The sequence below is a fragment of the Pezoporus wallicus genome, unplaced genomic scaffold (genome assembly GCF_028554395.1).
Source record: "Pezoporus wallicus isolate ANWC-B61680 ecotype Strahan unplaced genomic scaffold, APGP_CSIRO_Pwel_v1 contig_5352, whole genome shotgun sequence".
Taxonomy (NCBI): domain Eukaryota; kingdom Metazoa; phylum Chordata; class Aves; order Psittaciformes; family Psittacidae; genus Pezoporus; species Pezoporus wallicus.
Genome location: NW_026639660.1, coordinates 3,145,415 through 3,289,593, shown reverse-complemented (window position 1 = coordinate 3,289,593; position 144,179 = coordinate 3,145,415). Strand labels below are relative to the sequence as shown.

At 47.2% G+C, this 144,179-nt stretch overlaps 1 protein-coding gene and 2 long non-coding RNA genes across 7 annotated transcripts; all 3 read right to left on the bottom strand.

Moving 5' to 3' along the window:
- Nucleotides 1-32,168: 32,168 nt before the first annotated feature.
- Nucleotides 32,169-36,528, bottom strand: LOC130602483 (uncharacterized). Its single transcript, XR_008972916.1, has 2 exons — nucleotides 36,309-36,528; nucleotides 32,169-32,935 (listed from the first exon to the last, which is right to left on the bottom strand). It is a non-coding gene; the product is annotated as an uncharacterized LOC130602483 (long non-coding RNA).
- Nucleotides 36,529-68,956: 32,428 nt separating this feature from the next.
- Nucleotides 68,957-80,226, bottom strand: LOC130602497 (uncharacterized). The gene is made up of 3 exons (XR_008972918.1): nucleotides 79,929-80,226; nucleotides 77,330-77,438; nucleotides 68,957-69,532 (listed from the first exon to the last, which is right to left on the bottom strand). It is a non-coding gene; the product is annotated as an uncharacterized LOC130602497 (long non-coding RNA).
- A 10,718-nt stretch (nucleotides 80,227-90,944) lies between these two features.
- On the bottom strand, nucleotides 90,945-114,042 carry VEGFA (vascular endothelial growth factor A). Of its 5 annotated transcripts, XM_057415299.1 has the most exons (8): nucleotides 113,319-114,042; nucleotides 107,411-107,462; nucleotides 102,144-102,340; nucleotides 100,287-100,363; nucleotides 99,843-99,875; nucleotides 97,087-97,158; nucleotides 95,815-95,946; nucleotides 90,945-93,565 (listed from the first exon to the last, which is right to left on the bottom strand). In XM_057415299.1, the coding sequence occupies exons 1-8, from the start codon at nucleotides 113,382-113,384 to the stop codon at nucleotides 93,544-93,546; spliced, it is 651 nt and encodes a 216-aa protein (XP_057271282.1). In that variant the 5' UTR covers nucleotides 113,385-114,042; the 3' UTR covers nucleotides 90,945-93,543. The 5 variants fall into 5 exon arrangements, 4 of the variants coding, with proteins under 4 accessions (XP_057271282.1, XP_057271284.1, XP_057271283.1 ...); XM_057415301.1 differs by lacking the exon at nucleotides 95,815-95,946; XM_057415300.1 differs by lacking the exon at nucleotides 97,087-97,158.
- Nucleotides 114,043-144,179: the final 30,137 nt, after the last annotated feature.

The following is a 144,179-nucleotide window of genomic DNA, read 5'->3' as shown; positions in this document are numbered from 1 at the left end:
TCTAACTTGCTTAGGAAAGATAGAGTCGGTGAAAATGGACTGTGTGAATCATGCTGTAAAATCAGACCATAGAATAGGAATTAATGTACAGCCTCTGTGAGAAATGCATGGAAAGAAACACGGTGTTGCAGGGGACTTCCATATACTGGAAGCTCCAGGCAGCCACTGGAAAGCATCCTGATTTAGGGAAAACTATAGGCTGTTTTCTAACACAAGGAGCCATCATGTGGTAACTCTTCCGGACTTCATTCTGACAAAGATGAACTAATTACTGGGCTGAGAGTTGTCAGTTGTCAAGGGAACAGTGAGGATGACCTGATTATATTCAATATTGGCAAACAGAGGGCTGCCCCTAACAGTTAAATGTGCACCCAGACTTCAAAAGAACTATTTTCTCAAACCCAGATTAAATTAGGAATTAACCTGCTTGTGAGAAAAAACTGAGACAGAAAAAAAATGTGAATGAAAGTAAGAATGTCCAGGAAATTTGTATTAGATGGCCAACAGCTGCAAGCCCGCAAAAAAGAACGAGTGCAACATTTGACAAAAGCTTTGTAGCAAAGATGAGAGTAGTAATAAATAATAAAAATTTAAAAAAAAACCTCAATAAACAGGTGAGAAAATAATAGATTTCTTTTACACTTCAGAGTTTAAAAGTGAAGGGTTTAGACTGTGAATACCTAGGGGAAAATACAAGGCCAGGGCGACCCAAGGCAACTAGAAGGACATTTTCAGAAGAATATTCAGAACAAAGGAAACTGCAGTAATCACTTAGGTTTATTACTGGATGAAGATAGAAAAGCAGGAATGATAGCATGAAGAGGCAGGAGTGGTTCAGTAAGTATTCCTGCTTTGGTGTTAAACCTCTTTGGAAGTTAAATGCCTGTTAAAGACAAAGCATTTCTAAACAAGCAGACCCAAATAATCTGCATTCAGGAATAATAAAATTGTTAGCTGAGGCCCATTGGGATTAATTTTGAAAGCTTCTTGTGAAACAGGAGATTCCAGAAAATGGAAGGGACATTAATGTGATGCCAGTTCAAACAGGGCAAGCTGGATGAGCAAGATATCTGTAGATCACTTACCCAAACACCAGTCCAAGCAAAATGGAAAAACTGACATGGGACTCAACTGATAAAGAATAAAAGGCAAAAAAAAACAAAAACAAAAACAAACAATTACTTCCCATAGCATGGCATTGTGGAATGTATGTCTCATTATATAAATGTAATAGGGCTGTTTTGATGAGTTTACAGGAATGGCCAGTAAAAGTCACTAGTCAACTGCTATATGATAGTCCTTGATGAAGTATCTCCCTTAGCACCACATAACAGCCTGATTATGAATTAGCATAACCAAACATCAGGAAAGCTCAGGTGAAATGGCATGAAGAACAAAATGACTGACAGATTTAAAGCAGCTGTCAACAGAGAGCTCTTGCTGAAGGAGGATGTGCTGCTGGTGAGAGTGGTAGTAGGCTCTGGGCTCACCAACATTTTCATCAATGAGAAACGAGCTCAAAATTACCACTGGTAATCATTTGCTGATGACACAAAGGTTGGCACATGGGTAAAGAGTGTTGAAGGCATGGCAATCATACTGCCTGACTGTATCACTTGATAAATTAGGCCCTTCAAACAGCACATATTTAATGAAGCAAATGCTAATAATACATACAAATATCTTAAGGGTGGGTGTCAAGCTGATGGGGCCAGACTGTTTTCAGTGATGCCCAGAGACAGGATAAGGGGCAACAGGTACAAACAGAAACACAGGAAATTCCATCTGAAAATGGAGAAAACCTCTTGAGGGTGACAGAGCACTGGAACAAGCTGTCCAGAAAGGTTGTGGAGTCTCCTTTTCTGGAGATATTAAAAACCTGCCTGGCCACGATCCTGTGAAACCTGCTCTACATAAGGTTTGAAAATCTCCAGTGCTTTACCACTTTCCACAGTGAAAACTTTACATCCAGTGAGAAAATGCCCTTTCTGTAATTCATGGCCATTGCTTCTCATTCTTTCACAGTGACCCTTCATGAGAAGTCTGTCTCCACCACCTATTACGCAGTGGAAAACAGCAAGCAGCTTCCCCTTAGCCTTCAGTTCTCCAGGCTGAGCAATCCCAGTTCCCTCAACCTCTCTTCACACAGTGTATATGTGCCAGCTGCCAGCTATTTTAGTGGTCCTCTGATGGATTCTTGCCAGGTTATCAGTATCTTTCTTATAGAGCTCTATTTGTTTTTCCTATCTAAAGCCAGAGTGAAAGAAGATTTAAAGACATGAGGCCTCTGTAAGCCAGAAGGAAAGGAAGATCAAGGATCTACAACTGAAAGCTGAAGCCAGATAAATTGGATTACAGAGCGGGTGCTTAGCTACTAAGCAGCCAGTGCAGGTGCTCTGTCTCTTGATGTCTTCAAATCAAGGCCAGATGCTTGTCTGGACATTATTCTTCGACCTAAGAGCACAATCTTGCCTGGGCTCAAGGCAAGGCTAACAAGATGTGAAATTGTGAGTTGGTGATATGTAGACTGCAGGACCCAACTGTCTCCAAACTATGAATTATTTTCGGAATAGTGCGTTCAAGGTCCTCACCACTGTAAAGTCACAAAACATGCCCAGACTGACTCATGGGAGAAATATGATAAGCCAAGAAGAAACCAAATACACTGTATATTAGATAGGAGAAAGAAGTTTGTAATAGTGAATGTCCCTGATTGAGTTTTCCCTGGCTGGACACGCATTGGCCTTCTGGGGCCTGTTTCTCAGGATGCTTTCTTGGACTCTCAGAAGAAGATCCTGCAACTGAATAACCTTTGGCCCTAAGAACCAGATGTTCAGAACATTCCAGTTCCTTAAAAATACGGTCTTCTGTAATCAGAAGCTTTTGATTGACTTGATGCCACAGTTTATTTTTTCATGAATAGGTACAACATTTAAGTACACAGAGGTGTGCTTTGCACAGAATGTTTGAACACTGTTAATCAAAGGGTAGAGGTGGCATAGCCAGTCCTCAGAAGACAACTTCCTGAAAGGAGCTCCTTCTCTTGCTGCTCACTCACAGGGCCATGAGAAGAATCTGTGTCAGGTTAAACTGCACTCTCAGATTTAGGAGATTTACAGACTCAGACAGTGGAAGGAAGAGTTGATGTGATTTCCTTAAGCTTCTGTGATGTATTTGGCTTGGTATCACACAATATTTTTATTAAGGAAATATGTAGTACTAGGCACCCTTTAAACGATTAACAGGCCACTAATAGGTAGATTTTCATGGATTGCCACAAAAAAAAAAAAAAAGAAAAAAAAAGAAAGGGATGTTTTGATCAACATCTTTAGAAATTTGACAGTTATCCGCTAGACTGAAAAGCATGTGAAGACAAAGATCTTATATCTGGCAAGGAAAGAGGCAAGCTAAAGGCAAGGCAGCAGTCAGTGAGCTACTGGGGCAATGTACTGAGGGCTGTGATGAGTTCTCTGCCATGGAAAATCTTCAGTCAAGGCTGTCTGTTATATAAAAGCTTCACTGTAATCCAAGCAAGTGCAAATTCAAGGTTGCTCAGTAGCTTGTGGCATGTGTGAGATAAAACTAAATGATTCCCTTCTAACCTTAAAAACCTGAGTCTCTCTATTTCAAAGCTCTGCAGTTCTTAGCTTTGGAAGGGTTCTCCTTCTGCTGCAGTTTTTACTGAAGAGGTGAGAGTGTAACTACCTGGTTCTCATGATCTGGCAAGCAAAGAACTCTTTATGGCTCTGAAGAGGGATCTTTTTGTTTAGTGATAGTGACTAGAAGCAGAGATGGCTGTATAAACACAACAGTTTGACATTGCTTGTAATATGATTTTCAGTTTGACATTTTTGAGACAAAGTTGTACCTGCCTTGGCTAGCAGATTGCTATGTGGGAAAGGGGAATTGGAGACTCATCAAACTGTAGAGCAACAAGCACCCAAGCCAAAATGCAGGATGAAGGCATGGTAGGAGGAAGCTGGGTATTTCATGTGGAAGTTTAGAACTCTTCTGATTGATTGTGTGGCCTTGCTCTCACTACTCAACAGACAGGTGGCTGTAAGGACTCTTGCAGCTAAGGCTCACTGCAGGGGTTTAGTACAACTCTCCAGGAGAAAGGTTGAGCATTACTGAAGTTTTACTTAACAAGTCCCTTGCTAGTGCAAGAGGATAGAGAATGAGCCTTACACAAGCTCTTTCACAAGTCTTGCTTTCTTGTACTTTGTGCTTGTGCCTTTTGGTCCTTCTTTACATTAGTTACGGACCCTTTTCTGAAAGCTATTTTCAGGACGTTAGAAGGTGTCCCACAGCCATACTACGTCTTATGTCTGGTGGTGCACAGGGTATACGTGTTCCTGCTGGAGAAGGCAACTGTTGTCTAGCTGTTTAATGGTAGGCTTGATGACCAGAAAGACGCTATTATGCTCCTCAGGAGACACACTCTCAGGAGGGCCCCTCTTCCCAGGGCTGGCATTCCAGGCTGCAATCTGACTTTCCCTGCCAGGACAATTGCTGAACCAGATCTTATCTCAGACACACTATGGTATGCTGCAGAATCAAATATATCAGACAAATTCAATCAGCTAGAACAAAAGGTTTGCACTGCTAGCTCAAACCTGCGTGCTGGGAAGCAGTGATTCATTCACATATTATGGAGAATCATGCAAGGAAACTAGTACCCATGCTTTATTACACATTAGGACTAGCCACATGCACCTTATACGTTAAAATTCAGCCTTCCTTCTACGAGAACAAGCATATGCATTCTTACTCTGTCATGGCCACTCCACTAGGCTATTCAGCAGGACAGATTCAGAATAGTAATAGCTGGAAAATAACCATTATATCCTGGATTTGCACAAAACTGTAAGCTCACTCTGCAAAGAGGTGACTTTGTTTTCCCCTCAATCTGGTTTTGATGTTCTCTTTTCTTTCCTTTTATGCAAAGCTCTCCACCCCAGAAGGCAGGCAAGCAGCCAATCCACCTCTCTGCCCCACTCCAAAATAAATGTTAGATGCTAAAGAATGCACAAAAGGGAACTGTGAAAGGATTTGTAAAAGGGTTGCTGTTTCAATTTTTTTTTTTTTTCTGATTTTGAGAGCATTTTTGTGTTTTTCACGGTGCGCTCTACTTTGTTGCACTGGAGTTCCTAAACTGTGGCTCAGCTTGACTGTCTGACAGGTCAGAGGACATCTGCCACACAGACCTACTAAAAATGCCACATGCCTTTCCTCTTGCTGCATTCCTCCTCTGATGAAAACAGCATACCACATGCCGATAAAATGAGCACTGCATTGAGACATTTCTCAAAAATATTGGATACCTCTGTGGTAGACCTGAAACATTGCTTGTTAGATGCATATCCAGGGTGATGCAGGTCTGGCATAGCTCCACCCAAGACGAGATTCTCATCTGGAAAAAATCCCTTGACTGCAGCAAAGCTGACAAGGTTTACAGTAGCTGGGGATATAAGCCTACAACGCACAAAATAGTTTGTGTATGCACTGGATGCTCTGCTTGCCCTGTGCAGTGCAGGGAGTCTTTGCTTGCTGGCAGCTCTATACTGGCCACTTTTCCTTTCTCTGAATGTGTACATCTCACCTTCTGTGTTCCAGGTTTAACCGTTATAAGAAGACTTGGAGCTAATAGGGTTGAGTGGACATTGTTACTACTCTGTAAGAGATGCAGCCTAAAAAGCCACAATAGGAACATCAGCCTCTCAGCTAAGCAAGCACGATCTCAATGCACACCCAGGAGAAGATGTGTAAGCCCCGTAGCACAGCGTGTTTCCCATTGCGCTCTACAGAGATGCCTTTAAGCCTATGGTGTGGAGTCTGAAGTTTGGAGTGGGAGGTATGTGCTCCACACAGCTTCTCAGAGATCAGAGAGGCTCTTGCAGTGCTGATGGTACAGTTTCATCTGTGGATGGGCAGTGCCTGAATGGCTCAGATCCAGGCTCCCTCACAAATAAAGCATGTGGAGATACTGAAACTCCAGCTGTTGTGCCCAAATTCCACTGTCTGCTGCAAGGAAAGACAGATTGCTCACAAAAGGGCAAGTGTGAAAGACTGGCCACAGAGATCTGTTCTTCCAAATCCATCAAATATTTCCATGTGCTCCATTCCAAAATATTGATGTGCTGAGCCTTGGGAGCTTTATATTTAGCAAGGAGCATAAATCACAGATGCAGGGAGCAGCTTCTGTAATGTTTCCCAGCTTATCGACTGTACTACTAATAGCTCAGAGGGGCTTGTAAATTGGACTGTGAACTCCACAGTGCAAACAGGAAAAAAAACTCCACTTACCTCTGGCATAGGCTGGGAAGCGCTTTCCAGTGACAGGTCCTCTGGACACTGTCAGGAACCTCCTGGAAAGGTTCCCAAGGAGCTGTGAAGTGTCAGTGAAACAAACGGGACCCCATCAACTCACAAAGCTGAGGGCGACTCTGTTGCGTGGATATCCCTGATTGTGCCACTGGGGATCTGGGCGTAGGGTCCCTGTTACTGCTGCATCCCAAGAGGAGCCATTGAGCAGAAGAGTGGGGTAAGATAGAGGGGGAAGAAGGTGGTGAAGGGGGCTCCTAGCACTGTTTCTGGAGTCACAGCAGATGCACAGGAGAGCTAAGAAAACCCAGAAGTACACAGAGGTTTGACATATCCTTTTAAAGACCACAGCACATTTCCTAAGGCATTCTTTCCTATTTGTTTTGTTTGTTTTCTCAGCTAAGGAGCCTCACACAGACACGGATCCTATTCTTTTCGTTGGAGAGTGTCTTGTAAATTTAGCATTTTGGATAAATAGCCCAAGAGCTCAGGAACATATACATGAACTAGATCAGCCTTCCCCTGGCTGAGAAGGTCATCAGCTTTCCAAGGGCATTCAAAAGTGAGGCACTGGTGTGCTGTTGCAAGGAAGGTCTGAGGCCTCCCCCTTTGTAATTCCTTGGTTTATGCCTCTGAATAACTCAGTGTTTTGTTCAATAATAATGCTTTGTATTCCTGTAGTTCCATCCTTCTAAGGACCAAGAATTGGTTTACCAACATCAAAGCATCTGTCCTCTTGCATTGAATTTTGGCATCAACTGATTCTCTTAAAATCAGCATTCCGACAGATTTTCCCTCTAGCAGCTTGTCGTGGCCTTTAAAATTTCTTTTAATCAGAATCTGAGAATGGGTTTCCTGCTTTTCTCTTGAGTTCACAGCAAAACTTGCCAAAAGGGAGAAAGTGTGCATCCAAAACGGCCACAGTAATACACACAAGGTCCTGCCAAATGCAAGGAGTGAACAGCCTGAAGGAGATCACCAAATACTTGCTTATTCACAGAGCTTCTTCGCTAGCGGCCAGATTATAATTTTAGCAATAGGAGGTACCCGGCTTTGGACAGATGGGATCTGTGAGCTGGCATGTCCCTCCCAGAGCTTCATTGTGACCCCATGCAGAGAGGCACTCGCATCGCTGAAGCAAACACAACTGTGCCCAGCCTGAGGATCTCCCTGCTGGGCTGGCTTCACAGGAGCTGCACTGTGGGGATACAATGCCATGATGTTACTGCATTCAATTATCTCAGATTTAAGCAAAGGCTCAGTTCTCTTGAAGTCCTTTGGGAAAACTGCCTCTCCATAATTTCCCAAGTCTCTGGAGTTTTTCTGATTTCTTCTTCTTGCCTAAGCTCTGTTTCACCCACAGTCCAGCCAGGACGGTCAGTGGAGCTTTTCCAGGTATTAATGCATGGATGTCCTTTTGCAACTGAGTGCAATAATCCCCCTGGACCTGAGAAAACTTGCCTGTAGTCTGTTACAGTAAGGGTTTTGTCAAGCCCTTTTTCCTTTGTTTCTTTAATTGTGCCCAGCCGTTACGTTATTTTAGAGCTGGCTACCCAAGCGGCAGCAGCATCCACAGTACAAATGTCTATAGGGCATGGCTTCTTTGTAACATACCCAAAGCTGACACTGTTGGCAGGCTGACAGGACTGCGCACTCTGGATACCCTTCTATTGTGCAATGGGATTTTACTCCATCTACTTTCCGTGAACTCTGTTAACATTGTGCAGGGCTCTGTTTGTGCTCCTGTGTTTATTTTAAAATGACACACCTTGTGGACTTCTGTCATTCAGAATTTTACAAATACTTCACCCTTTTTATGACATGTTGACTGTCAAAGCTAACAAAACCACTTTGTCATGGTTTTCTCCTTCTCTGTTGCCTCTGGTGGAGCTTATTTAACTCTTTCTTTCTGTGGTAATTAATCTCTACTCTGCAGACTTTCCTTACCACAGATCTAGAAAGACATCTACCACACACCTATGATCTTAACACACCTATGATCTTCTAAAGCTTGCTGTTCTAATCCTTCTTCACTGCAGCCACGGTTTTGCCACCAATGTCTTTTGTGTGGCACCGGCTTTCCTGGATATTATACTCTCAGCCCACTAGGCAGGGTTTCTTATATGTATTATTGCTGTGAAAGAAACCTTAGGAGTTTGGCCTCCCTGGTGCTGAGACCTGCAAAAAAAAAAACAGTCTGGTACAATAGTCCCTGATCCAAGATAGCTAACAAATCCTTTTCGGCTCATGTTGTTTTAATGCTTTAACATGACTTAAAAAAAATTACGGTGACCAGACCAAAAGCTTCCACTAGAGGCATTTCTCTGGGCACCTCCTGTCTGTATTTATTAGAGAGCACAGTTTCATAGCCCTGAATGTCATGGGGCTGTCGGGAGAAGAACCTGTCATTCACAGCCTAACAAAAGGAAGAAACTTCTCCTCCTACCCTGTATTAAATGATATTCTGTGTTTACAAGCACTTTCCAGGGCAATCACATAATGGAGAAGGTTATTCTCTGCCTGTTGAGAATTCTTTCCTGGGAATCTGTGCTCCTGCCACCCACAAACATCTAAAAAGCACAGCTCACGCACCCAAAAGCCAAAGTCTGGGCAGAAATCACAAGACTTCAAAAATACGTTTGGAAGGGAAGAATTCTTTTCGTTTTGATGCGGATATCAAGCATTCAGGCTCATCAGGTTGAAAGTATTAAACTTGCTTCTGGTGCTTCAAGCATCAGAAATATGCATTTAAGTTGAGGTAATCTTGTAATTTAGCTAAACAGTTGCCTGATAATATATACATTGCCTCTTGATGATGCACCCATTGCCTTTTGATGGTATAAAAGGAACTGCTGGAGGGACGGAAGAGGGTGCTGTCAGCCTCGGGTAAAATGCATTTAACAAAGCTCATAATAACCCAGACACTGTAGACAAAATCTCTCTTGAGGGTTGGGGGAAAGGAAACAGAACAAGTCAGCTCAGCCCCAAAGCAGGTAGCAAGGCAGAAGAATATCTTCCAATTACATGCCCACAGTGACTTAGCTCTAGCTCCATGGACATGTTACCTCCCCAAGAGATCTGGGTCTCCCTTGGAATACCCTCATGCAAAGGAAATGGTGGTCATTGGATATAATCACCAACACGATGTTTAAAAGCCAGAGGTGACCCCACAACCTCATGCAGGACCTTGCTAGGGTGCACAGAGGAACCCACAGGCAAGGCACAGCAGGAAATCTTTGGATAGGGGAGGCTGCTTGTCCCCCTCTGGCTCCCTGTTGCAAATTCTTCACTATGTAGCACCTGGCCCTGGGCTGAAGGCCTTGCTTGGCATCAGATGCCCAGAGGCACTGCATGGCATATTAAACGTCATGTAGGCATGTGATCCTAAGTTGCTGGCAGCATCCCAGCAGAGTCATATTCCCATTGCATTCCTTGGATATCTCCCAGCCGCTGGCTTGAGAAAGTCACTAACCTTAGTATGCTTCATTGTTCTGGCGGGGTGTCTCAGTCCAGAGGGTGTCTTGTGATGCCTACTGACCACTGCGTGTGCACTGGCTCAGGTCATCCCAGAACCAACTGAGCAGGTCGACAGGTTTCTGTGGCATGCACCAGTCCCTAGCACCCACCGCCAGGAAACAGAGTTGCCATGTGGCCAGGTGAGTATTTCCAGCCACAGCATCTCATCCTCACTCCCACTAACACCTTCTCTCAGGAGTGAGGAGAGGGGCCGTGGGCAGTCTAACAGTGTTTGAGCCCTAGCAAGGGCAGATTGGAGAACAGATTGCTTGGGGAATTAAAGGCATGGGAGCATGGTAGCAGGAGCTGGCTAACAGGCAAATCGTTCTCTCCTCAGAGCAAGCACTGTTTATTCCCCATGCTGTCTGCAGCCCTCTACCTCTGAAGGCATAATGTGCCTGGGTACCATGGTGAGCACAGTGACAATACAACCGAGACATGATTTCTCCTCCTTGGCTCCCCTGCCAGCAGGGCTGGCCTAGTAAAGTGGACACATAGCCAGAATGCTTTTTAGGGTCTGTTTGCCTTGGACTCAAAGCCACAAACACTGTTTGTAGCCTGTGGCTCTGCCACACAACAGTCCACACGCTTTTTCTCCCTGGGAAACTGGGCTGCTGATGTATCCAAGATCCTTTCCCAGATGTCTTGCCAGCAGCCACACCCTGTGCCAGAGCACTTATTCAAATAGGAAATAATCAGGCATGGGTCCTGGGCTGCTGCCAAGGCACAGGTCTGCCATTCTGCAGAGAGGGCCTGAGGGTTTCTCTGAAACACAGCTGCATAGGAACGAAATACCCAAGCTCTGGTCCTCTCGCCTTTTCTCCTCCTTCCCTCTGGCTCTGAAAGCAACCGAGCTGATTCTTTCATCAGATCAAATAGGCCAGTGCTAGGGGATATCCTCTGTGCTAGAAGATACCTCTGAGGATGGGAGAAAGGGAGTAGAACAAGCAAGCCCAGTCCCAAAGCAGGCAGCAGGGCTCAGAGATGAGCATGGCCAAGGTACTTGTGCTCAGCATCTCACCAGATGGGAAGATGGACCACTTTTAGCTCTATGTCAATTTTATTTGTACTGACTTGGGTTAGGAAATCCAGAAACGCTTCTTTTATTCAAGCATTATTGCATTTTTATGAGTTATTAATGAAACAACTGTAGGCTCCCAGGTATCTGATGTTACTAAAATCTTCATAAGCTTGGAGAAGCGGGACAAGGTTCAGTGACATTCAGACTACAGGTGGTAGCAGAGATTTCTCCTTTGCTTCTTTTTTAATGTACAATAAATAGATGTTACAATTACAAGATGGATGGAAAATATCCAGGACACTTGCAGAAAGCAGGTCCAGTTTAATTTTATCAAACTGTTTGACACAAAATGAAACTCAAATATACTGATGATATATATTGCTAGACAATTTTCCAGCTTAAATGAAATTACAAAGATATCATCGGAATATCATTGGTTGAAGAGGCTCTGCGCTGTCTTTGAAAATATGCAGAGAGGGAGACTGGCATCTTCTGTTTCCCGAAAGACATGGATTGGTAAAGCCAATATAAACTCCAGACTGTTTCTTTCAAGCAGTAAAGCAGAGGTTGAGATAGAACTAACAAAACAGCAAGTAGCCAACAAGCCAATCCAGACGCACAAGGGGGGTTAGGACCAATTATTAAATACAGAACAGGGCATCTTGATTAAGGATTTTCATTATGAAGAATGATTTAAGTAACGTTGAAACCCAAAGCACATGAGGTAGGGAGGAGACATAGGGAAGACGTTCAGCTGGTGGGAAAGACAATATCCTTCCAGTACTGGAGGTCTACCCCTTGTCCACTTCAAGTTTTCCAAACAAACAACTACAGTAAACAAACATGCATCCAGTGAATTATGTGAAGTCTACAGACTTCATGTTGCCTCTGCAATCTATATTCACAACCCTGAGCCTATGGCACTGTACAGCACTTAATTTCACGAACACGTACTCTTTTTCCACAGGGCTTCCTCTGCTTTAACAGTATGCACAGTTACTCAAGTCAGCTATTTGCCTTCCTTACCCGGTGCGTGGTGTGCAGGCCTGTTTTCCAGAAGCAGCTCTGTAAACATCATTACTGCATTTCCTTGTGGTCTTACCCTCTAGTCAGAGAACTGCAAAAAATCAATGCATGTTTCTTCATAGCATGCATAGGAAAGGGGACGGTGCTGCCCCATAATAAAAGAGAAAGATCAAAGTTGCCAAAAGTTCCTTGCTATTTGTGGGTGCCAAAATGAATTTCCCAAAGCTGTTGGCAAGCTTACAGCATTTTAGACATTCAGTGTGCAGCTCCCACTGATTTCCCCTCCAGGTGTGCATGCTCAGCACTGCAACAAATATTATCTACAGGATAAAACACGGCACACAGTGAGTGACAGAGAAAGTCTGAGTGGACTCTACTGCTGCCTAGACAGGGAAGAGACAGTGTGTTTCTCCAGCAGAGCATCCCTCTGCCTCACCTATCAGACACTCCTCACTACTCTAGGCAGGCACATCAGTGACACTGGTGGCACTCAGGGTAGTTGACCCAGAGTAGGTTCCTTTTCTGCAGCCCAAGTCCTACTTAGATCGGCCAGCCCTATGTGCTGAAGGAGGCAAAAGTCATACCAAAATATAGTATATGCTCATGTAACCAGAGAGCTGCCTTGAACACAAGGCAGAGACATTCTTCATGCTTCACATCTCCTAACCGAGTGACCAGCCTAACCGAGTGACAAAGTACTGCAACAGAACCCCAAATCTTTCAAATAAAAAATTGGAAAAAGTATTTTGTCAAATGGGTTTGTATTGATCATCCATTTTGTCTGCCATGGAAAAGTTACTAGCTTCAGTTAAGTAATAAGTGTCTGCTGTCCAGATATGCTGTGTTAAACAAGCTTCTCTTTTCTTCATAGAACAGCCGCTGGTTAAAGGAAAGGCAGGGAGGGAGCAGGACACCCATTTTGTCTGGGACTTCCACAGCTATTTGCAGACAACAGATGAGCAGGAAGACTGTGGTCTCATGGGTTCAGTTCCTGGGTGCAGGCAGTCATCAGGACAAGCAGTTGCACACCATTCTGCTGTTACATGTTCCCTCAATTCTTTGCTTCTGTAGACAAAAGAAAAGATAAAAAGTATTAATAACAATCAAGTCCCACCTCCACATAAGTCCACAAACGATAAGAAACCGGAAGAGTCCAGTGCCTCTTCTGGACAGATCACGTTACGTATATTTGCAGTGTGAGTCTGGCTGTTTAATCTTGTAACAAAAGTGTCTGAAGAAAGGTCGGTTGCATTGTAAGTTTAAACAGTAGCTGATACTCATGGCATGAGTTTGATGCGCGGTCATGGAAAGTAGAAATTGCAATTGATTTTGCTAAGCAGCCATTTCAGCGTGATAGAGGTCTTTCCCGCACTCTCTGGGAAGCATCCGTTTCAGAATGCCTTGGAGACGTTACCTCATTAATTTTAATGAGCAGCCCAGACGTGCGTCTGACACAACCATAAATTGTTATTTCTGTGCGTGCATGTATGTATGTGTTTAAAAGAGCTCCCTGTGTTACCCCATGAAGGACCTGACTGTGTTGCGTGCTGACGTCCGCTATTTAAGCACACGTCACCTTGGCTCCGCCACACAGCTCCCTTTTATGCTTTGGCCACCCTTTGCAAATTACCTTCGTGCCTCTCCCTGCCATGCCCTGCACGCACAGACCTTCTTCCGTGTCTCAGAGAGGAGCGGGAGCTCCTCCCACTCCAGACACCACTCCAGACTGAGGCCACACCATCACCCTCAAAATACCCTTGCTCAGGCACAGACCTGACAGCCATATATTCACATCAGTTCCACCCCATGCCCCCCACTGTCCTGTTTAAGCCCTGCAGTCCCCCAGAAGCACCCTCAAAACCTCTCACAAGGGACAAGCTTAAGGTTGGCCCCGCACTGCAGGGCTGAGAGTGAACAATGACACTGTCAGCCCTAGGAAGGGGACAAATAAGGTGAAATATGACAGCTTACTCTCCTGTTTTCCCCGTCTGACTGCCCACCCTGCTCTGTGGCTGACCTTGGAGGCACAAGCCACCAAAGGAACCCATTGCTGAGGGAAAACCCCTCACTCAGAATATCTGTCGTGGGAGGGATCTGGCTTTGTACCTCCTGTAAATGAGCATCACGTAAAACTGGTGTCCTCAATGCAACCCATTCACCAGTGACCATGAGCTCAAATCCCAAGTGTCTGCTGCGGGCAGCAGTTGCTGGCTACTTAAGTGGCATTGCCACACAGTACAAAAGCCGTTTGTCCCTGCAGTGATGCCATTTTGTCTTACATAAGAAGCAGAAAGAACAGCAAAAGGTCACCTCCCATGGTACCTGTGCTCCTAAAATGCCTTCCTCCCACGTCTGCATTTCAAAGGTGACCCATTTCCCCTTCCTCTCTTTGCACAATTACCTTACCTTATGAGGTGCTTACTTGCTCTGGGGAGCAGCTTTGCAGCGTTTCTCATAGAGGTTCTCTGCCATTCCCTTTTCTCAGCTACTTGCTAGGCATTATACCACCACATCCAGCTATGGGCTGTTTTCAGCCCATATTTCTGACCCTATTCTGATCATCTCAGACTTGTGAGGAGATGTTTGATTTGGTTTTTGCAGGTTTCACTTTGTCCAGCTGCTGTCTGTTCATGCAGTGAATACCCCAAACTATGGAAAACTTCACCACTTCTCTCTGTCCTCGTAGGACAATTCTTGCACATAGTTTGACAGTCACTTGGGTATTCCCACGCTATATATTTATGGGTATATTTATGTTGGTTTTAATCTATCTCATTAAAGGCCACCCACCAGCTCTTTTAAAAGAAAGGCTGCATCTGTTCAATGAACAAGTTACAGATCTACATTTGTAAACTTCGATTCAACTCAGATACTCGTGTGACTTGGGCTTCCTCCACTCTCTGTATCCTGGGTAGCATCTGCCCTTTTGTAAACATCCCAGGTAGTTTGGCAACACAGAATCTTTGTATCTTGTGTGACTGCGTATGAGTGCATTGCCACTTTGTCTTACTTGTAAATATAGGAAGTCTCCTCTATTACTGACAGTATTTCAGAATTCGAGGGTGTCCAACTCATCCCAAAGACACAAAGCAGCCTCCTCTCCAGCCTGACTGGGTACGTGTAAATGGAAACCTGAAAAGCCACAGTTTTTGTCTCATTGTCAAACCTAGCAGTTTAAAGTCATTGTCCTCTCAACCATACGTGCATAAATGTACTTTGGGTTTGTATGGTTTTGCTGCTTGCCAAAAGCAACATATTTTGTTAAATGGAAAGTTTTTATTGAAAGTTTGTAACTAAATCTCCTTTGTCAGACTCATTGTTTTCTGTTGCAATTGCTTCCATGTTTATTGCAAACTAATCTGTTCTCTGCTTTCTGTTTACCCTGGCACTGTTTTTTTGTGCCCTGGTATGCATCTTTAAGTAGATTCACTACCACTGGCCCACTGCTTGTTAACACTTCCAAGTGCTGGTTTCACTAGATGCACGAGTCTCTGGTCCTTGTCAACTCAAGTCCATTTCAGCAGTAACCTCCTCTTGTGGTCAGACACCAAAAATCACCTGCTCTGAGGTCAGCTGCTGAACAACCATTAATGAGCAAGGTTTAGTTTCAGCCAGCAAAACTATAAAAACGGTCAACAGCATCTCCTGACAGGAGGTCTCTTGTGCAGTTGCCTCTGGGATGCTTCTTAAGGGCCAGAGAGCAATCATTGTCATGCTGGAACGGGCTGCTGCTTTCTCATGCCTCAGAGATAAAGCCTTCTTCTACTTTCTTGAAATACCATTTGCTTCTAGACAAGCTCAGACCTAATGCAACCCAGTTCTTCCGACTCGTCACCAGGCCTTATTTTAACCTTATTGACTCCATCTAGGTTTAACAGATTTGTTTCCTTCTGACACTGTACAAGACTGTTAGAAGATCCCTGCTGCCAGGGATCCTGGAGTGGAAGACCAGTCGTTCTCACATGGTGCATGTTGTGTGGAAGCATGCAAGGAGCAAATACCATGTCCCATTCAGACTGCTTGTAGCCAGGGAAGCAGTGGAAAAGCTTTCTTCCTAATAACTACTCTTTCTCTGGTCTTGTTTTTCATGTTTTCCTCTTTCCTCCATCCACCAGCTCTCTGCCTCCTCCTTTTCTTCTCGCAGCTTCCAGTGTGGTCTCTTTTCTTTCTGCCTTCAGCCTTGCATTTAATTTTGCCTTTGGCTGACTGTGCAAAATTACCTCCCATCCAGGGAACAGCAATTCTCTACGCTTGGTGAACAGCTAACAGGACTCTGTCAACAAAGCTCCCATATGAGCAGTATGATCTTTGCAACCCCAGCTTTTTACATCAGATGGAGGGAGCTGCATTTCACAGAATATGGACTTGCTCTGAGGCTGAGATCTACTGTTTGAGTTTCCATCCCTCGGGTGCAAGTGAATCTGAGCTTAAATGGGACATGTCCTCCAGTTCCTGCTTCTAAAAGTAGAACCCATTTAACTCAGCAGATTGCCCAGATGGAACAGGCTATTTACAGCTGTACCTGAAGCTTTGATAAGATAATGGATATGTTGTAAATACCTATCATATTATGTTGCCTTTAGTTAGTGTTTGGGGATTACATGTGAAACAAATGGCTCCAGGGATTGAATAACATCTCAGGGTTCCCCCTTGAAGTGAGGTGGGAATATCATAGGATTTAAATTTGTTTGGTTTACTGGAAATTTCCTAGAGACCTGGTAAAAATAAACTGATTGGTTGGTAAATAGCATGTGTTGCAGCTTGGTTTCAATGCAGGGAGTCAGGGTGGGCCATTTTTCCACTTCGTTCATTTCATGTACATTTCATTAAGTGAGAGTGGACCTGACATTTACTGAAACTATTAAGGACCTGGAAAAAGAGTGAAGTGGAAGAGCTTAGAATAAGGAAGCGAGCAGAAAACAAGAGTGCACATCATGGGGGGGAAGGAGAATGTGTTCTTCCTTCCTTTCTCTGCCCTCTCTTCTTCCCTAAATTTAGTCTTCTTTCAGAGTAAAGAGAAGACAGGCATTAGGTTGCCCCAAAGTTCTCCCAAATTCTGCTGTTGATGATGGATGTGGGAAGAAAGTGCAGAAAATGGCTATAGGAAGAGGGTTTTTCCAGCCCAGGTAGCTGTTATAGGCAAAACCTAGATAACGGGGATGTGAGGCAGGCTGGTCCGGAAAGGAAAAGATTGGCACAGGTCATCTGTACTGTGCTGTTGTTAGAGAATAGGGAGGATGTCCCTGCCCACGGCAGGGGGGCTAGAACTAGATGATCTTAAGGTCCTTTCCAACTCTAACAATTCTGTGATTCTATGATTTTCCAAGGGTATTGGGTGGGGGTTAGGGTGGCTCTTGTCAAAGAAGCAGGGGAAGGACAGCAATCTCCAGCTCTTGTCTGGGGATGGACAATCAACCCTTTCACTTTCTCTGCACTTGCAGACCACTGTTGCTCTGCAGTTCCCCACATGTCAGGAAGCAGCTGAGGTGCTGCTCTCCACCAGCATTCAGCATGGCTGATCTCATGTCCAGTGAAATACTTCACAAAGCACCCCTCGAGTAGGAGACCTTATGAGACCTGCATGTCATTGTGCTCATAGACCACACAAAACCACAGCCAATGCTGGATGGTCCATTTTCTCTGTCTCCCTCTTGGAGAGAAGGGAGATCCCATTAAATGTGAAAGTTATGCTTTGCTGTCTGCCCCAGTTTCCTGTCTACATGAGTGCTGCAAAAGCAGCTGGTTTTAACCTTTGGGGCACCAAACAGTGCTCATCAGCATCTGTCTTGAGGTCATTAACAACGCATACATTTTTTTGCTTGTTTTAATTTAATTATGCAGATTTTTCTATTTAATTGCTGAACCCATCCATTGTTTGGCTGTTTGCGTCACGGTGGTTATATTCACACAGGCACCCCCAACCTGAGCTGCTGGAAAAAAGCATCCTCTGAATGATGCCTGCAGCACAGCAGAAGACGTGGCTCTTTCCCCATAGGAAACCATAATCAAGTTCATATGTATCACTTAAATCCACTATAATGTCTGTGCATCCAGTAGCACATCCCATTAGGTGGAACAACTGCAAAATGTTCGGCTCCTCTGATGTCAGAGCTGGAAGCACAGCAGAGCTGCTTGGAAAATCAGGAATATTTATAATGGCAGCAAAAGTTAGCAGCTGGTCTGTTACTCCAGGATTCGGGAGACATCAGTTCCCATCCAGGTTCGGCCACCGTGTCTTCATTTTCACTGCCACCTTTTGTCCATCCTCTCAGAGATACAGACTTTCTCCCTCATTAAGAGCCCATACAGTGCCTAGCATAACAGGGCCTTGACCCTGTGCAGCCCTAGGCCCTGCCTTCATAAATCAAGTACAAGAATGGGATTACAGCACTGTCACCCGACAGTAATAACATGTGCTCCAGGTCATAGACACTGAAGGGCAAGAACTGCTCATTAAGGAAAGGAAAAATACGGAATTTTTCACTTGACATTATCAGGGAAACATGTTCATTCATGTTTACAGAGTTATTGTAAGAGCTTCCGGCAACATAGATATCCTCTGATGGTAATAGTGAAACCGTACATAGCTGCTCCAGGCTGACCTCCAAAACTGAACAAAGCCCCCAAGACAGGAGGATTTGGGGCCGGGAGGAAAGCCCCAGGCAGCACTAAACTCTTGGCTGATGGGAGGTTCTGTGCTGCCCCAACCTGCCAAGCCCTCACGTATACCTCAGGTAGACCAGAGCTGCCAGACACAAGCCTCCCAGCATTCCTGCACTGCTGCAAGTGACTGAGGTCCTGGGGCTGGATTCACGGGCGTTTTAGCCCCACTGCCAAACACTTCTGACCTTTTCCTACTTGGCTCAAAATGCAGCTGAGGGCCAGTGGCAAACTCTGCAGCCTCTGCCAGCCTCGAAGGAATTCTGGCCAATACTGGCCCCTCAGCATAGGCCCCAGGTGTCTTGGTTTCAGAAAGAAAAGACTTCCTTCTGTACTTTTGCAGCCTGCCTTTTGTGTTTCTAAATAAGAGATTTTCGTTCAAGTGGAACAGCATTTGTAACGCACTCCCCAAAATAACCCATAAGCTGCTGCTTCTTCTGCAAGAAATAAGGTTCTCTTGGACTTGCAGAGAAACTTCGAATTATACAAGTATTGAAGAACCAAGAAAAGGAGAGAGGGCAGACCTTGATGTAGTTCTGCAAGTCAGGTGTACTCAGATCTAATCCTGCTTGTGTATCTGTCATCCTGGTGAGACATCTGCATGGTGACAGGTACGGATCAGGTGAGTTCTGCAGAAAAGGGTTGTGATACAGCTGAACCAGCCTGGTATCCTTGGAGGACTGGAAGCTGAGCCCTTCACCTTCTGAAATCTGGGATATATTTTCCTATGTCTTGTTGGGAATTTGGCGTCATAAATAGCCTGGGCTTTGAACTGGGGAGACTTGGCCCTGCGGTAGAGAGGAAGGCTGCTCCTTTCCTTCACTAACCTATTTGAAAGGAACATCCAAATTTTTCAGGGCTTCAGGCAGGGAAAAGGTGAAAGCAAAAGCAGGGCCCAAAGCTCCTGCGTTAGTGAATTAATGAGGGACTTGGGAAGACCTGAGTTCAGCTTGGTCAAATCCACTGAATAGTCTGGGGATGGTCATTTCATCTTTGGTTCCCTGGTCATAAAAGAGAAGAAAACTTCCCTACCTCAGAGTAAATCCCTTGGTTCTTGTCAAGCACTTAACTGCTACAGCAGTGAGGGCCATATAAATTATAATTACATTGAGTGCCTGGTGCTGCTGCCCGGAACTAGCACTTCATTCTTTAGTGCACCAAACTTCTTTTTGGTGGGGAAATTAGCTGCTGCTGCAACCTTAATTAGGTTCCCTGTCTTGAATGACTCATTTCAGCATATAGAAATCAGTTTTCTTTGTCTCTAAAGGAAGCTTGGAATCATGTTTTGGAATTCAAACCAGGTTATATTTGCCCATAACACACAGCCCCCAAAGTCTGGTTAGGACAGGGTGGGGAGCCAGGGGTGTTAAACTTAGAAATGGATTTAATTAACCTTTACTGTTTATTGCTTGCTTCCAGAGTTCATCCAGGTTAGGAAAAGAACAAGGAATGGGTCACTCAGTGTTTACACGGGGCTTTTGAAGAATGGCCCAGACCTTTATTTCCCACCCTTGTTTCTTTAAACATTCTGAGTTTAAAGCTGTGGCTTAATTCTGGAGCCAAGGAAGGGGGATGTTGATTCAGAGAATGGTAAATAGGTAGTTGTAGGAGGCAGTATGAACTTCTCTGTGAGGCCTTTAACACCAGCATATCCTAACTCTTAAGCTTGTTTCATGCAGGAGGTGGTAGGAGAGCCTCAGCACAAGGGTGACAATTGAATTCTATGCTTTGTAGCATTTTGGTCATCTCTCTTCATACCTCCCCTGTGGAGGATGATTTTCACTCTCTGTGTGAGCTGAGAGGATAATAAATAAGCATCTTGTGACTGTTTCAGGAAATCACAGAGGTACCTGTCCTTGCAAGGTGTTTCTTTGCACCCCCTTCCATGCACAGCCTGCATGCTCTGAGCAGACATCCATTTCCAACAGGAATGGACAGATCTGCCACATTCAAGGCAAGAGAGAGTAAAGTATTAACACAGTGGGACACTTTGTTCTGGTTCTGACAAAGTCTTTCTGCTTCTTCATATCGCATCCGCACCTGCACACACATCAGCACAAGCAGAGACAGAGATGTGAAGAAGGACCTGCTGGAGAGATAGGCTCTCTAGCCCCAGAGTCCTTTTGGGTTTTACTGAGCTCAGGAAAGGGAAGGAATGGCCAGCCTAACTGAAGGAGGATGCCATTTACTTCTTTTCTCCCAAATGAGTCATCCCTAAATCAATGTTTCATTTAAAATAAAGTTACTGTGCACAATATGAAAAATTGGGTTTCAGTACCTGATGAGCCTGTCCAATGGTATGGAGCAAGAACTGGCATAACCATGACAGGAAGCTCCAGCAGTGGCTCTGAAACTTAGAAGCGACAGAGGAAGGTTTGGGAAATGATTAAGCCAGCAAATTGCACTGCAAGTGGGAAAAATGAAACACAGTACTTTTTCAGCCATTGATTTTTACTTTTTTTTTCTCCCTGACTACATAAGAGAAAAGAGGAGAGGAAATATGAAGGAAAATAAAACATAAAATGAAACAAAGAGTTTTTTTACACGCTTCAAAAGCAGTGTTTTGAGTTCAGTATGTAACAGATTCCTTCCCTGAAGATCTTATATTAGATTTTTGGATGGTATAAGCCAATTTACATCCGTTGACTTTGGTGAAGTCACACTTATTTACCTCAGTTTGGAATCTTATCCCATAAACTAATGAAATGAAAAAAGAAAAAAAGAACAAGGAGGTCATTTGAGATATGCAGATTACACAGGACAAGGTTTTGATTCAAATGCTGTTTGTAGTGACAGCAGAGTCAGTCTGCCATAACTCTATCAGCTTCCAACAGGAATTTCAACAACTTCGAGAGATGATCTTAGACAGGGTACTCAGTAGGGTACAGGCACAAACCCTGTTGTAAAGATAGAAATGCCCTGCCCACAGAAGGGAAATGGCTATAGCAAACAGAAGGGAAAAGAATATCAAGTATCAGAGCATGCACATGCCTTTCACAGGCTGCCAGAATGTAATTCCCTCTAACAGTCACCCAGAAGATGCCCCATCATTTTGTAATGATTGCAAGCTGTGCATTGTGCTGGAAGTAGAAAAAAGAGGGTCCTCCAGTAGGGTGGGTGTGATCCCTGCAGACATGCTTTGTCTTTTATCTTGTTTTCACAAAAAGAAAGAAAGAAACTAAAAAAAAAAAAAAAGAGTGGATGACCTTTGTGACAACCCTAAGCCATGAAATGCTCGTGCTGATTGCCTCAAAGAGAGACAGAACAGTTTCCTGGTGAATTAAGCTCAGTGAAACAGGTTGGAAAGATGACTTTACGGTTACAAGACAACTCGGGAGACGGTAAGCCAACACTTGCTCCTTCTACAGAAACAGAAACAAGAATAGTTCATTTCTCTTTGTAGATCTGTAATGTAATGGGAGTCAAGATGGTCTCTCGTTACACTTTTGGACAGCATCTGGGAGAGTGAAACCTCAGCCATGGTAAAGCACTTCTGGAATCCAAGTGAAGACGAAGATGTCATGGAAACTTGGATCTGGATGGTCCAAAGCATTCCTCCAGACTTGCAGTGGAAGGCCATGGAGATATTGCATGACAGTAAGTGGCAGTATTTGTAAAACAGAAGGGGATGAAAGCAAGCTTGCTCCTTTCTAATTATGGAGGAGCATAGCTGATTCAGCCTTAAATGGCCCCTGGAAAAGGAACACACAAAGAGAAAATTTCCACTTGGACTGAAATATTGACTCTGTTGGTGGAAGCCAAATTCTTCAGCAGATTAGATAGACTGATAAGGATTTTTAGATCTCCTTTGGCATGGAAAGCCTAGGCTTGAACACCTTCAGTATACTTACTGGGCATGTTCCAAAACATTTCACTACACAGATGCTGCAGTCCCTGTAAAAATTGAAGTGTCTACTCATAATATTATTGCCTGGGACAGAGCTGTCACTGAGTATCAGGAATTATTCCAACATGTGCTTACTGAAGTTGCAACTGGGGAAAGGTTTCAACTAAACAAGATGAAATTTCAATTAAAAAAAAAAAAGAAAGAGAAAGAAAAAGAATAAAATATCCTAATTATTACAGATGCTGACCTTAAAATGATAAATTTAATGTACTGGCTCTCATACGTGGTGTGTTCTTAAGTTCATGACAAGGTTTTCACAACCTGTATGAAATGAATTCCCAAACACTGCCAAGGCAGAGTGATAACACAGAAAGGTTAACCATTTGTAGCACGTACTAGTATTAATCCAGGTTGCATTTTTGAGGCCTATTAAAAGCACCTGAATTCTACTCGGATGCTTCAGGTGGTGACTCCAGAGCCCTACTTCACCCAGTACATTTCATGACTCAGTAGATGCCTGTAGAGCATACAGAAAGCAATGAAGTAAACAAAGAAAATGCTTGCATAGCTTAAGAAAACAGTGCTAGATCTTGCACATGGTTGTCCTGATTTGCCCAGGTCTTCCTGGGGTTATAAAAGATGCAAGCAGACAACAGTTCCCTCTGAAACTGCAAACGCACACTATGAGCTTTGAATTGATGACCCGGGATATGATTTAGTCACAGCAGACATGCTGTTGAAAGCATATGCTCCACTTGTCAGCACATAACCTGATGATGTGGAACAAGCAGGAACAACTCATGCAAGAATGGTAAAAGCGTTGTGTGCTGCATCTCCTGAGATAGGGGAATCATCTAAAAATGAAACAAGCATAAGAATGTGCAAGCGTCAGTGTGCACAACAACTGAAAACTTATGTACAAGCTTACTCCTTGTGTGTGCATATGCTTCTGGGATGAAAGATGCAGAAAGCAGGTGAAGAAGACAAGGATGGCATACATAGCTGTGTCTAGCGATTCCTGCATTCATTTGGAGCCAGGGGTCGGCTCACCCTCTGACACCAATCACCCCAGCCACACTGAAACCTAAACCAACAAGACAGATTTTCTGCCGCTGCAAGTTGGCATCTGGCCACTGACAAAAGCAGGTCTGTCTTATCCTTGGGTGATGTGAAGCAGTGTCATCCCACTAAAGTCAGTAGACTGACAGGCTCTGGAGAAATTCAAAAGAGCAGCAGCAATAGTCACGAGCTGAGATTTTGTCCCCCTCCCTTTTGTTTTACAGTAGATTAAGAAGACAGAGATTTGTCCAAGAAGACCAGTGAGGCACACCGACAGCAGAGGGGAGGGGAAGGGCAGGCAGCAAGCCAAAGTAAGGAGCTTTGCTGGGCTTATTAATGTGGGCTTCAAGCTGATGCTGCCAGAGCCAGCAGTGGGACAGGCAAGAAGGATGTGGATCGAGCCTTCCAAAGTGGCTTGGGAGGCTGAGCAAGCAGCTGCCACAAAGAGGGAGAGACAGGCAACAAGGGAATGGCTGTGCATGGGTGAGAAGATGGCAGGCCCAAGAAACAGGGCCAAGAGGAGAAGGGAGCAGGACCAGGCAGCAAGATGAGTGGTGGAAAGTCATCTGTTGTCCTCTAACACACTTGTGATGTAACAGCAACAGGAACACCATGGGGCTTTTCTCACAGCACCATTGTGCTTCTTCAGTGAATTTGTTGGTGTGTTGAATTTAGAAAAGTCATATTTAAAAAGAGAAAGAGGGAGACAGGGTTTCAGCAGAGGTGGTACCACCTAATGCTGAAGTTGCCTAATACTTCTTATTAAAAGGCTGTTTTCAGTTACTTATAACTTTGTCACACTAACCATCTGGCCTGCAATTCCCCATGCTGGGTGACTGCCTCAAGCTGAATTTGTTTTGTTCATTTGTTTTTGCTTTTCTGCTTAAGTGGTGCTGCTGTTTCTGAGAACAAGAAAAAGAAAAATGCATTGTTTCCCATATGCTGAAACATTCTTAATGGTCTGTGACTCACATGCCTCAGAGCAGGGCTGCCCTCTTATCAAGGATGTGCTCTTGGCAGCCCCATTACAATCTACACCTCTTTGGCTACCTTATAAACCTCAGAAAAGTCAATATTTGCATTTTGTCTGCAGAAGAGGCAAGACAAGCACTTGTTTTCCCTCAAGGCCCCCTGGATATCTCTCCTGCGTTTTTGCTTCATCTCTTCCAGCTCCTCTATGCCACCATGCAGGAGACATAGGTGCACGTACATCCTGCACTGGGACATGAGGATCAAGCAGGATTGCCTCTGCCACCACTCCTGCTGAGACCTCTGGCTGAAGGATAACTGTACCCACTCTGCCTTCAAAGGCAGAGGGAAGTGGAGACACAGACTGGAAGGGGTTGGGAAGTAGGAATGAACAAAAAAAATGAGGCACCAGACAGAGCTGTAAGGAAGCAGGATGTGAGTGAGGGAACGTACAAGACAGAGGCATGGAGTTCCATGGTTCATGGGAGTACGTCACTCAGGATCTAAGTGATAGAGCAGGAACACTGAAGCCATAGGAAGTTCTCCTTTGGAGAGTCTGCGCCAATACACCTCAATGTCCTGCAGCAGCCCAGGCTCCAGCACCAAGCCAAGCGTGCTCCTGTCCCTGCAGCCTGTGTAGCTGGTGAGCTGCTACCTTCCTGTCACCTCAGGAGGCAGAGGGCTGCAGACGTCCAGCTCACTCTACTCTGGTGACCTGTGCCAGGGTCTTTACATTGCACACTCTCTAATGGGTAAGGGAGAAAGCTCTGAAACTTTGATGTGGTTCCCCTCCATAAACCTATGAAATAGCACATGGAGAACTGTGTTAAAGGATCGGTATCACTGCACAGCAGAGCAAGGAAATGCGGGTCTGGAGACTTTCTATACAGCATTAATTCATCACCTTTGTGCATGTGTGTTATAGTACAACCTTTAATTACATGGTCACATAGTGTCTCGTTGGGTTTTTCCAATAGGACCCTTGCATCCTTTATTGCCAAGCTGGAAGGGTGTGTAGGAAATGAGGAAGGGGATTGGAGGTGGAGAAGAGATGATCTGATCATTAATGCAACTGAAAGCTGCCTAGCCCTGCTTGTACCACGGAGTCGTTGTGTGCTACTGCAATTCACTTAAATAAGCCTTTCAAAGTTGGCCACTACCTCCTGTTCTGTTTGCCAAGCTGCGGATGCATGGGGCCAGATTGGCAACAGTGCTCAGCATTCTGCATTGCAAGCAAAGTTGCTGAGAGCTGTGCCTTCAACATAAAATCATGGAAGTCCCTGGTGCTAAAGATTCAAGAAATACTGGCCACTCTTAGAAATTCCCGGCTCCACAATCCCACTCTTCAGCTGAGGATGTGCTTTTTCCCTAGAGGTAGTTCATAGCGGGTTTGCCAGTGATTCCCTTGGGGTGGCTTCAGTATCACAACCTGCCAACAGGTTTCTTCTAGGGACTGCTTAGTTCACCTTTCTTCTGTTGTCTCAGCTCAGTGTCCTGCCTGAAGAGGTTCTCAAGTGCTCATTTTATTTACTCACAAACCTTCCACAATATTAGACTTTCTAATCCGCACACAATTCTCCCTCCCTGCCATCCTCCCTGGTCCTCTCAACAGTTCTTATTTTTCTTTTTCTTGTTCTTTTCTCTCAGTAGGTGCCCAGCTGTCACAGTCATAGAAAACAATTGGTTTTGTTATATATCTGCAACTTTGTCTTTCACAACAGTCACTTGGAGAGTAAATTCTCTGCAGATTTAAGTAACATGCCAACATCTAAACATATACAGCACCCACAAACAAAATAAAACAAAAACAATCCCTCAAAAGGAAACTTGTGTAGTTGTAAAATGAACAGCAAGAGTCGGTGGCCCCAACTCTAATGTCTTTACCCTCATTTAGCATCCATAAAACGGAAGCGGTACTAGCTCCTTCCTCTTATCATAAAGTCTGGGGTAAGGGGAAATCTCTTCATGTTGGTGAACTTTTCAGATTTAACTTGTCACAGGAAAACCCATGAGGAAATGTAATCAGTTTGTGTTCTAGACAGAGCTTAAGTGCTGTTTAGTAAATAAGGTCTGAGGTCAAGTGATGAGAGTGAGAAGAAACTCTGAGCAGTTACTCAGTGAGCACAGTGATGATCTGTCCCATACCGTGATGATCCTGTGACTGCAACACAATGCAGACACATATAAAAGTTTGAATTAAGGCACAAAGAGCTATCATGACTCTAGCATTTCTTGTTTCTGAGCATTTCATGTTTCCAGCCTTGGTGGTTTTTTAGGGTCATTATTAACAGTTCATAAGGACACTGATAATATACAAATAAGTGCCCATCTAGCTGAAATATTATGCACATTTAAAAAATAATTACTTGGTTATCCATTTGCCCTTGCAATAGTATAGAGCTAGACTTTATAGGATACATGCCACTGCCTACTTTTGAAAGGCTCAGGCAGAGAACCTGGGGAGATCACAGAATCATAGGGTGGTTCGGGTTGGAAAGCACCTTAAGATCATCTAGTTCCAAACCCCCAGACACGGGCAGGGACACCTCCCACTAAACCAGGTTGCTCAAAGCCTCATCTAATCTGGCCTTGAACACTGCCAGGGATGGGGCATCCACAACTACTTTGATCAACCTGTTCCAGTGTTTCACCATCCTCACAGTAAAGAATTTTTCCTGATGTCTAATCTCAATCTCCCCTCTTTCAGTTTAAAACCATTCCCCCTTGTCCTGTCACTACATACCCTTTTAAAAAGCCACTTTCCAGGTTTCTTGTAAGCCCTCTTTAGATACTGGGAAGCTGCTCTAAGGTCGCCTCAGAGCCTTTTCTTCTCCAGGCTGAAGAAGCCTAACTCTCTTAGCCTCTCTTTATTGGAGAGGTGCTCCAGCCCTCTGATCATCTTCATGGCCTCCTCGGACTTGCTCCAGCAGGTCCAGGTCCCTCTTATGCTGGGTGCCCCAGAGGTGGATGCAGGACTGGAGGTAGGGTCTCACAAAAGTAGAGTAGAGAGGGAGAATCACCTCCCTTGACCTGCTGTCTTGTGCACGTCACTGTTTAACTTGGCCCCATAATATTCAGTTTACATTTTCCCTTAACCCAATTTCTTCCCCTTTTTATACCTTTTCATACAAGCAAGCACTCTGTTAAAGACTCATTATCCTGACTGCTCAGAAACCAGTAAGTGTGAACAGGTATTAACATGCCCCTGCAAACACAGCCAGCCGATACATAGCCAAACCAAGCAGGCTTGGGTCATTCTCCCACTGCACACTTCAAAAACCCAAACAGGCTTGAATGATTCCTCCATACCCTGAGTCCCTGCTATTTCTTTGCTTTGAAGACCATCCATCTCCCTCATATGGTAAGCCACTGATTTCAGAGTAAGATCATAACTTCCTGGCCCTGTTTAGTGTGCTCTTTGTGCCAACAAGACCAAACTCCACTGACCGTCCTTGTGTTCATTCTGCAAGCCAAAATCTTATCAAATCTGCTTCATGTTTTGGCCCATCTACATCTTCCATTTGTTGAACATCACATCTGGCTTTAACCAACACACTAGCAAGTTCTTTCAATATCACATCTGCCAAGGCTTTTCCTCCCTTCTCAGGCTATGTATTTTGTGTTGATTAATAGATGTTTGTTTTGTGGGTTTTTTTTCAAGGTTTTGTTGGTTAGTTTATTGGGTTTTTTTGGCTGGCTTTCTGCTTCTCCAAAGTCACATTGTATTTGTTCTCTGCCTAAACTTGCATTTGCAATTCAGCCCTGTTAAATAGCATTTGTTAATGCCATTAATGGGCTTTTAACTCCCCGCAACCCGATTAATAGTGGAGATATTGAGTACACCCAGAAGTAGTGTTTACAAAAGCATCCACGTGATTTTAGAAGCATGAGTCCTGTCAAATGTCTCCGCGTCAGCTTTGCCTTTGAAAGTGAACTTCACAGTCTGGCATAAACCCAGAGAGCTGGGAGCATGCTCAGTTTTTTGGGGTGGGGAGGGCTCCAAGCTTATCCCTCTGTAGCAGGACATTGGGGTAGGCATCACATCAAAGTTGATTTGCGTACATTGACATTTTTCCTTCCCTCCTTGAGTGCTGGCTTGTTTTCTGCCTTACATCCTGTTTAGCCACCCTTTTTTAATCCTTGTATTTTCAAGGAAGCAATGGAGACTCTCCGTCATTTCAGGCTCCATCTCATTTATGCATGGATGAACTCTCCAGTACTACTTGTTTTCACAACCTCTCTTTCTAAAATCCTTTCATCTTTCCTTGGCAGCAAGAACTCCCTTCAAATTCCTCTTGCATGTCCCTTTCCCTGCAGCAGGTAATGACTGAGCATTCAGATTTGGTTGCCTTCCCTACAGCGATGGATATTAACATATCTAAATAAATACACCTATTTATGCAGGAGCTAGACAGGTATCCACACAGACAGTGCTTGCTGTGTCCCTCTAATCATAGAATCATAGAATAATTAGGGTTGGAAAGGACCTGAAGATCATAGAATCATGATCACCTAGTTCCAACCCCCCTGCCATGGGCAGGGACACTTCACACTAAACCATGTCACCCAAGGCTCTGTCCAACCTGGCCTTGAACACCACCAGGGATGGAGCATTCACAACTTCCTTGAGCAACCCATTCCAGTGCCTCACCACCAGTAAAGAACTTCTTCCTTATATCCAATCTAAACTTCCTCTGTGTAAGTTTTAACCCATTACCCCTTGTCCTATCACTACAGTCCCTAATGAAGAGTCCCCCCAGCATCCCTATAGGCCTCCTTCAGATACTGGAAGGCTGCTATGAGGTCTCCACGCAGCCTTCTCTTCTCCAGGCTGAACAGCCCCAACTTCCTCAGCCTGTCTTCATACTGGAGATGCTCCAGTCCCCTGATCATCCTCGTGGCCCTCCTCTGGACTCTTTCCAACAGTTCTGATGCCCACCTTCAATGAGCCTCACAAATGCCTTATCTCAGTTGAGCCACCCTCAGTTTGCTTTCATCCCCTTGTAGGGGCCAGTCCTAATTCTGAGGGAAGAACAAGATGAGACACATAGCTTCTTTCCTGGATTCCTCCTTCACGAAGAGATTGTTTACATCTCAGTACATCTGAATGATTTCCTAGAATGGCAAATAACTACTTGGTGCTGATTCATTGCAGCAGGAGCCACACAGAGCACTCACTTCACAAAAGCACTGAAGCTCCAGGGTTCTGCATCCTGCTCCAGCTGTGAGTTGTTCCCAAACACTTATAAAAGGAGGAGAGCCTACCTTTCCAGCCAGTGTGTACAGAATTAAGTTGCTGCACAGTTTCCCATTGGCATTCCCTAACCTCAGGTCAGTGCTGACTGCCTCAAAGCACAAACATGACTTTTGCGTCCATGCCCTTGTTGATGCCCTTCAGAAACCTTACTCAATTACATTGCATTCACCACCTGAGATAGTGGTATGGAGCTAGTGGGCCATCCGCTGTGCTGACATACAGAGACAGTTCCCATACCAGCTCTGAATGGCCAAGTCATATCTCTCCAAACACAGTGTTAAGCTTGAATGACATTCATCAGTGATTCAGCAGAGATTTGATAGCTTTTGGCTGCTGCTTTCTTGTTGTTTGCATGGCAAAAGAATGCCATTTATCATCGTCCAGGGGCCTTGCCCATGATGGTTTGCTCTGAGGTTTGCCTATTTGACATAAACAGAATTTTCAAGGGATGATCATGCTAGATGAGCACAGGCTTTCAGCTCCTCATGCAGTAGGAGAGGAGTGCTTTCTTGTCTCTAAGCAAATGCACGATGTCCTAGCAGAGCTGTTTTTCTCTCCCACTGGGGAGCTGCTTTTAGTCACCAGACCACTTGCAGAGACCAAGGTACAGAAATTAAAGGAGAAGAATCTCCAAAGTTTCTCCATGGAGCAGGGGAAGGATGCGATGTGACTGGCCACTGTACCAGTTCTCTGCATTTCCCTGCTACATATAATTAGGTATATTACAGAAGAAGAATACTATTTACAAGTCACAAGTTTTCCCATTAGCTGTTCACACAGCAAGGATTGTCTTTTTAATATGTGTGCATATATATACACTATACGTCTAAAGCTCAGTGCAACTGATCTCACACAGTTCAGGACCCTCTGGGTGCAACATGGTTATAAACACTATCTCAAGCACTGTTTTACAGTAACTTGGCAGCTCTTGTGGCTCTGCAGAATGGGAGACCACATCAGTGAATCCTGCTTGGTGGAAATTTAATGTGTTCAGAGAAGCTTGAGGGAATGGTGATCTGGAATGGCCTGTTAGCACACAGTTAGAGGGTGGAATTAGACCTACACCCATCTCATGGTGGCTGGTGTGACGGAGAGGGGCAGAGCCGGGGGATCCTAGTGCCATTTGGTACTTAGTGAACGTGTGACATAGGCTAGTCTAAGGGGGGATGGAGAACCACAGAATGCACCCAAGGAGCAACCCTGCAGGACTGCACACTGCTTCCCCATGGGCGCCTGCCAAGCACAGCCCTGCCTGATTTTGGACACCCTGCTGTGGGTGTGTTTCTAATAAAACAAAAGAGAAAAGGCCTTTATTTCAAGAAAAAAACACCCACAAAGAAATTGAATAAATGCTATTTAAATCTTGTCTCCTTTTCATAAGCTTAATACAGAACACAGGTCCATCCCAAAATCCCAGCACACCACAGAGGGCCTCTGAGACCACCTCTGTGGGAAACCTCTCTGATGTGGCCCTGTCCACAAACCCCTCTGAAGCGCTCCATACAAAGGCAAAGGCAAACCAGCAGCTGCAGCCACGGAGAAAACAGCTGGATTTGCTGAAGAAAAAAGAACTAAAAGTCTGTGTTTCTCTTGCTCATTAAAGTCTTTGGATTTTGCTGAAGAGAGACTTCCAGATTTAGCAAGGGAGTGAAACATTACCTGTTCTCCTGCGCAAATGCTACACTTCTGTGGGGAAGCAGAAACCTGTTAATAGGAACGGGATTGCTCAGGGAGGGCCCAGCCTTCCTCTGCCTGAGGACACCAAGGGCACACTTGTGCACTGCAAACATGGGCTGCGGTTGGATGAGCCTGAAACCTCCAGGGCCCGCAGCTTCCCTGTCAAATTGTGGTCTGACACTTCTTCAGAGTTTGGTTCAAGGAGGGAGGAGTGCACTGTGGGAGCTCCAGGGAGCTACTCTGTCTTCTTGGAGCAGTGGGGGACCTGAAGTAAGCAGAGCAACGGATGAGGAGTTTCAGTGCAGGACCCAACAATGGAGAGCATTTCTTCTATAACCACAACCCTCCTTTCCAGGGCAGGTTTATACACTACAAAGACCTACCTACCTTTACTTTTTCCCAAGTGCTATGAAGTTTATTAACATGATTGTTACTACTTTTTGAGGGCTTTGCAAACATGAGATTTAAGATTAAACCCTAGTTGTAACAAACTCTGCATCAGCTATACAAACCTGTCCCAAAGAAGAGATAGGCACAATGGAGCAAGGGCATAAATCACAACATGGGGACTGAGGGTGGGAGGGGGAAAATCAGGAAGGTCAGAGTGGTTGGATGATAAAAGACTTGGCACATTGGTGTCAAGGGCACAGTTTGTCTCTGATGGTGTATAACTCATGTGTGATCTGTCTCTATGAATGACAGCTAAGCTTCACCTCTGTTGCCTTCTCATTTCTTCACCTCTCATCATGGCACTTACTGGAAGTGAAACTCTGATCACACTAAGATCAAGAGGAAAGAGAAACTGGGACATGGGTGTTTACGGCTTATCGTGTTTGTCAGCACCATAGATTAACATCTATGTCAATGTCCTAACCAGTGGTTAGGAGAACATCTGCCAATGTGTGCAGATGCATTGAAGAAATTGGTCTGGCAAGTTGAGAGACACTTAAAAAAAGAACACACAAGGAGGTCTGTAAGCAGGAGAGCTCAGGCTGCGCCGTTAAGGTTTGGCTAGTCATTGGGAGTGCAGCAGCGACCTGATGGCCGCAGCAAGACAGATAGGAGATCATCAGCTCTTCACTTCTCCATAGTGTGGTGAGCATGCACATCCTCTGAAAGTCAGCATTGAAGTTAGTGGGCCTGGGAAGTCTGCAGAGTGGCATTACTAGCAAGGCACAATACCCTCAGGTGGTGCAAATCAGTGCAGCTTCACTGCGAGGTTAGGTGATGATCCATCCCAAAATTAGTATCATTTTTTTTTGGCTGGTCAGTGTTGTGAACTTTTACCACAAGCAGAACTCTACCCTGTTGTTGTTTCGATAAGCAACAGAGGGTGTTTCGCAAAACGTTGTGGCAGAACACGTAAAGCTGGCCAGAGGGCTGTCAGATTTGCAAAACTGGGTGAAATGTTGCAAACAGGCAGACTGGCGCCATTGGACAGCAATTCCGAAAAATGAACTCCTGGACACTTCCCACTTTCTGTCAGGCACCCAAACACCCTCCAGATATTCTTGTAACAGATAATCCTGCATCCCAAATGCTGCCTAGCCTCCAGGACCTCAAAGCATTGCCCCAGAATCTGCGAATGGATATAAATAATAAATATAGAAGGTTTATAAAAAGAAAAACAAAAAACCCAAACCAACCAAAAACCAAACCAGAAGCCAGAGGTCTGACTATAAGCATTTAAAATAAAGCATTGGCTTTGCCTTCAACAGTTCTGCAGGAAACTTGCCATCCCTCAATGCCAATGACCGAAAATGCCACCAATATCTCCCTCTTAGGGGCCACCCAAAATGCCTGAGTAAATGTCCATGCCGTTGTGTGATTCCCTAAAATAAAATGACTATAATTGTGGTTAGGCTTTAGCTATCCAGGAGCCACATGAAAGAACATAAAAGCCACAGAATAACTTAGCTACATTGTCTACTGGGGCTTTGCCAGGGCTATTTCTGAGATGATGAAATCTCTATCTCTGCAGAACTTCTGCTCAGTTCCAGGTTCCCAGTTCTCTGATTTACCTTGCCTGGAAATCTGCTCTATCACCTTGATTTCACTGGTGTTTGTTCTTCCACAGCTGAATCCTATCATGGAAATGTAATTAAGGATAAGCTGTTCTCTGGCACCAATCTTGCTTCAGAGGCCCAAGTCCCACCCCAAACCCAATCCAGTCTAAAGAAGAGGCAGTCTGTTCCAGGGCATTGCAAAGAAATGCATGGCTCTCCTGCTGAGTCACCCTGGTAGAAGGAGCCTTTGCCATGCAAAGGTACCCAGTTCCGTTTGCTTGGTGCTTCATCACGTGCAAAACAAGCCAACTCACCCAAGTGCAGGAAGGAGAGGAAGATCTACACTTTGTGGGATCAGCACAAGGAGATGGCTGTGCCAGTAAAACTGTTCCAAAGTCTTTAATTATCTGCCGCCGCGTGGCTGGCACTCGACTGCTTTTCAAATAACGGAGTTGCAGCAGCAGCGGAGTTCGTAAGAATTATTACCTACAGCCACAATCTACCCATTAGGAGACACTTCTAATGCTGAGAGACCCGCAAATGAGAATAAACTTTTTGTCTTGCAAGGGCGCTGATGGAATCCCTGCATTAGGGAGGGAACTCATAAAGAAGAGACAGAGCAAAAAGCTTGGGTCTGAATGAAAGGCATTTGAGAACTTTCTTTCAGACCTTCCTTTCCCCAGAGAAGGCAAGTGACCATGAAAGAGAAGTCATTTCCAAGGGTGACAAACTGAATTAGGATTGTAAACCTGCATTTCAGAAATGGATAATGGGGAGGGCTTTCAGCAGGAGAGCATTCTAAAGCCCATCGGGTTTGAAAATAAGTCTTGGCTCCTCAAAGGTTTGACTCTATTAAGTGTTAAAACACACTAATGTCCACTTTTCAAAGCTGCAGAAATTCCCACTCCTGCCTCCATGTTCACACCCTGCTCCCATTCCTGTGGTCCTGCCAGGCTGTTGCAGCAGCCTTTGTGCCCTGCTCTTTGCATATCATTCCTAAGTTATTAAAGCAAAGTCGGCCAGCAAGCAGAGTCTGTTATTAGGTTCAGAGTCGGCAAGTACAGTAGCAGTGTAAACAGCAGACACGTCCAGAAGCTACAGTGCTGTCTTCTCTGTCTCCAAGGCTCATGCTTCTCTGCTACCCTGAATTTCTGAATAGTTTCAAAACTGATGCCAGGCCTGCACTATACGGGCAGGGCAGGTGCAACCCCTTGCTCTAACCTAGGAGTTTTGGTGGCTGGGGAAGGAGTAGCCTGCATGCTTCACCTGCCTATATCCATAGTAAAACCTTCTCAAGTTCTCCACTGAAATGGCCAGTGATTACAGGGAGCAGGAGAGAGGGGCTCAAAGTTCTCTACTCTACACAGGGCACATTTACATCTTCTGCTGTTTGCTTGCCCATGATAGTCCCCAGTTAGCAAATCTCTAAGGTGCTGTCAGGTAAGCTTGTGCAGAAGAGTCCATGTCCTTAAAGGAGCTGTTAGGGTTTCTAAGCCGTTCAAAGAGCCCAATTATATGTTTTCTCCTCTTCTCTTCCCTCTTTGTCTCTTGAATTATGCTTTTATTCCCCATTATTTGGGTTACAGGTGCTTGTGTGCTGATGTTTACATCTCTTACACTGCCTGTCCCTGCTAAAGACATCTGGCTCATGAAAGCCCCTTGGAAAAATGTGTTCATCTGACACATTTTAACGTGTACCACACACAACCAACAGGAGAACCTGATATTACCTGACACACTGTCCCAGGCACAGAAGAGTAAGGGGGCTGGCCCCTCCAAGTTCACCCTGGCCTGATCAGGAATTACACCAACAGGCAGGCAACAAGGTCACACAGCTGGACAGCTCTGCCCACTGCTGCCCAGGGGATCTCTTTCTGCTTCCATCTCCCTTCTGCAGTGACGGATAAACGTTATGGAGCAGCTGATGAGGGACCTTGCTAGTGCTCCCCTATCTGGGTGGAAGGGATATGGGTTTCCTGCCAACTCTAGTTCCACAGTCATAGAATCATAGGATGGCTAAGGTTGGAAAGGACCTTAAGATCATCTAGTTCCAACCCCATGGAGCAATTTTAACTTTTACATAAAGTAGGTTTCCAGACACCCATACTGATGAGAAGAACTTGACAACATGAAAGTTAATGGCTTCAAAACTGAAAAGCGAATACATCCCCTGTCCAAATTACCTTTCTTTTTGGTGCCTGTTCTCTTTAAGGCAAACTTCCAGGAGTCTGGCCTGGGCTCATTGGACAGCTGAGGCTGGCGATAGCCCGTTAAGTGGCACTCAGGCATTGTGCTGTCCTGCACAGAGGTGAACATTCCAGCAAATAGGAAGGCAATGCATAATGTGCTGTGCTAATTATATATACGTCTGTAACCAGGGAAAGGCCTATGTACATGCCAGTGCCTGGAAGAGCTTGGAAACACAGGCATGATAAGCAAAACTGCTATTCCTCTTTTCCCTTCTCTTCCCCATTCAAGGCACTTACATAGAACACAGTTAAGGTTGGTATTTATTTATTTCTTTGAATGAAAAAGAAAAGTTGTACTTGTGATTTGTGAGGAGAGCTTCCAGAAGAGGAACTGGAGCCCTTCCAATACCTCACAGTCTAGTAGTTAAGCATTGCCTGAATTGGGCACCTGGGAATCTCGAGTCCTGCTTTCTTCCACTCACTGGTTTATAACTCTTGGCATCTAAAAAGGCACCTTGTAAATATTTATTTCATTGTTCTTCAGTATGTAATTGAGTCATTTGCTGGCTTACCTTGTTTGAGAGAGGAAAGCACCCTCAAGGGGAAGTTTTCTTCCCAGCTCTTCCTTGCCTGCTAGGGTACGATGGCATCAGCAGCTCAGTGTCTTCTGCTTCCTGACAGATGTTTTCTGTCTGCCTCTGAAGGGGGGCAGGTCACCTGGAAGAGATAATCTCTGCGCTGCCAGATCTTTCCTTACCTGTAAGGCACCTGCTTCATCTTCCCGCATCAGTGGTGCTCAGCTGGCTGCTACGTCAGCCTAAGCCCCAGTCTCACCTCCTGAATGAGCCAAGCCAAGATCTTCCACATGGCTGGTTCATGTGGGGCTGGCATGGAGGTGTGGTTTCTTCCTCCCAGCCCTCCCTGCTCAGAAATGTGGTTGCTAGTCTCAGTGGTGGTGCTCTGAAATTTGCCCAGCTACTCAGCATGTCCATGCTATCTATGTGAATGTGGCATATGCATAATGCTCTCCCCAGCGTGCCTGGGGTTGACTGGCTTTCCTGCTCATGTCAGTGTGATTTTTCTTTAAAGTGTTTTCCTATGACTATTACTTGAATTTAATGCACAGGCCAAGGCTTGTTTGATGCTCTGGCAGAAGCCTTGCCTTTCTGTTATATTTTATGTACAAAGTGGAGATCTTTGCTGCATTCCAATAGGGGACTGAGCAACAAATCTTCTGGTTAATCATTTATTGCTGTGTGAACCTGCTGAATAGCAAATATGCTAGAGAGGGGAAAGGAAAGGGCATGGCAAGAGATTAACTGAGGACAGTCAAAAGTCAACCAGAAAGGAGAGGGGATGAGGCTGGAAAGGTCAGGTGGCAAACAAGAAGGCTACTGTAGTGTAAACACTGCCTCTCAGCAGCACAGGGACAGAGGTACTGTCCTGCTCCTTGTTCAGCTCTTTCTGCTCCATGACCACAGGTACTGCAGGCTGAATGAGTAGCTATTGCCTGCAGCTGAATTCGGTGGCTAGTCTGCCTAGGAGAGCCTTTTGAATCCACTAAGTTTCTTTCACTTTTCCAAGACTCCGGTCTCTGATGTGCTTCTGACAAGTGGAGACTTGTCATGATCCTTGTAGCCAGCAAACACACACTTCTGCATGCAAAGTGCCATTCTCACCAATGGCTCTGACTGACAGACCATTCTGGGAATGGACTTCCCCAATGGACCACTGCTTCCACAGTGTGGTAGGGATGGTGGGACACACAACATATATCTAATAGGACCATAAGCAGAGCTTAAGAAGAACAAATGTCTCTCTCCTACAAACCCATGGGGTATTCACATTAGTCCTCCAACAGCTGAAGACCAGTGGGCTGGAACAGCACACAAACCACTGCCGCCCAGGCAGCTGCAGATCACCCCAGTTAGATGATAGCTAGCTAGGAAATTAGACATGGTCACATGGGCACTGGCAAGATTTGTGGTGTGCTTTTACTAATCAGAGGATGGCGGGATGCTTGGCCCCATGGCAGACATGTCTGTGCAGCAGCAATCCCATGCAGGCTGAGACAGGGTATACCCCCACTCTAAGCTCAGCTCCAGCAGGGAAGCAGATGGAAATGGCACCCCAAAACTGAGGAAAAGGCTCCATTTTTTGCCTGTTAACATAGCAGTGGTATGATGGTGTCAGCATGCTCAGAGCATGGCAGCAAAACACTGTAAGATGGGATGTCTTCCCAGAAAGTGGGGTGTTTGTTTTGAGAAAAGCACAATACTGGGTGAATGCCACAGTTCAGAGGGGGAAGTACCTCAGCCAACATAAACAAAGCAGTTATTGATGTATCTAAAGGACTGAGCTTCCTGATTCGAATTGTCACCTTCCATCAGACTCAACCCCCTTTTCTTTGCTCTCCACCTCAAGCCTTGGTGTTGACCCAGACACAGAAGCAGCTCTGAGAAGTCTAGTTGATCATCATACAGCTTTGCCCATGTTGATGGGGGAGACTCTGGAAAAGCCCATGGTGCCGGCATGCTCGCGTACTTCTGCTTTGCGGAGAGCAGTGAGCACCACTACAGCTGCCCTTGCTCCAGTCATTCTGGGATATCCCCATGATATGACCTTTGGCTTCCTTTGGGGTCATCAGTGGTGGGAAGGCTACGTTTTGGTGTCTTGATGGAGAAAAGGGTGAAGGCGAACCCTTTCCCCCATAGTTGTAGGTCTCCCCAGAGCTCATATCCTTCTGCTGGGGTGAAGCAAAGAGCTCAGTTGTATATACCTTAGATGAGGAAAAGGCTACACCCATGCTTCAGAGGGTCAGCAGGAACAGCAAATGCACTCTAGCAGGGAAGTCTGTCTCTTCCTCATCTCTTGCACTGCACTGCCTGGCCAATGCTTTCTTCATTAATTACTTGAAGACATCTTACACTGTTTCCATCCCTCTTTTCTTACTTTTTGACTCTGCTGAGATGCAGTTGAGTCCTCCCTACCTTTTGTATCTTGCAACAGGCACATGCCACATAGATACTCATACAAGAATAACACTCCCATTTATGGGGCAGTGGCGCATCAAGAAATAGCACAACAGAGACACAGCTGAGCCTTTACTGTCTCAGTATCAGTCTTTATGCCAGCTGCAGGAAAATAGTTCTTTTTCCACCATCTGCTCATGCCAGACTGGTGTGAGCTTATTAGCGGTAGAAGATTTGCCACATTTTATTCTCTCTCCTGTAGAAGACACTGGTCCAGTTTTTGCCTGGCTGGGAAGGAGAGTAAGTTAGGAAGGCCAACAGGAAACCACTTCCCAACTAGACCAACCAGAGGGGAGTTTGTTACTCTTACTGCTTTTTAAAATAGCAAGAAGTGAAAGAACGAAATAAGCTATTGCCTATTTGATGGCCCCAGCAGGATTATACTGCTTCACAGTGTGCATGACAAAACCAAACATATATGTCTACCAGAAATGCTCCTCTATTTGCCTGAATGCAAGCACAAATCACACTGCAAAGTATTTTTGCAGTCAGCGTTCTCATTAAAAACAATTAAAATAAGCAAGAATATTTTGCCAAAGTTGAAAATACCTCTGTCAATTTGATTTGGGCAATTTGCCTTGCAGCAGCTAAGCATCAGCTGAAAACGACGGCACTAATCAAATAGGGAACCAGTATCTCCCTTTTCCTGTTAAAGGCTCTGCCAAACTATAGCAGAGTGTGAGCATTGTTGTGGGCAGGAGTGACAACAGGTGGATGAAGAGAAAAAGCCAGGGAAAAATGAGAGGAATGGAAGTGGCATTACTGTCCAGTTGTTGTATGATTTGATGCCTATAAGAAACAAAAAGTTCTGGCATTTCAGTTTTTCCATGGAGCCTCCAGCAGAGCAAGGGCAGCATCAGCATGGTGCAGGAGCCAAGGCTCCCTGCCACCCAGGCAGCAGCTGTGGTGCAAGATAGCACAGCATCCTTCTATGATTGTTCCCAGCATAGACAGGATGTCTCTGCCTGAGTTTGAGGACCACTTCCATAGTTCTCTTTGCATGTGGTGTGTCAGAGATACTAAATGTATTAAAGAGTCTCCTCTTGGCCAGGACATGCTCCCTTGGCCACCATGTCCAGGATGTGGCTTCCCATCTGGCAGACTTGCAACCTAGCTCTTCACAGAACTTTTCTGGATATCCTGAGCTCCTCCCCTTCATTTTAGCCAAGAGACCCTGCAGGCCTCAGTGATCCAGCACTGTGTTACATCCAGACACGTTTCTATCAGCAGAAGTACAAAAATACCAGACTTTCCATCAAAGCACAAGCAAGCCATAGATGTTAGTGTGCAAACCTGGGCTCATCACAAAACAGGGCTGTGATCTGAAAGACACGATATCAAATGAGACTCAATTCCCTTCCAAGTAAAACAGTGCATGTGGAGAGGGATGCCACATACCTGAGGGTAGGTAGGAGAGGGAGGTAGCACCTGTGTGTGAGATGGCAGGGCAATTTTGGCCTCCAAAATGCTGATATTAACCCTTGCCTAAAACATTCTTGTGCAGACAGGGTCAAAAAGGGGTTTTCTTGTTTCAAAATGTACAAGAAATGCAAAGGTCATTACAAATACAATAGTAAAAAGGTGTATGTCACCTCATGGCAGAGCTGGACCTCCTTCTCCCTTGTGCCAGTTCAGACCAGAGGGCCATGCATCACGCAGACGGTGAACAGGTCTTCTGCTCCGCCACTGCACAGGCAGAATCTCAGCCATCCCATTCTTCAGAGCTGGCAGCTGAGCCATATTAAATATGAAGATCTCTTCCTCAGGGACTTTCTAGGAACTTACTTCAGGAGGATTCCTGTTGCTGAGGACATGCATCAAAGCGCTATATATCCTGTGGGAGGAGAAGGGGAATTCTTCCGCAGACATCATCTCTTCCTTATGTAATTAATGAAGTCAATGGGAAACGAATCCAGACATGAATATTTATCTTTGGCTTCCTGGTAAGCATTTCACTGCACTAATTCCCTTGGCCTCTTTCCAGTTCACTTAGAAAAAGAATCCAGATACAGTGGCTCCTCATAAGGACTTTGGTACCTGGGGACATGTAGCCTGAGAACCTGTTGACCTTCTAGTTGTCTGACTGGGCTGACACATGTATCTTCATCTAACCTATCCCCTAAAGACTCACCCCTCAAAGTAGCATTTTCCATAAAGAGTAATACTGCCACAATTCCATTAACCAGCAGCGCTGTGAAACTGCGTGCTGGTTCCTTCCCACACACCACCCTCATCCCGCGGAGATGTCTGAGGGGGTAAGATGGAAAAGTATCTGTCAGCACAGCCACATCAGTTTTGACATCAGCAGGACACAGGCCTTCTGTGGGCCTGCTGCACAAGGGTGACTTTCATTGCAGGAGGCCGAAACCATCAGGGCTTGGGAAGGGACCACAGATGCACCCCAAGGCAGCATTAAAGATGGCAGCCTACTGTGTCTCCTGCTTTCCCCATGCACTCTTACTGCACAAACCTCTCCAGTGCAATGGTCTGGGGGAAGAAGAACACAGCTAAGGTCTCCCTAAGCAGATCCCATGTCCTCGCTGCCAGTGTTCCCCTGCACAAGGATGCTACTACTTACCATGACTTCTTACGTGTGAATGAGCCACAGTCCTCTACAACAGAGCACTTCCTCAGCCCACTTGTTTTGCACTAAAGCTCTGCCCAGGCAAATTTGCAAAGTCAAGGGCCACCAGGTTAGGAAAGCATAAGTTAGACTTCTCCATGTAACCCTACTTTTCTTCCATCCAGATACAAACGCTATAATACAGACGTTACATGCAAAAGGTAGTCTGCTTTCACCCCACAGGCTTCCTGTCTGCACATAACAAAGTATTATATGCAATCTGCACAGGCTCATCATTCTCACCTGCTTTACCCATGTTTACCTACCTCTCTCTATCCACTCTCTGCCCTGAACGTACTATTATTAATTTCCTGCTGTAATACTTTCCCAAATGTACTTGATTCTTCATGGACATTAATGACATTAAGACTAAGCTTACGAGATTAAGCCTCAGACTTTTGGATCATCCCCCAGCTTGGTCTTCTGCTCAATGTGGATTTCCCTGATGTTATCTATGGTCCCTATGTTGGGAAAACTGACTGCCTGATAGCAGCTCCGTAGTTAGTGAGCAGAGGCAGAGATCCCGTAGTAGGTGACCCCAATCATCTTCTTGGTTGCAGGTAAAGGCTCTCCCTTTTGGGCCAGTTTTGTGATGCCTGCTCCTTGCCACCCATCAGTGGTTTCTTGCCGCCTCTTGGTGGTTTCCCCTTCTGAACAGGCACTGCTCAGCAGCTCAGGCAGCACCTTCAGCCTCAGCCCAGTGTGGGAGGATGACGTGTTACAGACTACACAGCGGTAGTTCACCAGCAGTTGACCAGAGCTGCCCAGGTAGTGGGAGCAGGAAAGCAGCACAGCAGCAAGCAGCAGCACAAGCTCTGCTAGGGTAATCCCTTCCTACCGGTGAGTCAGACACTTTAACCTGCTCATATTACCTCACACAGAGGTTATGTGATTCAGATGCTACCTGAGCACTTGATAAGTGTGGTAATGCCTATCTAATTGTGTGCCAACAATGTCCTACTAGTCCCTGAAAGTGAAAATTTCACGTGGAGTGTGATGGAGAAGCAGGATTAATCCAGGTGATCTCTCTCCTCAGCTCCTTGACAGCCTGAGCTAGTATCTGGTCAATGGGGAAGGGAGGGCCACATGTCAGAAAATGAGGGGAAACGAGGTGAAAGAAAGGTTAGAAGATACACGTCCAGAAGAGGCGAGTTGTTCAGCATTTGGGAGACAGAACTGATAGGAGGCAAGGTTATGCTCCTTGCATGTGCAAAAGTCTGCCACAGAGAAGGGAATAAATTGTTCTCACTGCCCACTGGAGCTGGACAAGAGAACTGTAATGAGTTGGTTCTAGACAGTGGGGGCCAGATCTCCTCATCAGGAAGCTGTGGTCTAGTGCACAGGGATGCCACAGGAGGTTGTGAAACACATGTTGCTCACATCTAGTTTAGGCAGCACTCGGGGCAAGGGGATGGAGCTAGTGACCAGAAAGACGTTTCCAGGGCACCAGCAAGGCACCTACTTTGCCACTGCTTTCCCAGATAACTGGGACAGAATAGTTCAGGCATCCCTCCCTGTACTCGAGGCTGGAGAACAGCCTTTTGCTCTAGGACCATCTATTGCTCTGTTCCAGCCACCTTTTCCTCTTGTGTGTCACTCACCTCTATCAGTTCCTCATTTTCACTGTCATCTCCTGCTTGCCATCATTAGTCCACATCTGTGATCTTCCCTTTCTTCCCACCTCCCTTCTGAACAGCTTCTGGCTTGTTCCCCCCAGTGCCTCCTCCTACTGTTCTCCTCTTCACCAACCAGATCCTTAGTTCTCTTCTTCTTCTGCCTCCTGTCTTTCTACATTGACACTCAGGGTGATCTTCCCCTACATTGTCTGAAGTCACATCTAGCCATGAAGACATGGAAAAGAGACTCATCACAAGTTCCCACACACCCCAGGCTCAGCGCCAGTGGTGCAACTGCAGAGAAATCCTTGCTCAGCGAGGAAGGATCCCTGAGACAGCATCCCAGGCTCTCCTGTGCCCGCAGGCTGGCGAAAGCCCTGGGAAGGGCTGGAATGAAAGCAACGGAGGCACAGCATTGGCAGAATTTAGCAGACAGACTCTTACAAACCTTTGCCAAGCAGGGGCACGCCAAGCTTTTTGGAACTTAAAGCCTGGTTAGCTCTGGGTCGCTTTTTTTAACAAGGGTAGAAATCAGTAACATATTGATCCCTTGCAGAGAAAATGTCAAGGCCTTCCTCCAAAGTACTCAGTGAAAATGCTGTAAGAAAGAAAAGATTATTACAGGGCAAACCAATGTCATTTTCCTAAACTTATTCTCAGAAACCAATGAATCATTTTAGCCATTTTTTTCTCTATTAATTACTGAATTAATCATGCTGAAGCAAGAGACCTAGCGTGGAAAATTTTAAGTAAATTAGTGACTGGCAATGCTGGGAGCCCCTATAGGGGAAAAAAAAAGGGCAGAATAAGACAAAGATGGCGAGCGTCACCCATTGCTGCCCCTAATATAGAGATGGCATTTGCACAACAGCAACTGCCCCTCCTGTCGAAATTATCAATGTGGTCATGCTAGTACCCACTTGGTAGGAGTTTTTCCTGAGTAAAGGCTGAGAAAGATACTGAGAAAGAACGTGATGTTGCCTGATAGAATAATGGTGCAAATAAGAAAGTGCAATAACACAGACTATTGTATCTTATGAGATCCGTGCTTCCTTGTTGGTCAGAAAGACTAGGTAGTTTGCAGAGCACATGAGATCAGGAAGTCCACCGAGATGTTCCTGGCACAGATTAGTCACAAGACTGTCTATCCAAGGGTCAGTCACACGTGTGATATAAAAAAATGAAACAGTGGCAGTTGACAATCTGTTGGTCTGTGTGCATAATCGATCTGCACTGTTATGTGCCATGGATCACATTGTACACACGTGCATGCCCATTCTCAGACTGAACATCCTCCACGACAAGAAGATGGTTTTTGTGCAGATCTAACAGCAAAGTACAACTCCAAACTGCAAAACAGAGAGAAGGGACCTCACTGAAGAACTTCCAGCATCCTGGCAAAATCGCCATAAAAAGATCCTTGAGGAAGAATTCACTAGAAATACTTGGAGGAACATATAGAGACCATGCCTCCTAATTGAGAAAGGAAATGCTAAACCAGCAGCCCCAGACTGTTATATCCCTGTATAGATTTGTCCCCAGAGAGGGGATAAAAGTCTTAGCATTATAAAATCAGCAGTTCTGGAATACATCATTGGAAGGGTCATGTCTAGCAACGCAACTTTTCGGTCAGCAGAAGCAGAGGAAGATAGCACCACTTCCACCAGCCTATCAGCAGGAGATAGATGAGGCTCCTGGGTAGACATATGCAGAACACCCATGCTAAGTGTGATAAAAGAGAAACAGACATTTGTCATTAGTGATGCCATTAGATTTGCTGCCTCTACCAAATGCTGGTGACCTAGAAAGTGCCACCTACGTCAATTGGTTTCTACCAGAGAGAACATTTGTGTCCTGCTTATATGGAATTTGCTTTTATTAATTTTCCTACCCACTTTTACATCTTAAAGGCAAGCCATCTAGATTACACTTGCACCTTTGCAGCAAAACCCAGAACACAGGGTCACTGCCATGAAGGAAGAAGACTCAGAGAAGTGTGCCATGGGAGACCATGTGGGGAGGACGAAAAGGAGAGATTTTCATGAGCAGTCACAGAGAATGAGCCCACCAGTGATAACTGAACCTCAAATCTGAAAGCATGGACCTATATTAGATAGCTCAGCAATTCATCCACGTGTTGCCAAAGCCCGTGGCATGGTTCCTGTCCTTTTCACTAACCCCGCAGTTGGATTTCTCCACTCACAGCCCATATCAGGGTAATACAGTACAGGAAGGAGGTTCAGGACATAACACACAACGAACAGCAAGTTCCAAGAACTTTCTCACCATGCTGCATGGTATTTTTTGCTTTCTTCAAGACTCCTTCTGCTGCAGACTACCAGCAGAAGAACAGGCATAGAAATAGAGAGTGTTAGTGGCGCCTTCCCCAGAGAGATTTCACACTTCTAAGGCACAAATCAGCATCACTTTGATCAAGTGCTGTGCACCGTGTATGGTTAATGACGATACAGCACTCCCTCCTGCTCTTGCTGTCACAGCGGCTCTGTGAGCCTAGGAGCCAGAGGTCTAAAGCTTCTCTACAGCAAAAAAGTACACTCTGCAAACCAGAGCATCAAGGTCCTGTGCTGCAGCATCTCATGTTCCTCCAGCACAGCAGGCTCACAATAAGGTTAATCCTACACCATCTTCACTTCCAGAGCCCAATCCCACCACATTCCTGCTTAGACTGCTGAATGCAGATGATCCAGTGTGTATCATCATCACTGTTACCACAGAAGGATTCCCCCGTGTGGAGTGACTTCTCCACCAGCATTATCTACATGGTACACCTGTGCCTTCCACTGCACTGCAAAGCAGAGATCTCAGTCTCATAAACATTGCAGGCATTACGCACTGCCACATCAAACATTGTCCCTGCCACTTCCTGTGTGATCCATATGATCTGTGAGGAAGCAGAAGCCTTATGAGAGCATTCTTAAGCATGAGCACCAGGTCCCCCCAGGACAAGAGATGAAATATTCACTATGACTTACTAAAATAAACCAACCCTTCCTTTTTTGGAGCCAGCTTGTGAACATGTAGGATGTGTGTAGTCAGATTAATGTCATTGCCAGATAACAACATCTCACACAATAATGCAGTGTGGAGAGCCCCAGCAAATGTCAGTTAGTGATCACTGTCATATCAGTGTATTGCAAAAGAGTGACTGCTCTGTTTGCTGTTGCCCCACTGATTTTGTAGAACTTGAGCACTTACCCATGAGCAGCCTTTAAGACTGTGCAAAGGGAGCATCTCTTTCCTTTTGTCCGTGATCATACCTTTATATAAAGTGACTGCAAGTGACCAGAACTGAAGCCACACAGTGAAGCAAGCCTGGCTTAGGAAATGCAGTCTGGGACATACGAAGTGTAGCTAAACACTGCAAAAGGGCAATACTGTGGGGTTTTCTTCCCTGGTATTTAGGTGGCTGCGGTAGGAACCTTTGGAACTCTTTGTTTTTTCCCAGCATTTTCCCATCTGTACTCTCTACAACCCTTCCTCAGGCAGACTCAGATGAACACAAAAGTGACCATGAAGATTTAAAACTGTCAATGTAAATTGATTTATTTCTGAAGTAGAGTCTTATTTCCCATACTGCTTTGCACACTCATTTTTATGCAGGGGAAAAGACCTTTCGTTTCATGCAAGTGTAAATAAATGTCCAGTGCCAGGTACAGCCACCATAAGATTTAGCTCTTTCATGCCATGGAAGCAGCCAAAGGAAAAGGCAGTTTCACAACAGATGTGAAGATGTCAGATGCCCCCTCATACTGGGAAAGACACAACCTTTACAGCATAGACTTAAAGCCAAGAGAAGTAGTATTTTAAAAGGTAACAAAGGATTGACAGCGGCACTGTCAATAATAAGATGGTAACAAGCAAGGCCATGCAAGAGGAACGTCTCACCCATTACCCACGTAGGTTCAGGGAGTGTCTCATCCAGATCCATCATCTGCCCAGGTATTTGAGCACTGACGTCAGCAGCGATCAGCGCTTGGTAAACATCTGCCTGAGCTGGGGCAGTACGGCCAGACCTAGGGGTGGCACAGAAAGCGTAGGCTTGGGTTGTACCTACGCGACTGCAGGAGGTCTGAGAGCAGCAGCCTGCAGCCAGCTTTTGGGCAGCCAATTTGGGTGTGCAGAGCAGTGCTTGCAGGCTCTGCAAGGACCCTGGCAGAGATTGCCTTCCCCTGGAGGAACCTGGCCTCCATCGAGCATTTGCTGCCTCACGGTTGTGTCTTTGCTGCTGCTGCTGTCACCTGAGCCACTGAGAAAACAAGAATGCTCAGACAGCCTGCTTATGCTCACTTGTGCTAGAGTCTGCCAGGTGTCCTTCATCTAAAATGAAGGGGAAAGCCTGTCTGGTATCATATAAAAGACTTTCTAAAGAGGCTTCTTCAGGAAAAAAAAAAAATCTAATATTGTTTAAACTCTGGGGCTTTGTCTTCCACAGCTGAAGACATACAACATCAGCAACATATCAAGTGATGATGGAAGAAAGACAGAAAAGCAGGAGAGATGTGTCATGGCCCAGTCAGGGGCTGAAGGAGTGTATTATGGAGAAGTCAGCAGACTGGTACTGGGAAAACAGGCGCTTAATTCCCATTGCATAGGCCCTGTATGACACTGAGACACACATTTCCTCTGTGACACATAGGAAACAGTTTCAGCTGCCTGAGCTTCAATTCCCTCTCTAGAATTGGGATCATCTGGTACTCACTGTTCCACTTGTCTCTCCTAAGGACCAGTCCCACTGGCATTCAGGTGCTTGCCCAAGTGTTGTCATCATGGGGACCAGCTAATCAAACCCTCAGGAGAGGCACATCCCAGCACACTGTGGCAGCTGTGTTGGAGGAGCTTCGATCCATGAAAACAGAGCCTGTGCCATGCTCAGTGCTTGTAGGGCTAGCCTGAGGAAAATGGTGGGCACAGCAGAAAAATGATGGGTGGGCTGGTGACTGCAGCTTCTCTGGAGGCAATCGGGAAGGATCCTGCTATGGTCGTTACCCTGGTAGCTAGAGGTGTTATCTGACACATGTGGGACTCTCTCATCCCCCTTGTCACTTCTGATGGCGTATATGAACAGCCTGCCTAGACTTCTCTCCTCTGCTAGGCTCAAAATGCTGTGTTGTGCCTCCCCATGTGCCAGATAAAAAACACTCCAGAAAGATTTGTTCCATATACCTATGAAACAGTTCACTATGAAGCTCCACTTTCTCAGAGACTCCTCAACGAGTGCCTCACTCATTGAGAGCACCAAGTGATGATGCTCCTGAGACATCTTACATTCCTGCTACGGGTCTGGTTAAGCACCCACTCAGCTGCCAAACTGCAAGTTATAAATTGTGAAGATGACTCTCCTGCCTTGAGGTGAGCACCCTCTGCCCCTGAGCATCCCCTTGACAGCACCCAGGCACCCCTTTCCTCATTGCTGTCATTGCTGCAAAGCAAAGAGAAACACATTTGCAAAACCATGGGTGTGCATGGAGGGCTGCTGGATAGGGTGTGGAGCAGAAACGCGAAAGGAGGACCCAGGGAGAAATCATCGGAGCAGATCCTCCACTAGAGTAAATTGAAGTGGCCTCATTGACTTTGCCTTGCCCTGGCTGGGTTACACCTCCTGTGCCATGTTTCCTGAAATAGGGATCCACATGTCTGGCTCGATGAGAGCAAGCTGTCCTAGCAGTGTTTAGAAGCTATGTAAGTGGAAAGCATTTTTACACAGGCTAATTTGACATGTAGCATTTCAGGAACTTACAATTTATTCCATTCACATTTCGAACCAGAAGCAGCATCTTTATTTTTATGCTCTGTGGGGAGAAAAAAAAAAGAAAGAGAGAGGAAAAAAAGAACCCTGAGCAAATAATAACATGTGTGGGTGGGTTGGTGTGTAATACTGCAACCACAGGGCTACACCAGCATTTGGTCCCATTGACCTTTTTGCTCAGATTAATGTAATTACTCAACTAATGACAATGGTCTGTTGTGTTACATCTGTGGATTAGTCCACAGAAAGGGACATGACAAATACTTTATAGTTAGGCATATGCAGGTGACTTTAGACTTGATCCAAAGTCTAAGGACAGACTGTTCTTATATGCAGAATTATTAAACCTTGATTAAACCCCAAGGTATAGAAAGACAGAAAGATGGAGAGGTAGCAAGATAGGTAGGTAGATATATAGGTAGTTTGATAGATAAGTTCTATGTACATTAAAATGGATCTAGTTGAGAAATTTCTGCTGTGATCTTTTTGAGGGTAACAGACTTTCTACAAATATCAACAGGTTTTGTTTCCTAAGGACTTTTTTTCTTAAGTTTTCCACCAGGAAAATCAGAACTGTATATTTTAAATCAGATAATTCAGTGTGACTGACTATATGTTATGTTGTTGACCTGGCCCAAAATACTCTCAAGTGCATTTGCATTTGACTGTGATGCACTCTCTCCTGAAGCATTTGCATTTCTTTCCCATAATAAAGCAGTCAGCCTTTTGGTTCACATGAGGAAATGGGCCTACCATTAAACCTGAGTTGTGTGCCCCATACAAATATTGTTTATAATACTGAACAGACTCAAAAGGAAGCATTCTGTTAAACTGAACAAACTGACTCACAATATTGACCTGGAAAAGTCAAATAATCCATTCCCCACAGAAATGTCAATAAAAGCAATTTACAGGTGCAAACATTTTAGAATGTGTCATTCAGAAAACTTCTGTATTTTGAATGTACATTCCATGTTTGTCATAAAACAAATGCTGAGCATCTATTTCATGAAATAGAAATTCTGGGTTTTATCCTACTCTCCTGCTGCATAGCTGCAAACACACACACACACAAAAGGTAATATTTTCCTAGCTCAAGTTATACTTACATACTTAGTATTATTCACATACTTAGTATTGACTGCCTTTAAACGAATCCTAGAAAACTTGCTGCTTGAGGTTGAATATTGCATCTGTGCAATATTTTTGCTTTCAAAGGCAGAAGTGCCCGCTGAACGCTGCTAATACAGATTTTCTCTTTACAGTGAATGAAACACCTGGGCTGAGACACAGAAGACCTCAGGTCATAAGATTTGTGGCATGACAGAACGATATTAAACTTAGGAGTTTAGAATCTTTGAGAGCAAGCCCCAGGAGCTCACTTGACAAGCAACAAGGTTCATCCCCAGGGACAAGCTGTCTGTGAACCCTTCTGGTGCTGAGCCATCTGGTCCCAAGGCTTTCCCACTGTAATTTGCACACCCACAATTTGATATCTTTTGGGGAAACAGGGATAGGATATTTTTAAGATGTGAGAGTTCATACTTTTACATCTGACTCTTCTTAAGGATTAAGAGCTCTGCCAAATCCAAAAGAGACATTTGTAAATATTCACCAAATCTGGTGCAGTATAGACTGAAAGATGGAGATTTAACTAATGTGCTAATTTTGAGCCATGTGTGGAATAGGCTTGGTGTTGTTTGTTGTCCTCTAGGGAGAAACAGATAATCCCAGCAAGAAAAGAAGCAGGAGCTGGAAGGAGACCTACAAACCTAAGGGTGAGAAAATGCAGAAAGCACTGACACCCTAAGCAGGTGGGTGGAAGATTGGAGGTACGAGGGAGGAAGCTAGCATTTATGTCTTATTCACACTGGTTTCATATCAGACTTATCACCCAGATCTTCAGCTAAGGGATAATTTGAACCAAACCTTCAGCTAGTGTAAATCAGTGTATCTCCATGTCACAAGCCCTGATTTAGCAACAGAAGGATCGCAGAAAGCAGAAAATGAGTTCTTCCCTGTGGACTGCTTAGTCAGACTTCAGCTATCCCTTGGTCACATTTGCCCTAACCTCTTTTTAGATGTTCACTGCCTTTCTAGTCAGTCTAAAGGAAGCTAAGAGACCATATCCATGGTCTAAACTGGTACATGCATGCATTAGCACTACAGTAGAACCAGCTGATTGTTTACTCCTTGAAAACACATCCTAGAAATATCTGCGGGGCTCTCATTTCCCTAGTAGTTTGGATGTCTCACTTAAACCTCAGAAGGTAACAAGTCCCTGACGCTATAAAACTGCCTCCAGCTTTCCCTCTAAACACCACCTGAGCACAGTGAGCAGAAGAATCCAACAAAACAAAGCCAGACAGCTTCCCACTGTTATTTTAACCCAGGAGAGGAGATGGAGGGAGGGGGGTGAATGAACCACTCAGCATACGCTGGGAAATCATTTAGTTTTGGCTGATGGCCTCTTGTGGCTGTGGTTTCCACAACATCTCTGTATTCTATCTGTGTCAAGATGGAACCAGCCTCCTGAAATAGACTGAACAAGCTAGACGGGAGCTATTTTAATACCTGGAGCTTGTTCTCTTTAGACTTTGTTGAGTGAGGGGAGAGAATGGAAGAGGAGAGACAACAAGCCAGGGTGATGTTATTTTAACACATGCAACAGAGCTGTCAGAGCGTAGCAGTTTGACTGTCTCAGCACACACAGCCCCCCTGCCCCATCACTACTACGTGCAAGGATGCACAGCCTGAGCTAGCACCTTTGTGGACCAGAATTAACCTGGGTTGTGTATGCACACACACACACATCATTCTGGAAAAGTGTCACGGTTTCCTTCGTGTCGCATTGAGAGGGAAAAGTGAGTTAATGTCTCCAGAAGGGTGAGTGCAAGGAATGATGGATGAGTTGACAGAAAGGGAGGTGGACTTCCCTTACCCAGTATACACACAAATCACTCCCCTGTCACTCCACGATAATAGGTTGGCCATCAGAGTTCTGCTCAGAAAAGGACAGCTTCTTCTCATCATCAGATGTTGCAGAGCAGGGAAGGGTGGCAGGATAGTATGCTAAGCAATGTCTCCAGAATACAAGGTGCTTTTTTGCACTTGCAGAGAGAGTTTTGATACTATGGTGCTGTGTGATAAGAGGGTAGGCTTCCAGGGACTTCATCTCCTGAAGCAGTACAAACCAGTTCTTTCCCCACGCCTGTCTGGATCCTGGTTTCATTACAGCTCAGACCACAACTTCCCCTCAGTTCTTCACTGATTTTGAAGCAATAAATAATATGTCTTGAGAATGTACTCTCAGGTTGCCAGTGTTGCTTTTTCAAATCTCAGTGCAGGAGAAGGCTTTAACATATTCACTTGGAGTGTTTCCCTACATTTCTGTACAGAAGAATAACATTAAAGTCACCGAGAATGACATTAAATTCACCTTGAATGACATCAAATTTGTCTTGCTCATGGCACACTGCGCGGAGGGCTCAGCCCTCCATGGCAGTTTCGGACTGGGTTATCCTGATTTATACTGGGCCCACTGTGTCCTGATACAATGCAAAACAACGTATCAGCTCTATCCCTGACACAGGACAGCTCCACTTCTTTAACAGAGGAGAGCCAAGCCATATAGCACTTTATATCAGCTCCAGACTGGTCAGAGGAAAGTTACTTCAAGTAGGGTATTCCTCAGGAACAGATGAAGCCACTTTTGCAGCTTCTTCCAATTGCTAAAATCCTAAAGGGGGAAATCTTTTGCTGCCCCAATGTCTGGATTCCTCTTTATCTCTGCACACCCTCTGTGTTGAACTAGTGCCTGAATCCCTTGTGACACCCCTACATTACAGCAAAAGAGCCTAAAACCGTATGTGAAGCATGGTGCTCCTTCTTTCAAGGTTAACTTTAATTTCTTTACCCTTGCAATCAGACCTCCCCAACACAGTCAGCCAGTGAGGTCATCTTCTCTATCAGATGGAAAGAGCTAAAACGTGACACAGGAGGTCTCAGCTCCATTGGCTGCTTATCTCAGTACCTGCAGCCAAAACAGAAAGCTTACTCAGGCTGCCAAATAAAAATACCTCTTATGGGCACATTCCTTGCAGAGTATGTGAGAGAGTGAGCTGAGAAGACAGCTGGGGAGGGCAGCAAGCAGCAGTCCAACAGAAACAGAAGAAAGGATAGATTAGATAGGTAGATAGATAGATAGATACAGATTATTTAGTAGGTGAGGGGGAAAACCACAGGTGAAGAGCTATGAAGGCAGAGACAAGTACACAGGTCATACAGGGATCACACTGGTTTTGCTAACAGTAAATGTCATGGCAGACAACACAACTGTATGTTACAGTGCTTTCTTAGGTATGCTCAGCGAAATCCTAGCCCTGTTGAAGACTATGGCCAAAATCCCATTGACTTCAATAATGCCAAGACAAATGGAGCTGCCCCATGTCTCCCGGGACTCAGCTCTGGCCCCTGTCAAAATCCCTCCTGCAAGCTGATCCTTCTTCTCCAGTTTCACCCATCCCACTGCCAGAACCAGACCCAAAGGGACAAGCAGAGGATAAGGATTCACAAATGGCCAATATGTGTTTTTCCAGTTTTCCATGTGTGATGACAAGCAAAGCAGGCAGCTAAGAGCAGAATTTAGCCCCTGCAGCCCATCACCCTTCAGAACAGTCTTCAGCCCTAGCAGGATTTCATTCTCAATGTCACTGTACCTTGTCTCTTCCTAAGGAAAAAAAAACAACTCCTAATTATTACAAAGGGTAGCTATAAGGTTCCAGATAGCTCAGACCTTTATCCAAAATCACTGAACAAAGCACCAAAGTTGCTCTCCACAACTACCTGAGATTGTAGTGAGATGGAGGTCAGTCTTTTCTCCCAAGTAACAAGTGATAGGTAACAGCCTCAAGCTGTGCCAGGGGAGGATATTAGGAAAATTAGATTGGATATGTAGGAAAAATAACTTCACAGAGAAGAAAGGTTTAGTGGTGTTCCTGGCAGTCCTGGGGTAATGGTTGGACTTGACTATCTTAAATGTCTTTTTCAACCAAGTTCATCCTATGAGTCTATGAAAAGATTCCCACTATCTTTGGAAAGCAAAGTGTGAAGTGACATCGGGCTGGTATAGTGGCAAAAGCATTGCAGCCAGCAGAGGCAACTCTCACAACAGAGTGGAATGCAAGAGCTTGCTCTGTCTTATTTCTCACTCCGATCTGATCACGCAGTGATCAAACCGATGCACTATGGCAGCACATAAAACCTTCAAAGCGTTAAGAACTCCTTGCAGGCCACAGCCACCACAGGACATGGTGTTCCCAGGACAGCTGAGTTCTCCGCACTTTTTGCCTGGCTTCCCCCACCTCACCTTGCTAAGTTCAATGTCAGAGTCATTAACTTCAAGACGTCCCACTGCAAGGACCAGGATAACTGCAGGACCAGCTACCACTTGAGATGAACATCATGTCTGACAGCTCGACTTCTCCAGCATTCGGGAAATCTCAGCCGAAAGATGAACCTTCCACCAGCTGGTTGGAACAGACACAGCCTCGTAGATGGAGTGAGCTTCTACAGGAAGACACCACATGTCTTTCTATACCAAATATGAGGGCATTGGTTCAAATTACCTTTTTCATCCTTCAGAAAAAAATAAACCAAAAGTGAAAGGGAAAATACCACCCTCCACCATACTTCAGCACAGCAAGGCATTCCACTTTTCCTCTGACAACCACTATATGTCCTCATGCTGCTCTGGTGCTCAGAAACTGGGTCATGAAGGGGTTCTAAGGATCACTGCACAGAACCAACTCAAAGCTTGTCAGCATGATAGGGAAAAATGGATTTTGTTTCCCTGGAACAAACCACTGGGACAAATGGGTGACAGAAGTTCACCTTGCTGCTCTTTCTGCACCTGGATTTGGGGGAAAATATGGTCTCCAAGCCTTCACAATACCTGCCTACCACAGGATCCCAAATCTACCCTCAGCAACAGTGAACAGCTTGGGAGTTTCTTGTGCTATGGCATTGGCAAAGCAGGCAATAGCTTATGGTGATTTTGCTGCCTTTGCAAACCAGTTGTTTGCCTGTTTTGTCAATGTTTAGTGTGAGTCATGTCATCAGTTAGGAGAAAGAGAAGGGGAAGGGGGCCTATGTCAAATGCAAGAGGAAGCCCCGTTTTACACCCCTGTGGCTCTGGCACTTCGGTTTCAGTGTGTGCACATGTGCTTACACCAGGTGATTTGTTGACTTAAATGCTACCATGGACATAAGCAGCATAAACGTTGCCTGATCATGAATAGTTGTCACCTTGTGAGGCACATGTGCTCAGAACCAGGTGCGTGTCACTTCAGTAACGTGGAGAGTATTACTCTGACTTGGCTATAAAAGGAAGGATTGGGGCGGTGGGGGGGTGCTGAGACCCAGGGAAGATATGGACAGTGCAGCAGGTACTGGAAATTGTTCTTGGCTCCTAGCAGCATTGTTTGATCTGTTCAGTGGGTCATGTGCCAGCCAGCTGCCTCTCTACGTGTGTTTAGGCAGCTCCTGCATGTCTGAATTCTCCTGGCCAGCTTTAAAGATTGCTTTAACTCTTTCAGCTGCCTTGACCTCCAGAAGGCAGGCAGTAGTAGAAGAAGAGGAATAAAACCCAGAAGGGCTGGAAAGCAGCGCGGGGCTTGAGATAACTGAAAGTAGTTTTTGGAGTGACAAAGGAAATGGGGAATTTGCTGGGACCCTCAGGTTAATTGCTGTTGATAAAAAGTTGAGATCGTCATGCTCCTGAGAGGTGTTTCCTAACATATCTTTGCTGAAAACTAACCAAGGCAGCCTCTGCTCTCTCAAGCTTTGAAATCCTGCCATGGAAACCTGTAGCACAGGATGAAGAGACAAAAGCAGCAGCAGTATATAGCACAACCTGGCGCTGAGGATAACACTGGCAGGGAGAGGTTCTTATGCTGTCATGCCATGCATCTTCAGTTGCATGCACTCTTCACAAAAGCAAATACTAAACCTAGAAAGCCTGGAAAAAAAGTGATACTGTTCACCAAAGCTTGTGGCAAATCTGTGACTGTGAATCATGGCATGATAGAGGCCTGCATGGACTTTTCTGCCAGCAGAGAGTAGGACCAAACTTCTGCAGGAATGGAAGCATCACAGGACAGCCAGGTGATCAGGCACAGTCAGTGTGGGTTTATGAAAGGCAGGACCTGATTGACTAACTTCTACTTCTTCTATGACAAGGTGACTCAGTGGATGAGGGAAAGGCTGCGGATGTTGTCTACCTAGACTTTAGTAAAACCTTTGGCACTGTTTCCCACAGAGTTCTCCTGGAGAACCTGTCTACTCATAGCTTGCATGGGTGCAGTGTTCACTGGGTAAAATACTGGCTGGATGGCAAAGCCAAAAGGAGGTGGTGAGTGGAGTTAAACCCAGCTGGCGGCCGGTCACAGGTGGTGTTCCCCAGGGCTCAGCGTTGGGGCCAGCTCTGTTTGATGCCTTTACCGATGATCTGGATGAGAGGATCGAGTGCACCCTCAGTAAGTTTGTAGATGACACCAAGTTGGGTGGGAGTGTTGAGCTGCTGGAGGATAGGAAGGCTCTGCAGAGGGATCTGGACAGGCTGTGGACAGTGGTATGAGGTTCAACAAGGCAAAGTGCCAGGTCCTGCATGTGAGCCACAACAACCCCATGCAACGCTACAGGCTTGGGGAAGAGTGGTTGGGAAGCTGCCTGGTGGAAAAGAATCTGGGGGTGCTGCTCGATGGAGCTGAACATGAGCAGCTTGTGCTCAGGTAGCCAAGAAGGCCAATGGTATCATGGCCTGTATCAGAAATAGTGTGGTCAACAGGGCCAGGGCAGTGATCATCCCCCTGTACTCAGCACTGGTGAGGCTGCATCTCGAATCCTGTGCTCAGTTCTGGGCCCTTCACTGCAAGAAAGATGTTGGATTGCATCCAAAGAAGAGCAACAAACTGGTGAAGGGTCTAGAGAACAAGTCTTATAAGAGGAGGCTGAGGAAAATGCAGTTGTTTAGCCTGGAGAAAAGGAGGCTCAGGGGGGATCTTACTGCTCTCTACAACTACCTGAAAGGGGGATGGAGCAAGGTAGGTGTCAGTCTCCCATGTAAAAATCAATAGGACAAGAGGAAACGTCCTCAAGTTGAGCCACGGGAGGTTTAGATTGGCTATTAGGAAACATTTCTTCACCGAACGGGTTGTCAAGGATTGGAGGAGGCTGCCCAGTGAAGTGGTTGAGAAACCATCCCTGGAGGTGTTTAAGACTTGCAGATGTGACACTTGGGGACGTAGTTTTGTGGTGGACTTGGCAGTGCTAGATTAACAATTTGACTCCATGATTTTAAAGGTCTTTTACAATATGAATGATTCTATGCCTGAATTCTCTCCTCTCTCTTCTGGCAGATGCTATAACTGTTGGCTTTTTGTGCCTAGGCCTTAGAGACTTCTGAGCCCTACAGAGAAAGCCCCCAGGTGTTGCTGCAAAGGTATCTACATAAAGAAAAGGACCTTCCTGGAAGGTTGCACTGTAAGGCAAAACAAGCCCAGATGAGCTGGGATGCCAATCTCCCTGGTGGGTATTAAATCAGCAATGACAAGCTCACCTGGAAGTCTGGGTATTGGAGAACAGCGCAGAACAGTGGAAAGACCCTTTTGCATCCAGTCGTTTGTTATAGCAAACAACCACAACACATGAATGTGCTCAAAAGCACCTTTGTAAATCAGGCTGACAGGTGAAGTCTATCAAAATAACCTATTGGAGTGGGAACTCCACTCTACAGCAATGAGCATAGTAGCAGGACAAATCAGACTGCAGTCAGTGTCAGCAGCCAGGATGGATTTGTGAGATCAGAACATCAGCACTGTTCCTGCTAAGTATTTGGATAAAATATCAGAAGCATCATGCTGGGACAGATTTTACCATTGATAAATTGTTTTTATAAAATTGTAGCTTTAAAAATATGAGGAAATTTTATCCTTGTTAACCTGTCATGCCCCAGCCCCATGTGCTACTTTCAGCAGAGACAAGAACCACTCCCTTGCTCAAGCTTTCTACTGTCCACACATGCCACTTAAAAAAAAAACCTATATTGCTGGTTTTGGGTTTTTTTCCCTGAGGGAGGCAGGGGAGAGAACATTTAAAGATCAAGAGCTGAGAATTCACCATATCAAAGTCGCTTTTGGGTTGATAAAATTCCCCTTGTTAACTGGGAGCAGCCTGCAAGGAATTACAAGGCAAAATCAAATATTTGAAATGCATATTCCTATTGTTACACCACTCTGTTTGACTGCTCTGGCAAACCTGTCGTCAGTTACAAATTTCTTCCCTGTGCCAAGCCATCCCAGCAATAATGAAACGTGCATGCTCCTGAGTTACCCCAGGTTCCCTGGCCTCCTGGCAGCTATTACACTTTCCTACCTGTGCCTGTGGCAGGGCGGTGCTTTGAAACGGGTGCATGTTCATGGCGACTGCAGCCTGTGAAGAAGACATCTGGCCACATGCAGGCTCCTCACCCACGCTCCACTGGCACGCAGCAGCCTCAGGCTGAGCATCCAAGGTGAACTCACGCTCAGCAGCCACGGTGCTTCTGTCTCATTCTTTCCCACACCTCATCCCCCTCCACCCCAGCCTGCCTGACCTCCTGGACCCCACCACACCTAGCCCTAGATGAGCATCTCGGTCCAAGCCAGTGAGGCCATCACTGCCTTCTTATGAAACTCAAATACATCTCAGTTGTCAAGTGATGAAATATCTCCCAAGACAAAATGCCTTCTACACTGAATGGTTGCATGGCCTGGCCCCAGAGTGACTGCATGTTTGTCGAGATCACACATAGCCCTATGACTTCATCACTGATGATATCACCAAGCGTTAGGGCAGACTGTTACATTCAGGGGATAAGAAAATGTCAACAGCCTCCCACCAGCATCACCACCACTGGGGGACCCTGGTGCCGTGTTGCATGCCACCAGCAGCCAAGCAGCCCAACATGACCCCCCGATTTCCCCAGCATGCACACAGCACCATTGAGAACGTGCGTGGTGTCCGGCGCTTGTGCTCCCATGCCCTGTGGACTCTGGAAACCCTGCACAGCCCGTGATCTGCCTTGGCAGAGGTGGCGTAGAGAGAGCCACACCTCAGAAGTAAATATCTGTTGCTGAGAGCCATCCCTTTCTCGTATTGGCTCCCAGGAGGAATCACCCCAGGCTGGAAAGACACCATCCTCCTCACTTATCACTTGCAGCAGGCCTGAGTCAGCAACTGAGGTGATGTGGGTGCCCCGTAGCAGCAAGCAGCAGCTAGCTGTCTAATGTCTATGGCATGCATTACAGCAAGTGGCACGCAGTACCTAGTTCTCCTCCGTCCCTACAGTGATGATCACCTGCTGCTTGCAGGCACTGAGGACCAGAATCTCCACTTCTGCACTCTGCAAAAAGGTGGCCTAGCATGGTTTCACCCCAAACTCCTGAAAGCTGTAAAATTTGCATAAGCTAGTGCCAAATACTTCTCAGGGAAAACCAAACCCCTGGGTTTGGATTTGGAATGTACATTTTTGAGGATTTCCTCTACATATCAATGTGACTTTCATGTGGTACATGAATTCACACATAAAGGGAATGGTCCCATCTGCAGCCCTCAGACAGAGGACACTGGAAAGTTCTCAAAAGCAATGTTGTTAGAGTGGGATAAAAATCTCCAGATGTGAGTCCCGAGCACAGCTTATTCCTGACCATGTACAGCCTTCAGAACAAAACTAATTCTAATTTTTCTTTAGGCAAGGTCAGGAGTCACTCCCATACAATTCTGGAACAGACATTTGTTTCATGTCAGCAGAGAAGAAAGCAAAGTCTGGCTTTTGCCCTCAGCTATGTCATATCTTTGTGGGTGTGTGTCACCAGTGTTGCAAACTGGCAGGTCTGTTGGTGTACCCAGCGCTGCATTTGCATCCTGGATTCTGGTTCTGAGTTCTATCTCATTACTTCCAGCGCAAGCAGCACATGCAGCTGGGATATCCCACTGGACCTTTTCAGGAATGGAGAATGCCCAAAGCTCATTAGCAACCCTTTGAGATCAAGTAATGACATAACATCGAGGAGCTGCAGAGCGATACACAGTCTTCAGAGGGAGTGCATGCAGGGCCTGCAGATGCCCTGAGAACTGCACGTGTTTGGACATGCTCACCTGGAGGCATGGTGCAGTGCAGTTGCCACCTCCAGTGTACATTGTTAGCTCTACCTGCTCTGCCTGGGTTTTCCTTGGTTGAGTGACTTTGAGTTTCTTTCACGGCTCAGGATGTTTCCTGTGTGTTCCCTCTGCTGGTACTTTGTTAGAAGGGTCAGGCATTAATTTGTGTGGTTTTGTAATTGACGTGCCTGCACCTGGAGGTCACAACAGCAATTCACGCCAGGAAGAATGAAGCACTCAGAGGAAAACCTTGCTCATTTTCCGCACCATAAGGGAAGTCTCTGGACACTGCACATGACTCAGACATGGTCCACACAACTGCAGGATTCTGGCATCAGCCTGGTGGTTTTGCAGGGCTGCCTGTTGTGCTCTAATCACCTGCTCTCATCGGGCAGCTGCACCAGCATGATGGGTTTTCCTGCCTCTCCAAAACACAGCACTGGCCAGCGGGCATGGCAGAGTTTACTGCTGTCATTTTTCTGCATGGCAGACATCCTGTTTGTCTGTGGGAAACTGCTGCCTGGGAGGAAGTATTGACTTCCTTGTTTATCCTGCATACTACCTTTTCATCCCATCATCACTCTAAATCTCAGAATTGAGATTTTGAGATTGCTCAAAAGGCTTTGAAATTCACATGTTCAGCAACTTCACTCAAGAACTGCAAGCTAAAATGCTTGTCAGTGCTTCAAACACATTCAGTTGCTTCAAAGCATCCTTCAGAGCTTCCTGTGTGGGTATTACATCTGACAGCAGTGACCAGAAAAGACACTGTTTGCAGCAGGAAGGACTCAAAGAATTGGCCTCTTCACCCAACTTTCAGTAAGACAGTCCCCAAGAAGAAATTCTAACACATATGTCTCCCTTGGAGATCCAGAAGTTCAAGCAAATTTCTGTGCCAAGTGCTCACCAGACCTGGTCCTTCCCTTGTCTGTCACTGAACTTGGGAGTGATGCCCAAAGAAATGGAGGTAGGTTTTGTGGCAGCTTTAGCCCTATGTTCCTAGCCTGGATCCCAAACTTCTGTAAGCTCAGATGCAAATACATAACCTGCCCACCAGAGCAGAGAAGTTGTGGATCATGCTTTTGTAGAAGCAAGGACACACAAATGCATACAAAGGTTATGGGTGCCTTTCTAATGCCCTGGTGTTTACCTGCACCAGGTGGAATGCAGAGAGGGGATGGGCAGCCCTCTGGGGACTGCACAGACAAGGAGGTTGTTTCACTCACTTGGCATCTACAAGGACACAAAATGAGTGTGATAGCATCAACACAGGCTCTAACTAATGTTTTGTCTGATGGACAAAACCCCTCTGGAACTGAAAAGAGAGACTTGGGAAATTCAAATGAGGATGGTGATACAAGCTGGCAGCCAAAGAGGGGAAGAGAAAAGTCCAGTATATATATATATATATATATATATATATATATATATATATATATATAAGTATATATATATATATATAATGTAACCCTAGTCCTGATTTGTACAAGAATGGTACAAATCCCCTACCTGTCTCCATCTGAGGAATGTGAGATTGTATAGGCTGCCTGGCTCACCCAGCCTGGTCCTCCGTTCTCTCAGGCACTACATTTCAGAAATGTATTAAATTCCATCTTAAAAGCGGATGGGTATTTGCCTGGAGTATAAGGCTGCTCCAGAGCCAGTCACTGAACACAACTCCTCCAGGGTCATAGCATGTTTAACAGAGGTCATGAGCTCACTGGAAAAGTGATTGCAGAAGTGAAGCTTTGGCTGGAGGTTGAGTAACCATCAGAAGCATTATTGAGGCTCCTTTGACTTTCCTTCCTAATTCAATGTCTTTGGCCTCTCGTTCACTGCCTTTGTGCCATTTAAGATGGAAGAGACAGCATGCATGCCCCAGTAGCTACTCATTCATTGTTTATTTTTTTATTACCTGTTTGCCTTAAAATTATCTCAGTCTGTTTTGCAATCCCCAGACTCCTTCACAGAGAAGCCTTAAAGTTACCATGTAAATCACAGATCTCCTCATTCTATATACTCAGACAGGGAGCAATAAAGAAGCTATAAAAAGAAATTTGTCACTTTTTCAGCTTATCATCTAAGTGTAATTTGATGGTACTTTACACAGGAAAGAAGCTGACCTCTTGCCTATACTATTTGTCTGGAAGAGGAGAAGAAAGATGGGGTTTTAAGGTGGAAAATTCCTGCAAAAGCAACAAGTTAATGGCACAGAGAGGTCGAATGGCCCAGTTGCCAGGCCTAGGTTTCACCCTGGCTCACCTCTGCAAGGAGAGGAAAAACACGTCCCATCTATCTATGGTGCCGGTTGGAGGAAAGAGTTCAGAGCAGCAGGGACCTTGATTTACAGCCCAGCTGTCCTCACTCATAGGACATGATCAAAGCATCAGCGATCCCCCACTGGAGTGATGGGAAGAAACGGCTGACTGGCTATCTGCTTGGCATGTTCAGCTCTAGCATGAGGCCAAGGCAAGCGCTTTGTTTTCATGGACCAGAGCTTCTCAGAGTGGCTGCTGAGAGGAAGTGACTGAAAACTAATTCTCAATTAAGTTGGGGAGCCAGTAGGTGGGAAGTTCCACTAAGGCCAAAGGACTATAATCTCGTCTAGATGTGACCTTGTGTTAAGAAAGAAAAGGGTGTGAGACATCCTGTCCCCAAATTTCCTGGTGTGCCCTGGAGGAGGTCATGGCTCTGAAATCTTGTGCTCCTCTTCCACTGTGGGCTGATTCACCCATTTGGAGACCCAGTTACCACAACATGTGCAGACACCCCACCAGACAGAGCAACTTGGGATGCAGCCCTCCACGTTGACGCGTGGGACCGGGCCATAATCCTAGTGTGGTTATGTGATATGTGTGCCCTCTCCGAGGCTGCAAGTCATGAACCAAGGCTGCACTCAGAGCAGAGATGACTGGAGTCTCCTTACTCCTTGACTGCAGCATGCAAAATGAGGACATCAGCAGAGACGCAGCTCCACAGGGACGGGCAGCTTAGCGTCCTGGAGGAAAGGTGTAAGGCACAGGACATGCCTGGTGCTGTGCTATTTCCAGAGCATGGGGACGAACGGTTTCTTTGGGATTTGACGGCAGGGCTTGCATGTCTGTGTAATTGTGCTGCCAACCTGAGCTAGATGGCACAACACAGACCCCTCACACGCATCGGTGATGTCTGGCTTACCAAGCCTGCCTCACCTCTCAGTGCGTGCTTGGAAAAGGAAGGGCTTCCACCCATATTAAGCAGATAGACAGGAAAACTGGCTGAAACGATCCTCATGCTAGCAATCCCACAGCTTGCCTGCAACCCCAGCAGCACCGACTCCACCACAGCATGGTGTTGTGTGTGTTGGATTATTTCATCTTTGCAAACGTCTTGAGGAGAAAAGCAAAGAAGGGTCTTTGTGGAACTATCTTGCAGGTTGCAGCTGAAGGGGTGGCTCCAGGACAGCCTCTGGAGGTGCCACTCGCAGCCTACATAGGACGGCACAGCCACAGAGCACGTGGGCTTCATAAAGATACTGGGTCCCCTCCCCAGGGAAGGCTGCCAAGGAAGCTGATTAACGCCTGGAGAGATGACTGACCTTCCCTGGTGAGCCGGGGGGGAGAGGTTAGTGGGGAAAGGGGCTGTGATTTTGGGACATAAATACGAGCTAGAGGAAATAAGGGAATCCTTGAGTCACCAAAATGACAGACCCAGCCAGGAGGGATGCAGAGAGGACAGTCCCTGTGGTAAGTACTGCTTGGGCATATATAGGATGGAGGTAGTCCTTTTGGACAGGGATAGTTTTCATTTAGGACCAGTCCTGCAACCTCAGCTGTGACACCTCAGACTCCCAGACTGGAAAATACAGCAAAATGCATAATTCTACCTCCAGCTTGTTTATTCCTTTGGTTCCTCCAACCACCTCCTCACCTTAGCCTCTAAGCTCTAATCCTCCACATTTACATCATACTGCCTCTGAATGGGGATCACTCTTAACCTACACAGAAGCTTCCTTCTTCAGACCTGCTCTCACCAAAGAAGTCACAACCTGAGGCCCCAGCCACCTGCGCAGCCACCTTTCCCTAATGCCACCACCCGCATGAGGGAAGTGGTTGAAACGGAACACCCACGCCCGGTCTTGACCCCTGGCACTGTTGCCATTTCCAGTTTTATTCAGTATGGTTTCCTGGATAAACAGCTGGATTTTCCTCTCCTGACCCTTCATAAATATTATTTCAAGAGTTCCTTTGAAACTGTGTAAACAATCACCTGTTTTCCACCTGCACACAATATTTTTGCTGTCCTTTAATATGCAGATTGGTTGTCCTAGTTCCTGCGTATGTTAGCATTCCCCTCCAGTGGCTCTCGCTTCTGTTTACCTCTTAAACAACAAGTTATTGCCTTTCACTCACAGCCTTGAATTTCTTGCATCCCAAATAATTTCATGGTATTCCGGTCACAACAATGACAGAGGTTTCTTACAGCGCTGGAGGCCTGTGGCTACTTCACATAAATATCAAGGATCCTGTCAAAAAGGCCCATCCTGCCTGGGTTTTCTTCTTTGAAGAGCTAAAATGCTAAACCTTGATGTCTTCTATTACTGTAGGATTTGAGTGAGAGAGGGGGAACCTCCCTTTAGGTGCCTGAAAGTTTGTCTTTTTCCTAACTGCAAGATTTGGTCCAACCATCCCTGGAGGTATTTTGAAGACATGTAGCACTCAGGGACACGGTTTAGTGGTGGACTTGGTAGTGTTATGTTAACGGTTGAACTCGATGATCTCAAGGGTCTCTTCTGACCTAAATGATTCTATGATTCTGCAAGTAAAAGGCATACTTTCTCCCCATGACTATTTATTTATTTATATTCTTTTATCTGCCACAGCTACAACACAAATACGGGAGACTGTAAATGTGAAGGGATGGGGTGAGGCAGCAGAAACAGTCACCCCATCTATATTTCAGGACTTAGTGCAACCATAAAAAACATTCCTGATAAAATCCTGGAAGTAAAATCAGCAATGACTGCATCATCATCATCATAAAGGCACCAAGAAGTCAACCGAAAGCAACCGCAAAGGGGATTCTCAGAGGCCTCCAAATTTTGCCGACATACTGCTACTGCTATCTTTTTTTGTACTTATTAGCTGCCAGCCCATCTTGAGCAACCTCTCTGAAGCAAGCTGTGGACAAGTGTGGCAGCCAGAGGCTGTTTTTCCTCTGCTCTTGTCTTCTGCTTGAAGACCTTTGCTCCCTCAGCAAATCCTGACAAACTATATGGCACTTGAATGAACAGCTTAACAGTAAACACAGAGCAGGACCAAAGGTGAGGTAAACAGGAGGCCGTGAAAAGCAAGCAGCATAGCCCAGCAGCTCTCAATGATCCGGGAACAAGGGGCAGAGTTGAGGTCCAGGAGTTGGACTGAGACTGATGTTTGCTTGCCCCTGAGATCACAGGACACTGTTTTGAGGACCCTTTCCACAGGGTTCCTGTAGGAAATTCACTGGCTGTTTACAGCAATGTAGAAGGGAAGAGCAAGACGAATACTCACTGCCTGGTCATCCATCACCCTGGCTTTGTTAGCAGGAACGGGGTCCTCCTGTGGTTTATCCTCCCTCCAGGAGCATAGCTCCCTGGGACAGGAGTTTCCTTTCACTGGGTTTGCACAACACACAGATCCAGAGAGAATCAGTGGAAATACTTAGTAATAGATAAGTGTTGTTTCTCTAAGAGCAGGCTTGCATTGCTCTTGGCAATATTTGACAGAGCCAGCTTCAAAATGCTTGCCCTGGCCCAGGAATGTGGAAAAGCTCAGCAAGACCACACTGGGAAGGCGCCTCATTTCTTGTGGAGGAGGCTGGGATCAGTTGCTCTCTCTACAGCCAAGGCTACCTGCAAGACCTGAGCTCACTTGCCTTCCCCCCAGCACCTCCACGAACACATGTGGCTTCATGGTGCAGTGAAAAGAGGCATCAAGGGCACAGCCATAGATCCAGAATGACTTTAACAGGCGATATGCGCTTGGAGCGCTGCAGCTGCATCGCACCAGCTGTAGACCTGCCAGCAACATGTTGGTGAAGCTGCTTCTGCATTATAGAATCACAGAATAGTTTGGGTTTGAAGGGACCTTCAAAGGTCATCTAGTCTAACCCCCCTGCAATGAACAGGAGCATCTTCAAATAGATCAGGTTGATATTTGTCTCCATACCACACCTAGAAGGGCCACAGCTGAAACCAGTGTCTGCAGGCAGAGCAGGCTGGAATGCTTTTAAACACAGCTTTTCATCCTAAAGTATGTTGTGATTAAAAGCATTGTTTTTAATAACCAGATATTGATGTCAGTGGAAATTTCCTCTGGCAAAATATATCAGTATGGGCATCATCTTTGCTCTGGGTTGAGAAATACATCTTCATAAATATATAAAATTCAAAATTTTATCCCAGTTTTCATGGTAAAGCTTTTAACTGCATGAGAGCTTCTCAGCTTGCACATCCCCATATGAAAGACTTGAAATATTGGAGTTTTATTTCCTTCCTTAAAGCATGATGGGCAGCTGTTATTTATTACTAATTTAAACACCTTATCTTTTTTCACAGATCAAAGTGTCTCCTGTTTGTTTTGTAATGAAGCAGTTTGACACTTTCTGTGTTTGACTTTTTGTCAGACTGTTTCATTGCAAAACAAACAAAGGTCGCTTTGATCTGTAGAGAAAGATAAGAATTTTTTAATTAGTACTGTATAACAGCTGCCCTTAATTGGGTTTAAAAATAGCAGAATGGAAGGCTTCAAACCTCTTGCCATATATTCTACACTAAAACTTTATCCTAAAACAGGCAGCAATCATTGTGAAACATGAAAAGGGCATGAATTAGAATTTTTAGCTGATGTTTTGAAATTCTGAAATGTGAATGAAATACAAAATGCAAAACCCAAGATCCCAAACTGGAAACTCTCTGAGAATCCATTTTGTAAGGAAAGTCCAAAAAAATACTGATTTGACTTGCAAATATCTTTCAGAATTCCTCTTCCCAGGGAAAAGTTGAGGGCCTCACCCTGAAAATTAACAGGCTAAGAAGAACTTACATCACTGGCCCAATTTTTTGGCATGTTAGGACAACCCATGGCCTTGGTGTTTCCCCAGCTCCTCATCGCTTCTAGACACTGAAATAGCCACATCTGTGAGATTCATATCTGCTGCTCTGAATGAACATTGCCTCAAGCAGCAGAGTCCCAGTCTTGGCTGGCACCTAACCATGCTGCAGATGAATAGCAATAAAGCATCTTTTGGCAAGGAGACAGCACTTCTTTCCCGTCGGGTTCACATTTTGATGCAGCCTTTCCAGAGGCAACCACCCCTGAATTTAGTCCCCCTAACTCTGGGTTGGGCACCAACTTCAAACACCAGACTCTGAATCTCTGCACCAGCTCTGTATCAAATCTGGGGTCAAATCCAGACTTTCAGCCCTCTTCTCCAAACCAATTCCCCAGCTGGGCGATAGCTGCCTAAGGGAACTGCTTCATGCTTTCTGATCGCAGCGGCTCCCAGCGGCAGTGATTCACCCAAAAATCTTTGTCTCGAGGGGAACGCCGATGTCTGCACCAGATGGGCGTCTTCCCTGCTGCTGACTCCTACCCCTGGATTTTGCTCCTGCAGGGAGCCAGATGAATGACTACCAGCTTTCACACGTCCCAAGGCCAGAGGCATGTCTCATTTCAGCGAACTCACCAGAACACCACCACCAAATACACCCTCTCTTCTGAGAGCATCGAGGAGGGTGGTCTGTCCCACTCACCACTGCAGAGGTCCCTGGCACAGCTAAAGGACCTGCTCCACATGGAGATGGGAGGGATGGCAAGGGAAAACGGCAGTGTCCCTCCCAGCAGCCCATCTCCGCTAGGAGCCAACAGCACATGCTTCATGGGAGGTAGTAAAACCCTCATAGTGGACAGTTATGCAATAGGCTTCCTTGTCTAGCTCGCAGCAATTACTGTCGTGCGAGATGAAGATTTATATCCCATGTAGGTTTTTATCCCAGCTGGCGTAGGGGTGGATGATATTTTTATTGCTCCTGTATGGAAAATGTGAAAGTAATGTCTTCCCAAGCTCTTGGCCCCAGTCATATTTTCAAACAGTGAATTCCACAGGTTACATACTGAGTAACACAGCATGTTCGTTTATTAGTATTGCAGGTGCAGTATTTTAAGTCCTGAGCTTTTTCTTTCTCATTCTGGTATTTTAAAGAGGTTAAATAGCAGGGTCTTGTATGCCTTCTTCCTGACATTGTTCTTTTCATACCTCTGTCACATCCCTCTCACTAAATTAATGATCCTAATCTTTTCTTCGTGAAATTCTCCTAGGTCCTCTAATAATTTGGATCATCTATCTTTAGATATCTTCTATTTCTGATATGTCTTTGAGAAAAGTGACAAAATCTGTGCACATCTTTTCAAATGTAGGCATCATTTCGGTTCATAGGAAGGTATTATAATGCAACCTTTTCAGCGTTAGCTTGCTATTGCAATCACTGTTGCTCAAGGAGCCTTAAAAGGACCTTGATGTTTTCCTGAGTAAGAAATAATTAATTTAGGGCCTGTCATGTTACATAAGTAGTTTAAATTGATCTTTCATGTTGCATTACCTTGTACCTACCCATGCTGAAATTAAACTGCCAGCTGCCTACTCTGGAGATCCTCACGCTCTCCCCTTTCTGAGTCCTCTCAGCGTCATACATAGCCCTGGAGCCCAGGGTCCATGTTGAGTCTTACAAAACCAATGCCCAGGGCCCAGAGAAGAGCAGCAGGTGCCACACAGCCCTCTGGCAATCTTACAGTGAAGTGCAGTGGGTAACGTATCGGCCATTCTCCACCCACTGCTGGGGAAACAGCCACTGAGTGTTGCTGCTACAGCACGAGCAGGTCTGCGGGGAAGGTGATCTGGGCCCACAAAGAATGGTTGCTATCTGAGTGGCTAAATCCTGACCTCTGCATGCCCACAGGGATCCTCAGGCACTTTTAGTCCAATTTCTGCTTAATTCTTGCTCGGTACCAATAATAACATTTCTGCCAGTCTTCTCTTCCACAAGTCCTGGTGACTGCTGAGCAAGATAAAGCCCAGTTAGTCAAGCTCAGCTTGAGAGCGCAAGGTTTAGCAATCCCACTCCATTGCTATATATTTCTTCATGAGTTAAGCTAGAATTTGGCACATAACTCTAGCTCTGTACATTTGCTCCCACCTGAAAGAGCCGCCTGTGGGGCTGCTCGTCTCTTTACGTTAGCTATTTGGTTTTAATTGTCATCACTGACTCAGCACAGGCTGGAGGAGTTGCATCAGCAAAGTTGAGAGGAGTGGAAAGTGAGTTGGCTGAACCTGGATCACGAAAGCTCTGTACGCTCTTCACAGTGACAAGAAAGAGCAGAATTTAGAAGACTATTGGCAAGGATCTATAGCTCATCAAGATTTATCTTTTGGTACAAATTCTTGCTGTCGTGAAAGGGGTTTATTTAGAGTTATCTATATAAACTTGGCCAAATCCTCAGTAGTTATAAATCAGCATAGCTTCAATTACTTAAATGAAGCTGTCAATTTACAAGTTAGATAAGTATCTAGCTTGTAGTACATTCTTGAATCAAACCAGATCACCTCCTTTTCATAAATACCTGGCTGGCAGTTTTCTCTCCAGGGTCTTTGCAGACTTTCCCATCTGGAATCTAGCAGCCTCCATGTTCTTGCTGTCTTGCTGGGCATGAAGTAACACCTGAGTGTTAGCTCCATAAAGAAAAAAGCAGCACACATGGTTCTTTTACAACAGAGACCTATTAGCAAGTCAAAGCAACAGCTTGGAATGGTGGAGGCACATACGTAAGGAATCTGTGGTATTTGTAAGAAATGCAGATAGCAGAAGATTTGACTTATTTCCAAATACTACAGCAACTGTTCCTTTTAATGCACAGGGCTCTGCTCAGCCGATTGCATTGCCTGCAATAGCAATGTATTTATGGATGGCTGGAGGCAAATACACAAACCTTGCAAGAAGTTCTTGCCCCATATGCTACAAGGATAATAATTGTTCCTTCAAATCACCTTTCGCCAGCAGACCTCTGGGCACTTTGTAGACAGCAACTTCAGCATCAGGGAAACCCTCTGTGAGGCAATTAATTGGTGTTGCTGTGCTAAAAGAGTGATTCAGTAGGTTTCTTTAGGACAGTGGGAAAGGCAGGAATTAAACTCCACTAACCCACTTTTCTATTCCAGGCTACAGTCACTTCCCAAGCCTCGAACTAGAAGCCAAAAATCCTAAGTCCCATCACCAGCTACAGTATCTACTTCCCTTTTCACTGGCAGAATAATACCTGCATCTCTCAAGCCCTGAGTCCACACTTTAAACCCTACACTCTCTGTGGGATGTCACACAGAAAGATGCCTCCATTTGTTTTGAAATTATATAAACCCAGGATTCCCCTGGTCATGTGGTGGAGAGCAGCTTTCTGCTCTTCTGTTTGCTTTGGAAGTCTCCAGGGGAGATTCCTGAGACGAGGAAGAAGCCTGAGCTCTCAGAGACGGACTACTCAACTACCCTGTTTGGTCAAAAGCTGGATAAATTAATTGCAGTTCAATCTGAATCTCTGCTGCGTTTCTAGTGGTGGTGTTTCAACTCAGTCTACAAAAACAGTGAGTCCCTTTCCAGGTGACTTCTCCTTTGCCTGTTTTCTGCTTTCCTCTTCTCTACATCACATAGATATTTTCGCTGGTTTTCTACTATCCATTGAACCATATCCCCCACATCTTTCACCAGGTCTTACTCATCCTTACCCTAACTTTTTCCACTTTCTTTCTAATTATTTCTCTAAATTCAGTCTGACTTGAATGTAAACTCTCTTGCCTGACTTCAGGGTATCTTTTGTTTTCCCTGATGCTGTTTACTGCATCTTTCCTTACCTCGATACTCCTGTGCAAAGCTCCAGATGGCATTGGCTGTGTCTGTTCTCCAAGGTGTAGGAGCATTTCCCACTTTATCGAAGTCCATATCCTGGCCTCATCCTGATCTCCCACTGGGACAAAACCTGGATATACTTGGTTCTCAGTCTCTCTCCACTCTGCTCATGCCTTAACGTCCACAGGAATAAGACCAAGTTGCCTGGGCAGGAGGATACATCTCAGTCATACCTCTGCTCTGATCACTCATAAGGCACAGGAGCAGAGTCTATACCTGGTCCTGTGTATATACCCATAGTGTAAACCAGGTTTTCGTGACTATACCTGAACAATGACACAGAAATGCCACCTAGTCAAATATCTATACCCTATCTTCTTGGAATAACTTCAACCAGATATTGCACATGAGATGTGCTCAGCATCTCTAAATGTAAGATCAGCTGAGCCAAGAACTGAGATAGAAGACACCCCCCCCCCCCCAATCAAAAATACAAAAGATGGTACAAATACGGAGCCTATCACAACACAGCAGGTCAGTATCAGATTAGGTACACACCAGATCTCCTGATTGTCCCCACTGGTGCCCTCACCACAGACTACATGTAATTTCTCTCTCCTTACTCTCTTCTCATCCACCTCTCCAACCCCCTAAGCCACTCCTCTCCTTTTATTTTAAGAGCTGACTCTGCCATTTACCATCTATAAGGTGACATACGAAAACTTTCTTAGAAAACAGTCATAAAAAGAAGAAGAAAATGAAAAAGAAAGACCCAATGGAGAGCAGAAAATTACAGTGTCTGGGCCGTATTTACAATAATTATAATTATTATAAAGCACAATAGGGTGTAGAAACCCATAATTCTCCTGGTGCTTTCTGATTTTTAGATCTATGTTTAGAATGCACATGCCAGAGAAACAGAAAAGGAATGCTATGAAGTCACTTTCCTCTCTGTGTTGTAAAAGCATTGGGGGGAATATTTGTGTCTGCAGGAGCACTGGGACAAACATCTTCAGAAATGAGTCCGTCATTGTCTCAGGGTGACGTACCACCTGCTATAGCGAGAAAAGAAGCCCTCTCCTGACACCACTTCACAGGAAGAGGACCTCCTTTCTCTGCCTCCATTCATGTGTCATTTTCCTAGGACCAGACATCTCTCCCATTTCTGATGCTTTGCTGACCCCGATGCCAGACTCCACACCAGCAGCTGTGAACTCCAGCCCAGAGAAATGCAAACCTGGGAGCTGCTCCCTTCCTTACCTGAACAATTCGAGGTGGTATCTATCTGAAGACCTCCTAGTAGCACCTGAGGCAGTCTGACTAACATCTGCCCTATGGGACGCCTTCTTTCCTCATTCCTCTCCCACAGGCAGAAGTACACAGATAATGCAAGTAGTTTATTTTGCTCACCAGGTATCACAGCCAGAGAAAGTGGCTTTGAAGAAATGCCCTCATGTGTAGGAAGGCTTGTGATGGACATTTGCTCCTGCAGATAGTTATCTAGCCTACCAGAAAGTTCTCTTTCCTGCCCAGAAGAGCCTTCCCCATTTGACAACAATACTGTTGCTCATTTCTGCAGCTTTGCTCTTAAATCCCATGTAATCTCTTCAAGGAAAGAGGCTAAGATCTTCAATTCTAATAGAAGGTCTTTTATATGTATGAAAGCTCATATTCTTACCTAATTCTGCACTGCTGCTCACCTTGGGGCCAAAGCAGTTCATTCTGATGTACTCCTAGTCAGGATGACAGTATGAGACTTGTCTCCTAAACAAAAAAGAAAGGTCTCTCCACACAGCTCAATTATGTCCACAGTAGTCTGTGTTGTTGGAAAGTATATGCTTCAGCTTCCATTACCTCCACAGATTTCCCTACTCTTTCCCCCATTGGTTCAGATTCTGTCCTCCATGCCCTGACTCTTTAGCTCTGCTGTCCTGTTCCCCTAAGCAGCACATGTTCCAGCTGGTATGATATACACCAACACTTTCTTCAGGGCCACAAACACAGCAAAAGCAGCGTTCAAAGTGCTATGGAAGTGTTATACTCTTTCAGGGCTACCCAGAGAGCCTGGGACACCTTCTTAGGCCAAATAGCTGGAAGCAACCACTAGACCATAACATGGCTATCACTGTTTCTATTGCTATTGTTTTATTGCTTGTCTATGGCTGTTGCCAATGGACACTGAGGACCTTTAATTGTCTACACTAATGAGTGGGTGATAAGAGCACCTGAATGTGAAAACCCACAATGAGTTATGACTGGGAAACCTGTCTGAGTAAAAGAGCAATGCTTAGTGCCATCTGGGTAAATAGGTAGGGAATCAACAGGGACCGGCTGTGAAGGAAGAGGTGGACTGTGGTTTTGGACAGGAGTGAATATATTCTGCCCCCAGGCATCAGTTGTGGTTGGGGCTAGGTATAGGGATCAGCTCTGTTCATTGCACTTGTTATATGTGTACGTACATGTATGCTTGTGTGTGTGTTTTTCTTTGAATGTTACACATTTTTGCCCAGATATGGGAGGGTAGGACTGCAGCATGAACATTTGTAACCAGAAGAAAATAATCCTTAAAATATTTATGCTTACCTGCAAAATTCCTCCCAACCCTGCAATACATGTCAAGATCAGGCTCAGATAAAAAGTCATAGGATTACCCCAAAAGTGGGCTGTTTCATATGCCTTCCCCAGGCATGCCCTCTCATCCGGTGCAGGCACAGTGAAGAAGAAGGATGGAGAAGCACCGAGACACTCAGAGAAGGCCTTCTTCTCAAGCTTTGCTGTTTCCTAAGGGACATGTGGAGAGTTTTGCTCAGAGCCTTCAGCAGCCAGGACGAGCTTGCTCTGTGAGAGGTAAGAAGGTTGCCAAACCAAAGAGTCTTACCCCAAGGAGGGCTGAGAGTCACGCCTGCCCAGGTGTTCCTGCTCTCTCACGAGACTGACTCCCACCCCACCTCAAATGAGACAGCCTGAAGTGGGGAGAGAGGGTGATCAGATAGATGCACATAGAGGTATCTCAGATATGCACCTGCCACTCAGACAGCGCCAGGGAGGCGCCGGGCAGAGAGGGAAATGTTTTCTTTTTCTGACATTTTTAGCGTGGATAACAGTTCAAGCAGAGCAGAGGAGCCCAGTGATAATGGCTTCTGTTGCCTTGAGCTAAGCTGCTTAATTGCATGGGACTGGCTCTTCTAATCAGGGAGAAAGGTGAAACACCACCTTGCTTGCCCCAGCTGACTTTCCTCAATGAACAAAGCCCATGAACAAAATGCCAGGTGGTCCCCAAGAGCAGAAATAGCTGAAGGGGGCAAAACTAGTCCCACTAATGTGATCCTGTGGGAAATAGCATGTGAGCACACATACACTAAAATGGCTTGCAAACCAGGCTGAACCTAAAGCCCAGTAAGCCATGGTCCTCCCAGCTCACTGGAAGCGCATTGCTCCTAACTTATCTCTTCTCCCCTTCATGCTTCAGGAGCTCTGGGGAGCAGCAACAGCTCCCAGATGGCTGCTGGTATCTAGAGGAAACTGCTGAAACAGCTGAAATCAGGATCCTTCTTCCACTTTGGTTTCTCACAGTTCAGGGCCATTTTCTTTCACCCTTGTCCTTCCCCTCCTTTGCAAGACCTTGGCTTTTTTCTGTTTAAAGAACTTGTAATCACCATAAGATATAGCGTTCTGCCAGGATGTATAACTAAAGATCTTGATGTACCCCAAATAATCGTGGGTAGCAGAATGGAATAGCTCAGCAAGAAGGGCCCCAGCCTGGACTGGTCTCATTTGTATGTCCTGTCACTCAAAGCCCTCAGCTGTGCAGCAAAACTGGATGATACGGGATAAAGCCTTGGTCAGTGTGAGATCAGGGCAGAGCTGAGGGGTCTCACTGACCTATGAGAATGTGTCCTGCAGCAGACAGAGAAGTGTAGGTAGCCTGGTTTAATTTTACTTTGGAGCCACACTCAAGGCAAGGCACATATCCAGGGGTGGGTTTTGTGCCAGTCCAGGCCCTTTGCCCCATGGCAAATTCTACATTAGTCAGGAACAGAGTACAGGGGGACTGGTGCCCTGTGTGGAGCCTGACCCATGGTCTTCTTCCTCCAGTGACTGATGCAGAATCAGATACCACAACCTCCCCAGGTTTAGTGACTGATGTTGTGGTCTCTCTGGACAAGGGGAACCCACCCGCAGGTACACAGGAATGTGTCACCACATCACTGCCATGGCTTCATGTTTATCACCAGCATCAGCGACACCTGCCTGCCCCTGGCTTCAGTGGTGTCAGCACCCACCGCAGACAGTGCCACCAACCTTTGTCTGCTCTCCAGGCCTGCTTTCTGGCCTATGCCCACCTTCCTGTTCTCCCACCCATGCCCCCAGCTAGGACAGGCTTTTCCTGATGAGCTGTCGTCCGTGCCAGGAGAGGAAAGCTCCCTCCTGCAGTCCAGGGATGAAGAGGAAGGGTGGGCTGGAGGGTCCCTGGCCCTGGGACAGGTCCAGTACCATGCTGTGCCAGAGCCCTGCCATGGAGCTGATATGTATCCATAATGCAAACACCACGAGACCTGGCTTCACATCCCGATGCTATACCTCACCCAACACATGGCCCTGGGCAAGCCTTTTGCCACTTCCTTCTTTCGGTCTCCTTCCCTATCTGCCTTGTCTAATTAGGTAAAAGCTTTCCTGGGTAGAGATCGCTTCTTCCTGGGCAGTGACTCGGGGTGGCTGGGAACACTCCTAGACACAACTCCCAGCAGAGCAGGACCGCTGGGTATGGTGGTGTCAGCAGGAGCCAGTGTCCCTGACGCAAGCTTTTATCTTGTCTCAAGTAGCAGGCAGCAAAATCTCAGACCTTCTGTGGTTTGGTTGGAAGGCCAAGGCTCCCCACTGGAGAACCAGTCCCCAGCCGAGGTCCCCTGACCTTAGCATGCCAGCAAAGCATGGCTTCTGCAGGACCTGCAGGAAGCATCTCCCCTCTGAAAAGCCTTGTGGGCTTGCTTCAGTCACAGAGCAGAGGCTTTCTCAAGCTTCGGTGCTGCTAAAGGAAAGGCTTTGCCTGTTGGCTAAAGACAGCATGAAGAATCCTGGAGCTCAGCCTATCTCACAGGTAGAGGGACACAGGCAGCCGGGAGAGAGTGACCCTGGCATGGTTATTACAAGGGCTTAGGGCTGCTCGCCTGCGTCACAGTGGAGATAACATCAGCCTACTGAAGACAGCCTCAGTGCAGCCTAACTGCTCCTGCAGAAGGAAAATGTGGGCCCAGGAGCCACTCAGGCTCTAACTAACTGCCGGGCAGCTGTACTGGCAGGGACTGTGTATCCCAGAGAAATGGCTGCTGAGGAGGGATGCCATGGGCAGCCAGCACGGAGATGAGCTCCATTTAAACACCATGAGCGATGGGTGGACAGAGCAGTACTCAGAGGAGGAGGCTCAATTCTCTGTCTCCTGCTTCTCCCTGAGGAGGGGGCTGCAGGTTGGGGTGCTGTGCCAAGGGTGGTGGTCACCATCTTGGAAGGAAAGGGTAAGGGCTCTGTTGAAGGACGAAGAAGAGTTGAGAGGAGGGGTGTGATGGCTGCTAGGAGTTTAAATGGGGGTACTGCAAGGAATCCACAAGCACACAACATCTCCCTCAGTCCTTCACTACCTGCCTTATTATTTCATTGCTGTTTGCCAGTAGATTTGAAGACATTAAGAAGAGAATGTCATGAGACTACCACAGCTACAGACATTGCTAACCTCAAATGCAATCACCACAGACAGCGCTGCAGAATGGCAAACCCGAGGTGTGCGGACATACCAAACCCAGACTCTCCTCACTAAAAATCCACATGCTCAGGATGTTTCCGACATGGCTTATAAATAACACATTGGCCTTAAATATTCGGAAACCCACAGTTATGTCCTCTAGGATTCAGGCCAAACAAAATAAGCAAACATTTTGAGATTATATAGGTCTCTGCATTTGAGAGCTGCGTACTAAAAGTAGTAGTGGCAACAAATGTAGTGTTCTTTGTCTGCGCAGCGGGCATACAAGGAGTAAAGTGTGTGTCAGGTAATGTCCCTGCTAAGACTGAAACTGAAGCTGGCTTCAGCATGTGTGTTCTGGGCATCTTCCCTTCCTCTCCTCCTGCCTGGAGTCTTTCTCCCTGCTCTGAACAGCCCAGCAGCTTGGATTGTGGCTTTGGCAAGAAGCACAACAGGACCCGTTTACACTGGCCAGGACCCATGTGCACTGACCAGGACCCACACTGTCACAGTCCTATCAACTGCAGGACAGGGAGCTGAGCTTTGTGGAGCTTGTGAGGCAGCGAGAGCTCAAGCAATCTTCCCAGCAAGGCCTTGAGCTCATTCACAAAACAGGAGCTCAGATCCCCACCAACCCACAGGCTCACCAAAAGGAACCTGGAAATGATCTGAGGGAGAGCACAGATGGAAATCATTGTCATCAAGGAGGCCAAGAGCTTTGCAGGAAGCACGGAAGGATCAGATGTTTCAATGGATAAAAAAGAACATTCAGAGCTACATGAGATAGAATTAAAACATAAAAGATGTAAGCCCTCTTGCTGCGGGATACAAGCCTGCCCTGACTGACAGGGATTAAGACAAAATGACACATCTGAGCAGGTTGTTTCGTAATTACCTGCATCCACATTTCCTGCCCCTCTTCCCCGCAGTGTCTGGCACTGGCCCCATCCCAGAAGCAGCTCTGAATTAGACCACTGGGAAACCGGCAGGAGTGGAAGGAGGCTCTGCTGAGGGGAGATGAGGAGATGAACTGAGAAACCTCAACTCTGGTAGAGCGCACTCATCCCCCTCTTGTTCTCCTCTTTATCCCCACCTTCTCCCCCTTCACTTCTGCCGAGGAAAGCTGTTGCCAAAGCTAAGCTCTGATGACAGATCAGCCTGCTTGGGATATTTAGGTAGGCAAGGGAAAAAACTAATTTTCAGACCATCTGTCCTGTCCAAAGAAGAGCAGCCTTTCCCAAACTGAACTGACTCCACACAATGGCAACAGTAAGCAACATGATATTAAACAATAATAAATCAAAGCTGACATCATTTGGAGCACGTCCGGACCCTCCCCTGTGGGGGTATCACTCTTCTGTGTGTCAACAGAGGGAAAAGAAAGCAGAAAGAAACCTAATCTAAACCCAACAAAAGACAGTGGGCCTAGGATGATGTCCCTGAGAGAGCAGACCCCTCCTAAAGACTTGCTGAGGGCATCAGGAGGCCAGGAGAGAGAGGTACAGGGACGAAGGATGGAACACAATGTCCTGTGTCCTTTGTGGCAGATAATTGTCTAGAACAGCAAAGCCACCTTCGTGGCAGAGAGCTGGGACCATCCATCCCTGCTACAGCACACAGCACACCTTTCTGAGCTCCTGCCTTTCCAGTGAGATCCCTTCTTCCAAATTGCAGGAGATCTGTGCACCTTGGTCCCAGCCAGCAAGCCCAAGAGCTCATGCATGTATTGGAAGCAGCAGAGCAGAAGGGGAGCACTTGTGGTGGTTCCAGACTGGAGGATGTAGCGGGATTTTGACAGGGATGTGCCAAAACAGTAGTCCAAAATCATGAGGATGCGTGGGGAGACATCCCTGACCCGGCTTTAAACTAGCTCAGGACTAATGGGAGAGTATGAGCAGCAGGACACAGCTGAGCTTGGCCTAGGAGGCATCTGCAATGCAGACACCTCAGTGACACACTGCTACGGGTACCCACAATAACAGGCAGAAAACTAGGTTAAAACTCAGACCAAAACCCAAGCTCATTAGGGTGTGTTTACCAAGCTGCGATCCCACCTCTGGAATGCAATGCGAACATACCCAGGGGATGACTGGATTAAGCTATCTCCTTGTAAAATACTGATGGAGAAGTGACTTAAGGGAGTTTTACTCCAAGGCCAGCCCTAGAGCTGTACACTAAGCACCTCAAAGTAAACCTACGTTCAGTATCTTACCTGGGAGCAGAAAAATTAAGCCATTTTCCCAGCAATGTACCAGCAAGGGACACCAGTGCTGGGGCTGTGTGCTGCAGACATGCCTATTGCTCATGTGTCCACTCCCCTAGGTTGGGGTATTTATACCGAGACACATAGAAATCTACTCTCTCTCTGGTTTGGTGCTTTCTCCAAGGTCATGTCCAAGAAACCAGCCAACAGGCAAGGGCAAGTTGGCAGATGGATGGTGTTCAGGGAGCACACTTTCAACCTAAAAGCTGAGGGCATCCCCCAGATGCAGCTCTACAACTGTGCTACAGACTCTGCCAGCCCAGTGCAGGGCTGTACACAGCACACAAGGACAGTACCATCCTTGGGCTACTTCAGCCAGACATCGCACACATCAGGGTGGATGGGTCTGAAGAAACCAGAGCTCAAGGCAGTGGTTGAAAAATGAGCTTTGGATCGCATCGCTGACAAGCCCATCAGGATGAAAGAGCTACTGGGAGCCTGGAGCTGGGCTGTCAGGGGCTATGGGGCAGGAGAGAGGGGCAAAAGCAGAAGGCCTAGGGCCAGGCTCAGAGGGAATCCAAAGGGATTAAAGTGATGGGGTAAGGAATTATCCCTGTTACCTTGTTCTCCCACCTCCCTTTCCCTGGCCATGTCCACTCCAATATAATGACTTGGTTCCAGTCATGCTGGAAGCTCTTCAGGCTGTGGACTAATCTTCCAGAAATGCTGCAGAGCTCCAAGAACCAGGGATTATGATGCACAGCGCTTCTCTCTCTGCTGCCATCACTGCAGACACCGGGATGCGCACATGGGAAATGAGATGATTTACAGCAAAGAGAAGAAATAAGGTGCTTTAGCTTCTTCCTGTCAGTTTTAATGGGCTTCTCGTAGGTGTGTCACTGCTAATGAGTGTTGAGTCACGCTGGCCAGAGCTTTCTCTTGCACAACCTGCTTCCCTAGGTTGCTCTGTATCTGCCCTCTGATAGTGCTATAGCTGATGACTGGGGCAAGCACCACTGCCAGCAGCAGGTTTTACGCAGTATTTGCTGAGCTTTACCAGAACGGGACCTGATTGTTTCCCTCCGGCAGCTGTTTGCTCGGCCAGCTCACTGTTTGCTCGCTGCCCTCCCTCCCACCCCTCCAGAGCCCTCCGCGCTGCCCTCGCCTCGCTCCCCGCAGCCGCCGGCGTCGGGGCCGCTTTGCTCCCCTCTGACATCACCCACACCCCACCCCGGCTCCCCAGCGCCCGCGGATCCACTCCCTGCCCCTGGGCTCAGGAGGAGGCACCCACCTCATCCCCTCCCACCCGAGCTGCGCTGCCAGGGCCAGCGCTGGAGGCTGCGAGTGGAGCCGGCTCCTTCCCGCCGGCTCGGACCCTCTCCCATGCAGAGCCCTTGCGACATGGCACCAGCCCCCTCCGGCCCTGCCTGGGCATAGGCTAACCCCAGCAGAGAACACACCAGCTCGAGGCAGGGATGGCTCGCACCACAGCCAGGTGGAAGCAGATGGGAGCTTCAGTACAGCAAGACTGGCACCCATACACGCTTCTTTTTCCTTTCCCTTCCTATTTTTCTTCCAGGCTGCAGGAAGAGGAGTGACACATGGTGGGCAGAACATAGGGACCCTGCTCAGGGGCATTGATCCCACCAGGACTTCTTGATGACCTCTGTGCACAGAGGAGCTTGAAACCTCCTATACCAGGACTGTGAGTCCAAAGACGCTGTGTAAGTAGGTAGCATTCCCTTGCTGATTCAGCTAAATGAACTGGCACATCATGGGGATAAAGCTGAAGTATTTTCACTGACTTACACAGGTCCAGAGATCCTGTTAGGTCTATGGCAGGCTATGAGAGCAGGTACAGGCTGTCTCTGAGTCTCAGTACCTTGGAATTGCAATGAGTGGAAGAGGAAATTCCTTGTGGGGAGGAACTTGGATCCTGCCTAATGCACCAAGGACAGCAGAGACCTTCCACCTTGTGACAGGCGCAAGATGCAGGGCTGCTCAATGCAGTGCCTTACGCCAGTTTAGACTCGTCTCTGAATCCGGCCTTCAGTCTCCGAGTGGCTCCACATGCCAGGGCACAGTGTCCCGGCATTAAAAATACCAAGGCTGACAGATAGTGTTTATTAATAGCACAAGTGGTGTTTATTGCTGAGCAACAGTCAGCAGCTCGGAGGTTACTGCTGTTACAAGCCAAGGTCTGAGAGCATTGCCACATTGCTTCGGTCTCAGGGGAGAGAGGCTCCATCTTTGGTGGCAGAAGCCATGGGGATGGGGGGCGAGGTGGGTGCCTGGCTGCCTCAGGGACCTGCTATGTGCAGAAGAGGGGGTTACAAGCAGAGCATCCCGATCTGAGGCACAGCACAGCCACCATGGACTGGGCGACCCCAGCTCCTCAGGGTGACCTGCATAGCACACAGCAAATCTTGCGCAAACAGGTGCAGAACAGACTTGCCAGCGCTGAGCATCCTCTTTCTTCCCATCACCTGCACTCTGCTATGCTGGAGGCACCATCCCCTGTCCATGAACAGTTCTGGTCTTCTGAGGCCTCACTCAGACCTACATGTGCTCCTTCCTCCCCTTGCACCCTTCTTTGCTCCTGCCCCTCACTCCAGGCACTTCCTTCCAGTCCTTGATCTTACCCTCCCTGCAGACTTTGTGTGATGATTTGCACTCTCTAGGTTTCTCTCCAGAGCCACGCTCCATAGCTCTTACCAGTTTATGGCTAAAACACTTCAGCACTAAAATGTTACATGCAACAAGCCACTTTGTTCTGTTTCTTTGAGTTTTTTTCCCTTTTCTCTGTCACCACATGCAACATGTGGGGGTCTCCTAGAGAACATTAGCCCTGGCTTCTCTTTACATATTGCTTGAAGACATTTGCAGCTGGGAAGCTACTCCACCCTGCCCACACGGACTGCTGCGCACCTGGAAACATTACGTGACTGCTGAGCACTTGTCTTAATCAAAGTGTGACTTTCCTCTGGAGCCACGCAGAGGGCTTTGCACTGCACACGGAACTTTGGCTCGCCACTCGCTGCTTGCTATTGTGGAATCTCTGAGCGCTCGACAGAGGCTACCAATTAATTCTGCTTTAACACCTCGACGTGAATTCACTCACAGATCATCCCCCAGGGTAGCTCAGTCCTGTTATCACCACTGCACTGTTATCACTGCTGTACTGTTATCACCACTAACAGACTGGGAAACTGAGGCACAGATCAGAGCAGTGATTGTCACCGCTCTTCACAGGGCTGTGAAGACAAGCCAGGATTCCTGGCTCTGGCACAGCACCAAGGTACAGGATCTGCAGTACATACTGCACACAAACCTGTAACTTTTAGCTAGTTTCTTTTACACCGCGCCAAAGCACAGAGTTTGGCAAAAAATCTTCTGTAGAGGCTGAAGCTTTGGTTCCTGTTGTCTAAAACATGCTATCTAAAACTCCCTCCATTCTCTGTAGTAGCCTCCACGCAGGTTTCCTGTCATTACACTGCCTTCCATCTTTACCTGCACCATCTCACTCTCAGCAAGTTAGAGACCAGTTATCCAGCGCTAGCTAACACCTCAGACTCAAAGGATCCACTGCTGTTTTGTGCAGGGCACACTCTGCTTGACCGCTTGGACTGGGAGAGCAAAGGGCCTGGTTCAGAGGTACCCACAGCATAAGTTTTGCCACTAACATGTTCCATGTTCTTGTCATCTGAACAAGAAAATAAGGAGGCTCTGGATGCATCGGAGTCCCTGCACACGGGCAGGTCTGCGTGGAGATGCTGGGCAAGCGCACAGACCTCTTGTGCTCCCAGCACAGGAAAAGCGAGGTGCCTCCTCTCCTCCCTCAGGGACCCCAGCTCGGGTCAGGGAGCCGGGCCATGGATGTTTAGTCTGGAACGGTCTGCAGGACACGATTTGGTGGTGTTCCCGTGATACTTCACACAATAAGCTTAGAGAGGACAATGCAGTTGCTTTGTGAGACATGGTGATGCTGTGTCTTGTGACACAGCCTATTAGCAGATTGGCTAATGCTGGGTGTGCAGCTGCTTTCTGTCACGGGAAAGGCTAAAAGCAGCCAGAATCCTGTGATACCTGTGAATCCTGCTTCTAATTACTCACAGCAAAACACACTGTGCTCCTGGTTTTCCCGTACTCGAGTACCTTGCACACACATGAAAAATAAGTCAACGACCAGAACAAAAATCTCTCTTTATGCCTTACTGGAATCCTACTCAGTAAACAGGATTATGCTTGAAACAGGCTGTGATAGAGACATGAGGACAGACAGACAGATGCACACATGCCTTTTCATGAGAACAACTTGCTAAACAGCTGAATGGATTTTGCTACCTCTGGATAACCCCAGATGCCTCTACGCCCCCTATTTAAAACATTCTTCCTTTTCACAGGGTCTGTCTAGCAGCTTCCCATCACTGCCTAGTTTTGCTGGGGTGGGATGCGAAAAGGCCCTAGGAGGGAACATACTTTTCCCCTTAATTTCACCAAAGCCAAGATTTCCCCTTCTTGCTGAGGGTGGCTTGGTGGTAACGAGGATCCCAGCAGTGAACTTCCTGTGAACTGATGGGAACAGCCCTTCTCCCGGAGCGAGGAGACAATATCTGAGGGCTGTGGATGGAAAAACGAGGTAGTTGGCTAATAAAGAAAATTAACCCAGTGGACATGATTTGCCCGCATTCTCCAAGCATGGAGTTCTTTTATAAGGCTCTCCGCAGAAAGCTCTTAAGGATAACAACTAATCCCTGGATAAGGGTCAAAGTTCTTGCTGGGCATTAAAACTTGGTGATGTGATTAAAGAAAAAGTGAAAACTGGCTGCTTGGAGCACAGCCTCCAGTGAGGAAGCCGCAGGGTGCCAGTGCTCTGCTTGCTGCTGAATGATCCCAGGACACCGAGAATGAGGAGCTAATGGGTTTGGCTCATGGTGCGTGGATGTCTGAAGAGGCTGAAGGGGATGTAAAGATACTTTGGAGTGAATCAGCTCACCAGCCCTCTGAATGGGCGCCTGGATAGGTGCAAGGTGACGTACCCTGGCACAGAACAGCCAAAACTTCATCTCCTCACCAACAGGTCTTGAAGGTCCCCTCTGGAAAAAAATATTTAGCAGTTGCTGTGGATACCTCTGATTGGATGCCCGGGTTTGTGTGAATCTACAACCCAGAAGGCAAAAAAGGCTCCAGTGACTTAAAACTGGGAGAGAAACTGTAAAAACTACCCACAGCAAGACAAGGACGTATATACAGCCCTCTTCCAAGCTTAGCAAAGCTCTGAGATTGACACCACCAGAAGATGGGGTGTGGATTAAAAATAGGGTGGAACCTGGGTGTAAAGGGATATGGTGAGAGCCTGGAGAGCAGAGCCTGAAGGGTGCCCAAGGGGACACACTGGCAGGATTTAGGCCAAGAAGGAAAGTCATTGCTGGCAAATCACCTGCCCAGCTGAACCCCACAGTGCTGGAAAACTAATGCAACCTGGGGATGTTTGCCTTCTGAGAGTCTCGAGTACATTGGGGTCAAGCTGGATTTGATTTTTTCATGAGTATGAAGGATTGAAAGCTTTTTGGTTTGACTAGAAGCAGGTAGCCTTGCACACTGCATGGCTTTTGTGCTGGTGTAAGTAGCACAAGAGTCTCAGTGTTGGCCACTCTGGACTTTAGCCTCTTTGTCTGCATGGTCACCCCACACAGGGGTGGCTCCATGGAGTCAATAGCCATGGAGGCAGCCATGCGACATCTCACGGCTACCTGTTCTGCAGCAGAGCTCTCTGTGGCACGGGGAGGCCGAAGAGCTGCTCCCTAGGTGCTGGTGAAGCTCTGGCACTCCTGCAAACCCTACGTGTGAGTTTTCCAACACTCAAATCCATTCACACCAGGGGAGATGTGTCCATGGGAGTGCAGGAGGTTTCATAACTGGGAGGGTTCCCTGTGCCTGGCGCTGCCAGATGATCTCAGGCCTGCCCCACCCCACTCTTGACACAGCCTATTCCTCCTCATCTTCCCACCTCACAGAGCATCCCTTTACTGACTGACCTCGTCACTTTTGCACTGTCACCTGCCTCCCCCAGTCACCAAAGTCCTTCCCGAGCTGGGCCCTGCTGTTTCCCTTTACACCCCTGTACCCCGTATGATCCTACCCCCTTTCCCAAAGAGCAGACGGAAGGAGGTGCTTGCTACCAGTACCAAAATACATGTTGAGATTCTGTCTCCAATGACGGAGCGGAGCAGGAAGACATGACTGCAGCTGGGACTGGATGGTGAGGGGACAACAACCTACCTGCTTTCGGGGAACGTACACAGAGATGCCTCACAATTTCAGCAAGATGGGAAGCCTTCTCCTAACTGGCAATAAAAAAATAAGCAGTGAATAGCACGTGATCATTGGTCAAGAGTCCCAAAAGAGAAAGATGGAGAAATCAAGGCAGGGAGGGAAAGCAGAGCAACCAGCGTCCCAGTTCACTCACTCCCCACACCTTTGCTCAGCTCTATAGCCTAGGACCCACTGACTCCCATGGCAGCTGTGCTATGCAATTCCTATCTGATGGTGAGGGAGAAACACAGCTCACCAGGTGACAGAACACAGCTACGTGCAGGGCCACACCTGTGCCCACACTGTGGTGCATCACCACCACCACCAGTGCTGGGAGCCATAGAATTCTCCTGACTCAGCTGCACCAGGAGAAGGTTCCCCCGTTGAACTCCCCGAGCTGGCACCTCCAGCAGCAGCGATTGTGAATTCCAGCACAAACTGAGAAATCCTCCAAAGGGATTTAGAGAGATTAGAAATGAGCAGGAAACAAAATGAGATTTAACTTGGGAAAAGATAAGCTAATGTATCTGGGGCAAAGCTGCTTTGCGGTGGGAGGGAGGGGACACCCTGGAAAGCAGAACTGCCAGAAGAGGTTGAGAAAGAGTAACCATGGAGAGGTGCATCCAGGGAGAGACACAAGGGGTACGTTCAGAGCCAGGTGCCTGCTTCCTCTTCTACGGTTCTGGAGTGATCCACCTCAGTGTGTTCAGGAGTAGATACCTTTTGAGGGAAAGGGATTGTTACTGTTACATATGAAAGGTGTTGGGAGGTGAGGAACAGGAATGATCAAGGGCAGAGCTCAATGAGCTAATGCCAGGGGCTCTGAAGAGCCATTTTATGTCACTGGCCAAGAAATGTCTGCAAAGGAAACATGCTGAGACTCCACAAGCATCCGAGAGGTCTATGTCAGAGAGGAAGGGAACACATCTATTGACACATCTGCAAACTTAGGGCAGCAGGGTGAAATTAAGGCAGAGGAAACAGAGGCTTAAAGAACACAACAGAGCCCAGGCAGTGGAGCAGCTCAGGCTGTGGGGGATGACCTGCACAAAGACAGGCATGTTCAGAACAGCAGCTCATTTGCAACCGGTTGACAAGACCACCTAAACCCAGAAGTTGCTCCTCTTGGGATGTCTCTGAGTTCGTGACTGGTCCCAGCAATTCAGCAGGGGTGTGGATCACACTCAGTCCCACAAAGTGACTCACGAATGTCACAGCCTCTTGCACTTACATCCAGCCACCCCAGTGGTACTGGTGCAGAGGGCAGTGCCACTCCCTGACTCATCGGCACCTCCTCCAGCAATCCAGCCAGTTCTCCGAGGTGCTGTGTATCGACGAGGTCCGCGCTGTACGTTCACAATACAGTGCCCTGGCAAGCCAATACTGCAAGCAAGAAATTGGCCCTGAGCCTCAAGACCAGCCTCAGATTAGTCACCGAGTAACTCAGGATGATCCTATGACTCACAATTTATGGTGCCTGTGGAGACTGGAAGCAATCAGATCCAGTGCTGTTGACCCCCCATTCGCCGCACTTCCGGAGGTGAGATAAATCAAAAAAAGTAGGAGTTGGCTTCTTATTCCCCAGGAGCAACAACAACCTTAGGAGAAACGTGACCTGCTCAGGAGGCTCCAGGCTGCTCCTCCCAGACGTGAGGTCCTTGCAATGCAAAAAACCAGAAGGCTCTGAAAAGCTGGTACCTGCACTGGCCTCCAAGCAGCCAGATAAGGGGCTTCTTGGAAAGGAATAAGCTCATCATAAAGCTCTGTTGGGGCTTTTGCTTCTGCACTCATGGAGTCAGAGCCAAGCACAGGCAGGAAGGGCAGGGAGGGGTGCTGGCAGGAGTTTGACGACACAAATACATACTCCCTGGGTATCGATATGTTTGTGGCACAGTGCTTGCAGGTTCTCTGTAGGTTAGAAGGACAGGTAGGAGAGGCAGTGAGATGGCAGCTTGGATGCCTTTCCAAAGTGTACACCATGTCTCAGGTAAGAGTTATGGGCAAGATGAAGGTGAAGGACTCTGGTCAGCTCAGGCAGTTCATGCTTCTGGCCTTAAAAACTCTGAAGAGGTGATGGAACTAAGTTATTTGCTTAAGGTGATCATCGAACTCATCTTGTGCCACGTCTCTCGAGTTCCCTGTAAGGCTTGCAGCTAAGGGATTAGGCCTCTCTCCCTTTTGCTTGGATAATGCTCCCAGGGCTGCATACCAAAGGGCTTGTGTGAGACACATTCTTCCTTCACCACAGACACATTCAACCAAGATTCATTATCATCTAGAGCCAAAGCTTCTCACCTGCAAGGCACCACACATGACGCAAGCAAGCATCCCATCATGCATCCCAGGTAATTTTGGCATTACACAGGCCTCCCTGGAGAGTGCTCCACAGGAATTGCCACTCATCAGCAGTCCCATCAGGGTGCTCAGCAGAGCCAGGTGCCTTTCCCAGCCCAGCTCCTACCACACAACACACTCCAAGCAAGAGCACACAACAGCTCCCAGAATAGCTGGCAAAGGAGGTGTCAAAGTAACCTTCCCAGCTAAACCCTTGCCATGCTGGCATCAGGCTTGCAGCACACCTTCCCCCTGCTGTATGCACCAAGCTTGGCCAAGAGACAGATAGGCAGCAGAGGTACCTGGTGCTAAAGGCACATAGAAGCCTGGGGCAGCAGGCTGCAGCAGACAGCCCCAATGCCTAAGGAGATGCTTGGACACTCTCAGGTTAGGGAGAGACTGGGCTTTCTTTTTGACCCCCAAAGAAGTGTCTGGGGCATCTGAAAGAATGATGTAAAAATGAAGAGCAGGAACCAGCAAGATTAGCCCCATATCACAATGTACAGATACAGCCCAGAAGTGCAGGTATTTCCTAACATGTGTCTCAGCTCTGAACCCAACCTGGATGTACGGAGGCAGCTCAGGCAGCAAACTGAAAAAGTCCTTATGGGAAGGAGGCTTTTTTGGCCTTGGGAGGCCAGCCTTAGGCACATGCCCAACAATCCCATTTGCCTATATAAGCCTGCAATTCCCTCACACAGACAGTGAGCTCTGGGAGAGACTTCAGATCCCCTTTCCTGATGCAGGCATCCAGCAAACAACTGCCATTTGAGGGGGAACTTGACCCTTGTCCCTGTGATGCAAAGCCCCCAGGGTCCTCACAGCTCCCCAACCAAAGGAAAAGCCTTCCCCAAATCTGTGGTCAGGCACTCTTTGCATTCCTTTCACTCCCTTCTTTGCTGCTGGTGCAGGGGATATCACCTCCCAGCTCTTATCCACAACTTGCCACCTCCTATGAGATAAGGGGTACTTGGCTGGAGGTCCAGGCACAAGCGCCTGGTCCCTCTGGGTTGGCCAGCAGCTCAGCCGCCCCATTGTTCTGTAGGGTGTCAGGTGCTGTGGGGCACAGTGGGAGCCAGCAGCTGCCTGTGGGGTGGCACAGTGCCACTGGGGATGCCACTGGGCCCATGCTGGCCCAGCCCCGAATGGGGAGCTGGGACCAAGCACAGTGCTTGCACAGACCTGGACTGCAGATCTTGTGCTGGATGACAGGAATTAGCCTTAAATTTCAGGCGTCCCAAGCACAGAGAGGGTGTCCGCACGCTGACCGCATGGCCTGGGATAAAAATACCCATCTCTCATTACCAAAAATCCTGCAGGCGAATGGTGGGGGACATGTGAGACAGATTTCCTTTGGGCTCCCAAGGTCCTTCGTGGGGACTGAGCTGAAGGACAGAAGCTTTACGGGCATTCTAACATAGGCACTGCAGGCAGTGATGGACCTGAAGCAAGGGCTGGCTGACTTACAATCAGCAGCATAAGACATCAGCAACAAGGGGTTAAACCAGCTAGCAGGTGCCAAACGGGAAAGACAGAAGTAGTTTCCAACCAAAAGGACCATTTTTTCCACTGCCATTGGGGTTTTCTGGGTTTTCAGCCCAGGGCACCCTTTTCTGCCTTTCACGGTGCCTCCACAATTTGAATCCCACAGAATAGGTGAAGCAGGCTCGAGGAAAACACCAGCCGGCTGCCTGTAGATAACATTTTGATCAGCCAGCCCCCAAAACACAGATGTGACTGGAAGCCTTTGAAGCAAAGTTCTTGTGCGCAGGGTGAAGGGCTGTGTGCCGAGATCAGAGCGCCTGCCTGCAAACCTGGCCTCACTCCATGTGTCCTTGCCTCACCTCAGCACGGGGCTCAGGTGAGCCAGGTCCCAGGCAGGCTGAGGGGCAGCCACACTCTTATGTTCCGACCCCTGCAGGAGCAGTGTCCTCACTCAGGCACAGCCTTTCCAGCCAGGCTGAGCTCCCCTCCAACATGGAGCTGCGCATGGCGCCCCTCACAAGAGATGACAGCCCAGCCGCATCCACCCTGGAGGATAAAGGAGAGGAGCTGGACTGCTTCCAGGGCCCCAGGTACCTCATTCAGAGCTGGCTTGGGCAGGTTCTTGCTGCAGTGGTTTGAGGCAGCTGCCCCAGCTCCGCTGCAGCCACACAGAAGAGAATTTTCTGAGCAGGCAGAGCTGTCCCAGCTGAAACATGCCATCCACCCAGGCACGGCCACTGTCTCAGAGTAGGTGGCTATCATGTCAGCCTGGCTCTGCAGATGTCCAGCTTCTGAGCTCTCAGAGGTATGAAAAGAGCGGGATGCAGCATACTCTTATCCTCCAGGTGACAGGAGCGACCAGCCCAGCTCACCATCCATGGCAAGGTTTGACGTGCTGCCACTGACAATTCAGACCTACTGTACCATCCATTCAGAGTATAACTGGGTTCGCTCATGCTGAGATTTCACATTCAGCTCAGCCGGAGGGGGCAACCTGCTGGTTTCAACCTTTTCAGTTTGATGACTTGTAAACATTTCCCAGGCGACAGAAACAATGCAGGTTTATTGAGGTCAGGCTCACTATCACCTTGCACAGCCATTATGAAACAGCCCATAGATCCTTGCAAACCAAATGCCGGTGATGAACACGCAAAGGAAGCAACTTTCTGGGTTCCTCACGCAGCAGCATAGAGAGACAGCCCCTGCTCACCTTCTCACCTCTCTATTGCACTCGAGATGTTACTGAACAAGATGAACCAGAGCATCCTTGAGTACTTGTGATCTTTCCTCCATTCTGCCCTTTGCAAAGGCTGTGACTGCAGATCCACCTGTTGAGCTACCAAAGTCCACCCCAAATAAAAGCCAGATCCTTCACCTTCATGACTGAGGCAGCCATGAACTCAGTGGTCCGCACTAACCCAGGTGAGTCGCCTCCCAGACATCCAGAACATCCTGTATGCTCCTTTCCAGTGTGGCCAGATGACGGACATGATACACTCACCTCTACGGCTGATTAAGGAAACGACACCGCTTCCAAAGAGCTTTTCCTCCCAAAGACCCCAAAGCATTTCACAAGAGATGCGATGGTATCAAAATCCTTCAGGAAATGATGAGCACATTCAGAGCTGGACAGTTCTTTGTTCAGCAATGTCCAGGATGGTGAGGTCTTGCTGAGCCATCGCTGACAGCGGGTTACACACACTGCTCCAACAGCAAACACCAAGTCCATCACCAGTGACAGGCAGGCTCAGAGCATTGCTTTCATCTTGGATTGTAAGATCCACCAGGAACGCATCTATTTGTGCTTGTACAGTGCCCAGCACACAAGGCTTGGCTCCCAAGACAGAGGCAGGCCTGGGACCATCACCATGCTCCTTGGCATCAGACAGGGAAGGAACCCAGAAGTCCTGCCCCTCACTGCTGCCCGTAAGACCACCCTCTTCTCACAGAGCAGGGAACTCGGGCCAAGCTCCACACATGTATTTTGGTGCCTACCTCCCATTCATCTCACCAGGCTTAAAGTACCTAGATGCTTTTGGAGGCTCTGGGCCCAAATCCAAGAGTCCGGCTGGCAGGTTGCTGGTGCCCTGTATCCGCCAGAGGCAATGCTGGAGGCACTGCTACACAATGGAAGACAACCAAGATGCAAGGCAGAAGGAGAAGGCAAAGGAAATCAAGGTCAGAATTAAATTCTTTAATACAAAAAAAAGTTTGTTTGTCGTCGTCGTCGCTGTTTAAGATATATCTGTAATTTCTTTGTTTAAAAATAAATATGTACTAAGGAATATCTTGAAAAAATTCACTAGACACAATATGTAGTGTTAATATCTTTTTTCCCCGCAATTATTACAGATAAACAGTAGCACCAATAAATAAAATGATAACAAATATTAAAATTAAAAAGGAGAGAGATTCAAGATGTAGAATTTTCTATTTTTCCTGTTTCTTCTTTTTACATATATAAAAAAATCGTAGCGTCTATTTAATCCGAATCACACATATACATAAACATATATATATATACAAACACATAGCCAAATATATATATAGTATGTAGATGTATATCTAACTCTTGTCTCAATAGGAATGTGTAGGGGTAGGTGTTAGAGAAATTAATTAAATAACTGCCCATAACATGCTACTGACTCTGCCAACAATTGGGGAGAGATGGGACGGGACAAGGGGAAGGTTAAATTTATACACAACCAGTACAAATAAAAAAAAAAAAAAAAAAGGAGGTACGGCTTATAAATAGTTGAAATTAAATATTAACAAAGAATACTGAAAAATCCCTACTCTCTCATTAAATTATCTGTTTAATTTCTAATTTAAAAAGGGATATTAAATAAGTATATAAAACACTTTCTCTTCCCTCCCCCCGATCGGAAGCCTCTGTCTTGCGCACGATGCAGCATGAGTATTACACATTGCAGATGCAAGCACCCACCCACATGTTTTGCCTCCTCCTGACAGCCACCAGTCGGATGGGGAGTTCCTAGTGGTTAGTAGTCACTTGTGAGTCTGTTTTTAGACTGTCTTGTCTTTTTGGAAGCTTTCCGTGTTGTACATTATCAGGCGTTGAAAATTCAATTGCAGATGATGTTTGGCAGCATTCTGACACAGACCGAGTACCTTTTTGATTATTATTATTAATAATAATAATTTTAATCACAGAACTAGATTATATATATCCACATAGATGTACAAACACGCTTTCAGGGGGGTGTGTGTGTGCGCGCGTGTGTATGGTGGGTTTCACATACACCACAGTGTATATTGCAGATACACACATAGCCAAGATTCTTGGACACGGCTTAGGGATTCCGGCTGCCTTCACATTTGATTCCCCAGCCCAAGACATGGAAAAGGGGCCTGATATTTACAGTATGTCATAAAAAAAGAAAAAAATCTTCACGTTCTTCAGGGTCATTCACACCGGGCACATAAACTGAAGGCAACAAAAAATGTATTCTATTCCCCCCTTCAATCTTGGCATACATATATATTATTTTTTTTATATATATATATGTATAAAAATAAATATATATATATAAAAAAGACAGAAAAACACAAGCATACATACACACAGACACAAATGCACACATTCACATACACACACACCCCCCTACTGTGTATATACTTTTGATTAATATCCCTTTCCAGAAATGTTCCGTAAGCATCTTGGATGCTCTTGAGTGGCAGCTCTGTGCATGAAGAAAGCAGACAGTGCTGAATAACTGTGTGGCTATGCACCGGTCCCCATTCTTGCTTCAGCACACTGTAGGCCTTGTGTCCTTTTGCAGCCACCAAGGGCGGGAAATCTAGATTCCTGTGATACTTCCTTGAATGGAAAGTTAGTGTGCATCAGCTGCCCACCATCCTTAAGAGAAGCCAGCACGTTTCTCTGGCAAAGTTTCTACAGCGAATAAAGTCAACGCAAAATGTACACTGACATCCCATGTCCCAGCAAGGCAGGCAGGTTATGAGACGAGTAAGGGCGAAGGTTGGGGGAAGAGAGGGGAGGAGGAATCCTTGATCACGGAGATGGCCATTTCCTTGGCCTTTGACCCATCGCACCCTAGGATGCCGCTCTTTGGAACTCCCTGCCCATCCTCTCCATCACCTCTCCTCCCTGTCCCAGGCAAGGAGAAGGTGGTTTGTGGTACAGCACACTCTACAGAGAAACAGCGGAGGCCGCACAAGTCAGTTAGAGTTAAGAAGTTTACACCCAGCGCTTCTACTCAAGTCCAGTCTTAGCTTGTTTCTTATGCCCCAAGTAGCCCGCTTGTGTCCACAGCAGTCGAGTATTATCCAGTGAAGACACCAATAACATTAGCAATGTTAAAAAAAATAATCAGTATATATATATATTTTATATATATGTGTGTGTGTGTGGTTAAGATATACATATATGTATATATAGATGTGGTTAAAATATATATACATATATATATATGTATATGTATGTATACACACATATATATATATGCATGGCAAAACCCATCAAATACACCCCTATAGTCTTCCTGGCTCTGTTATTTAGCAGCATGAAAAGAAAATAAAATAAAACAGTTCAAAACCCAAAGGTGAATTCTGTGCGGCGGGTGCCTTGGGGAATGTTCCTTCCGGAGTCCATCGTCCGTACTGAAAGTGCTGTGCTCTACCGATCCTTCATTTTTAGGGTTCATTTGGATTAGTGTTTTGTTTTTTTTTCTGTCCAGGCGAGAAATCAGGCTCCAGAAACAGGGCTGTTCCCCCTTCTTTTCCGCTGCTCACCGTCTCGGTTTTTCACATCTGTTAGAGAGGAGAGGGAAGGCAAAAATAAAAGGAGGGTTTAGTGTTTGTGACGGGGGTGCAGGTAGGACAGGGAAGGGAAGGAAAGGAGGTGGCTAATGTGTTTAAGCACATGGTGTTAAGACATGGCATGACGTCACTGGTGGGGTGAAGTGCTGTGCAGATGAGGCAAAACACCTGAGAACCTCGACCCATGAAGAGGTCGATGAGTTCTATTCCCCCAGGTTCACTTAGGGCAGAAAGGGGGTACTGGTACTGGTACAGGGGGAAATTTAGGAGCAGAATCAGAGGCTTCCTCACAGATGAGCCAAGTGACTTTTTTGCACTCTCACACCATGCACACATAGATACACACAAACACACAGAAAAACAAGGCTAAGCAATGCATGCGGAAAGACGCATTCCCTCAGCTCCCCACCTAGCCTCTTGTTTAGGTTGGAAGCAGTGCAGACAACAAGGCCTCATGCAGGAAAGAAGGTAAAAAGAAAGTGCCTCTCATTTGACTAGCTGCCATGAGCAGGAGTTAGCACCAGAGAAAGCAGCAACAGCCTGAAGAAGCAGCAGGAGAAACGAGAATTCACCCTCCCAGGTAGGGTCCAATTCTAATTCTACAAGAAAGAGCACGAGCAACTTCAGCTTAACTAGCTTTTTATCTGGAAACAGATAAGCTGCACACTCCTATGACTGCTTCCTATCTTTCTGGCCAACACAGCAGCTCTGGAAACCTCCCTTAATGCCAATTATCCCACCAAAGACAGCAACCAATAAGAGAAACTAGTAAACTCCTTCTGCCATCGTGACTTCTTTGGGGCATTGTTTTTAATTTGTATTTGTTACTATTTCTCACCTTTCAAATTCTGGAGGGTAATTTCCAGCTAATCTGGAGGTTGGGGAAAGTAGAGAGGGAAAATTAGGTCGTCTCACACGCCAGGGGTTGCTGGGAGAAGGTTAACTCCAGAAGCTACTCTATTCTGGCTTCTACATCAATGGCTTTCCCACTGAAATAATAGCATCCCAGAAAATTCCTCTGTATACAGAGCAGTTTCCACCACAGTGGCAGTGCCAATGCCACTCTGGTTTGGGCACAAAGCATTTTCACACCAAAAAGAAATACATGCTACTTGCATCAGCCTCATTCACCTAGCCAATTCCAGGCAGGGAAACGGAGGCAAACGGATGCCTCCTCTTTCAGGGTGTAGCCACAGAGGACCCCGTATCTCTCTCCCTTAGTCTGTCCCATCCAGCCACTGCAACACTCTCTTACCAGGAGGAATCTCCTAGATCTCTGAGAGAGGGACCTGAGTTCAGGGTCACAGCCAAGGGCTCATTAGCAACCCCATTTCCATGTCTCTCTCTGGTTAGGTAGAATGATCCCACACCAGAGATGCACTCACAGCTGCTGTGAGTCAAGAGACCCCCGAGTTCACCAAAGCACTCAGTTGAGAACAAGGAATCCATTTCTGCACGTGTCTATGCCACAGATGGTGTGTGACAGGTAGCACTCAGATGACACATGCACAGCATGGATCTCTGAACAAACACTAACCACACAGTGTCTTCGTGTCTCCCATTCAAACTGCAGACTTCTGCCTGCCTTCACCCAGAGACAGACTTAATCCTGCCACATTTCGCTTAATGCTGAGTGCAGCCGCCCAAAACACAATTCTGGCCAAGACATGGAGAGGGAACTCTGAGTACAGTGCAAGGGGCCAGGGTACTCTCCCTGACTTTTAGAAGAACGAAGAGACAAAGGAGAATGTGGGGAAAGCCTTGATGGAGGATCCTGGCCTGGCTTTCCTCCTTCCGCATACAGCACTACCTACAAGCCACGTAAAAAGGGCTTGGAAGGCAGGGGTGGTCAAATCCTAGTCAGCTAAGGGTATTTCTCTATCCAACAGTATGCTCAGAGTTTGCATACAGGTAATGTACAGAGGGCTACAGACCCTCCTCATGGCTACCTCAGCAAGACAAACTCTGTTCTACAGGAAAGGAAACCTTAGATACAAATGCCCTGTCTCCAGGAGCCATCCCCATCCAAGTCCTGACAGCACATCTGAAATGCACAGCTGCCCTCTGACACAGGGAAACTGTCCTCATCTCAGTTAGCCCTTCTGCCCTCTGGCCCACGTAGGACAGCGAAAAGAAGTAGTCACACAGCACTGGTGCCAGAAGTCAGCAGGAAGCAAGCTCCCCCCTCTTTCTCTTTCTCTGTCTTTCTCTTTGTGTATTTCATCCTTCAGGACACAAACCTGCAAGTGCGCTCGTTTAACTCAAGCTGCCTCGACTTGCAACGTGAGTCTGTGAATTTGCAGGAACATTTACAGGTCTGGGGATCTTGTACAAACAAGTGCTTTCTCCTCTCTGAGCAAGGCTCACAGTGACTGCAAAAAGGCAAAAGGAAAGATGTCTAAGCTACAGCGCTTCAGCAGAAAGAAAATACACATGCAACACCCTAAACATCAAAGCAATCCCTCTGCCCCCTCCCACAGCCCCCATGCCGCCCACTGGAGCATCGTGGGCTGATGGATTTTCCAGCAGCACCGCGGCAGCCCCCGGACAGCACCCCCTTGCATTAGCGTAAAGAGAAAGAAAAAAGGCTCTCTGCACAGTATTCACAAATGCTGCATTGGATCCATTGGCACAGGCCAGAGGGACGAAGAAGGGGAAAGCAAGGATGGGAAGGTGAGAGGTCCCAGCCAGCTACTGACATATCAATGAAAGGTGTTCTCTGAAGTGGGCTATTCGAGTAGAAAGAGGCCAGCGGCTAAACGAGTTAAATACACAGGGTCTCTCCTCCCCTGAAAAGCAGCTGGGCTGCAGCATCAGATGATTACTCCTGCAGCCAGCACTGCCCTCCTTTCTGACAGCCCCATCCCAACCTTGCCACCATAGGACACAGGAGTGTCCCGTGAAGGGGTCGTAAATTTACAATGCAGAATTCTGTGAAACATCGTGAGAGAGGCAGAGCGAAATGGACAGAGAAAGACAGGGAGATAGAAGCCACCAAACGCAGCAGAGAGAGGAAAGGAGAGAGCGAGCCCGCCCGGTTCCCCAGCACCCCCTCTCCAGCTTCCCGCCGTCCCACCTCTCCTCTCCGCCTGTGACTCCACCAGACACGCACGCACACACACACGCACACGCACACATGCACGGCAGACACCAGCCTCCCTGTTGCCAGTCACCGTAGCAGTGAGGGCACAAGATGAGTCGGGGGAAGCGGACGAGAGAGTTGCAACCAGAACGTGTTGAAAAGAGGGTGCAGAGCGCTCGCCCACCCGTCCGCACTCCTGTGCCTTGGGAGAATTGTCACCACTGAAGATTAGAAAGCCAAGCAAGCTAAAGCCACCTTCCCTGAGATGCCCTCAGTGCCAGAGCGGTGCCATCACCAGTGCTGCCCCTGCAGGATCTGCAGCCCACCAGTGACTGGGAGGGGAGGGTGAGATTTGCATGAGCAGCAAGCAGGCAGATTGCTTTGGGGAAAGGGAGGGAAGAAAGTCTACAAGCAGAGGACACAAACGTACAAGCTGAGTGGTTTGTACCGGCCTTTCTTGCGCTTTCTCTTTTGACCCTTCCCCTTTCCTCGCTTTGATTTTCTGGAAGAAAAACAAAACAAAAAAACAGAGAAAGAGAGAGAGAAGGAAAGAAAGGGAGAGAGAGAGAAAACAGAAGAAAACGCAAGGAAGAGGAGGAAAAAAAATACAGCCATGTGCCTTGCTGGGAGGGGGAAGCACATGGGGCAGGACTGGATGGCAGATCCCAAGGCCGAAGCATAGATCTCCACCTCGCACACACATTCACCGGCCCTTCTGCGCTCCTGCCAGCACTGCAACCAGCCTGCCCATGGCCAAGCCAGTGCCAGGGGACTCAGAGACCACCGCCAGCAGGGCTTCTTCCAGCAGAGGCAGATCTGCTGCCCCTCCAGATCAGAGGGGCAGTGGGGAAGGGACAGGGCGTGAGGGGAAGGAACAGAAAGCTTTGTGAAAGCATCACGCAACCGCAGGGAGTGCAGACAACCGTTCCAAGCGACAAGCATGGGCGCACACTGACTGACAAGAGGCAACCTGAGGGGAGAGGCTCTCCCCCGGGAAAAGGAAACTGCTCTGACCTGATGCACTGCCCAGCACCAGGCCTAGGAGGGGGCAGCCAAGCTCCAACAGCTCTGCTGCCAGGGTGGTGGTGATCCTGCCTTGGGATGGAAGCAAAGGGGGTCTCGCCTCAGCACCCTGCAGACAAGGGGTGAGACCTGGTCTACACAGCAGCACTGTGTGGGAGAGTTATCTAGCCTGAAGGCTCTGCTTACCCATCCCACCTCCTGTGTGTGGTTTGCAGGGCTCCAGGAGACCTCACCGGATGTCTGCTAACCTCCCCCCGGCAGCCTCTATCCTGAACACTGGAGGGGAAAAAGGGAGGCCTGACCTAGTTATGACACCCAGGAGATAACCAGCAAGCAGCTTTCAGATTTTCCCTCCTTTCCCTCCTTCCTATTGCCTTCCACGTGGATCTGCCAGACAGATGAGCAGTCGGAGCCAAGGCACTGACTCCATTCTGAAAAATCCAGTAGCTCCTGACTCTTGGGCAGGCCTAGACACTAACAATGGACCTTTACAGGCCAGTGAGAGCGCAGGGAGAGAGGGAGGCTGGAGCCTGCGCTACTCCTGAGCCACATTAGCACAGGACCAAAGGAGAGACATGCAAGGAGAAGGCCCTAGGCAAAGCACCAGGGCTTGTCAGGCAAGTGAGCCCCAGCATTGCAGTAGTTCAGCAAAGGCTCCCTCATTCCCTGGCACAGCCCACCTCAGGAGGGAGCTGTGATGGGGACATGGGGAACAGAAGGGAAAGCACCACAGGTGTTTCTTAAGCCCTGTTCAAGTCGTCTCACTGGAATGAGTGTCAGAGCATCAGCTTGCTCCCAGCCTCTGCCCTACATGTCAGGAGTCACAAGGAGGCGGTGAGGGGAGGAAAATCGACCTGAAGGGAGGAGAGGGGCACCAATATAACAGGACTTTCAATCCAGCACAAATCAAAGCACACCAGTCTCTCCCATTCCTTCCCTTCCTTCCCCAGGGAGTGCAGAACCAGCAAAGAGCAGACAAGGTGCTGTTAGAAGAGGAAAGGGAATGCAACGCAATCCAGGCTGGCTGCTTCACCCACACCCATCCTCACCAGAGTTCACACAGACCCAACTCTCGCACACCTTCAAACCACAGAGCCACGCAGACCGACCACCCCCGGCATGGCCCTGCTCAGAGAGGAGTGCCAGCTGCACACAGCCCAGTGCAGCCACGAGCAGATTTCCAAGGGGAGGAGGAGAGGCTGGAAGGCAGCTAGAAATACACAACCCCCAGGAGAGGGGTGAAAGAAGTTCTCTCACTCTCCCGCTTGCTCTCTGCTCAGCCTCATCTCCCAGTATTCATTCACTTCCTCTCCCAACTCCATACTTCTGACCAGCAGAGCTGCTACCCCAGCCATGCAAAGTCCAGCTGACTCTCACCAGAGAGGTCACTTTCTTTTCAGTATTGTTCCACATTTTGTGATCATCCCTGCAGCTACTGCAGGACAAGAGCTTATTTCTCTACTTTCCACATCGTTTTTACTTTCGGGAGGAAGGAAAAGGAAGGTTGTGCCTTAACCTCCTTCAGGTCACAAGAGCAAATCCATCAGACTGAAAAAACTCTCATGAAAGCCTCCACCAAGACCCAGACAGGACATCCACCTCCCTTTACACCCTCCCTGGCCCCCACCCAACCAAAACCAGAGCCACATCCTGCATGGCATCTGTCCTGCCTCCACCAGACCTCTATTGTCACCTCTCCGTGTAGCCAGCAGAGTTCCTACCCAAGCTGCTGTGAAAGAAGCCAGCAAGTACTCACTCAAGCAGCAAGAAAAAAAATTAATCATAAAGAAAGGCAGCGATTTGCAGTAACCAGAAACACCCCAGGAAGAGGGAAGGGAGATTAGGGGCTGCACCTTGAATCCATTCTGGTAGGACACACAAGACAGGACCTCCCTGACTCAGGATAAAGCATCAGGAATGACTGCCATGACCATGGGTCATGCAGGCTCCAAGACTGGGGTATGAAGGAATAACCATCAGATCTGGGTTTCTGTGCCCACCTGGAATGGATTCAGAGTGTCGCTCCATGCACTACCATATGCCATTTCCAAAAACACCTTCTCCAAGTAAATACCTCCAACCAAAGAAAAGGGCAAGGGGCAGTGGGGAGAGGAAACACCAACCAACCACCAAAAGAGAAAGGAGGAAAGGCTTGTCACTTACTTTTCTTGTTTGTTTTTGACATCTTTCTTTGGTCTGTGGGGGAAGAGAGAACAAAGGCCTCATTAGAAGGGAGCTTACCACATACGCTTCCAGTATTATCCCCAGGTCCCACCAGGTCCAAGGAAGGACATGTACAGCTGGCATTGCAGGATGCCCATGGCAGGTTTTGTGGTCCTTCTCAAAGTGTTTACTCTCCTTTTGAATCCCACTGGCAGTCAGTGCCAAAAGACCCCAGGTTGCAGGCTAGTACTGTCCACCTGTGATATCTGGAGATGGAGGAGCTGCACCAGCAAATTACTTCTTTTCCCAGGCTCAGCCATCCCTCTGCAAACCAGCTGAGGAGACTGCAGAAGCCTCTGGACAACAGTCCCAACCCAACAGCAGAAAAAGGAAAGGCTCAGAATAAGTTTATTGCAAGAGGAACCAGTGCTGCTCCATTCTCACCTGCAGTCACATTTACTGTGCTGTAAGAAGCTCATGTGCGCTATGTGCTGACTCTGATGGGGTTTAATTCTCATGATCTGGAATGAAAGAAACAGAGAGGGTCACTGCCCATTCACTATTTATATTCACAGCTCCAAATCAGCCTGCTGCACAGCAAAGCATTTGCACCCCAGGTGTTCCTGGGAAGAGCATGGCAGAGTTTGAGCTGGCTTTGAAGCCCCATTCTCCCAGTCAGGAAGGTCTTTGATCACAAGCAAGCAACACCACCAGACTCATGCCAAAGCTCTGTTTGCTCATGTATTCAAGGTGCCAGCACTGGTGGACTGCCTTGGAGAAAGCCATGGGAGAGGGCGTAACACCATAGCAAGGTTCTCACTGAGCTGTCCCTGGTTGATGCTAGAGGGATGGTAAAGGAATATCCAGCCTGCTCTCACGTAGAAGCATGCTTTGGCTTAACACAAGGACCCAAGCAAAAATTCCGTATCTGACTCCTTTTACCTACGCCACCAGATGATATATCACTTTGTCAGTGACTTAACACACAATGTAAATCTGGTCATATGTGGTTAAAGCAGCCCTGCAGGGCCAGATGTTGTCCATCACCCAAGTCCCAGATTCCTCCAGGGTAACTGTATTAGAAGCGATGCATGTATTGTCACAGTTTCTCAACCCAGAACCTGACTGAACCACGAGCTCTAGCATTTGCACCAGAGATCTGCTCAAGTGCCTCTGACCCCTTCCAGGCATGCAGGTATATCAGCCCAAAACTGTGATTCAGCAAGGAATGGTAGGAAGACCATCCCCAGCTACACCATGCTCAGATCCAAGCTAGCGCCTGCAAGTGGAAAAGCAGTATAGGGAACCATGGAAGGACACAGACAGGGTTCCCCACCAGAGTTCAAACACAGCTCAAATGACATGTAAAAAGAGCTCACTCGTTAATCACTTAGTACTGCATGTCTCTCATTCATATCATAAAGTGATGGCAATATTCACAGTGGCCATTCAAGAGGCTGAAGGAAAAAGTAGGTGAGGGAGCTATGGGTTAAGGGTAATGGACAGCAGCACCACTGTGGGCACAAGTTAGGATCCAGGCTGCAGACAAGGGAGGTGACAAAGCTCTCTAAAGCAGAGTTTGCATCTTCCCCAAGTGCCCAGCCTTTTCTATCACAGCCATCTCTGTCTCCTCCAAGGAATGAATTCAGCAGCCTCCAAACAAAGGAGAAGGATGCCCAGAGGCAGAAAAGGCTTTTCCACTTGACACTGAAGCAGTGTGTTCCTTAGAGCCCCTTTCCACCCCTGCTGTGCCAACGTAGCTAATGACTCAAATCCCCTGCTCTGTTGGTAAAGGCTGACCTCACATGCCCTCCGGGAGAGAGTACTGACAGGCTTTCCCCTCTTGCACTACCCAGCTGCTTTCAGATCAACAGCTGTGTGGACCAAACACAGAGTGAAGGTGCAGCAGGGGCCCAAGGAGTACCTTCTTTGAGGCTTTAAAGGTAAGAGCATCAGAAATGTTCCTTTGCATTATCTTAAACATGAAGTGCTCCTTTGCAGAAATGCTCCTTTGCATGCTCCTAGCAACTCTATTTGGGCACTGGCAAGGTCAGAGACAAAAAAACAGATTCTCCCCTTAGCCTTGATTAGACATGGGCAATTCACCTTTTAACCCTCTGTGGTGCAATGCTGGGCACAACGGTTAGGAGAGAGGTTAGTCCTCCTGATCTGATAACCTCCAGTTCCCTGTGGTAGGGTGCCCTTCCACTGAATTAGCTGGGAGCTGAGACTTGGAAAGGCTGTGATGGCTGACTTGCTTCCTTTCACCCAAGCATGCCAGCTTGCAAGTTGGGCCCTCACCTCCATCGTGACGTTGTACACATCCACAGGGACACATTCTAGGCCCTCATCGCCGCAGCAACCCGCACATCTCATCAGAGGCACACAGGATGGCTTGAATATGTACTCCACCTCATCAGGGTACTCCTGGAAAATGTCCACCAGGGTCTCAATTGTCCTGCAGAAGCTGCGCTCATAGACTTCCAGGAATTTGATAACTAAAAGAAGGAATGGAGGGAACAAGTTAATGCAAACTTAGCTCAAGAACGTCTAGTGCTTCCCCACTTAAAATGAGACAGTTGCAACACATCTACCACATGCTCTTCACCAACAGTCTTGCAGGCAGGCCTAAGTCCTTTGCCTCTACCCCCTACACACACACACAAATCAAGTGGGCACAGAAGGAGACAATCTTCTTTTTACTGCTTTAGGGCAGAGGCAAATTAGACCACAGCCTCACTTATATTCCGTGCTATCCCCCATACCCTTGGATATGCTGCCACGAAGCATACTAGCTCAGCCAAAAGGCACCGGAGGCTGCTGAGGATAATCTGTGCTCTAGGTTAAAACCCTTCACTGATTTACCATTTATCACTCTTCAAAAACAGCCAGTGGATGCCCCAGTGGCTTTTAGAAGGCAAGGGAATAAGCCAGAAGCATCCTTTCTACAGCATTCAGAGCAGAGACCCTTCCAAGAACAAGCAGAAGGTTCTGAACCATGCATTCACGTATCTTCACTCTTCCAGTCAGCCACTTGTTTTGCTCATGCAGAACATTCACCTCAACAGGCCACCTCAGAGCCATGACAGCACTTGCTACAAGTCACAGCCTCTGTGTCTCCACGCTGACCACTTTCCCAGACCAAGGACTCAAGCCACCCACTGAAAGACTGAAAGCAAGTCCACAGCACCCCCAGGATTAACCAGACCATACACTTGGCTACCAAACCACAACGAGGCAGTGCGGGAGGGGGAACAGGGTGGATCTGCCATGATCTCCCGCCTTCCCTACCAATGGAGCAAACACTAACTGCTTGCGATCTGCACTGATTTCACAAGCATTTCTCAATGTTTTCTAGTTTCTTGCCAAAGCTTCATTCTGTTGCTTGGTCAAGGGTTGGAGAGAATTAAAGAGATGAGAAATAGGATAGATAAGTACACACACACACACAAAACCCAGCTGCTAGTACAGTTCTGCAAACAGTGAGTACCTAGAGCCCACCAGGCCTCCTAGCTCTACCAGCACACAGGTAAAGGAGGATGTCCCAAATGGATCAGAGGATAAGAGTACACACAAAGAGATAGTACCTGCCCATGCTGTTATGCACTATAATGATCCACCTGTACAGTATGCAGAGTCCTACAACACCAAGGTTGATAACTCAGAGTGATAAGAGCAAACTGCTTGCATCATGGAAAAAAATGGTCTCCAGTAAGCATTTCTAAAGTGCCCTGAACTTGTGACAAACTGGCATAAAGGTTACTTTGCCACAAAAATGCAAAAGCTGCAGGGCTGGGAGCTCACAGCCCGCAGTTAATTGTTGAGAGTTAATTCTAGGTCACACAGAGCTGACAGTGCCACAGTCCTGAGAGCGGGTACAAGAGGGGAGGAGCTTCCATCCAGGGAGTCTGAAGTGTCAGAAAGCGTGAGCAGCTATTGAAAGAGAAACTGGCTTGTGAAAAGGGAAATGTAGCCTGGCAGGCATGGACTGCTTGTTGGTATTCCTCGTCTAGAAGACAGCATGTTTCTGTTCCTTGTCCTTTCCCTTCCTCTTTCCTCTTCTCCTAACTGCAGTATGCCTCCTGTCTATTCTTCTATCTTGTCTATGGCTACCTCCTTCTTCCTGTTCCACTTCAGAGTGACCTTAGCCACAGTGTATATTCTAACAAGTTGAACAATTTAATACGTGGGAAATTCAGTAGGCACAATGACAGTGGCTGAACTGCACTGTTGATCATTCACACTGTGCCAGCAGGAAGGATCTGGGAACTCTGGCAGAGAAGGCACAGTTCTGGACAAAAATGCTTGCAGACCTACGTCAAGGGGAGGGAGGGAAGAAAAGAGGGAGGGAAAGTGGCAGTTACCTGTGCAGATCAAATGCTGCTCACCGCAGTAGTCTGGGGCATAAAGGAGGAAGAAACCGAAACAGAGTCAAAAACTGAAGTGAACCTGATTAATGTCTGCCATGCTTCCTAAATGTTTGCACTGCACAAACAGCTGGATTACACCAGAGAATACCGACTACAGATTGGCTGCACAACAGCACACTCAAGTTCTTTAGCAGCGCCTTTGCTTTCACGGCTGCACCCTCATGACTATACTTGAGATCTGGGAGATTTGGCATGACCAAATCCTTTCCTTAAAGAATCTAGGAGATTTTGCCCTTACTTTAACATATGATGATTTTCCAAAGTCTGAATTAGCCTCTGGAAAGGAAATGGGGAATCTTTCTCCAGCGGCCAGTCAGAAGATCCTGCCATGGAAGGCTTTGATTTTGCTGGACGCAGAGCATTCACTCGTACACTGTGAAACGCTCCGTAGTTCATTTGCACAGTTAGCACCCAAACCAGAGCACATGACTGAGGCACAGCCATCCTCACAGCAAAGCCCTGCCCCTGCTACCATACCTACGCTTACTCCCATGTACTGGGAGTCATATTCCACACTTTGCTGGGCTGATTCAGACTGTGCTTCCTTTCCATTGGTTGTGCCAGGGACGGAAGAAGGTCTGCCTTTCATGGGGAAACATAGGAAGGTCACTGAAGGACTAATAACACTTGGCCTGTTCCCTTCCTGCAATTCGGGCTTCAGCCCACGTTTAAAGTTAATCCCGCATCTAACCCACTCTCCTACCCCTCAAAACACCTCCAGATTTGAGTCAGAGGTTCTTTGTCAATGGAGGGGGAAGTAAGATTAAAACCCAGTCCAGGCCCACATTAACTCTTCAGGGCAGGCACAGCCACAGCAGGCAGGATTACGTCCAAATTTGGAGCAGTTGAGTGGGAACATGCTATACTAGAAAAGGAACAAGTTCATGATCACTCTGCCCCCCTTGCCATCAATGGCTTAGCAGCCATGCAGACATACTGTTCTTTTAAAAATAAAAGTGCTGCCACAAGTGCTGGTGGTTTCTTTTATTTATACCAGAAAATCTTTTCTCGTGGAACAAAGAGTGTTTGTCTGCCTCCTCTACAACTTCCCGTGCCACAAAACATGTGGAAGGCTCTCTTGAGCACAAAAGGGTAGGGGCTGAAGCTAAACTTACAGTCTCCAACCAGAATGAATCCATCCCGAATAAAAACCTGTTACAGCTCGACATCTCAGAGACAGCATGAAAAGGCCAAAGACACAAAATCACCTTTTACCCCAACCCCAAAGCCTCCAAAAGCTTCAGTGGAAGGAGCTACAGGACTGTCCTTGTGGAACACAGGCATATCATCGTCCCCTCTTTGCAAAAGAGAAACCGAGGTACAGAGAGAGAACCTCCAAGGTCAAACAGCAGGATGGAAGTAGAGCCAGGAAGGTGATGCCAACAGTCTTGATTTCTAGCTCACAGATCTATCTGCATCGCAGAACCAGAAATAGCACCAAGGCAACAGCACCAAAGTCTCACCCCTCACATTGCCAGACTAACTTCTCCCGCAATCCCATCAGCCTTCTTGGGACAGGGAATCAAATTTGATTATTCTCCTCCCCAGGAAGTTAGTTGGACAGAACAAATGGCACAGATGAGGACACTAGCTCCTTTCTACCAACAGCAGAGGACTGGCTACCAAAATAAGCCTCACAGCAGGCTCCATTTTGATCCCTCTGGAGTCACTGAACCTTCTTCTGTTGACTTCAGCAGGAGCAAGGGTCAAGCGCAACAGGCGGCAGCCTGCCAGCAGATTTTGCCCGTGCAAAATGGACACCTATCCCAAACACAGCCTGCCACAAGCCCCTGGCAATGCACACTTAGCCTGTCACACCAATAAAGTTACAGAAATTGAAATCCACTGCACCACCACAAAAAAAGCCAAAGTGGGCCCACACTGCTAGAGCCCTCTGCTGACCTCCAGCTGGAATAACGCTGGAGGTCACCACCCGCGGGGACCCTGCAAGACCTTCGCCGGACCCTGCAAGACCTTCGCCAGACCCCGCCACGCAGCCAGCGGTCTGCTCCGCTACGAAGGTATAGGGAAAACACTGTCGGGATGGTCTTAAAGCAGCTGATGATCACCTCAGCCTCAAGGCTCCAGAGTCCACAGCCCTTTAACCCCACATCTGAACTGAGGACTGCAGACAGAACGCCAACCTCCTGCAACGCACTGGGGTCCACAAGACAGGGCTCCTGTGGGAGGTTGTCACTAACTATCCTGGGGGCTGACCATTCTCTCGGTCTACACTTAATTGCACAAACCAACAAGGCAGAGGACAATGCCACAGCCTAGCCTTTGGGCAGCTGGACAGACCCAAAATCACAACAGCTGCTGAGGCACCACCTTGTTTCCTCACCAGGCAATTGCCTTGCCCCTACTGGACCACAAGCAATAAATTGAGTAGAACCTATTGGATCACACTGCTGTCTCCTGAATCTGCTACGCCTGCTAGCTCAGACTGGAGTGAAAGGGTGTATTTTTCAAGCCTGGCTCTGTACAGCACTAAGCAATAACCTAACTGTGGGGTACCTGGGACTGTCAGGAGCCACAACTCCAGAAAACCACCCTGGGCTGCCCTTCTCTCCGTCTCTCCCCCAGAGACCCGGCTGGAGCCGGGGCGTTCTTTTAGGCTTTGTTCAGAGATCAGCCCTGGCCACCCAGCCGGGCACCACCACAGTGAAGATGACAAATCCCTTCCTACAGCACTGTGGCGAATGCCTAGCAAACTGTTCGCCGCTACTCAGCTCTTTGTGTGCGCGAGCATGTGTGTGTGTATATATATATATATATATATAAATGAGCGTGTGTATGTGCACAGGCGCACGCACGCAGTTTTCCTCAGAGTTGTGGGAAACCAGCAGTGGGCTGGGCTGGGCCGGCCCTGCTGCACGCCCCGGCCCCACGGCAGCCCCGGGGGCGGCCCCACGGCCACCTGGTCCCCGCACCCCGACCGCCACAGCCCCGCGAGGAGGGGGGGGCGCGGCCCATCGCAGCGAAGGGGTTAATGGCGGCGGGCCCCCGCTCCCGCCGCCGCTCCCCGGGAGGTGGCGGTGTTGGCCGCCGCCGGCTCCCGGGACTCGGGCCTCCTTCCTCCGAGGCCCCCGCCACCCCGCCCGCCCCCCGCCCGCCGGGCAGCCCCCCCGCGCTTACCTTCATTGGGTTTCCGCTCCCCATCCCCCAGGGCAGGAGCTGCCTTCGACAACTGCAAAGATAACAGAAAATCGGTCACCACACGGAGCCGCGGCGCGGTCCCGGGGCGCGGGAGGGCTCCCGGGCAGGAGGCGGAGGGGACGCCCCCGAGGTGGAGCCGTTATATTCCCCCCGGGCGGGCACAGAGGCGCCTTTTGTTCCTCCCGTCCCCCGAGGAGCCGAGCGGGACACGGGCGGGACAGGCCGGACCCGCGCTGAGGGAAGGGGCAGGCGGGAAGGCGGCGGCCGGGCCTCCAGCGCGGCGGCCGACGGAGGCCCCGGAGGGAGAAACGGGTCCCTCGGGAGCGACCCTGGGCGGTTTTAAGCCAAAACCAGCAAGCAAATGTGGGCCCAGGGGAGAAAAGTAACAGGAGTGACCTTCTACTGCTGACATGACCAGTGGGGCCTGGGGAGCATCGCTCTCCTCCCCTGGCTTCCACTTCCCCTGGGAAAGGCGAATCCCCTCTGGAGGGCACAGGGGAATGAAGGGTGGCCAGGAGCAAAAGGGCATCGCTCCCCTCTCAATGTCACAGATGTCCGTGCTGAGCAGCGGTGGCCAGCGAGGCGCTGGTATCTGTCCAGGTGTCAGGGCGGTTAGCTGTGAGAGCACTGCTTTGCCGACAGCACCGCCAAACTGCCCAGGTTTCCTTCCTTTCCTCTGGAAGGGTGAGCAGTGCACACCCTCACTTAACGGTGCCGGTCCCCAGCCTTGCATGGCCATGCTCCCGTTCCTCTGCTCCCTGTGGCTTCCCCTGGGCAAAACCCAGGCAGGCCCCAAGCTCTGTGTTCACTCCTTCTGCCTTCTGGGGTGAGGGGCATTTCCAAACCGCTGACGCAGGCAGGAGTGGCGACAGGTAACCCACCCCCAGACCGGGATGGAGAAGCGTGACACCACTGTGCTAAGGAAGTCTTTTTAATTCCAGGTGAACCAAAAACTCCACTCTTCCTGCTCTGCATGAGGGCTTTGGCTCTGACAACTTTCCAGCCAAGTCAGGTTTCCCCCTGCTGTTCTGTTCTGAACCAAAACTGAAAAATGCCCAGCTTTCTTCACTTCTCCAAGCTATGTTGCCACCTGTGTGACGCCATCCACCCCAGAACCTGCTGTCTTTCAGCAGAGGCCCCACAAGAGAGTGGTGATACATACAAAAATACTGCTTCATCAGCGATATGCTGCATTTAGGCTTAGAAAAAGGCCCTCTGATGTCGTAGCTAGAGACAGAACTGAGCACGCCAAACGAAGTCCACCCCAAGCTCACAACGGGAATCCACCACCTATGATCTTCCAGGCAGCCCCATGCACAGGGCAGCACCACCCTCCGAGCAGCCCAAAGTGTCAGCTTTTAAAAGGAGGGGGCAAGAGAGCCAGCAAAGCCCTAGAAGCCCCTTTCCCAGCCGCTGCTTTGTGTCTGTGCACAGTTCCCTTTGTCTAAAGCCTCCTTGTTACTTATTTCAACCGAAGTCTTTCTGTACCTGGGCACAACCCAGCAGCCCAGATGTGTGCCACCCTGTACGTGGATCTGTTTCTTCTCTGGGGAGGAGAGGGCTGCGTGCGCAATCTCAGTGCTGGGACAACAGTTTAAAAAGCAGGTTCCTAGAAACAGTTTCATTCCTGAAGTGTGAAGGTCACTGCAACAGCAGGAACAAAATGGAGGCAGTAGAGGTTGCAGAGGCCTTCCAAAGCCACTCAGTGCCTGACACCCTAAGGGTCAAAAGAAAACCGCATCAAGGGCAGAAACGCTTCAATCAGTGTTGGAGCACAGGAACAGGATCACGAGCCAAGTCAGTTTATCCAAGTCACAACACCTCCAGGACCTTTTGCAAAGCGATTTTGGGTTCACACACAGAATGACCGTGATGGACCGTGCAAAATCAGCTCAGAGACACTTTGAGGGTCATTCTACCCATTCTCTATGCCAGGCTGCCCAGCCAGCTGCCAAGCCCTCTGCCTCCTTGCATGCACATACAGTGCACGGGTGATGGGAAGCAGAAGCAAGCCACACACTTCCACTGCTCACCTGCACCCAGCCAGCACCTCACCCTGCCCCTGATGTACTGGAGCAGAAAAGCCTGAACTCCTGTGGAACTCACCTAGACCTGGGTTGTGATCCCACCCCAAGGATGGGAAACGAGATCAGTACCAAGTCTGTAGAGGGCTTCCTAACATTCCCAGGGAGTTCTCACCAGAAACCCAAAAGGTTTCCCAGAACTCAGTAACATGCTCTCTGCTCACTATACCAAGAAACTCTCCTGCCCTTTTGGCAGTGCCTTTCACCTGCGGCTAGTGCCCTCAAAGCCCATCCACCAGAACAGCAGGCAAGGCAGGGGCTTTTGCCTCACCTTAAACCAGTCTGCTACGTATCAGTCAGGGCAATGGGGAACCAGAAGCGTTCCAAGGGACAAGGCCTGGCATGCCCTTCGGTGGGAGCCTGAAGGTCACACTCTCCTCTGCTGGCTTTTGGCATTACCCAACAGCTCTGCAATACGATTTCCTTCGAACAGATTTTCAACATTTCACAGAGGTGTGGAAGCAATTCCTGGGTTCAAAAGCAGGATAAATGACCCCAGGAATGGGGCTGACCAAGGGGAAACTCCTTTCTGTGCCCTTCAGAGGTTGCAGCAAATGGGTATCCCGCAGTGGAGTAAAACTCTCCCTAACAAATAAACCTGCACCTTCCCTGTCTCCAAGTCCCTGTCCCAAGCACATTATATACTCTGAAGGGAGAGAAAAGGTTAATCATGTCATTCCTCTCTAACCATCATCCCCCCTCACCACTACCACCAGCACTGTTTCTCTTCCTTCCCCTCCCCCTAATCTGTGCAGGCTCATTAAAAGAGCTTTGTAACTGTTTAGGACTGGAACAAACAATCCATCCACTTTGAGAGGGACTCTGGGACAGGAGTTAAGGCACTTTTCGTCTTAGGCGCTAGAAATTCTCAGCGGTTTCTGCTTAAGGGGGGGGGGGGGGGACAGGACTCACTGCACTCCTTCTCTATTGTACGTGCAAATAGAGGTCAGTAATCCTGAAAGCTGCCAGCACAGCCAAGGCACCTCTGACACGAAGCAGGGCAGACAGGAGAGCAGATTTGGGGTTGCTCAGGAATCAGCAAACCCCTCTGAGATGTCAGCATGGGCTTCCCTCTTCCTGCTCCAAAGGAGTGCTCCCTCCCAGCCTGTCCTCTGAGCACAGACCTGGAGCAGCAATGGGGAAGGTGACCCGCTGTGCTCTAGCTGCCTACAGGCTAGAGAAGCAGGTTCTGGTGGCTCCCCATCGTGGCCTGGCACAGAGGCACACCAAAGGCAGGGAGCCTGGTGGGTGTGTGATCATTAGCAGTCTAGCCACAGGCTCATTCTCCCTCCCTCCTTGTCTGATCCCTGCCTCTTCCCTATGGCAATACAGCTGGTGTGTCCAGGTCCCTCTGCAGTTCAGGGCAGGAACAGAAGAGTCCCCAGACCCTCATCAGGGGTGACCTGCCACTAGGTTCTCATCAAGACCACAGACAAAGGAAGATGGGGAATGACAGACCATACCCTGTTCTTTAGGAAAAGGGGGGGGGGGGAGGGGGGCTGGAAGGGGACAACAATGCAACCTCTCTGACCCCACGGAGCTGGAGGACTGCACTGCAGCTCAGCACAGCAACACATGGGAGGGTGGCACTGCAAAAACACCTTTTCTACCCTCTCCTGTGCAGGAAGGCTGTCGCCACCAGCAGAGGCAGACACCTGTGGCATCAGCACCACCCAGCCCCGACCATGGCACAATTTCCCACTGTCCCTGCCTGGCTGCAGAAGCGACCCTAACAATAAGTCATCCCCCTGCCACCTTCACCAGAGAAGCATCCCTCCCCTCCTTTGCCTTCAGGAAAGCTGCCCGACACACACTGGACCCCGCTTTCCCAATGCAGCCTCTGCCAGAGCTTTTATTTAATTCTCTCCAACACGCCTGGCTAACTAGATAGGTTTTATTCAGCACGACAGCCAGATTAACAGTACAGATAAATATTATCATCAAAGCACAAAACCCTAGACCCGGCGTGAAGAGTCATGCCTTCTGCCATGCCCAGAGACATTGTCAAGCTGCCTACGTGAGATCTGCTGGTATTTCTAACGTTCCCATCACCGTAGTGCCCAGGCGATCAACGGACAAATAAGGACAGAACTGAAGGGCAAGACCTCACCATTGATCTGCCTGAGCACTTACATGGCCTGCATTGCCCAGCTATCTGAACATCTCGCATGTCACAGCATCCCCCCCCCAAACCCACCGACACCCCGTTAATTCTTCCCTACTTCTTTTCCCACCGTTATCCTCTCTCATCGGCATCATCCTCCTGCCCAGGAGAACTGGCAGCACGAGGCTTTTACACAGCTCCTGAGGACAGGACCTGGACTCTACCTGATCTGCCGCTTCCTCCTCTGGGGAAGAGGAAGGGGAGGGGAGAAGGAGCAAGGGGAGGGTTAAAGGGTATTATCACTGCACACGGGTACAGAGTTGTCTAACCTACAGCCGGGAACAGACACTGCTGCACAAAGTTTACTGAGGAGCTGGGAAGCAAAGAAATCCCCGGTTTAGGTGACGGTGGAAAAACTCTTGGAGAGTGGAAAGAATTGTCCCATGAGCCAAATCTGGCAGGCAGGCAGCACGGAGCTGCTCTGTGCCACACTCGAGAGAGAACTGCGCCTCGGTTCCCATCGAGCACAGCACAATGTGCGGCTGTCACCGGAGAAAGCAGAGATATAACAGGCTAGAAACAAAGCGTGCAGTGCCTGCATGACTTCGGTTACAGCTGAAATGGCTCCTAATTGGGGAGTTACCTTCCAGCATCGGTGCTGAACAAACAATGTGAATAAGTAGTTACTTTGCAACGTTTATTATCACGACTGTGGGAGATGATCTGGCCCGCGTCCTCTCCAAGTGCCAGGCAGAAATGGCAGGAGAGAACTAACCTGTTATAGCCTTTAAAACATAATCCCTGCCCGCCTAGCGAACAGCCACTTTCACGTGGGCACTCTGTCTAAACCCTGTAATATCTCTTGGCAACACAGCCCTCTTGATCTTTAGAAAAGGCAGATTTAGAGGAGAGGTTTCCACAGAACGCTTTTTTCTTTCTTAAAAGAAAAAAGTAAGAGAAAGAAAAGAAGGAAGAGTTGGTTTCTAATCCCTCGTGAATGACAATGAGGCAAAAGTAAAAGTGATCGAGGAGGAAGAGAAGAGAAAAATGCACGTTTTTTTAATCTCGATGCAGGAGATATGTATTGTGATTTTTTTTTTTTTCTCTCCAATCTGGAAGAAATTCAGGATCCATTTTGTCCTCTTTGATCTCTATTTGTTTTTCCAGCTAGGTATTTTGAACTCCGCTCGGCAGCACGAACCCGAGCTGGGACCTAAGGCAAATACCGCCGAAACACCCTTTGCAATGTCAGGAGACCCGGGGACGGGAGGCGAGGCTGATGCAAGAAGCCAGCGCGCTGCCTCCCTACCCCGCGCCAAGCAGCGCCCCGGCGGGACCCCCGGCCCCGCCACCGCCGCCCCGGTGAGAGCCCCCCCGCTGGGGGCGTGCAATGCGCGCACACGTGCGCGGGCACTCCGCACGGCGCTGCCGGCCGCTCCGAGGGGCTGCGGGGAGCCGGGCAGCGCTTCCCCCCACCCCCCCCCCCCGCAGCGCTGCACGCACGTGTGTGCGCTGCGGGAACCCACCGCACCCGCTGCCAGCGGCGCGGAGGCATCGCACCGAGCAGGTGGGAGGCGAGGGGGGGGCGAAAAACTAAAAAGAGGGGGGTAAAGTCTTTTCCATCGCGCCGTCCCACACACCCTCCCCTGCTGTACGCGGGGCACAAAAGCCCCGGTCCCGCGCAGTCCCCGCCGCTTACCTCCGCGCTCTGCAGATAGAGCAGCGCCGCCAGCCCCCAGTGGATCCAAGTGAGCAGAAAGTTCATGGTTGCCGGCGCACGCAGCGGAGCGGGGCCCGCCGCGCTCCGCCTCGCCGCCGCCCCGCCGCCGCCGCCCCGCCGCGCTCTCGCCCGCGCCTCCTCCGTGCCCGCCGCCGCCGCCGCCTCCTCCTGGTGTGTCGCCGGCCGGGCGCTGCGAGGTTCTCCGCGAAAAGGAGGGTTCCTCTTCGGGGTCTCCGGTTTCACCCCTCCATAAGCCCGGCTCTCCGCCGGCCCTCGCTGCTGCTGCTGTTGCTGTTGCTCTCTGCGGGCGCTCCGCCGGGCCGAGCGCAGGCTCCGCGGCCGCCCAGCCGCCGCTGCTCGGCCCCCACCGCTGGGCAGTCCGAGCTCCACAGCGGCGCCCGTCCGCGGCCGCGCTCCCCTCGCCGGGGCAGCAGGCACCCGCGCCGCGCTCTCTCGGTTTCGCGCACTCACGCCAAAGTTTGCGCGGAAAGTTTCAATGCATCTCTTTGCCTGCGCCCCCTTCTCTTCGCGGTGACTGCCTCCGGCGGCTCCCCGAGCCGGGGTCGCCTCCCCGGGGGGAAGGAGGGGGCTGCTCCCGCCGCCACTCGGCCCGACCCCTCTCCGCAAGTCGAGGTGGTGGCGGCGGAGGGGACGAACAGAGCGCTTTCCTCCTGCCCACTCTGTCTCTCTCTCTCTCCCTCTGTTCACCGCTTAAAAAAAAATCAGAATAGTAATGTAAAAAGAAAAAAAAAAAAAAAGGAAAAAATCCAACCTGGCTCTAGAGAGGGAGGGAACTGGGGCGGGGAGAGGCTCTGCAGGAAAGGGAGGAAAAAAATCCCAGCGGATCAAAGTATAGATGGGGAAAAAATAAATTAACCGAGAGGATAAAGCAAGGCGGCAAGCCAACAGCAGGTCCCGGTGCCCGGGGAGGGCTCTGCTCCCGCGGCGCGCTGTCCCCCGCCGGCACGGCGTGCGCTCCTCGCCCCGGCGCGGCGGCTCCGCGCAGCGCCCGCTCCCAGCGCAGCGCCCACCCCGCCGCCTGCTCGCCGGCGCTCTGCAACTGCTCGGCGCGGCAGCGGGGAGAGACGCTCCGGCAAAGTCCCACCCTCCTCGGCTATTCCCCTCCCTCCTCCCCTCCCATCCCTTTCCGCGATGGACGAAAAGGCCACGGAGGTAAAGGGGTGCGCGCCCCCTCCGCCGCTCTCTCCGCCCGCCCCACGCGGGACTGCAGCCCCCCGTGGCTCGAGCATTTCGCCCCCAACCTCCGAGCCCTGCCGTGTTCCCCCCGGCCGCCGTCACTCCGCCCGTTCTGCCCTGCCGATGGATGCACGTTCGGGTCAAAATTCACCTTGCCCGTGGGAATCGCTTCAAAGTCCAGCAGAGCCATTTGGGGGGAGGGGGCAGCAGGGGACAAATTGCCATCACAGATCACAGTCATCATCTGTCCTTCCCACTCCCCCATCCCCCCCCCCCCCCCCCCCCCCCCATCCTCCGAGGGCTTCGCTTTTCAGATACAGGGATTTCTCCTCACCTACGTGCCAAAGGGGTGGAGGAGGGATCATCCTCAGCTGGGTTTTATTTCTCTGTATGCAGTGTCACCACCCTTGGCACAGTGGGCCTGCCTGAGCGGTCCTCCGGGGTGCAGAAGGGTGTCCCCGTTGAAGAGGTGAAGACTCTTGCCAGACAAACCCCACCCTGCTTTCTGGGAAGGTATTCGAAGGGCAAGCTTTGTCTTATTGAGGTTACTGCAGGCATCCTCCAACTGAGCTCCCTTGCTCTGGTCACAGGCAAAATTTCCCCATACGGGATGTACAGTAACAATATGCTTGTGTCAATGTATACAAATCTCCCTCCTGCCACCATCCTCTGAGGATCTTGGGTGGTGAACCAAGTGGAAGTCCAGACTGGCAGATTCCTGGGGCTCACCATGGGCTGGAGGAAGGGGAAAAAAGGACATCGAAGAAAGAACAGGCCATATTATCATTGGAAAGCAGGTATTCCAGTGCTGTGCCACAGACTGCTACTGACACAGGCAACGCGTTGGCTCTACAGAGGCACCTGCTGGCTGAGGGAAACTACGAGGCATAAAATACAATTCTTTGCTTTCAGTAGATCTTAGACCTCTCCTTCCCTTTGTTTATTTTTGTTAAGATTTTGTGTCAGTGCAGTCTGTGGGGATGTCACCGGGTCACACTGACCCGAGGAAGGCTGGGACGTGAGCGACAGGTCTGTCCAAGCAGGGAGCGACTCCAGCTACCGTCTGACCCCTCCATTGCCCCGCTGCACAGTTGCACCCCCGGTGATGATGGCCCTTCCTTCTGGGCAAGGGGAGAAACCCAGCCTAGTGGAACCCTGGAGGAGAATATAATCCCTTTTCCCTCAGGGATCACTTTTCTACAGAGTGGTGGGTGTTGTTCAAACATTGCAGAAGAATCCCTTTTTCTTTGCTTTCTCCATTTTTTTTTAACCAATTGTTGCAGAGGGTTTCTGACAAAATACATATTAATAGAATCATTGAATTATAGAATGGTTTGGGTTGGAAGGGACCTTCAAGCTCATCTTGTTCCAACCCCCTGCCATTGACAGGGACACTTTTCACTAAACCAGGATGCTCAAAGCCCCATTCAACCTGGCCTTGAACACTGCCAGGGATGGGGCAGCCACAGTTTCTCTGGGCAACCTGTATCAGGGCTTCACCACTCTCACAGGGAAGAATTTTTTTCCTAATATTCATACAAAATAACCAGTTTCCCATATTCAGACTGCAATTGTCAAAAATATGCTCTAAGAGATAGTGAGACTTCAAGTCCCCACTCCTGAGAAAATAGAGGATTTTTCACAAACTAAAGGTAAAGCCAAATTAAAGCTCCTGGAGGCAAGAACCACTTCCGACTGTTACAGTTTGCTGTGAGCAGCTCCTTCCTTATGCCAGGCCTCTGCACTTCAGGCCAGCAGGAAGCAGATAACTCACTAGGTGCTTTTTATTCTTTAATTGGTAGAAGTTCTTTGGTGCCATTTCCCCTCCTGCTGGGTGAGCAGTTTATGAATGAAGGTGGTTCTACTGCAAACACCTTGCAATTTGAACACTTCTCTGGATGGACAAAATCCCTCCAACTGCTGCACTACCGAAAGCCCTCCACAGAAATCTCACAGAAACTATTAAGTCCATGAGTGGCAAGGGGTAGCCTTATCCCCTTAAAGCTACAATGTACTGTAAATAATGTACAGAACCCAGCTTCTAAAATTACCACTACAGGATTGCTCATCTCGTCTTACGTTTCATCTGGATCCTGTGATCTTCCCACCTGCCAACATCCTGTTACCAGGAAAGCGGTGTATGTGAGGTTTGTGCAAATGGTCATGTACTTGCCTGAATTCTGGCACCGGCAAGGACATTCATGTGCCTTCCATGTTAACGTTACACCGCAATAAATACTGACATTGCCATAGAATCCGCAGCGTTCGTGCTGAGCACCACTCACCAAAAAAGAAAATCAATGCATGTCCTGGCTACACTTCTTGTTATCTTTCCCATGTCAGTGACTCCTGAGACAGAAAGAAAGACAGCATCAACAGGCAGGATTTTAAATATGGAATACCCCAAAGCACGAGCTCCATGTTTAGGCACTTAAGGGAAGACGCGTGATTTGCAGAGGGGCCGGGAGATGACTTATTTGGAGCTGTGAGACGCTGAGAACTTTTAAGAACCTGACCATAATTTAGGACTTCATCCTGCAGATTGAGTTCAGTGGAAGCTTTGGCATTCACTTCAAAGGGCATAAGATCAAGCCCTTATTTAGGGGCTCAAAATACAAAATTAGGAGCCTAAATTTAGGCATCCATTTTTTAATACCTTGACCCACGTTAGCAGTACCCTTCGTCTAATCCTTCTGTTTGACCTGGAAAGAGGGGAATGTCAGTAACTCTTTCCTGACTTAGGAGAAAGAACCTGTGGCTGACAAGGGGGAAATGCAGGAAACGAACTCCTCGCTCTTGGTTTATTTTATCTTCCCTCTCTCAGATCCCCAAAATAACAGCTGGGGCAATGTTAGCAGGGGAGCTCAGGCCCACTTTGAAACTGGAACAGGAAATGTGAGAAATGCAGGCGTTAAAAAACAAATGAAACAATATTTTCTTAGAATTACATCTCGTGGGCAAGTCTGGGGGGAATCTGGATTTGGATAACCTAAATTGGGAGAGAAGTCAGGGAAACAAAGAGTAACTTTAAACATTTTAGTGCCAGGGCTATTTCTTAACACACAGCTCACTCTCTGGTTTCAAATGTAGTCCCTCAGTGCTGAGCCTGGTGATCAGCACAAGGAAAACCAACGTCTTGTTCTAGCAGACATGATACAAAGGCCAGAATGAGGTGAGCTGTTGGGAGAAGCAGCCAGGTGAACGGATCCTAAATGTCCTGAGGTATTTCAGGTGCATCCTTCCCTGTAGGAAATCACAGGGACACAAGATGCAATAACCAGGCTATGGCCGAGTCGGCTTCAGCATGGTCACAAGACAGTGAATCAATTAACCTTATTATTGTGATTATTTTTGTGACGGTTGCACTAACAGGGAAGGGAGCAGCTGTAGGTATAACAAAAGGTTGCTCCTCTGAGATGCTTTGCCAACGCTCCCTCTACTGTGGTATAAATAGAATACATGCAGCGGGCAAGGGCAGCACTAGGCTTGTATCTGCAAGCATTAGAGATGCCCATGCACCACCCACTGGCAGTTTCACTTGCCTCTGTCACTCAGGAGTTTATCCAAAGATTTTCAGCTCCTGGAAAGAGAGAAAAATGCCCATGAAGATGCAGCACTGTCACTCACTGTCCTTTTGGGTTGATTTTGTACCCTGGGTGCTTCTCCCACAGGCAATAATTACAGCAGATGATGAGTTGCCCCCCCCCCCCCCCCCCCTTTCCTTACTCTCCATCCCTACTTTCCTCCTGTCTCTCACTGGATATTTGTATTTTCCTGTCTTTTTTTTTTTTTTGCAGCAAGCAGCAGAGGCAGTGACAAGTGAGTGGAGGGAACAGGACAGGTCCTCAGCCATCGGTAGGATTGTTTTCATCTACAGAGAGATCAAGAGACTCAAACAGCTTTCTTTATGCTGAAACTACATGTAATGTCACTGTAAGGATACAGACATCTTGACCCTGACTTAGATGTCCCCAGGTAATAGGGCTGGTAGGAATATACACACATGATTATTGTGATAGTATTTCATCTTACACTTACATCACAGTCCCTGGAGAAGCATGAGATGGGGGAGCCTTACATATTAAATCATTTCCTGAAGGGCAGAATTCGTTTGGGCTCATTTATTATCATTTGTCCCGGAGCTCGTATTTTGCACTGAGCATAGGGAGTGGGTGTTATTCATGGCTATGGGTCTAAGAATCAAAGGCCAATTGCAGAAAAAGCTGTTCCATTGTTCGAGGTTGATTACTTGATGTTTGTGCCAGGTGCTGGACACGTGTTGCTTGCTGAAGGAGATATGATTTGATCTCAGATTTCAACATTTTGGTATCTACCAAACAAAAATAAAACTAAAGCGTGCGTATTCTTCCCCTGCAATGCAAATGGCCCTTAGCAATATTGACCTGAATAATAAGTAAACCTATACAACAATCAAATCAGAATTACATCAGTGACACAACAAATGAGTACGGTAACAGGGATACAGAAGTTGGACAGTCAACACATGCAGTCCTCTGCAAAGAGAAGCAAATGGGACTTCAATACAGGTGAATCTACAGAGCATCAATCCTGTGTGTGCCACAGGACAGGACCACAGAGTCCCTCCCAGCACCTCACACCACACTGCAGAGCTGTAGCAAAAGGACAAACATAACAAATGTAACATGCCACAGAAAGAGGGAAGTACACAAGGCTCTCTCCAAACCCTGGCAGCGGCAGACTGTGGTTTGCACCAGTGTCCCACACAACTATCAGAAGTTGTGAGCACCAAAGGGGAAGGTAGTAAACTCCAACCGGTGGTGTTTATCTGATCAAGGAAAAGCTCCCGTTACTCACAGATCTGACAGTCAGGATAAATGTTGGGGACATGGGGACAGGACCACAGATACACCATGTCACAAATCATGTCTTTTCTCTGGCCACTCACTCACCAGTGTTCCTCTAGAAGGAACCCAGAAGCCTCCTTCTCCTTCAAAGGTAGGAGGAACCCTTCCTACCTCTCTCCTGGAAGTGTGGGATTATTGCCACACAGGCATAGGTGTGTGCACCCGCAAGCACTGACCCATCCTCCTCTCAGATCTGCTTGGTGAGATTCAGAAGGCCGTCTGCAATGACTTGGGAGTTACAGATTTCTTAGGGTGAAAAGCTCGGGAGCAGTCACCAGCCAGCCATTTGTGGTTCCCCATCCCAGCGTACCAGAGGGGCATGAAATGTATACGCACCAAAGCAAAACTGTGCCTCTTCCCCAGCAGTTAGGGTCTGAGGTAGGCAACCTCCCCATCCCCAAGCACCACGTCCCCACAGGTGACTCTAGACTCCTTGCATCATTTCCTACTCCCCCCTCCTTCTCCACAAGTAACTTATGATCATCCCAGTCTTACCTCCATGAATGACCTGGGGCCGATCCTGCAGGCTCTAAACCCCAACCGAAGGATGCTCCAATCAAGTGTACAGCTGGATGCCAGTTGAATATTTTCATACTTATGCTAGATTAGTATCCAGTGTGTAAACCACAAACCATACATACAATTGTAAAGCTCCCATCTCAGAATTTTATTAGTGTTTGGCTCTACACTCCAAAATCATGGGGTTTAAAAAAAAACACCAAACCAACAGACTCAACAAATTGTTTGGGGTAAATGGAAATTTGATAACTCTTTTGAATCACAGTTTACACAAGATAGTATTTCAGTTTCATCAGGACCTTGAGTAGAGCATATTGAATACAGTTCAGTGAGCGAGTACATTGCGAGCACACTGGCTTGCTCAAGCAGGGGAGTTTTCTTAAATTCCTCCTGTCTCTGGACTCCATGGATGCTCACACACCTTGGTGGCTGTGTGCCCACAGCCACACCTTCACACCCCAAAAAAGGCTGGGCAATACTCCAACTAATAAAAGATCAGAACAAGGGCAAATAGGCTATTAGGAGGTTGCTAAATTTTTCAGCTCTCAGTCTCCTGGGGGAGTACTTCCCTGCTCTGGAGCTGAAATGCAGTTCATACTGCATCTCTCAAGAAAATAATTTGAGAGAGAGCTCTCCTCATCCTTGGCCAATCTCATCAGCCTCTTCCTTGTTAACTGTAATTTCACAAATTCCTTTTTCCTCTCAGCATTTCAAAACTGAGTTCTTAGGGCAAAACTTGGAGGAAGGAACTTCGGTCCAAACAACTTCAGCTTGAGACAACACTTCGCTAGTGTCAGTTCTGGGAAAATTTCATTTACACCAGTAGCACGAAAAGTAGCCAAGGCTTAAAATGCCTGAGATGCCAGAAATGCCCCCTTTCTTCCAAATGTGATATTCATAAATAAAGCTACTTTTGAAGAAGATTGGCAAAATCTGAATTGGGTAATAGGTTTTCTGATGTCACCAATTCACAGAAAGGTCAGTGTTAAAAGCCCAGATGATCTAAAACAACCCGTAGGGGCAGCTACTCATACAAGTGCCGTCCATCAACAAAATTAAAGTTCAAACATATGATCAGTTTCATCACTTCCAGCATATTTTCTGCTCACCTAAGAAGAAGTGGGTTGTTGTTTTTATTTTCTGGAACTAAGCTATGGGTCAAAGAGCTTAGCTTCTGACATCCATAGTTTTACAGAGAAGTTGCTTTTCAATATCGTCTGTATTCCCATATACGTTATTTGTCTCCCCAAAGAGCAATATTAACTCTTCCAAAGCAAGATGGACAGAGGAAGACATGTGAGTTTGCAAATCATCAGTGAAACTACCATCCCTATCCCGGTAGCAAAAAATTATAGTGAAGGTTTGCCCCATCCCCTTCCTGAACATTTCCCAAGGTTTACAATAAGAGGGGAGCAGCATCTAATCCACTCACATCTTATCCATCTGTATTACGTTTCAGGACAGCACAGGACCACCAGGACAGTGCCCCAGACCTGCACAGGGCAATGTTCTCTTACCATTACAGTGTGAGGCAGCAGCACTCGGAAACAGCAAGCTGTTTTCCGAGCAAAGGAAAATACGCAGTCCGTGCTCCAAAAAAAACTTGCTCTGAAGTACTTAGCAGCTTGTTTTCCCTGAAAGTGAGCCATAAAACAATCTTACAGCAATGCATTTATATCTGAATAGCCTATGTCCAGAGCCAACCAGTTTGCAAATGCAAGAAAAGCAGGCGGAGTTGGAATAAAGCCCCCCTTACCCTTTAGAAATAATGCCATTTCTTTCCATTTTCCTTTCATTTACCCCCCGTAAGTTTCAAAAGCCCCAAAACACCCTCTCTACCCTGGAGTAAACATGCCACTTTACTTTTTAATTCTCCTAACCCTGATGCTTGGATGGCAAAAAGCCCCTCCTTCCATTCAAAATACCTTAATGCCAACCTTTTTGGGGGCTGGCTTATATGTCTCCGGGTTTCCGTGTGCAGTGCAGTGCTAGGACCCCAGGACACACCTGACATCGGGACAAGTGTTCTCTGAGGCAACACCCCAAGTACATGTCACTGGCTGGTGAAGAGGTCTGTTAGCAAAACAGCTTTTGCTTCACTCAACATCAGCCCAGTTAGGTGAAAAAACACGAGCTGAATCCCATTTTCAAAGAAAATGATTGCACAACCCAGTGCTATCTGTGAAAACAAATCATTAAGCAAACGAAGCCAGGCAGCAGACTCAATGCAACAACAAATGTACTTCATGCAGTGCCATGCCTGCCTAGCTAGCCCTGCTCTGGATACTAGCTGCCCACTTTCACCCTTGCACACTGACATATTGCACTGCATTTCACTTGGCGAGTCTGCTTTGATCCTCTAGTGCTCAGCAGAGGGACCCTATGAAGTTCTGCTGAAGCAGTATTTGGGCCTGTGATTTAGCTGGACTTTTCTGTTTGAAGGGAAGGTGGCTTTGCAGTTGTTGAAGGGAAGAGGTGATTTGTTCTTACTTCAGGATTTTCACTGATGAACACATCTGCTGTTTGTGTACCCATGTTGCTACCCTGCCTGGGACTGAGGATAGGTCTGGACAAAGAACGCATGGTGAGGAAATGATGCAGAAGCTGCTAGAGGAGGTGCTGGTGGAAGGTCTATAGCTCATCACCCAAGGGATCATGCCTGGAGGATTCCATGGGAAGAGGACAACACATCAGTTCACAACATAACAGAGCACCTCTGACACATTAGAGACATTGAGAAACCCAGGGGCTACACCTCGGAGAATGAAGCAGTTGCCAAGGGTGTTGTCTTCTTTAATAATATGCATCCTTGATCCAGATGCAGACCATGTGCAGACTGGCCTCACTGCTGGACAGCATCCTATGGCACAGAGAGCTGAGGCCAGTGTCTGGGGACTCGTGCCAGGTTTCGGTCGAAAGTGCTTGCCTTTCATTTTACTCTGGACTGAGCAAGTCAGAATGGAGGAGCTGCATCTGCCAGTGCCGATTTCATCTGGTCAAATGTTTGGTGTACTAAGATGAGTCAAGATTCAGTAAGCAGCTGCTGATGTTGCCTGAGCTGGCTGCGTTTTTCTCCAATAATGTGCACATGCGCTTCAGAGAGCGGCTATCGGGTCGGTCAGCAGCTCATCCTGGGAGGATCGTGCTGGTACTTCTCTTTTGGCATCCCGCCTGTACGTATCTGCCCACATGGGAGAACGAAGGTCTCTGATGGGGTCATCACTAGGGCAGGCCCTCAAAGCAGGAGCAATCATCTCCTCACTAAACATGGTCAGGTACAGAAGCCAGAAAAAAAAACAGGACATGGGCCACAGAGAGGTCCCTGCATGCTGATGGGTAACAGTTAGCTGGAGGCACTCAAGCACACAGCCGGAGCCAGCCAGCACAGCTGCTCTGTGCCATGTCATGAAGATGTCCAGTGCTCTGTCACTGCAGACACCCTGGGGACAACCATCTGCTGGCAAATGGGAAAAACTTATTCAGGGAGGTTTATTGCTGGCTGCTCCTGTCCTGAAGGCACCAAAGCATGTCCGATGCCAAAGCATTGCAGAATTAAGAGCAAAACAGCCATTTCATCCCAGGAGACTTGTGACTAGTGCAAATTTTACTCTGACCAGCACTGGTAGCACCTAGGCTGACACGGAAGGTGATCCCACAACAGCTAGCACACATGTGCAGGCAGAACAGAGGCAGAGTGGGGTAGGAGTGGTCAGGGTGGGCCTTCCATACCACTTTCCTTTGGTGGAAACTCACTCCCTATTGGTATTCTGCACTAGATTAAGACTACTAACTACAGAACTGAAAATAAATTATTGATTAGTTAAGAGTCAAATGAGAGTGACTCAATGTGATTTGTTATGGGCAAACAGAATAAAGTCCAAACTGCTAATGTACAAACCTGGAGTTTTAAAAAGGCCAGTTTCCAAAGCTGAGAAGAATTCGGACTTGAGCTAAATGAGATGGGGGAGAAACACAAACAGAAGAAATGGAATCGTTGGGAAACTGCATATTTTTATTGGTGCTGAAATATCACAATTGAGAAAGAAGGCTGGTTTGGAAGGAAAATAGAGCAGTTGGAATGATTAAATATGTAGACGGTGGTGTCTGTATGGATTTGTGTGTATGTAGGTAGGACGGGGGAAAGAGAGGAGCTAGCAGAAATAACTAATGTGACTGATAATTGTTTGAAACTGTAGAAAAATGATAGGAGGGGCAAAAGGACAGGAAGATATTTGTGGACAGGAGACATAAGGGCAGTAAGACAGCCTTTTAAGCAGAGCACAAACAAAGGATATCGTAAAACAACTCTAGTCCATTTCTGTGTGGAAATAGTGGTGAAATAATTATCCAGTAATGATACAGAGAACAGTTGTAGCCAACAGATATGACTGTTGCAGACTTTGGACAGTGATGACATATATTTCCTTCCCAATAGGGACTATGGAGTTTTTAAAAATGGAATAGATATGTAACAAAACTGAAGGAAGAGATTTAGTTTGAACACACCAAAAAACCTGCAACTCAATAGAAAGAGCTGCAGAAAAAGACTCTGAGGGGCTTCAATACATATTGGAAAACAAATTTCATGGGCCTAGAAACAAGGTGGCATTGTACCAGTATTAGAATGAGTGAATGAAGAAGGCTGTGTGGCATTGCAGCAAGATACCCAGAGGGCTGGTGGAGCCTCCACTCCTGAGCTTTTCCATTAGGAGAACGATGTAAAGGGGATAGCATAATTCATATCAGCAAGCCTAGATATGTAGAAAATGGATCTAGTTAGAATAACAACACCTTTTATCAGCGAGATTATGAGCTTGCTTGACAGAGGTAACAGGGTGATGTAATTTACTTAGACTTCTTCAGGCCATTTTAGTTCGTGCCATAGGATGATATAAAATAAGCATAGATCTCATTAAATGGATTTAAAGCTGGCTAACTAGTAGGTGTCAGGAAATGATACTGTGAGTGAAGAGTCACCATTTGGCAAGCGGTGCTTTTGTCCCAGCTCTTTCAAATCCAACTCAGAAAGACAAATGAAATTATTCCTATTGAAGTCTGAAGATGGCACAAAGATGGATCTACTAAGTAATGAATAGGATATGTCTTTGGTGCAGAACAATAGTGCCTGGGCTCATGCAAACATGATGCATTTTAATGAAGAAATGTATGACTCACAGCTGGATAAGTAAAAAGGGGACCTCCTACCAAAAGGGGATTTCTGCCCAAGCAAGCCAGAAATCTGGAGAGGACTGGGAGTTCATGGAAGTATCTGCCAGGGTGAAATACGGTGTCAAGGGTAACAAGATCCTGGGCTGCAACACAGGAAGTATTAAATAGGAAAAGGGAGGTTGCATTATCCCAGCCTTTAGCACGAAGACAACTACTCCTGGGATCACTGCATGGGCATGAAGGAGTCAGGAGGGTGCTGAGAAGAGCCAGAGGATGACTGCAGCACTGGAAAAGATGCCATGGAGTAGAACTGCCAGGACACAGCCTATTCATTGGATGAAAGAGAAGGTCATGGGTGATCTGGTCATGGCATATAAGAGTCTTACACTGGAGACAGCAATGCAGTAACAGATGGCCCTCTTTGGTTTAGCTCTCTGGTTTAGTTACAAATATTAAAAGAGCCAATGGGGGAAATGATGCAAGGCAATCTTGGAGATTAGAAATGAAGCAAAAATACAACTGAGGAAAATTACAAGAAGCTCTGGTGGACTTTTAGAAAACTGGAAATCTTTCAGTCATTCATTTTCTAGAAAAGAGTTTTAATGTTTCTGCTTAATTTAACAGGGATGAAAACATGAAGGTTCTTTGCCAGGTGTTACATAGCTCAGATGAGATGGTCACCACAGTCCCTTCTGCCCTATGTTTCTGAATCTGTTATAAAAGTTGATGGATTCTGTGGGTATATTTGTTTCTAGCTCTCACTGCAATAAGGGACTTGTGCCTTCCTGCTGGTCAATCAGTGCTGTTTCTCCTCATCTATTAGCGATTCCCTTCCTGATGGCCTGTTTTCCTTCATCTCTGTAGCCAGAAGCAGCAGTCTGCTTCGTTACCTTCTCTCCTGTTTTCCACAAGGTTCAAACTCTCATAGGCCATTCCTCTGTGTGTGTGTGTCCCAGCTCTATTTCAGACCCAGTGTGCCCAAGTCCCCACATTCCTCCAGCCCTGCTCCTACTATTACATCCCAAGAGATGTCTCTGGGGGAAGACCCTAAAGATGCCCATGTCTTTCTTTTCAGCTCCAGAGAGCAGCTATACAACTGCCTCAGACTTGAGTCAGAGGCAACTTTTGGGGCAGCTAAAGACAACTTTTGAGCAGGTAAGGCAAGTCCCATGACGAACAACTTGCCCAGGTCATACTCCAGGTTTGTGGCAGAGTGGGGAAGGGTCTAGAGCAGACTCTCACCTCCTGCACCATTATTCAACCCCTTGGACCGCGTTAGGCAAGTCAGTCGGTTTTTCCCCTAACAGGGAAGCGACTGAATTTCATGCTGCCCACACTCCCCCCTGCTGGTCACACTGCCGCTCGGCCCTGCCTGCAGCCTGGCCCACTGCTACCCTTACACGTTTTCTGGCTGCTTCACATTCTGGAGGGAAATGGAGGAAAAAGATCACAATGGCACCCGGTCCCGTGCCTGGAGGTGCTCGGGTTTAAATATCCCTCGCCCATGTGTTTCGACAGGGCATGGATTTCCGCCTGGATGAGAAGAGCAATGAGGAATGCCTCTTTTTCTTTTGGCTGATGCTAGCAAGAAAATAGTGCTTGTGTAAATATAGTCACCCAAGCCAAGGAAGCCTCTGCCGGCAAATGCTACTGTAGGAAAGATTCAACAGCATCAAAGAGCTACAGAGGGCCATTGGGCAGGCCTGCAAACAGGAATGTCATTAGCGTGAATGCTACCTCAAGCTTTGCATGACTCAGAGCTGGAATTACCTGTGCCCTCTGACAGTATGGTCATAACCCCAGCAGAAAGAGACTGCTAAAAATTAACTTGTTAGTATTGTCGTTGTTGTTGTTATTGCTAAGAAGCTAGATGCAGGAGTACTAACTCAAAGAAATGGCCTGTCCCCTTCTGCCAGCCACTGTCTGAAGACAGGGCTTTTCTGCTGAAGATAGAGATTAAGGAGAAAAATGAGAGAAGATTTCCATTTCTGAGATAGCTGGTAATAATTAACATGCAGCTAATGGAGAGGCACGTTAGTGGGGCTTTCCAGGGAATGTATGCTAGCTGCGAGAAGATGGAAAAATTCCAGAGTGAAATGCAACTGGTCTTGCACCTCATATTTCTTATGCTCCCCAGATCCCATCAGGCCATTAGAAGGCCTGACCCTGAGCATGCTGAAGTTACTCTAAGCATTTTCTTTGTGTATAGAGGACTTTGGCGCAAGGCTGCTAAACTCAAAAGAAGAAAACAGGGATCATACTCCTGTTGGAGGGAGCTGAAGCTCAAGCAGCCCATGGGGTACCTCCATCTCTCTGGCAATATCTTTCTACCAAAATAACCCTGTTATCTCTTGCTGGAGCTCCTCCTCAACCCCAACCCACTCTTTCTTTCAGAGATTGGTTCATCAGGGAGCAACCAGCCCAGGCTTTGTACAGAAGGGATTCCGATGTGCCTACCAACAAAACAGGCCAGTGTGTGGTCCGGTCTGTGAGCTTCACATCACCACAAACCACTCTGAATAAAGCAATAAGGGAGCACAGACCTTGCTGTAACAGGAACAGCACAGCCCCACTAGTGATAAGTTAATTTCTTAGTATATCTCTGGCCTATCTGCTAAGGAATCCAGCACTGATTTCCTCTGGTAGGACACTTCTCACACTATTAGTCCACACAACACTACAAGTTTTCAAGGAGGAAAACAAAGACCAACTTCTCCCAACAACTGGGATTAGACACATTTATATACAAAGAGTAAAAAACACCATCAGTTTGTGCTATCGTTTACTGTTGCATATGCAGCAGGAATAGCTCAAGATAGTGTAAGAAAAATAGTTGAAGTCGTACAAACATATAGATTCTGGGGTATTTATGAGACAAGATAGCACAGTGAGGAAGGGCAGATAAGGTGGTGTAAGAAGAAAAGAAAATGAGAAACTTTGCCCAGGGCAGTTGAGAGACTGAGGAAAACACAGATTTGAATGAGAAAGTTTTATACATCAGATGATCCCCAAAGAGCATTTGTGTCTTTCCTCTCCTTCATAAACACAGAAGCAGCAAAAATAGGGGGAGGAAAAAGTACGCTGAAATCTTAACTTCCATTAGTAGCATACAAAAAAGAAAGTCTCTCTCCATGCAATTTCTTGCAGCTCTGCACAGGCAAAGACTCACATGGGAAAAGAGACTGAAGGACCATTAGTAATCACAAACCCAATCTCCTGTAATTACCATCCAACCTTTAACCAAAAATTCTTCACAATTTGCCAGTCGTAACCGTAATTCTATTGTCTTTGCTCCCAGTCCCTCGGCTCACAGTTACAAGACCACTCATGCAGAACGCCAGGTTAGAATTCTGATAGCTGGTGGAGACAAAGAGAAAGTCCACCAGGGAAAGATAAATATTGTTCTATAAAGATCACCACCCAAATCTACTCAAATTCCAAAAGATAAGAATCGTTAATAATTTCCTGCTCCAAGTGGTCAGCCCTGGTCTCTCCTGCAACCTCGTGTTCCCATGAAGATAACATTTTTTAATAACAATTTAAAAGAGAAATACCCAAAACTAAAGCACTTTTCCCCTGAGTAAAACTTCTGTCCCTAATTTAGCCAATGTTGGCTTTAGGCCATCACACCTCGTTCTTCTCCAGTGGGTTGCATGGTGCATTTAGAGAAACGCAGCTGTATCTGAAATGTTCGAGCACTTTATTTTAAGCAAAACACCGTTTCCATCCACCTCCGAAGGACAAAAGTATTCCAGCAAGCAAAAGCTTACTGGGTCACAAACTTTTTCTCTGTCCCCAGAAAACCAAATAACAATAAGGAAATTTTGAAGCAAATTCTGTCCTTTAAAGGCTGATGAAACTCTTTGACCACAACCATGCAGAATCATGGAATCTGGAATTGTTATCTACCAGTGGACTCCAGTGTGTTCGGACTCTCTCACATACTCCAGTAGCTGCACGTTTATAACCCTGGTGTTATAGTCAAGCATTTCCAAGACCATTTTGGTTTGCTAATACATTTGCTACAGTTAGTTAGAGAAAACATTTTGCAGGAGCTGCTCTCTGGCTCCTCTGGCTCTGTAGGATCCCCACATTAGTGCAGCTGCAGAAGTGATTTGCCTCATAAGAAGAACTGTAAAATGCCTGCATCCCAGGACAGGGAAAACAGGACCAGTCGTTAGTAGAACAGCATCATATCATGGTCTGCAAAGTATGTGTAGCCGTGACCGCTCTTTACAGCAGAGCTGAGCTCCCTGTGCCTGCCTTGTGCTCCTTACTCTAGACACTCCCACCCAGGGCATTTCCCTCTGTGCCAGCCCCACAGGAGCCATCCAGGTTATGAGAGAGAAAACTGGCTCTGCTCAGCAGAAATGTGGCAGAACTTTGCTTATTGCCATGCATCAGAAAGAACCACTTTTGGGAGCCAGATCCAAGGGCAGGCTTGCGTGGTGGGCACTGGAGGTCAGGAAGTTATCGCTTTATTTGTAAACATGAGAAAACTTCATCTGGAGTCAGTGAAAACGCAGAGTCCCGTGGGGCCATTTTCCTGAGTCAAAAGCAATAAATTCAAAGAGCTCATCCTTACAGAGAAAGGAAATTGGCAAAGCACAGCAGTATAATAATACCTTTCATTGTATATTTACAGGCCCTTTGATCCCTGGATATTTACAAATATTAATGAGTCATGCTTCTCAAGCACCTTTTTGGAAGGTATTATTAGACCATTTTCCAGATGGGGAAACCCACAGGAGAGAGAAGTGATCCTTCCATAGCCATGCAGAGCGTCCATGACACAGCTGAAAGCAGAAACCAGATATTCTTGCTTCCAGTCCTTTGTTTTTAATTATAGCAACATTCTTCCTCTCATATTTTATGTTCTATTTTATAACAAGTCATATATGAATACACCTATGTAGGACATTTCTTGCTGGCTTACTTTCCACCAGACACACTGATATTTTATTCTTTACACTAAATTAATTTTAACTGACTGCATTACAGCAGAAAACTCTGATAAATATACACTGCTGTCACACAGAGAGTGTTCCTCACACAAAACAGTAATTGCAGTTACAGGCAGCAACAGGACACCAAAAATTTAAGAACAGATGGGTCTTTAATGTTTGAGAAGGAAATTTTAACAGAAGAAGAAGAAAAATGCGCTATACATATGAGTGAATGCCAAATAATGTTGCGTTGGTCAGGTTCAGCAACTGTAAAGCTACGGTATCTTACGGGCTCAAATTTAAAGAGCCAGAACTCAATGTCTGTGGTTTGCTGAAAGAGCAGAGGTAAAAAAGAAATAAAAAAATCATCAAGTATTCTCAAGTATGTGAGAAAGCAGCTATCTATAGGCTCCTTTGTTATGGGGAGCTGATAAAACACATCACCGGGCACCGCTTTTTTGCTCCTGTTGTGGATAAGCAGGACAGTTGTCACTGGTTGACCTACCCCATAGCAGCTCTGTGTTCCTCTAGAACATGATAGCACTTTCCTTTTTTCCCTTTCTTTCCTTTTTTTCTTATGTTCCTTTTTATTTTTTTTTCCAGTTTTGTTTTTCTTTTCCTTAATTTTTATTTTTTTATTTTATTCTTTTTTACAATGTGCAGATCCTTTACATATACCAGCTCATGCATTAAAGCCAGAACACTATCACAGAGTTTAGGTTAATGGGATAACTTCATTTACATACAGGGCCAGTACTTATTAGCTTACTTCTACAGACCATTTCAAAACATTCAGATCCTCCTGTCTCCTCCCTCTGAAATCTATAAATTCTTCCCACCAAATCTATAGATAAGGGGATGAGCCAGGCCTCTGCACCGATTCTTACCGGCCCTGAAGTGGTGTGGGAATTTGATCACTTTATCATATTTTCCCTGGTTTTCTCTTCAGCCTCAATCTCCTCTGCCCTCACCCTTGACTTCGCTGATTGTCCTTTCAAGAGAGAAAAGTAACTGCTCTGGATTTTACCAGGGGACATTTTGCTGGTGGGATAAACCTGTCCAGATGTTGGCATTTACATTAGAGCTAGACGTCTAGACTTATTTTAACAGTCAGCAGAGAGAAACAGGCATTCTGGGGCATGGGTAATCTCATTTTAAGGTAGATGTTGAAAAGCACTCAGATGAACCAAGTCCTGGAAGCGCCTATCTCTCTCCATTGGCTATAAAGATTGCCTGGAGCAGAAGCTCAAACATAAACATCAAAAGTTACGAGAGATGAAAGCGTATCGTCCTCAAAGTGCCTAATACAAAGGGACTTCGATAGTCACCAGGCTTTGGGCCTTTTGTAGTGCATGAAATAATATCTATGTGTTTTCTATGATGTGATCAAATAGTAATAGAAAATAGGGAAGAGGATTTTCTATGAAGGAATTACAGTGCTATATTCCTTGTCTGGGAGTGGTACCTGCTCACATGCCTGAAGATAGCTAGGCTTACGCCTCAGCCTTTAACCCAGCAACTTCGGTTCAAGTATTTCTGATGCCACCCCTCTCCCCCAGCCTTCCTCTTCATGTTCTTCATGTTAGAAGACAGCAGACAATCACTTGTGCAGATTCCTGGTTTTTTTCATTTCTTTAATAGAAGAATGAATGTCATTTTATGCATATTCCTTTTCAAATTTAGCTACACTTGCCCAATGTCAGCATCTCAACAACATCATTAAAGACACCAATATCACCCCATAACTGAAAAGCCTGTTTTGTTATGAGGAATCATTCCCCAAAAGCAAATTTTCCAAAGATGCCTGAGAAAAGAGGGAGGGGCTTTGTGAGCTTGTTCTAACCTTCCTTCCTAAAAAAGTGGAAGTGTCTGGGACATTTTGCACCCTGAATGATCTTCTAATCTCTGCTCTTCCAGTCTTCAACTCTGCTTTAATTTAGCTTGAGTCAAAGGCCTAGTAGAGTCCAAAATAGCTATGCACAACGCTAGCTGTTCTTCCTTTCAGACAGTCTACCATAAGGAGTAATTTCCAAGCACTCCCTCTTTGTGTTACGAACTAAGATTGTTTTTCTCAGTTTTCTTTCTCTTGTTCTCTAGGAACACTTATTGGCAGAAGTGTCTTTGTTTCTTAGAAGTTCATCAGCTCTCGCCATCTGTTTTCTCCCATGATGTCACCACTCTCACTTTTGCCTCATCGTTATTTCCATAGAGATCACTGGATGCCTCAAATGTCTGACCTCCACCAGGAATTAAAAACCAGAATGGAACAGATATGAAGAAAAAAAGGATAATGGGAATCAAAACCAGGGTAAACAACCTCTCAAAGTCTCCAATTGCCTCTAAGTGTGATTCTTCTTCTAAATCTCTCTACTGCAGTATCATCTCTTAAGAATGTTTTAAATTTGACCTCCACAGAAAAGCTGTTTCAATTTATAGGTTTTAAAAGCTAGATGTTTAATAAGGTTTTCACAGCATTTTTAAAAGGAGTGCTTTCTCTTCATTCTTGCATTCGGACTCCTATAACCTATAATCAGAGATGGTGTGAGAACTATTGACAATTCTTACATCATAAGAAGATGAAGGCATTTTAAATTGAAGGATTAATTTCTTTTTCTTAATATTAGTGCCTAATAAACATAGGAAAATAATAACTTTGTTAACAGTTACTCTGTGAATTTAGGCACCAGGCATTTGTTGGTTCTGAAACATACATCAAAATCAAGAAAGACACCAGTGCAAAAACTTTGCTGCTTCTTGCTGAGAAACAAGCAAACCATTCCCTCTTCTCATTTTTCTTTCTTGTCCTGATCACACAATGTCAATAAACAAACAAGGCCATAAACCCTGTTGTATTTAGACTTGGCAGGGCACCTGTAGCATGTGCTTCCTCTTACATAAAACAGAGCTTTTTGGCTGTTTTTTATTGCTCTCTCCAGTATTAAGGTGCCCACAACATTCCAGCCAGAAGCTCTCTGCTGCTTCTGGGGTTGTAACTACGCCAGAAATACCACTGCAAAAAGGAAGGCTTCCTTTCCACACACCAGAAATAATATTTTCCACAGATCCCCAGCTTGCACAGGTTAGTGTGACCACAGGCTTCTTCCTCAGCCCCCTGTAGTGTCTATCATGATGAAAGCATTTGAAAGCGCTTTGTACGCTAAACTTCCTGGACCCGACGGGAGGGCTCAGTGTGGCGTTTTGCAATCTGAGCATCCATCTAAGCGGCCCATGTTCCTCATGAAGTCCCAGTGCTGCATATGTTGCATATCTGCGTGAGCAATTACTGCAAAGGGGTGCAGCTGAGCCTGATCTCAACACAGCTGAAGCTCAAACACTGCCAAGAACAGAATGTGTTCAGCGCTGGTTTAAGTAGTATGGTTTCTCTTCACATGCAGGAGCGCTCCTTATTCTCATTACCTCTCTTGAGTGCCAGAGACTTTGAGATGAGAGTCCTCTCCTTCCTTGCTCATTCCGAAAAATACTTGCCTCAGTTTGGAACCCCATTTAACTAGAAATTACCCCCTCTAGATGTTTGTCTCTCATTGCTGGAGGATACGGTACATCCCAAAGCACAAATCCGTAAGTGTCCATCCAATAATCTCCAAGAGGAACTTTTCCTCTGTGCCTGATAATGGAGACATCTCTCACTGTATCCCCAGTTTCACCTTCAGATAGTTTCATGGGTCTTTGATTTTATCCTTTTACCTCCCAGAAGGAGATCCCTTTTCTCTTCATCTCATCCTTGGGAAAGATAAGAATGAGTACAAAGCTTTTTACCTGGATTACGTGTTTGTCTCCCCCTGTCTTGGTGGGGGAGAGAGGCTGTGGTGGAACAATTTTTGTGCTTGGTGTTTTGCTAACGTAAGCCAAGCAGAGGAAAAGGAGGATGTAAAGTCCCAGAAAATAGCATTTGGGTTCATCCCAGAAAGTGGATTGGTAAGATGATCATTGTAAAGATATAATGGCTGCATTACTGCATAGTCACCATACCCCTCCTGGTGGCCCTTCCCAGGAGTCCAGTGTTCCCCCTGCGCAGTTTCAAGCAAGGCACCCATCAGTGCCACCCTCTTCTTCAAACATTACATGACTGTAACTGATCCTTTCCAGCAGTTATGGATGAGCACACTGCTTCTGAAGGCTAAAGCAAAGAGGCCCTCAGTAATCTCCAGTTGCATTATTTATTTCTATATATGCATACTCAGACTATCCTCCTCCACTTCCCTGTGTCCCACGTCCTTGGTTTCAGTTGCCCTTTCCCTCATCAGTTACTCTCTGTATGTCACTTTACCCTGCAATGCTCTCCATCCACCTCCCACCATTCACCCTTACTTTTCCCAGCTCTACCAGACTTAAGTCTTTTAGAGGTTAGGGAGCAGATTTTTCCTCATGTGCGTGAACCACAGTGGGCGGAGTGGCTGCTGAAATCTTACTGGATCCGTGATATGGGCAGTGGGGTCTGTATGCACTTAAAATCTTGAGGGAAATCCTGAAGCCAAGATAAGACATCAGGCTTTTGCTCAAAAGGCCAATAGATCTGTAGCTGAGAAAATGAACCGCTGGCACCAAAAAAAGATAAGCAGGGGAGATGTTGAAAGTTAGGCTCTTTGCCTGGAAGTCCTTCATACTAATCCCTGCCTCTGACTCTGAGGGTGACCTGGAGGGAGACTGTTAATTTGTCTCTAGAGGATGAGAGAGCTTCAGGAGGAGGAGCAAGGACGACCATTAGCATCTCATTTCTTTGCTTCACCTAGCCTGGCAATGACCACTTCGCTCACAGCTGCACTGACCCAACTATCTGTCTCATCGAAAGAAACCAGAGTTCAGTGTCTATTCTGGGAAATACAGATGGGAGTGAAGGGAAGGAGGGGGGAGACCCGTTTCCATGGTTTCAAGCTCTTTCTTTCTCGATGTTGCTTCCCTCCTTTTCAGCAACTAATTTCTTCAATCCTGGGGCTCAGGCCAGGTCTGCTTTGTGTGGCATGGCAGGGTCTTTCACACCTCAGCAAGTCCTTCACTGAGGGAGATGGCAGGGAAGCGAGTAACCTGCTCCTGCTTGTGCTGGGGTAGGCTCTGCCACGTGTTGCAACCCAGCTTTCATTGCGTTTTCAGGTTGATGTGCCCCACTGGAGCTTCCTCTTTCTCTTCAAGCTGCCTGTCACACAAATGAAACTCAGCTGCCTTGGCTGGCTGTCTTGGCTGCCCCAAACCACTGAGGATGTAACACCTCTAGGATAAGCCACAGGTCTCCTCTGTCCCTTCCCCAGGGCAGAAGGCTCTTTACAGTTTCACTTATTTTCCTCTCTTAGCCCCACTGAAAGGACATCCCAGCAACCCCGTCTTTTCAAGGACAGCAGCCAATCCATCCAAATCCCTCAAAAGATCCACTGGAGTATGTCCTGCTGGTGGCATGCAGGGTGTCCTCCTGGCAACTCACTGTGCTGCAGTGCCCTCCATCCCTTCCAACCTGTGGGACAACCTCATGCCACTTTCCTCCCAGGCACTCCCTCACTCTTTCCCCCTAACCTTTCCCAGCAGATGCTCCCCACTGACCAAAGGCAGACAAACCCCCCTTGAGACTCTGTAAAGTCTCCAGCTGGCTCAAAGACATCTTTTGTACTGCCCTGAGCCTGTGCTGAATTTTCCTAGGAACACCTCCCACCTGCTATTCCTGGGAAGGAATGTATGTAGAGGAGCTCAGAGTTGGGCTCATGGCTACAAGTCAAAACACAAGCAAAGTGAAAGAGACTGAAAAGCTAGCTGTCATTAAAATATGAAAAGGATTAAGTTTATCTTCTCTTTAGGAAATAGAGAAGTGGGAAGTGCCAGTGTAAGGGGCCTACAGTTGAACAAGTTTTGTTTGCAGGATAAATGGCTTTTATTCCTGGTGAGGAGGGCTAAGCCATGTTTACAAATAATGCTGACGGTCCAGCCCTGACTGTGCTCCAAAAATGCAGCATCCCTACTCCTGGATTGCCTCAGCACTGAATTCCCAGAGGCAGAGAGAAGCAATAAATCAAAGGAGCAATCCAAAACATGACCCAATGTTTGAGCAATATTTTCTTGTGCCTTGTGGTACATAGAGGGATGCTGTCCCCACATCCCACTGACAATTGCTTTGGTAACAAAAATATTATTGTCTGCACTGTGATGGACAATAAAGACCCCTCAGGCTCATTGTTTTAGAGTCGGGATTTAGCCCAAGTATCCTTAACCATGCCTCTGCCTCCAAATGCTGTGATTCAGTAACTTGGCTGTGAACTAGAGAGTCGCTCCCTCCCATCTGCAGCATGGGTCAGCCCTGTAGGTGGGACGGAGGTGATGTGAGGACCTCGGGCTGGTCTGCAAGACAAGGGCAAGTTACACCCCTGCAGAAGACAGTGCTTCGGAGCCCTTTAGGTGAGAGCAGTGGCAAGGTGACCCATGTGTCTCCTTCGCCCTCTCACCCAACTCATGGCTCTGCTCCCGTGGACTCCATCACACATCCCTGAGTTCCCAGGTCCTGTGTGTTCTGAACCCTAGAGGGTACTAGAGAGCAATATTCAGCCTTCTGAGAAACAGGCTACTTGCCTCTGGTCCTGGAGGTGTCATTTGTGAAACTAGGAAGCAGCCCTTTGTGCCTTGGAGGAGCCTTGGAGGCACCAGGGCCTAAGCATCTCTCATTCATCGTTGCTCTCTTAAGGAACACAATCAGGCCCTGTTCAATGCAGGGAACATGCAAAGCCTAGAAAAGGTTGTACTTCCCTCTGGAGTTTCAGTATAGGCATCTCTGGGCTCTAGGTGATAAAAGGATGTTAACACATGTACCTGTCAGCACCACCCCGATTTTAATAACCAGGCATCGCTTCATTCTCACCTCCTCTGTTTTAAAGGACATGTCGCTCAGATACTGGGTACCATACAAGACCAAGACACTGGTAGACTAGGCAGCCTGTCTAACACACTTTTCCATCCTCCTGAGCAGTGGCTCCACAAATCCCGGCATAGAAGAGAGCATGCAGTGTCAGCGCATACCCTGCTCTGCCTGGAATTGTAATGCAGAATGGGATCATCCTGAACCCATCCCATCCAGGCTCTCATCCAGATTTTAAATGTTCTGTGAGTTCAGAGAGCAGAGAAACATTTCTGCCCTTCCTGCTTTGCCCCATGATGAGAGCAGCAGAGACTGGGTGGGAAGTCAGTCAAGGACCCCACCAAATGATGTCCTTGAAAACGATGACCAGCCTTGGTGACTTGTTTCTCCCTCTTGGACCATGCAGAGCCCTGACGTCAATGAAGCCCTTCTGCTTCCAGAGGAAGAAACATCTCTGATTCTTGACAAGCCAGGGTGACAGATGTCAGCAGTGCTGTGGAGCATGGTGGCCATTTGCCAGCTTCTTAAGGTTGGCATGTTAATTACACCTAACTATAGAAGATCTGAATCAGATCTAACTGCTGACAGTTACAACTTTCTACTTGGGCAGCAAAAGCATGTAGAATTGCACAAAGCATGGGTTAAAACAAAAATCTGCTTTCAGAGCAATAGAGGAAAGGACCTAAAGAACATCCTAAAAAACTAAAGAGTGAAAAAAATGTGCCCCACTTATTTTTTAGCCCTTTTTAACCTGGTGGAAGTGGTACATGTGCTGTACTGCACAGCTCAGCCTGTCCTGGAATCTCTTTTTGGAAATCACTTCTTAAAGGTAAGATGTTCTTGTTCACAACTTCTTTCCTAGCCTTGTAAAGCTGTTGTTTCAGTGATCCCTGAAGTTGTTCCCAGGGCTCAGAGACAGACAAAAGTGCAATTTTAGGAAGCAAAGAGGGGTCTCATCTGATAGCACTTCATGCCATTCCTTCATACTTTCTGGGAGTGAGCTTCTCCTTTCCACCACCTGCAGGTCTTAATCTCTTCCTCTTGTCCATGGCCTCCACTGCTCAAACCTCTCCTGGCTGTTGTCCCTGCACAGCTATGGGCTCTTCAGTATTTCACGCTAACAGCAAATTTGGTCCCGACATCACTTGTACCACAGCCCATTTAAAAGAAAGAAATGAAGGAAAGCACAGGTGGGGATGGGATGATTAGCTGTTTCTGTGGTAGCTTATTGAAAAGCTTTTAGAAAGAGCTTGGAACAAAACTTTCACCTAGAAGGAAGGACAAGTCTCCTAACTGAATCCAGGAGGTGTCTTCTTTCTGTAACTTAAACTAATGATTTAGAAGTTCTGCGTGGTTTGTTACTGGTTTTGCTGTTCGGATGAATGAGAGAAACAGGATGTCGCCAGACGTGTTCACAAACCACTTCAAGGAATGCCAGAGAAACCCAAGCCCTCCTATGGTCCTGCATGTCTATCACTCAACAGGCACTGACAGTGATGCGCAGCGGGGTCCTCTGCAAAACTTCATTGCCATATTAGAGAATTAACAAAGAGTTCAGCTTGAAGGTGGAAATGGATCTGCAGTCAAGGCGAACTTTTCGTGTCCCTGAACACCTCTAAACAGTTCTGCAAAGCAGTCTTGGTGTTCGCTGTGCCTTTCAGCATAACTATTGTTGTCACTTTGGTATTGCCTTAGAGTTTGAAAGAAAAATGAGAGCTTTTTTCAGAGAGAGACTCTTTCAAAGAGACTTTCCAGAAGTCATTTTTGAAAAGGCCACGATGGTTTTCTTGTCATCTTGCAAGCAAGAAAAGAAATAACTCATTCCTTGGCCTAAACATACAATTTAGGTGTCTGTAAAAAAGCCAGATCGCAATGTGCCTCCAGGTACTTCATGCTTTCATCATTATAAATGTTTAGGGTTTTTTAGTTTCAGAGGCACACCAAATTCTACCAAAAAATCTGGAAAGCCCCAGACAATCATTGATCATGCTATTTACCTACAAAAAGTCTAAGGCTAACATGACCTGGCAGACCTCACTGTACAAGCAAACATCGGGGATTTACTGTTTCTCACGTACATTTGCCTGCAGTACCTGTTTGTGGTCACCTGGATGAATTCTATGTTCACCTGCACTTCTCAAGGGAGGCCCTGCCAGGAAGTGGTCTAAATGCCAGCAAGCTCCCAGAGCCCTGCTCCATGCAGCCATGCCCACCCATAGGCGCAGAGCACCTGAAGGTCAGCACACACATGGCCACACGCAGAACACCCCACAGCCACTGATACCACACTGCAGGCATGAGGAGAACCAGGGGGGCAGCAGACAAAACTGGTCATAAGTGCAGGCCCAGACACAAATTCAGGGGACATGTTCCTTATGAACCCATTGAAGAGGCAGCAGCCACCTCGACAGCAGCAACCGAAGCCCAATTTTACAGCAGGCTTTTAAAATTGTCAGACCTCCTGCAGTAGCCCAGAGATGAAGGCACATTTAGAAGCTATTTATTGCACTTCAGGTTCTGTTTTCACTCCATAAAGAAAATAAATGTTTTGGCCATGAACACAGTCAGTTGTTTGGCTTTTCTATCCGTACACAGGGAAACTTCCTAGTAACTTCTTGCACTGTCATCAAATACCATGAATTTGTTCCTTTCCACTGAGCTAGGCTCAGGCTTGAATTCTCAATTCATAGACTTTGAACTTGACTAAGGGTAACATCGTTTTAGCTGAGGTTCACAGCCTTTTGAGACCATAGTAGGCCAGCCAGAAACATCTCTTCTGACCTCCTGCGGCCCTTAGGCCACAAACTTCAGCAGTTCAAGAACTACAAATCTCTGCTAGCAGTACCAGGAAGATTCCCAGGATTTTTGAAGGTTCTTTTTCAGTGAAGAGAAGGCAAGATATTTATTAGGTGTATTTTGCTAATACAGCTTTGATAGAAGGAGCCACACAAAGACAGAATTGTGGGAAAATCTCCATCACTCCAGTCCTTTCTCCCCATCTGCGTTAGAACAGACCAGACCATTTCCAGTTGTTCTCCTGGGTGTCAATACAGGCCTCAGGATGAGGCCTCTCAAGCCAGCAATTCTGCCCCTTCTGGTGCACAGTCACTGGAGCACTTCCTTGCCTCTCACCCTTACCCTCTCCACCTCATCCTTTCTCACCGGTGAGCCCACGAGCAGAAACGACACCTAAATAAGCAACATTTCTGAAGGCTGATTATCCACCCTTAGTAATAAAGGCTGAAATCTCTGCAATTGCAACCAAGAAGCTGTGTTGCAAAAACTGAGTTAATTCATGAAAAGAAACAAAGGGGGAAGATGTATGCAAGGAACAATTCAGAGAGCACAGCTCCATCAGCTCTGGCCCTTCAAACCCTCCATGGACCTTTGCTCCGGTACCTATTTACACAGGCTATTCCCAGGAAACCTACATGGGAGAATGGAGATGAAGGTGAGATGATCTCCTCTGTTCACAGGCATGAAACAAACTACATGAGGATTTATGAGATGCTTTTCTTTTGCTTTCACCATCTTCAGACACTCATACAAACTGTCTAGCTAGTATGAATGCTCATGGCCAAATTCCTGTGGGAAAAGTTCTTGCTGAGTCAAGCTGGTAGAAAAACAGAAATTCTGCTTTGTGGGAAATTCCAGGACCTGTTTTCTTCCTAAATTAATCATAAGAGTCAGAAATAAAAACTTTCTGCAGAATGACATTTCCAAATATTTTTCTTGAATATTTGGAAGATAGTTCAGCCTGAGTTTTACAAGCCACAGCAATGTGAGACATGCAACAAGCATAAAACCTTTTGGACACTTTTATGCTGCAATTACACACTGCAGTAAATAAGTGCAGCATCAGAGACAGTGCTCCTAGCAGCATCAGGCTGCCCCACAGCATGTGTGCAGGCAACGTCTGTGATCTTCCTCTAGCAGACACACCAGGTTGGAAGGAGATTCCCTTCCTTGCAGGGCCATTTGTTGGGCTCTCTTCTGCTATCTGTGCAAGGTGAAAGTATGTTTACATCGTGAGTACTTTCTCCTTCCACTGTCATTACCTCTCCCACACACTGCGTGTGTCCAGTGACGTGCAAAGGAAGTTACAGCTGACATAGGAAAGGGACAGGCTTTTAAGATGTCCCCAGAGCCTGGAAACAAAGACTAATACAAGGAACTGTCTGTGCTTCTTCCAGTGCAGAGAGTGCATGTACACCCACATGGCAGCTTCTGAAGCCTGAATTGTGCAATCCTGTGCAGCACCATCAAGGCTTCGAGCAAATAATCTCATATAGCATGCTCTGAACTAAGCTCATGAGACTGAGTAATGATGACTTCAACCCTGCATCCTTTCTCTGCATTAAGGAAAGGAGCAGGCAGCTTCGTCAGGAGCAGGCAGCTTCATAAAGTGGTGCGCAGAGGATATATCGTTTCCAGTGCAGCAGCATGGGGGACTGCAGCCTCCAAAGCCCAGGCTGGAATTGGGGTGAGAAGAGGAACAGGAATAGACCATGGTCTTATGCCACTCCCCTGTGTCAGAGCTGCGCAGGCTTTCCGTAACTCAGGCCAGAAACAAGCACAGATTCCATTAAACAAGGCAGTGCCAGGACAAAGTTTCTCCAAGTGTCCAGGCACCACAGACAAAAGATGGTTTAATAGAAGTAGGATGAAAGAATTGTTCTGTTAAATCCAACCAGCACCTCCTGCTTCCAGACTGCTCTGTGGCCTATTGTAACAGCAGCGTGCTGGGGAGACTGTAGACACAGGTGTTAAGAGTTACACTGTGGTGCCGCAGAACTTCAGTTAGTTGAGGCAGTGAATTTACCAAAGATTGACTGGAGCACAGAGGAAGTGGGGGGGGGGGGGGTTGGTCTTCAGTGGCAGGCAGAAACAAAAAGCATAACAAATCACTGCAAACTCTTAATGGGAATCAGAGGACAGAAGGGCTGCAAGGCATATAGACAGAACACAGGAGACACAGCAAGCAGAGCCTAGGAAACCAACTAGCTGGATTATTTCTTCCTGAGTTGGAGCACAAAGTTTCTGTTTTGAAGAGGTGCTATGTCCTTCATACAGCCCATGCACCAGAGGGACAATCTGTGGCCTCTTCAGTGGGCTAAAACAGGAAATAACACAACTACAAGAAGGGATTTAAAATTGCAGCTATTAAAATTGTGAAGGTGCTGCAGGGTTACAAGCACAAGCCCTAAATTCTGCTGTGTTTCTCATCGGTGCCTTCTTCTGCTCCACCTCCAGATGTGGTTTATTCACCTGTCCACTCTGGCTGGACCAGGGCCAGAGTTGTATAAACAAATTCAGTTTGGGGGAGTGACTTTTAGGGAGGCTTAAAAGGTCTGAAAGAGGTGTGAAACTTCCTAAAAGCTTCATCATTCTCACTAATTCCCTCAGACAAGAGAATCAAAGGCCAAGTGACTTGATCACATCCCTCCTTCCTCCTTATTCCCAGGTCAGGAAACAGCAACAGCAGCATGCCACAGTGGTGGGGGTGACCTGTGGCTGCAAGGTTACAAGGGGTTGTGAATACCCAGGAAGCTTTCACAGAGCCATTGCTAAGGGGTTTCTAGTGGCAATATGTTACAAAAACTGAAATCAGGCAGTATAAAGACAATAAAAGGGGGAGGAGACATATACTGGAGTGACAGTCACATAGTGCCAAGGGTTAACACCAGCATAATCTGACATTTTAGCTCCCTTCAAATACATGGGGAATGGTTTGGGCATAAGTGATATTCCAGTGGACTCCAACATGGAGTTACTTTCTTTGTATAGGAGCGAATTCTCACCAACACCAAAAAATAGACTGTTATAGAAAAGTTTCCCAGCTCCACTACTACAGTGAGGAGAAAGGAAAAACAGCAGGATTGGCAGCATATTGTGAGACTTCCCCCAGTTCTACTGCAAGAGACAGCCTTTAGGACGAGCAGGATTCATATGAGCAAGTGTTCATGTTGGAGTTAACTGGTGCAGCCTACAGTCCAGTCCTCTTCTCCAGCTAGCTGACCTTGCAGAAAAGCAGCTGTGCTTCACTGGCTCATCCCTGTGCTTTTGGGGGCTTATCCCACAGCCCCAAGTGCTGTGCAGGAAATGGCATAGCTCTACAAACCCTTTCCCAGGGAACTGGGAGGAGAGACGTCTGTCTGACCCAGGACATAGGAGGGATTATAGGAAGCCTCTGGAGGTCTTAGCAGCATGGGAGAGGGGCTAGCCTGCACCCACATTGCAAAGCAGTTATGTCAGCAGCCTTGGCGTTGTACTCGAGCCCATCTCCTTGTCTGGCCAGCAAGCTCAAGTCGAAAAGTATCTCGGATTTATAGGGATGTGGGTGTGGATAAGACACGAGTTACCAGCAACACTGGAGTTATAATCTTATTAACTTTGCAGTGAACAACCCACCCTAAGCAGGGAGGCCAAGGCGGCAGGATGACTCCAGAAGAGAAACAGGACTGCCAGGCTGGTAGTTCTGGTCCAGCTGTGGCCTTCCCACTCTTGCTCCCTTTACATCACACATCCTGCACAAGGTGGGGCAGGACATGGCTTTCCTTTCAGTCCCCAGGACACAGGAACTCAGCAGCAAGACCCTCTCCCCCTGTGCACATTGCAGACACCCATCCCTCCTCCACCTCCAACCCAAGACCCTGCAGCTGAGCCCAGAACACGCAGCAAGAAATGGGAGCTGTCAGCACAATCACTGTGGGTTTCACAACCTCCTATTACTGCAGCTTTGCAGTTTATTTGCTCCGTGTGCCAGCATATGTGGAAACATGCTCTGTTCCTGTGGATATACGTGCATCTATATGTCATGCTACCCACCTCCTAAAGCAAAGGGGAATGTCAGGCCTGTGAAAAGGTGATGTCTATGGGTTGGCAGCTGCACATTTTTGTGGTCGCTCTGTGTATCAGATGGGCATGGGAAATTCCTGCTGGACTCTGGCAACAAGTTTCTCCCTTGGCTAATTTTTAATGGCAAAGGTTTTGTAATCACCATCCGAGCCTGAGGAGCAGAAATTCCTGAGGGGTAATTGGCTTTGTCGGTCTGTTGGGCGCACTCAGCCTTGATCTCTTCAATTACTGTACGCATGTACCTACTCTCACACTGACATGCTGGTGAGGACGAGCCTGCCAGCTCCATGGATGGGTGCATGCCTTCAAGCAGCACAACCGCCCTGGTAGCTAATGCAGCGCACAAGACATGGGGCAATGCTAGCAAGCAACACTGATATTGGTGGCAGCCACTTCATGAAGAAGATCACATAGG

Coding starts and splice junctions, on each gene's coding strand:
- VEGFA (XM_057415299.1), bottom strand. CDS start 113,384: ATGAACTTTCTGCTCACTTGGATCCACTGGGGGCTGGCGGCGCTGCTC. Junction 102,341..107,410: donor GGAGCGGAAACCCAATGAAG/GTAAGCGCGGGG, acceptor TCCTTCTTTTAG/TTATCAAATTCCTGGAAGTC. Junction 97,159..99,842: donor GTCAAAAACAAACAAGAAAA/GTAAGTGACAAG, acceptor TTTTTCTTCCAG/AAAATCAAAGCGAGGAAAGG.